Genomic DNA, 144,179 nt, shown 5'->3' on the forward strand with positions numbered 1-144,179 from the left:
CATTGCAGTACTCTCCGTAAAGAAATATAAAAGAATTTAGATCACTAAAGTAGTGATCTAAACGCTCTTATATTTCTTTACAGAGGGAGTAGAATTTAGACCTGCTGATCCTGGTTGGCACGTTCTCCGAGGACATGATCACCACGGGGATCTGCTTCAACGTGGATGACTCCTGCGCGATTTTTGCCTCGTAAACTAGATGTGATTTGTGGCAAAAGAAATTAAGATTGCCACTGGGCAGGAGTTTTGGAGAAGAAGAAAAAAATAGAGTACCACGCACCTTGACCTTCTTTAGGAGCTCGTATCCCGTCATCTCCGGCATCCAGTAATCCGTAATTATCATGCTCACATTGGGCTCCTGGACGCGATCCCCAAACGCAGAAGCAGATCAGAAATACGTACTATTCAGAAGATACTAAAAATGCCAAAAGATTACATACAGCCAATAAAGAGACAAAGAGAGAAATCAAAGGCGTACCGATCCTAGCAGCTCCAGGGCCCTCTTCCCGCTATCCACGGCCGTCACTGCCCACGAAACCAACAACAGATGCACTCGGTCACTTCTCATGCATGCAAACGCGCACAGATTCAATGGCGATGCTGCAACCAGACCCACGATTGGACTCACCACGGAACCGAGAGCTGCGAAGGATGCCGGAGATGACGGCGCGGTCGACGGAGCTGTCGTCCACCGCGAGAACGTGAAGAGGCGCGCCGCCGCCGGCCCCCGAAAACACGGCCGTCGTCCCAACCACGCCTCCGGCGACGCTCGACATCTCGAAAGCTTCGTGCCGATCGCTAGGATAGAAAGAAGAAAGATACGCGCGCGAGTCTGTAGCAGTATCTCTCTCGTCTCCCGTGGGTCGTCACAATCAAGAAGGGGCCATCCAGGGTGGTGCGTTTATATGGAGGGCCGAGGGTGAACGAGGGCGAGGGCGAGGGCAACGGGTCTCGGAAAATAGAGAAGGTAGTGCAGCGCGGGAAGATCCTAGTGCAGCTGTGCAGGGATCCACAGGATCTGGATACGGCACGGAGGCCGGATACCACACGACACACGTGCCGGACCGGATCGCGTGTACTTGTACGCGCGCGGCGAGTAAAGCGGAAATCTTCCTCCTGCCTGTCGCGGCCGAGGACGGACAGGATCTCCCCTCTTAAATACCACCAGTCCCTTTTGATGCGTCACATGATCTCCTCGACGATATGATTGTGACGATTCAGCTTAATTAGTAGATAGTGATACGAGCTCGGCCGATCTGTAAATTCATACCATCTGCATGTGCCATAAAACGTTTTCCCGGCCGGTGGAGATATGTTTGTCCCGGCCTGGCCGAGCTGCCTTCGGCTGTTGCCAGCTTGTGCATCAATAGCAATATGGCATCACCAACGCGGATTTTTAAACCAGTCTCAAGTGTTTGGAATTTATAACCCTCTAACATGGATAACTATAAACTATATCAGTCGCATCGGTTCGGACGTATCCCATAGTCCGGCTTCAAATCGCGGGGGGGGGGGGGGGGGGGGGGGGGGGGGCGTGGGGGGACCGTTCGTCATGTCGGACTACACGGCACCTCGGGCCCATCCAAAACACCATCAGCGGCCCATGCAATTTGATAAATTTTTGCCATTGTTCCCATGTCAAACCCCAGCCTCTTTCCACCAAGCTTCGCCGCCCCCATCCATTTTCGAGGCCTTCCGCTGTCTGCCGCCACCGCGATGGACTCATCGCAGCCCATCTTGAAGGTTATTGTCCTACTGGATCCGGATCCCGTCCGCCATGCTTTCGTGCCGGTGAGTTTAGAGATTATCAAACGGCAAGAGCGGTGCGTGAAGGAGAGGGCGAAGAAGAAGGTGCAGGCGGCCGTTCAGACCAGAGCTCGTCCTCCACGAAGGACCACTGTGTCAGAACTACCCACGCAATCGCCCCATGACCCGCCCTGCACAGGCCGTTGTACATCACTACGGTCAGCCTATCATGCAACAATTGCCGCATCACTCTTTGGCCTCCTTTACCTCCGTCCGCCCTCCACCGCACTCCCTAATACAAGCCACTAAAGTACTACGCCGCTCATCTGTATAATCAATCAAACACGCAACAATTGTTGCAAAAATCTGCCGCCTCTTTCACCTCCGTCATAGAAAATTTATTGAATATCCGATGCTTTTGCTAGTAGTTGCATTTGTTTGCAACTATTTAAATGTATGGTCAAATTGCTATTGATCTAGATAATTTGAAAAAAAAGGAAAGGTTGGACAAGTAGAAAAGTTTTTGAGGACGCGGTTAGATGGCCTCCGCCAGGTTGGATGTCCACGGACACGTTCGAACATGTCCACAGACATTTTATGAGGTCCATATGGTGATCCACATTGAGGATGCCCTGGGTAGAACCGTCATGTCGGTGCAATGACACTACTGATTTGCTTATTAATTGTTATTATAATTATTATGCACAAACACAGGTTTTCCTGGGAGATTGTTGGGATAACGATTTGCAACACGCACGTCCGGCATGCATGCAGCCGCATGACCGCATCAAGATTCAAAAACTTGTTTATTGAGTTACTTCATGCATGCAACATTTTTTTGAAACAACGAATTTTTTTATCATTTCATTGATTAACAGAAAGAGGTTTCGAACAAGAGCTGCAAAGTAGCAAAATAAAAGGTCAACTCTCGCGGCATTACAACACTCATGTGTTGCGCACCCGCCACCGCCCAAAGAGACCCTCTTTGATCTTACTGATTAGAACCATGGAAGGGTTGGTCGTGTATCGAAAGACCCTGGCATTACACCCCGTCCATATCTCCCATGAGATGAGCATCGTCAATGAGGTGAGCGCCTTACGGGATCCAATGCGAATCTGAAGGTTGATGTTCCACCATTCTCTCACCGAAGCCCTCGTCTGCACCGCCGTAGAAATGTGATGCATGCCAAGCCACGGAAGAATATGGTTCCAAATGTGGATGGTGTACCGACATTGGAAGAGCAGATGGGCGCCAACTCTTGGAATTGCTTGCAAGGCGGGTAGAGGCCACAGTTTGACCAACCGTGGCGTACAAGGCGATTTGATGTTCAAATCCTATTTTGAAGGACTGGCCAAGCAAAGAACTTGCACCGGGGGGGGGGGGGGGGTTCTAGGCCGAGGAAGCATACTACACTCCATCCTTGGTGAATTTCCAAATGATGGAATCTTCCGTGTCAAAGTGATTGATATCTTCTCCCAGAAGTTAGTTAAATTGCTGGACATGCGCAAGCCATAGGCCATTGGAGGTGTCAATGAGAGAGATCCGGTTGTTGTTGGTAAGGGCTTGCTGGACAAAGGAATTCTTCTTGTGGGAGATGGCAAAGATGCTCGGTGCCAAGTCACAGGGGACCATGCAGCCATGGCAAGTTCGAGAACCTGGTCCGTTCGCCCGCATGCATGCAACTTTTGATCATAGTTTAAAAAACCAGACCATATCAAGAAAAACCTGAACCGATGGCCTCGCCGATTTTATAAGCTAATTAGATTGTTCTGTAAATGGACCGGACAAAACCGGTTGAACCAGCTTGTTTTTTTGCCCAAACCAGATGAAAAACCGAAACCGGCTGAACCAGTAATGCACACTAGCATTGCTGGCAAGAGGAAAAATAATTGCGGCCGCTAGGGGTTCAGCCTTGGGCGCAATTAAACAGGCCGACGTCACCAATTTGATCCAACAACCAACTTGCCCATCACACTTAACTGTCAAAGGCTAGAAACTTAGTATATTTGATCTATTTTACATATTTTTATGACTTAAAAAAGCAGCAAATGAACCGGTGAATCGGCGGTCCGTCAGGTAAAAATCCGAACTGGCAGCATCACCGGTTTGATCGCTAATCCGGTTTTTAAAACTATGCTTATGATAGATAGTGCATGCCTCACCACCCCATCTTTCATGATTTTTCTTTTAGCTTCTAAATTTGAATCTACTAGTCGAATGCCCGTGCGTTGCTACGGAACTTTAGAAAAATGTATAGACACGTTATTGTTCTAATTCGAAAGTGTATGTCAAACATGATGGATATTCATCCATATAACGCCAACTATCAATTCTTTCTCCCAGTGCTTTCTGTAATGTGAGGATCACTTCAAAATCGTAAATAACACGAAATAACTTTCAAATTGTGAAGATAAACATGACAGCAATTAGAAAGTTCAATTCTCTTTTTTGTTGATCATTTTGTATACGAGTATTCAATTATGGTGTAAAAAAATCTAGCCATTCTGGAGTATGTTTTATCCAGATATCTAGTCTAGCTCCCAAAACAATCTAAACAAGGGTGAAAACAGACGCTAAAGATTCAGCATCTACACCGATCAAAGTGGCCTCTTGACTTCTTGAGCCCCTTGAAGTCCATCGTCTCGATGTACTCTACGCTGCCCCTGAAACCATTGAGCAGCTTGAGCAGCTCGCTGGCCCGATCCTCGGTCATGCCGCCTCAGCACACTTGGAGCAGCTTCCGGTAGGAGCCCACACGCAGTGCCTCGTAGCAGCGCGCGCCAGCGCCGGTGTCCGCGGCACAAAAGAGGTGCCAGAGCACGGAGACGGGCAAACTCCTTGGCCATGTTGGACACGCGGAACATCTTCTTGACCAGCACCGGCATGACCAGCGCGTACGCACACGCGGACCTGAGGCCGGTGTCGGCGCACAGGACGCCATCGAGCACGGCTAGTGCCTTCTCGCTTGTCCCCTTGTCAGTGTCCACGACGAGCTCCACAACGACGTCGGCGAAGCAGGCGGTCGCTGCTGGAGATGGGGTAGTAGGCCGTGATGAGCGCGGCCTTGGTGGCCTGCAGGGACACGGCGTAAATAATGAGGCTGACGAGCGCACTGCACACGCCGGGCGTCCTCGAGATAACGTTGACGGCGTGCCGGTCGGTGGATGAGGCGAGCTCGCGGTGGACAATGGCGGCGCGCTGGCCCGCGCGGCGACCTCACTGTGCGAGAGCACCGAGACAAGGGTCTTGTGACTTGTGAGACGCCTGGGAGGCAATGCAGCGCCAGGCCTCGTCGTCGAGCGGGAAGAACATGGTAAGGGCCGCCAAGATCGTCCCCAGCGCGCTCAATGCTGCGGCGCTGGTGCTCTCCACGGGCTCTCCGGTGAGGCTCTGGAAAGCCGAGGCGAGCTGGCGGGCGGCGCCGGCAGCCACGAGGCACCGGCGGTTGCGGTCGCTCTCCTTCCCAATGGCCCTGGCGGCCCCCTGCCCGCAGGCCGCTGCGTTCCCGCGCACGAAGGCGGCGAGCACCTCGGCGGCGTCGGCCTCGGCGACGGGCACCTGCTCGGCTCGGTTGGCGACGCACCAGTCCTGGATCATGTGGCGCGTGGCGTTGTTGGGGACGAGGTCGGCGAGCCACACAGGGCCGCCGGTGATGGGGCACGTGTCGCGCCCCCGTACCAGCCACCTCTCCCGGCCATTGTTGATGCCCGTAGGTGCCTTGACCTGGTCCTTCATGAGCTCAAGCGAGATCGGGCACCGGAAGTGCGCCGGCATCGCCAGCTCCTCATCGTTCCCGGCATCCGCCACCTGCCCTCGTCGTTAGCCATGCGTGGATTGGGAGCGATGGTGCGTAGGTTCGTGGGCGGAGCGGCGGCGACTTTTCACGCGATAGAGACAGGAGCGAGGGGTGACCGAGAGCACGACGTGCGTTAGTGGGCAGTTGTTTCCCTGGTTTGTACGATGGATTATTCCTACGGGGAAGTAGCGATCGCAAGAGGCCCGCGTTTTTCGGATCGTACCGGCGTTTACGAAGTGCGATCGCAAAGGGGGAGGGGGTGGTCGAACCATCACGACGACGGCAGATTCCCCTTTAATAGTACAGATTATGTCAGCTTGCCGAACCCTCCATTGGCCTCCTCGATGGTTCAACACCCCCACACTGGCCCATGCATGTCAGCTTGGCGAACCCCACATTGGACGAATCTCCGCCAACCGCGAGCACGTAAAGTCACCAAGGACACCACCATAGTATGGACGCGCTGTGCAATGAAAAATTACGCGGCTACTTGTGTATATTAATGTCTCACATGGAAGCGACGAACTATTGGTTGGGTGTGCCATTTTCTCATGCCACGGCGTGCAGGATCTAGCAAACAGGTACAGACGTTATGAATGGAACACCTTGGGAGAAATCGGAGGAGACGAGTCAAAGCCCGTACGGTGAAGACATATCTGCCACGGTTTTGTGGCTTGAGATTCGACGCCTGCGGACGATCTGAATCTGAATGCCGCAGGAGGGCGAGTACTGGCTAGTACCAGGAGTAGGAAGCGGCCGGGTGGATGGCTTGAATGCGTCGTAGCTTGCCAAGATATCCGAGACCAGCGTAGCAGGGAGCAAATCTGTTGGCTGGATGCAGTCGTGCAACCGCAGTGGCAGAGTGCAGCATAGTGGCGAAAACTACAGCGACCCTGTTGATGAGAGGGCATCTCCAAGGCTTACCTGTAAATTTGATTCTGCATTCATCCGCGGACAGGGACACGGAAGTTGGCCATCCAACACTGCCAGCATATAATTAAAATCACATTTGAACTAAAACAGATGAAGTTCATGCAAACACAACGTTTTTCATTTAAATTCGGACTTAATTTACATAAAAGTATCAATATTTTAACCGTTTAACTAAAACCAGGAAAAAAACTAAACCCTATACCACACAATCATCTCGTATGCGTGGCCGCCTTGGCCTGCCGCACTGCCACTGTCGTCCCTCCAGCAGCGGAAGGGCACCGGTGGGCCACAACAGTCTTGTTCGGTGGCTGCCTGTCGCTCGCGGAGGAGCAACTCGGCGAAGGCCTGGCGGGAGCCGTACCCTTGCTGGCTTCGGCGGAGCAGTCGCTAAGTGACCACTCCTCGCCGTCAAGGCTGCAGCGGCGCCTGGCGATCATCTCCGCGGTGGTGACGGAGCGGGCGATGGTCCACCCAGCACCGACGTTCAGGTCGTCACGGACCCATTTGTAACATTCAAAATTTTCAATTTGGAATGTTATACATAGACCATTCATGCATATCATATTTTGTTGCATTTTGTTTCGTGACCCTCGAAATCCTAAGCAACTCAAGGAACCTCGGAGAGAGTTGGGGATTTTTCCTATTTTCATATTTGAGTTTTATCAAATATTGAAACGAGGATTTTTGGTTTTAATTATTTTCTTTCCGAAAAATATTTCATATTAAAATACATGAGAGGAGATAATATGACTTCTCCAAAATAAATGAAATATTGGAGGAAAAATATTAAAATCAAATGTTTGTTTTTATTCGGAGTTTATTGCTATTTTATTTGAATTAGAAAAATTGCATGTTTTTTAAAGTTGCATTTTAGGGCCAAGAAAATGTTTATCCTGTTCTAAATATTTTATGTAGACGGCAAAAATTTGTTTTGGCATTTTTAGATTTTATATTATTTTTCTAGGCTTTACTTTAGTCCGGCGAAATTATTTAAAAAAACTTCCGCCGGACCGCACTGGGCCGAGGCCCAGCCGCGCCGCCTCCCCGCACCGGCTCGGGAGAGGAGTCCCGAGCGGCTCCGCCGCCGCCGTCGTGTCCGACCCGGACACGCGCCGCCTGCCCCTTTCCCCAAGCCGCGCCGCCCCCTCCCTTATAAGCCGCCGCACCCCCATAGAGCCCCGAGCCGCCCCGCCGCCGCAAGCCGCCAGCCCCGCCGCCGCAAGCCGCGCCGCCCCGCCGCCTTGTTGCCGCGCCGCCACCGCTGCCGGTTGACCACACCGCCGCCGCTCCGCGTTGCCCCGCCCCACTCGCCGGAGCCGCCCCGCCCCGCCGGATCCTCGCAGGAGGTATAAGCGCCGTTCGTTTTTCTTAAAGACCGGTTCGGTTTTTTTAGAAAACCCTAGTTTTTTTGGGATAGATCGGTTCGTCGGTTTTTCTCGGTTTAGTTACTTTGCGGACGTTCGTTCATACGTTCTTTTTAACAAACGGTGTTCACTCGTTAGCCGCAGACAACAAACGCTCGTTCGTTAGCGTGTTCGTCGGTTTTCTTTTTCTCGGATTCTCTGCGATTTTTGATCCTATTTTCGTTTTAGTTTATCTTTTCGCTCGTTTGTCGGAATCAAGCGATTCAAGCGCCTAGATCTTGGTCTCGAACCCCTCTTTCCGTTTAACCAATTTGAACAAGTTTTTGCTACTGTAAAATTTGACCTTAGTCCAGATTAGTAAACGGATCTTGTTTCTTTCAGAGTTTGAGTTTCGTTGCTCCGTTTGATTTGATTCTTTTCGCAAACCGGAGTTCTTAAGTTGAACTTTCTGGTTAGATCTTCTTATTTGAGATTTACCCGTGTCTTTTTGTTTGATTGCTTATGTATGCTGTTGTTTGTTTGCGATAAAACACCCGGAGTGTGAAGCGTGCTATTACGAGTCCCTAGGTTTTATGGATCATCAGCAAGGCAAGTAACACTTTGATCATACCCCTTTATCATCCAGTTTTTATGCATTAGTTTCAATCCTCAAACATTGCATGGTTAGGATGTGAATAACATGTGGTTTGGGGAGTAGTTGATGAGGTAGAACCTATTGCCCTGTTATATTCAAACCATTGGGAGTTACTTATACGTATTGCTTTTATTGCTATGTTATGCTCGTAGACGTGGTTTGGGTGAGTGAAATCCATGACAGATGTGAGATTGTTAATTAATGGTTCAACTTAAGGTGGCAACTTGAATACACATCTGGGTGGATTGTTTGTTGGGCACCTGGAGAATCCAGTGTTGTCCTAGGATATCCCAGAGTACCTGTGTAATAATCCTATGGTCCGCAACCCAGGCTCAAAGGGAACTGAGATATTTTCATGCTAGAAACTTCTGTGTGCAGCCACAGGCTATTATGGGCTCTAGCATAGTTGAGTAAGTTGCGTGAAGCTCCCAAAGAGGTGGATCAGCAGGTAGAGGGATGTAGGTTGGTATGGTCTACCTGGAGTAAGGGGTTAATGCTTCTGAAAGACTGTGTCTCGGTCATCCGTTTCTGAAACACCATGTAGTGCGAGAAATCCAACGGAGGAGATCGGGTCTTGTGGGGAAAAGTGCGCAAACCTCTGTAGAGTGTATAAACTAATCATGGTTAGCCGTGTCCCCAGTTATGGAGATCTTGAGTATCTAGTACTTGGAGTATCATAAGTATCTCATCACTCTAAAATAATATTGTTGGGTTGTTAATTACTTTAATTGGGATTGAGTTGGAGGAACCTTCTCAATGATGTTTCAACTATCATGATAGTTAAATAAAATCTATTCCTTTGTTGTAGGGAAAATTTGGCTTTTCGCAAAAACTGTAACCATAGAGCTTTCCACCAGCCAAATATGCATGTAGCGATAGTATTATTCTGTTCTTGCTCTACTGTGTTACTTTGCCAGCATATTCCATGTGCTGACCCGTTTTCGGGCTGCAACGTATTATGTTGCAGACTTTTCAGATGAGGAGTAAGGTTCGTTAGGTCGTTGCTGTGCAGCTGAGCTATCTCGTTGGAGTTGATGGACTCACTTTATCTTCCAAGCCTTCCGCTGTTATCATATTAGATGGCCTTAAGCCATATTTATTGTACTAAGTTCTCTTTTGAGACATCCGATGTAATAAGTGTGTGATTTCTACTCTGTTATAAATCCTCGAGTACTGTGTGTGTTAGCATTACCGATCCAGGGATGACACTGAAGCACAGAGACTTGACCATTTGAGGTCGGGTCGCTACAAGATGCTATCAGAGCACACGCTGAGTGTAGGACACGACCACTAAGCTAAAGCCCTAGATCACTATTCTCTTCTCATTTCTGACTCCTCCATTTTCTACTCTTTAGGATGGCGGACGCAAGGAACAAGTTTGCACAACCGGATGAAGAAGCACCTTTTGGACGACACTTGAAGGAAGTCACTAGGTACCTGAACATTGGAATACCAAGCTTCACCGGGACTTACAATGCCACTTTACCAGAAGAGGAGCGATGGATGATTCAAGTTCAAGTTCCAGGAAGGACATTCACGCCAGTCACTAAGCCCATAGAGTTTTCCTCCGATGCACCAACCCGGAGTCTAGGAAAGAGTATGGCAGCTCACATCACCATGGGACGCGTTGGAGAAGTTTATCATAAGGAGCTTAAGGATACTATCTATCATATTTGTGGGCGCCGAGATGTGCAATGGGAGATGATTAGCACCAGGAAGGATAGATCAATTGCAGCTTTCATCCAGGAGTTAAACCAACATATTCGTCGCCAGGAGAACCAGATGTGTGCAGGAAGATCTGAAGAAGGCAATGACTAGGATCACGAAACTAGAGGAAGAACATAAGGCTACTCGTGAAGATTATGAGGAGGAAATCGTCGTACTAGTGGATAAGAATGCCGACCTGACAATGAAGCTAGGAGTATTCCTAGGAGACCCCGCACTAGGAGGAGAAGACGAAGAACCCAAGGAGATTCGCCCGGAGGACTACATTATCATCGACGACACCGACTCAGACCCCGACAATAGCGATGATGACTATGAAGACGAAGCTGGAGCAGACATCATGGAGTCTTCAACCGAAGAATATTTTTAGTAGACCACCACATCAGTAGTAGTATTCCACCTTGTAAATAGTATAGTCCGAGCACTTTTGTAACGATAGTTAGATCGATTGTATGCCCTTGTTTGATTGATTGAGTGAAATGATTGTGTTTGTCTCATGTGCATATGGGTAGTGTTTTCCCATTAGACCTCATTCTATTCTAATCTCTCCCGTCTAAACCCACCAGATGCCTCCGAGACGTGACCCCGGATTTACTTTTCCACCTGAGCTCACTCAGTTTATCCAGCAGCAGAATACCCTGATGCAGTTGTTAGTTCAGAACCAAGGCAACAACAACAACAATCCACCACCACCACCACCAGTTGATAACTTAGCCCGTTTTCTAAGGTTGCAGCCGCCGGTGTTTTCTAGTAGCACCGAGCCGATAGTGGCAGATGATTGGCTCCGCAGGATTGGAAGGGAGTTAACCACTGCAGGATGTACCGATGCTGAGAAGGTTCGTTTTGCCGCACATCAGTTGGATGGACCAGCAGCCTCATGGTGGGAGAATTACACTGTCACCTACCCTATAGCCATTGTTACATGGGATCAGTTTCAGCAAGCTTTCCGTACAGCTCATGTCTCAACTGGAGCTATGAGTATTAAGAAGCGTGAGTTTCACAACTTACACCAGGGGAACCGTACTATGGCTCAGTACGAGGATGAGTTTAGCAAGTTATCTCGTTATGCCCCTGATGATGTGGCCACAGATGCCGCAAAGCAGGAGAAGTTTATGGAAGGGATGAATGATGAGATGAGCATGCAGTTGATGGTGGCAACATTCAACAACTACCAGGAGTTGGTAGATAAGGCTCTTATGATTGAAGGGAAGCAACAGCAGATTGAGAGCCGTAAGAGCAAGTATGGACAATGAAGGTATAATTCAGGAGCTCAGCAGAAGCATCGCCTAACCCCAAACTCGGGAGGACTTGTTCATAACCATGGACTCCACACCCATAATGGAGGAAGTAACCATAATCATACTGACCCAAGGAATGGGAATGGGAATGGAGCAAGCAACAATCAGAACCGCTCCAATCCAGCCACACCCGCGAAGAGAGACCTAAGCCACGTTACTTGTTTCAAGTGCGGGAAGACTAGACACTATGCCACGGAGTGCCCTGAAGTGAAGAATGAAAACGGCAATGGGAGCGCTGGAAAGAAGCCCAATCCATTCAACAAAGGACAAGTGAACCATGTCAACGTGGAGGAGGTTGAAGAGCAGCCAGACGCGGTTATTGGTAAGTTTTTGGTTAAGTCTTTTACCTCCCTTGTTCTTTTTGATACTGGTGCATCGCATTCGTACATATCAAGGGAATTCGTGGATAAGTTTAAACTACCAACCCAAACCCTTAGGACCCATCTGTTAGTGAGTTCACCTGAAGCAGAGTATATGGCTAGTCGATGGTGCGACCAGATACCCTTAACCATTGGTAGCCATGTTTTTCTATCCGACCTAATAATCTTGGAGTCACAAGGATTGGATGTGATATTAGGCATGGACTGGATGTCTATGGGGGAAGCATTGACTGTGTTAGTAAGTCAATTTATCTCACCACCCCTGAGGGAAAAAGGATCAAGTACGTATCTAGGCATGCGCCAAGGAGTAGCCAATTAAATACCCTCACGGGAGTTGTTCAGGAGGAAGTGCCTGTAGTCCAGGATTAACCAGATGTTTTTCCATAGGAGTTACCAGGCATGCCACCGGATCGAGACATCGAGTTTCTGAGAGAGTTATTGCCAGGCACCGGTCCTATATCGAAGAGACCGTATCGGATGCCCACAAATGATCTGGAGGAGATTAAGAAACAGATCAAGGATTTATTGGAGAAAGGTTACATTCGACGGAGCTCATCACCGTGGGGAGCCCCAGTGCTTTTGGTCGAGAAGAAGGATAAGTCTCTAAGAATGGTTGTTGATTATCGTGCGTTAAATGAGGTGACGATCAAGAACAAATACCCACTGTCGATGATCAATGATTTATTTGAGCAGTTGCAAGGAGCTAAGGTGTTTTCAAAGATCGGTCTGCGATCTGGATATCACCAGTTGAAGATACGAGAGAAGGACATACCAAAGACATCATTCACCACATGGTACGGGTTGTATGAATATACGGTCATGTTGTTTGGACTGACTAACGCCCCTGCCTACTTCATGAGCATGATGAACAAAGTGTTCATGGAATATTTGGATAAGTTCGTTGTGGTGTTCATTGATGATATAATGGTATACTCGAAGAATGAGGAGGAGCACGAAGAGCATTTGCGTTTAGTTCTCGAGAAACTCAGGGAACATCAGTTGTATGCCAAGTTTAGCAAATGCGAGTTTTGGCTGAAGGAAGTTGGATTCCTTGGACATGTTATATCAGGAGAAGGTGTAGCAGTAGATCCTACCAAGGTTCAGTCAGTCACTGAATGTTTGGCACCCACTTCAGTTAGCGAGATCTACAGTTTCCTTGGACTCGCAGGATACTATCGGAGATTCATTGAGAATTTTTCCAAAATTCCGAAGCCAATGACGGAGTTATTTAAGAAGGATACCAAGTTTAAATGGACAAAAGAATGTGAAGCGAGTTTTCAGGAGTTAAAGAAACATTTGACTACAGCCCCAGTGCTGATTCTGTCGGATATACGTAAAGAGCTTCAAGTGTATTGCGACGCCTCTCGCCTAGGACTTGGAAGTGTGCTTATGCAGGACGGAAGAGTTGTTTTGTATGCCTCGCGAAAACTGAAACCACATGAGTTAAATTGTGCCACGCATGATTTGGAGTTGGCTGCCATAGTGCATGCGTTGAAGACCTGGAGACATTACCTTATAGGAAATCGTTGTGATGTGTACACGGATCATAAGAGCTTGAAGTACATTTTCACACAGAAGGAACTGAACCATAGGCAGAGGAGATGGTTGGAGCTTATAAAGGATTATGACATGAAGTTTAACTATCATCCAGGCAAGGCCAACGTCATAGCAGATGCCTTGAGCCGGAAGAGTTATGCTAATACCCTAGTGAGCACGGGATTGCCAAAGGAGTTAGCAGAGGATCTCAGGGAACTTCGATTGGAGATTGTTCCTAGAGGTTTTATTGCAACAATGGAGGTTCAGTCTACATTGTTAGCAAAGATTCGAGAACCTCAGAAGGATGACAAAGAGGTTGCCGAGATAAAAGAGAGAATGAGCAAAGGAAAGGCCAAAGGTTTTCATGAGGATGAGCAAGACACCTTATGGTTCGAGGACCGTGTTTACATGCCCAATAACACAGAGATCAGAAAGTTAATACTTCAGGAGGTTCATGACTCACCATACTCGATACACCCCAGAAACACCAAGATGTATTTGGATTTGAAGGAACGTTTCTGGTGGACTGGTATGAAGAAGGATATTGCCGAGTATGTAGCCGTATGTGATGTATGTCAGAGAGTGAAGGCTGAGCATCAAAAGCCAGCAGGATTGTTACAGTCTATGCCGATACCCGAATGGAAGTGGGATAAACTTGGCATGGATTTTATCACCGGATTACCCAGATCCAAATCAGGATATGATTCTATATGGGTAGTAGTGGATCGCTTAACCAAATTAGCTCACTTTATCCCAGTGAAAACCACCTATACAAGTGCAAAGTTGGCCAAGATATATATGACCAGGATCGTATGTCTGCATGGAGTTCTGAGGACCATCGTATTAGACAGAGGGACACAGTTTACTTCAAAGTTTTGGCATCAGCTGCACCAAACTTTGGGGACAAGGTTGGAGTTCAGTACAGCTTTTAACCCGCAGACAGATGGACAAACCGAGAGAGTCAACCAGATTTTGGAGGATATGTTGAGAGCCTGTGTGCTAGATTATGGATCTAGTTGGGATGACAATTTGCCCTACGCGGAGTTCTCATACAACAATAGCTACCAAGTCAGCTTGAAAATGGCACCGTTTGAAGCCCTGTATGGACGAAGGTGCAGGACACCATTGATGTGGGATGAAGTCGGAGACCGACAGTTGTTTGGACCAAATTTGATCAAAGAGTCTGAAGAGAAAGTTAAGTTGATCAGAGATAGACTGAAGATAGCTTAGTCCAGGCAGAAGAGTTATGCAGTATCGAGATTTGTAGGACCGTATCGAATTTTGGAACATATGGGAGAAGTTTCCTACAAGTTGGAGTTACCTGAAGGACTGTCGGGAGTTCATGATGTATTTCATGTTTCAAAGCTGAAGAAGTGTCATGCTGAGATGGCCGATATACCGCTTAGAGATACAGTACCCTTGGAGGCGATTTAGTTGGACAGTGGCTTGACCTATGAGGAGAAGCCAGTCAGGATTCTCGAATTTGCCAGCCGAGTCACCCGCAGCAAGGTTATTAAGTTTTGCAAAGTTCAGTGGAGCCACCATACCGAGGATGAAGCCACCTGGGAACGAGAAGATGATCTTCGCAAAGACCACCCACACATATTATCTAGCCAACCCGAATCTCGAGGGCGAGATTCATCTTAAGGGGGGTAGGTTTGTAACATCCCAAAATTTCAATTTGGAATGTTATACATAGATCATTCATGCATATCATATTTTGTTGCATTTCGTTTCGCGATCCTCGAAATCCTAAGAAACTCAAGGACCCTCGGAGAGAGTTGGGGATTTCCCTGTTTTCATATTTGAGTTCTATCAAATATTTTTTTGACTGAAACGAGGATTTTTGGTTTTAATTATTTTCTCTCCGAAAAATATTTCATATTAAAATATATGAGGGGAGATAATACGACTTCTCCAAAATAAATGAAATATTGGAGGAAAAATATTAAAATCAAATATTTTTTTATCCGGAGTTTATTGCTATTTTATTTGAATTAGAAAAATTGCACGTTTTTCAAAGTTGCATTTTAGGGCCAAGAAAATGTTCATCCTGTTCTAAATATTTTATTTAGACGGTGAAAATTTGTTTTGGCAAGATTTTATTTTATTTTTCTAGGATTTATTTTAGTCTGGCAAAATTATTTAAAAAAAAGAACTTCCGCCGGACCGCACTGGGCCGAGGCCCAGCCGCGCCGCATCCCCGCACCGGCTCGGGAGAGGAGTTCCGAGCGGCTCCGCCGCCGCCATGTCCGACCCGGACCCACGCCGCTCGCCCCCTTCCCCAAGCTGCGCCGCCCCCTCCCTTATAAGCCGCCGCACCCCCCTAGAGCCCCGAGCCGCCCCACCGCCGCAAGCCCCGCCGCCCCGCCGCCTTGCTGCCGTGCCATCGCCGCCTCGCAGCCGCGCCGCCGCCCCGCGCTGTCCCGCCCCACTCACCGGAGCCGCCCCGCCACGCCGGATCCTCGCCGGAGGTATAAGAACCGTTCGTTTTTTTTAAAGACCGGTTTGGTTTTTTTAGAAAACCCTAGTTTTTTTGGATAGATCGGTTCACCGGTTTTTTTCGGTTTAGTTACTTTGCGGATGTTCGTCCGTACGTTCGTTTTGACGAACGGTGTTACCTCGTTAGCCGCAGACAATGAACGCTCGTTCCTTAGCATGTTCGTCAGTTTTCTTTTTCTCGGAATTTCCGTGATTATTTTCAATCGCGATTTCTGATCCAATTGTCGTTTTAGTTTATCTTTTCGCTCGTTTGTCGGAATCAGGCGATTCAAGCGCCTAGATCTTCATCTCGAACCCCTCTTTCCGTTTAACCAACTTGAACAAGTTTTTGCTACTGTAAAAGTTGACCTTAGTCCAGATTAGTATGAGTCCCTAGGTTTTACGGATCATTAGCAAGGCAAGTAACACTTTGATCATACCCCTTTATCACCCAATTTTTATGCATTAGTTCCAATCCTCAAACATTGCATGGTTAGGATGTGAATAACATGTGGGTTGGGAAGTAGTTGATGAGGTAGAACCTATTGCCCTGTTATATTCAAACCCTTGGGATTTACTTATGCATATTGCTTTTATTGCTATGCTATGCTCGTAGACGTGGTTTGGGTGAGTGAAATCCATGACAGATGTGAGATTGTTAATTAATGGTTCAACTTAAGGTGGCAACTTGAATACACATCTGGGTGGATTGTTTGTTGGGCACCTGGAGAATCCAGTGTTATCCTAGGATATCCCGGAGTACCCGTGTGATAATCCTATGGTCCGCTACCCAGGCTCAAAGGGAACTGAGATATTTTCATGCTAGAAACTTCCATGTGCAGCCACAAGCTATTATGGGCTCTAGCATAGTTGAGTAAGTTGCGTGAAGCTCCTGAAGAGGTGGATCAGCAGGTAGAGGGATGTAGGTTGGTATGGTCTGCCCGGAGTAAGGGGTTAATGCTTCTGAAAGACTGTGTCTCGGTCATCCGTTTCTCAAACACCATGTAGTGCGAGAAATCCAACGGAGGAGATCGGGTCTTGTGGGGAAAAGTGCGCAAACCTCTGCAGAGTGTATAAACTAATCATGGTTAGCCGTGTCCCCGGTTATGGAGATCTTGAGTATCTAGTACTTGGAGTATCATAAGTATCTCATCACTCCAAAATAATATTGTTGGGTTGTTAATTACTTTAATTGGGATTGAGTTGGAGGAACCTTCTCAATGATGTTTCAACTACGATGACAGTTAAATAAAATCTATTCCTTTGTTGTAGGGAAAAATTGGCTTTTCTCTAAAACTGTAACCATAGAGCTTTCCACTAGCCAAATATGCATGTAGTGATAGTATTATTCTGTTGTTCCTCTACTGTGTTACTTTGCCAGCATATTCCATGTGCTGACCCGTTTTCGGGCTGCAACGCATTATGTTGCAGACTTTTCAGACGAGGAGTAAGGTTCGTTAGGTCGTTGCCGTGCAACTCAGCTATGCCGTTGGAGTTGATGGACTCACTTTATCTTCCAAGCCTTCCGCTGTTATTGTATTAGATGGCCTTAAGCCATATTTATTATACTAAGTTATCTTTTGAGACATTCGATGTAATAAGTGTGTGATTGCTACTCTGTTATAAATCCTCGAGTACTGTGTGTGTCAGCATTACCGATCCAGGGATGACACTGAAGCACAGAGACTTGACCTTTTGAGGTTGGGTCGCTACACCATTCCTCCACCACGTCTGTCTTGGCGAATACGGAGCGGTGGGCGGCATTGTGCCGGTCGTTTCGCGCCTGCTGCCAAGTCGCTCCTCCTCCTCGAAGATGATGACCCTTGAGCCCAAGGGACCATCAACACCGCTACTCTGAGGTAGTGGAGGAAGCAGGCCCACGCATTCATGATCAAGGGCAGAAGGCGGTTAAAGCAGGGCAGCGAGGCAGGCCCGACAATGTTGGCATACCGGCTGTGTGGGATCGATGTCGGCTCATCCTTGACATGGCGTCTGATCTGGACGGTGCGGTTACGCGAGGGGGCAGGAAGGCGTCCACTCTGGACGCCTCCGCGGTTGCGCGCACGGGGTCCTCCTAGACCCATTGGAGTGGGGACGACGGCCCCAGCTTTACGTGGTAGCGCGGCAGGGACGATGGCTCCTCCTTGACCCGCATCGATGATACGTCTCCAACGTATCTATAATTTTGATTGTTTCATGCTATTATATTATCAATCTTGGATGTTTATATACATTTACAAACAATTTTATATCATTTTTTGGACTAACCTATTAACTTAGTGTCCAATGCTAGTTGTTGTTTTTTGCTTGTTTTTGACTTTGCAGAATATTAGTACCAAACGAAGTCCAAATCCCACGAAACTTTTTGGACATCTTTTTCTGGCAATAAGAGACCCCTAGAAGCTTCGGGAGGGAACCAGAAGATGAAAGAGGGGCCCACTAAGCACCAGGGTGCGCCGAGCCTCTAGCGATCATTTTGGATCTTGTGATCATTTTGACCTTCCTCTGCCTCTATAAATAATCTAAAATCCCAAAACCTACCGGGGAGTCCACGAAATACCTTTTCCACTGTCACAAGTTCCAAAACCACGAGATCCAATCTAGAGGCCTTTTCTAACACTTTGCCGGAGGGGAAAACGATCACAGAGGGGTTCTTCATCATCCATGTTGCCCCTTCGATGATGCGTGAGTAGTTTACCACGGGCCTATGGCTCCATAGTTAGTATCTATATGGCTTCTTCTCTCTTTGTGGTCTTCAATATAATGTTCTCCTCGATGTTTTTGGAGATCTGTTTGATGTAATGACTTTTTGCGGTGTGTTTGTTGGGATCCGATGAAGTGAGTTTATGATTAGATATATCCATGAATATTATTTGAGTTTTCTCTGAACTCTTTTATGCATGATTGTTATAGCCTCATATTTCTTCTCCGACTTATTGGTTTCGTTTGGCCAACTAGATTGATTTATCTTGTCATGGGAAGATGTGCTTTGTGATGGGTCCGGTCTTGTGGTGCTCAATCTCAGTGGCAGAAAGAGACATGAGACGCATGTGTCATTGCTATTAAGGGTAACAGGATGGGATTTATTTCATCTATGAGTTTATCTTGTCTACATCATGTCATCTTGCTTAAGGTTTTACTCTGTTCTTTCATGAACTTAATACACTGCATGCATGTTGGATATCGGTCGATGTGTGGAGTAACAGTAGTAGATGCAGTCAGGAGTCAGTCTAATTGTCTCGGACGTGATGCCTATACACATGATCATTGCTTTGGATATCATCATAATTATTTGTTTTTCTGTTGAACACACTTGTTTGAGAGAGCCACATGCATATCATGATTTCCTAGAATACTCTATGTGCTTCACTTAAATATTTTGAGCTAGGCAGTTGCTCAAGTACTTCACTTATATCATTTTGAGCACGACGGTGGTTATATTTTAAAGAAATAAACTGTCTTGTTTAACTTATATTATTTTGAGAGTTGAGAAATTTTAAAGATATATGCTCTCATGCTTCACTTATATTATTTTGAGAGTTCAATTTTTTTGAAGAAATATTTATGCTCCCGTACTTCACTTAGATCTTTTTGAGAGTAAAGAATAGTAATGGTAATTTGCACGAGATATGAATTTGGTCCCAAAGTGATAGATATCCAAGGGGGTGTAACAAAAACTTTCATGAAGATCATTGGATATAATAAACTTAATTCCTTGCAATAGTTTTGTGATATGGAGATAGTGATATGTGAGTCATGTTGGTGAGTAATTACGCTTCTGTAAGAATATTGGTGTTAAGGTTTGTGATTCCCTATGCATCACGTAAAGTCAATAGTTATGCAATGAAATTATATCATACTTTTGGTGCATTATTCGGTGTTAATTATGTTCAATGCTCGTTTATGACCGTTTTCGTTTTTTGGTTGGTTGCTTCTCAATCTATTTGCTAGCCTTCACTTGTACTAAGCGGTAATACTGCTTGTGCATCCAATTCCTTAAACTCAAAGTTGTACAAAATGAGTCCACCATACCTACCTGTTGGGGTACGTAGCATGCAATTTCAAAAAAAAATCCTACGCTCATGCAAGATCTATCTAGGAGATGCATAGCAACGAGAGGGGGAGAGCATCTTCATACCCTTGAAGATCGCAAAGTGGAAGCGTTTATTAACGCGGTTGATGTAGTTGTACACCTTCACAATCCATCCCGATCAAGTACCGAACGTACAGCACCTCCGCGTTCAGCACACGTTTAGCTCGATGACGTCCTCGCCTTCTTGATCCAGCAAGACGGGCGAAGTAGTAGATAAGTTCTGGCAGCACGACAGCATGGTGACGGTTGGTGATGAAGAACAATCTCCGCAGGGCTTCGCCAAGCACTACAGAAACTAGACGGATGATAAACTAGAGGGGACGGGGTTGCCGACACACGGCTTGGTGAATCTTGATTTTTTTGGGTGCTAGCCCTGCCCCTCTATTTATATGTTGAGCCCTCGGGTCGAAACTTGGAGTAAAAGCCTCCTCAAAGTCAGTTTTTCCCGAAAGGCAAGAGTCCTTCTCGAACTACAGGACCAGACGCCATGGTTCCCGGTGTCTGGACCTAGACGTTGGGAACCCTGGCGTCTGGCCCCTGGACTCCGCAAAACTTCCTTTTGCACTTTCCAAAAACCTCGTGGGCTTTCCCCTTTGTCCCAAATAAAGTGTTCTCGTACCCAACATTTCGGGAAACATCCGGAACCCCTTCCGTTGAATTCCAGAACCTTTCCGGAGACCGAACTAAAGGGAATATGCCCTAGAGGCAATAATAAAGTTGTTATTTATATTTCCTTATATCATGATAAATGTTTATTATTCATGCTAGAATTGTATTAACCGGAAACTTGGTACATGTGTGAATACATAGACAAACAGAGTGGCCCAAGTATGCCTCTACTTGACTAGCTCGTTAATCAAAGATGGTTAAGTTTCCTGACAATAGACATGTGTTGTCATTTGATGAACGGGGTCACATCATTAGAGAATGATGTGATGGACAAGACCTATCCGTTAGCTTAGCATAATGATCATTAAGTTTTATTGTTATTGCTTTCTTCATGACTTATACATATTCCTTTGACTATGAGATTATGCAACTCCCGAATACCGGAGGAGCACTTTGTGTTCTATCAAATGTCATAACGTAAATGGGTGATTATAAAGATGCTCTACAGGTGTCTCCGAAGGTGTTTGTTGGGTTGGCATAGATCGAGATTAGGATTTGTCACTCGGAGTATCGGAGAGGTATCTCTAGGCCCTCTCGGTAATGCACATCACTATAAGCCTTGCAAGCAACGTGACTAATGAGTTAGTTGCGGGATGATGCATTACGGAACGAGTAAAGAGACTTGCCGGTAACGAGATTGAACTAGGTATGATGATACCGATGATCGAATCTCAGGAAAGTAACATACTGATGACAAAGGGAATGACGTATGTTGTTATGCGGTTTGATTGATAAAGATCTTCATAGAATATGTAGGATCCAATATGAGCATCGAGGTTCCACTATTGGTTATTGACCGGAGATGTGTCTCGGTCATGTCTACATAGTTCTCGAACCCGTAGGGTCCGCATGCTTAACGTTCGATGACGATTTATATTATGAGTTATGTGATTTGATGACTGAAGTTTGTTCAAAGTCCCAGATGAGATCACATACATGACGAGGAGTCTCGAAATGGTCAAGAGGTAAAAATTGATATATTGGAAGGCTATATTCGGACATCGGAAAGGTTCTGAGTGATTCGGGTATTTTTCGGAGTACCGGAGAGTTACGGGAATTCGCTGGGGGAAGTTAATGGGCCTTATTGGGCTTTAGTGGAGAGAGGGAAGAAGGGCAACGAGGTGGCGCGTGCCTCCCCCCCTGCCCAAACCGAATTGGACAAGGGGTGGGGGCACGACCCCCCCTTTCCTTCTCCCTCTCCCTCCTTTCCTTCTTTCCTACTCCGAAAAGGAAAGGGAATCCTACTAGGACTTGGGAGTCCTAGTAGGACTCCCTACACTTGGCGCGCCCCTAGGAGGGCCGGCCTCTCTCTCTCTCCCTCCTTTATATACGTGGGCAGGGGGCACCCCAAAGGCACTCCAAGATTTGTCTTAGCCGTGTGCGGTGCCCTCCTCCCCAATTACACACCTCGGTCATATCGTCGTAGTGCTTAAGCGAAGCCCTGCGTCGGTTACTTCATCATCACCGTCACCACGCCGTCGTGCTGACAAAACTCTCCCTCGTCCTCAACTGGATCAAGAGCTCGAGGGACGTCATCGAGCTGAACGTGTGATGAACACGGAGGTGCCGTACGTTCGGTACTTGGATCGGTTGGATCATGAAGACGTTCGACTACATCAATCGCGTTACTAAACGCTTCCGCTTTCAGCTACGTGGGTACGTGGACACACTCTCCCGTCTCGTTGCTATGCATCTCCTAGATAGATCTTGCGTGATCGTAGGATTTTTTTTGAATTACTACGTTTCCCAACAGTGGCATCAGAGCCAGGTCTATACGTAGATGATATGCACGAGTAGAACACAATGACTTGTGGGCGATAATAGTCATACTGCTTACCACCAACGTCTTACTTTGATTCGGCGGTATTGTTGGATGAAGTGGTCCGGACCAACATTACATGACCGTGTTCATGAGACTGGTTCTACCGACGTGCTTTGCACACAGGTGGCTGGCAGGTGTCTGTTTCTCCAACTTTAGTTGAATCGAGTTTGACTACGGCAGGTCCTTGTTGAAGGTTAAAACAGCACACTTGACAAAAAATCGTTGTGGTTATGATGCGTAGGTAAGAATGGTTCTTGCTAGAAGCCCTTAGTAGCCACGTAAAACTTGCAACAATAAAGTATAGGATGTCTAACTTGTTTTTGCAGGGCATGTTGTGGTGTGATATGGTCAAGACGTGATGAGATATAAATTGTTGTATGAGATGATCATGTTTTGTAAAAGTTATCAGCAACTGGCAGGAGCCTTATGGTTGTCGCTTTATTGTATGAAATGCAATCGCCATGTAATTGCTTTACTTTATCACTAAACGGTAGCGATAATCGTGGAAGCAATAGTTGGGAAGACGACAACGACGCTACGATGGAGATCAAGGTGTCAAGCCGGTGACGATGGAGATCTTGACGGTGCTTTGGAGATGGAGATCAAAGGCACAAGATGATGATGGCCATATCATGTCAGATATTTTGATTGCATGTGATGTTTATCTTTTATGCATCTTATTTTGCTTAGTACGGCGGTAGCATTATAAGATGATCCCTCACTAAATTTCAAGGTATAAGTGTTCTCCCTGAGTATGCATCGTTGTTATAGTTCTTCGTGCCAAGACACCACATGATGATCTGGTATGATAAGCTCTATGTTCACATACAACGGGTGCAAGCCAGTTTTGCACATGCACAATACTCGGGTTAAACTTGACGAGCCTAGCATATGCAGATATGGTCTCAAAACCCTGAGACCGAAAGGTCGAACGTGAATCATATAGTAGATATGATCAACATAGAGATGTTCACCATTCAAAACTACTCCATCTCACATGATGATCGGACATGGTTTAGTTGATATGGATCACGTGATCATTTAGATGACTAGAGGGATGTATATCTAAGTGGGAGTTCTTAAGTAATTTGATTAATTGAACTTTAATTTATCATGAACTTAGTCTTGATAGTATTTGCAAATTATGTTGTAGATCAATAGCTCGTGATGTAGCTCCCCGTTTATTTTTGATATGTTCCTAGAGAAAATGAGTTGAAAGATGATAGTAGCAATGATGCGGACTTGGTCCGTGATCTGAGGATTATCCTCATTGCTGCATAGAAGAATTATGTCCTTGATGCACCGCTAGGTGACAGGCCTATTGCAGGAGCAGATGCAGACGTTATGAACATTTGACAAAGCTCGGTATGATGACTACTTGATAGTTTAGTGCACCATGCTTTACGTCTTAGAACCGGGACTTCAAAAACATTTTCAAATGCCACAGAGCATATGAGATGTTCCAAGAGATGAAATTGGTATTTCAATCTCATTCCCGTGTCAAGAGGTATGCGACCTCTGACATGTACTTTGCCTACAAGATGGAGGAGAATAGCTCAACCAGTGAGCATGTGCTCAGAATGTCTAAGTACTATAATCGCTTGAATCAAGTGTGAGTTAATCTTCTAGATAAGATAGTGATTGACAAAGTTATCTAGTCACTATCACCAAGTTACTAGAACTTCGTGATGAACTATAATATGCAAGGGATGACGAAAGTAAATTCCCGAGCTCTTCGCGATGCTGAAATCGACGAAGGTAGAAATCAAGAAAGAGCATCAGGTGTTGATGGTTAACAAAAAGCACTAGTTTCAAGAAAAGGGCAAAGGAGAAGAAGGGGAACTTCAAGAAGAATGGCAAGCCAGTTGCTGCTCCCGGGAAGAAGCCCAAGTTTGGACCTAAGCCTGAAACTTGGTGCTTCTACTACAAAGGGACTGGTCACTAGAAGCGGAACTGCCCAAGTATTTGGCGGATAAGAAGGATGGCAAAGTGAACAAAGGTATATTTGATATACATGTTATTGATGTGTACTTTACTAGTGTTCATAGTAACCCCAAGGTATTTGATACCGATTCAATTGCTAAGATTAGTAACTCGTAACAGGAGTTGCAGAATGAACGGAGACTAGTTATGGGCGAAGTGACGATGTGTGTTGGAAGTGATTCCAAGGTTGATACGATCACCATCTCACACTCCCTCTACCTTCCGGATTAGTGTTGAACCTAAATAAATGTTATTTGGTGTTTGCGTTGAGCATGAATATGATTAGATCATGTTTATTGCAATATAGTTATTCATTTAAGTTAGAGAATAATCGTTATTCTGTTTAACATGGATAAAACCTTCAATGGTCATACACCCAATGTGAATGGTTTATCGAATCTCGATTCTAGTGAAACACATATTCATAATATTGATGCCAATAGATGCAAAGTTGATAATGATAGTGCAACATACTGGTGGCACTGCCGTTTAGGTCATATTGGTGTAAAGCGCATGAAGAAACTCCATGCAAATGGACTTTTGGAATCACTTGATTATGAATCATTTGATACTTGCGAACCATGCCTTATGGGCAAAATGACTAAAACTCTGTTCTCCAGAACAATGGAGCAAGCAACTGACTTATTGGAAATAATACATACCGATGTATGCCGTCTGATGAGGGTATCGTTATTTTCTAACCTTCACAGATGATTTGAGCAGATATGGGTATATCCACTTAATGAAACACAAGTCTGAAACATTTGAAAAGTTTCAAAGAATTTCAGAGTGAAGTGGAGAATCATCGTAATAAGAAAACAAAGTTTCTACGATCTGATCGCAGAGGTGAATATTTGAGTTATGAGTTTGGCCTTCATTTAAAACAATGTGGAATGGTTTCACAACTCACTCCACCTGGAACACCACATCATAATGGTGTGTCCGAACGTTGTAACCGTACTTTATTAGATATGGTGCGATCTATGATGTGTCTTACCGAATTTACCACTATCGTTTTGGGGTTATGCATTAGAGACAGCTGCATTCACGTTAAATAGGGCATGCTACCTCTTGAGCATGCGTTGGTTTTCCCTTGAAGAGGAAAGGGTGATGCAGTAAAGTAGCGTAAGTATTTCCCTCAGTTTTTGAGAACCAAGGTATCAATCCAGTAGGAGTTAACACACAATTCCCTAGTACCTGCACAAACAAACAAGAACCTCGCAACCAACGCGATAAAGGGGTTGTCAATCCCTTCACGGTCACTTACGAAAGTGAGATCTGATAGAGATGCTAAGATAACTATTTTCGGTATTTTTATTGTATAGACTGGAAAATAAAGATTGCAAAATAAACAACGATAGAAATAGCAAATAGATAGGAAAATAGTATGATGGAAGATAGACCCGAGGGCCATAGCAAATTCTACGGTGGGTGAACAAATTACTGTCGAGCAATTGATAGAAAAGCGCATAGTTATGAGAATATCTAGGCATGATCATGTATATAGGCATCACGTCCATGACAAGTAGACCAAAACGATTCTGCATCTAATACTATTACTCCACACATCGACCACTATCCAGCATGTATCCAGAGTATTAAGTTCATAAGAATAGAGTAACACATTAGGCAAGATGACATGATGTAGAGGGATAAACTCAAGCAATATGATATAAACCCCATCTTTTTATCCTCGATGGCAACAATACAATACGTGCCTTGCTTCCCCTGCTGTCACTGGGAAAGGACACCGTAAGATTGAACCCAAAGCTAAGCACTTCTCCCATTGCAAGAAAGATCAATCTAGTAGGCCAAACCAAACTGATAATTCGAAGAGACTTGCAAAGATATTAAATCATGCATAAAAGAATTCAGAGAAGAATCAAATATTGTTCATAGCTAATCTTGATCATAAACCCACAATTCATTGGATCTCGACAAACACACCACAAAAAGAATTACATCGAATAGATCTCCAAGAGAATCGAGGAGAACTTTGTACTGAGATCCAAAGAGAGATAAGAGGCCATCTAGCTAATAACTATGGACCCAAAAGTCTGTGGTAAACTACTCACACATCATCGGAGAGGCTATGGTGTTGATGTAGAAGCCCTCCGTGATCGATTCCCCCTCCGGCAGAGCGCCGGAAAAGGCCCCAAGATGGGATCTCACGAGTACAGAAGGTTGCGGCGGTGGAAATAGGGTTTCGTGGTGCTCCTGGATGTTTTCAGGGTATATGGGTGTATATAGGAGGAAGAAGTAGGTCGGTGGAGCTACGAGGGACCCACGAGGGTGGGGGCGTGCCCTCCTGCCTCGTGGCCTCCTCGCTTCTTCCTTGATGTCCACTCCAAGTATCCTGGATTGCATTTGTTCCAAAAATAACTCTCCCGAAGGTTTCATTCCATTTGATATTCCATTTCTACGAAACACTGAAATAGGCAAAAAAAAACAGCAATTTGCATTGGGCCTTTGGTTAATAGGTTAGTCCCAAAAATAATATAAAAGGTATATTCAAGCCCATTAAACATCCAAAACAGATAATATAAGAGCATGGAACAATAAAAAATTATAGATACGCCGGAGATGTATCAAGCATCCCCAAGCTTAATTCATGCTCGTCCTTGAGTAGATAAATGATAAAAACAGAATTTTTGATGTGGAATGATTCCTAACATAATTCTCAATTTAATGTTCTTTATTGTGGCATGAATGTTCAGATCCGAAAGATTCAAGATAAAAGTTTAATATTGACATAAAAATAATAATACTTCAAGCATACTAACAAAGCAATCATGTCTTCTCAAAATAACATGGCCAAAGAAAGTTATCCCTACAAAATCATATAGTCTGGCTATGCTCTATCTTCATCACACAAAGTATTTAATCATGCACAACCCCGATGACAAGCCAAGTAATTGTTTTATACTTTTGATGTTCTCAAAATTTTTCAATCTTCACGCAATATATGAGCGTGAGCCATGGACATGGCACTACATGTGGAATAGAATGTTGGTTGTGGAGAAGACAAAAAGGAGAAGATAGTCTCACATCTACTAGGCGTATCAACGGGCTATGGAGATGCCCATCCATAGATATCATTGTGAGTGAGTAGGGATTGCCATGCAATGGATGCACTAGAGCTATAAGTGTATGAAAGCTCAAAAAGAAACTAAGTGGGTGTGCATCCAACTTGCTTGCTCATGAAGACCTAGGGCATTTTGAGGAAGCCCATCATTGGAATATACAAGCCAAGTTCTATAATGTAGAATTCTCACTAGTATATGAAAGTGACAACATAGGGGACTCTCTATCATGAAGATCATGGTGCTACTTTGAAGCACAAGTGTGGTAAAAGGATAGTAACATTGTCCCTTCTCTCTTTTTCTCTCATTTCTTTTTTCTTTTTTTTCCTCTTTTTTTATTTGGGCCTTCTCTTTTTATGGCCTCTTTTTTCTCTTTTTATTTATTTTTCGTCCGAAGTCTCATCCTAACTTGTGGGGGAATCATAGTCTCCATCGTCCTTTCCTCACTTGGGACAATGCTCTAGTAGTGATGATCATCACACTTTTATTTACGTACAACTCAAAAATTACAACTCGATACTAGAACAAAATATGACTCTATGTGAATGCCTCCGACGGTATACATGGATGTGCAATGAATCAAGAGTGACATGTATGAAAGAATTATAAAGGTGGCTTTGCCACAAATACGATGTCAACTACATGATCATGCAAAGCAATATGACAATGATGTAACGTGTCATAAATAATGGAACGGTGGTAAGTTGCATGTCAATATATCCCGGAATGGCTATGGAAATGACATAATAGGTAGGTATGGTGGCTGGTTTGAGGAAGGTATATGGTGGGTGTATGATACCGGCTAAAGGTGCGCGGTATTAGAGAGGCTAGCAATGCTGGAAGGGTGAGAGTGCGTATAATCCATGGACTCAACATTAGTCATAAAGAAATCACATACTTATTGCAAAAATCTATTAGTTATCGAAACAAAGTACTACGCGCATGCTCCTAGGGGGAGAGATTGGTAGGAAAATTCCATCGCTCATCCCCAACCGCCACTCATAAGGAAGACAATCAATAAATAAATCATGCTCCGACTTCATGACATAATGGTTCACCATACGTGCATGCTATAGGAATCACAAACTTTAGAACAAGTATTTCTCAAATTCACAACTACTCAACTAGCATGACTCTAATATCACCATCTTCATATCTCAAAACAACCATCAAGTATCAAACTTCTCATAGTATTCAATTCACTTTTTATGAAAGTTTTTATTATACCCATCTTGGATGCCTATCATATTAGGACTAATTTTATAGCCAAAGCAAATTACCATGTTGTTCTAAAAAGACTCTCAAAACAATATAAGTTAAGCATGAGAGATCAATATTTTCTATAAAATAAAACCACCACCGTGCTCTAAAAGGATATAAGTGAGGCACTAGAGCAAAATTATCTAGCTCAAAAGATATAAGTGAAGCACATAGGGTATTCTAATAAATTCCGATTTATGTGTGTCTCTCCAAAAGGTGTGTACATGAAGGATGATTGTGGTAAACTAAAAAGGTAAGACTCAAATCATACAAGACACTCCAAGCAAAACACATATCATGTGGCGAATAAAAATATAGCCTCAAGTAAAGTTACTGATGGACAAATATGAAAGAGGGGATGCCTTCCGGGGCATCCCCAAGCTTAGGCTTTTGGTTGTCCTTGACTTTTACCATGTGGTGCCTTGGGCATCCCCAAGCTTAGGCTCTTGCCACTCCTTATTCCAAAATCCATCAAATATTTACCCAAAACTTGAAAACTTCACAACACAAAACTCAACAGAAAATCTCATGAGCTCCGTTAGTATAAGAAAACAAATCACCACTTCATGGTACTTTAATGAATTGATACGTCTCCAATGTATCTATAATTTTTGATTGTACCATGCTATTATATTATCTGTTTTGGATGTTTAATGGGCTTTAATATACCTTTTTATATTATTTTTGGGACTAACCTACTAACCAAAGGCCCAGTGCAAATTGTTGTTTATTGCCTATTTCATTGTTTCGCAGAAAAGGAATATCAAACGGAATCCAAACAGAATGAAACCTTCGGGAGAGTTATTTTTGGAATGAACATGATCCAGGAGACTTGCAGTGGACGCCAAGAAAGAAGCAAGGATGCCATGAGGTAGGGAGGCGCGCCCAGGGGGTAGGTGTGCCCCCACCCTCATGGGCCCCTCGCAGCTCCACCGACGTACTTCTTCCTCCTATATTAACCCATATACGCCAAAAACATCCAGGAGCACCACGAAACCCTATTTCCACCGCCGCAACCTTCTACACCCGTGAGATTCCATCTTGGGGACTTTTCCGGCACTCTACCGAAGGGGGAATTGATCACGGATGGCTTCTACATCAACACCATAGCCTCTCCGATGATGTGTGAGTAGTTTACCACAGAACTTCAGGTCCATAGTTATTAGCTAGATGGCTTCTTCTCTCTCTTTGGATCTCAATACAAAGTTCTCCTCGATTCTCTTGGAGGTCTATTCGGTGTAATTCTTTTTGCGGTGTGTTTGTCGAGATCCGATGAATTGTGGGTTTATGATCAATATTATCTATGAACAATATTTGATTCTTCTCTGAAATATTTTATGCATGATTTAAATATCTTTGCAAGTCTCTTCGAATTATCAGTTTGGTTTGGCCTACTATATTGATCGTTCTTGAAATGGGAGAAGTGCTTAGCTTTGCGTTCAATCTTGCGGCGTCCTTTCCCAATGACAGCAGGGGCAGCAAGGCATGTATTGTATTGTTGCCATCGAGGATAAAAAGATGGGGTCTATATCATATTGCTTGTGTTTATCCCTCTACATCATGTCATCTTGCCTAATGTGTTACTCTATTCTCATGAACTTAATACTCTAGATGCATGTTGGATAGCGGTCGATGTGTGGAGTAATAGTAGTAGACACAGAATTGTTTTGGTCTACTTGTCGCCGACGTGATGCCTATATAGATGATCATGCCTAGATATTCTCATGATTATTCGCTTTTCTATCAATTGCTCGACAGTAATTTGTTCACCCACGGTAGAATTTGCTATCTTGAGAGAAGCCACTAGTGAAACCTATGGACCCGGGTCTATCTTCCATCATATTATTTTCATATCAGTTTGGTATTCCTATTATCATTTATTTTGCAATCTTTATTTTCCAATCTATATCAGAAAAATACCAAAAATATTTATCTTATTATCTCTATCAGATCTCACTTTCGTAAGAGACCGTGAAGGGATTGACAACCCTTTTATCGCGTTGGTTGCGAGGTTCTTGTTTGTTTGTGCAGTACTAGGTGACTTGGGTGTTACCTCCTACTGGATTGATACCTTGGTTCTCAGAAACTGAGGGAAACACTTACGCTACCATGCTACATCACCCTTTCCTCTTCAAGGGAAAACCAACGCATGCTCAAGAGGTAGCAAGAAGGATTTAAATATCTTTTCGACGAAATCTTTTATGCATGATTTAAATATCTTTGCAAGTCTCTTCGAATTATCAGTTTGGTTTGGCCTATTTATCGTTTCTTGCAATGGTAGAAGTGCTTAACTTTGGGTTCTATCTTGCAGTGTCATTTCCTAGTGACAGCAGGGGCAGCAAGGCACGTATTCTATTGTTGCCATCGAAGATAAAAAGATGGGGTTTATATCATATTGCTTGAGTTTATCCCTCTACATCATGTCATCTTGCCTAATGCGTTACTCTAATCTGATGAACTTACTACTCTAGATGCATGATGGATAGCGGTCGATGTGTGGAGTAATAGTAGTAGATGCAAAATCGTTTCGGTCTACTTGTCACGGACATGACGCCTATATACATGATCATGCCTAGATATTCTCATAATTATTCGCTTTTCTATCAATTGCTCGATAGTAATTTGTTCACCCACCGTAGAATTTGCTATCTTGAGAGAAGCCACTAGTGAAAGCTATGGCCCCTGGGTCTATCTTCCATCATATTATTTTCATATCAATTTGCTATTCCTATTACCGTTTATTTTGCAATCTTTATTTTCCAATCTATATCACAAAAATACCGAAAATATTTATCTTATTATCTCTATCAGATCTCACTTTTGTAAGTGACCATGAAGGGATTGACTACCCCTTTATCGTGTTGGTTGCGAGGTTCTTGTTTGTTTGTGCAGGTACTAGGTGACTTGTGTGTTACCTCCTACTGGATTGATACATTGGTTCTCAGAAACTAAGGGAAATACTTACGCTACTGTGCTGCATCACCCTTTCCTCTTCAAGGGAAAACCAACGCATGCTCAAGAGGTACCATGAACTCATTCTTTATTTATATTGGTGTTAAACCTAATTTATTCCAACTTCTCTATGGTTCATACCCCCTGATACTAGCCATAGATTCGTCAAAATAAGCAAACAACACACGAAAAACAGAATCTTTCAAAAACAGAACAGTCTGTAGTAATCTGTAGGTTTCGAATAATTCTTTAACCCCAAAAATTCTCAAATAAATTGGTGGACGTGAGGAATTTGTCTATTAATCATCTGCAAAAATAATCAACCTAATCGCACTGTCCAGTAAAAAATGGCAGCTAATCTCGTGAGCGCTAAGTTTCTGTTTTTTACAGCAAGATCGCAAAGACTCCCCCCAAGTCTTCCCAAAGGTTCTACTTGGCACAAACACTAATTTAAAACATAAAAACACATCTAAACAGAAGCTAGATGAATTATGTATTACTAAACAGAAACATAAAACAATAAAAAAATAAAATTGGGTTGTCTCCCAACGAGCGCTATCGTTTAACGCCCCTAGCTAGGCATAAAAACAAGAATAGATCTAGGTATTGCCATGATAATGATAAGGCAAATTGCGAAAACTCATCTCATACTCCCTACGTTCAGTGGCAAGTTTTCTTTCTGGCAAGCAAAAGTAATCAAAATGGCTAAATTTAATGGGACAAAAGTCCCCAAGATCAAGCTCGGGAGCTATTGATTCCTCCTTTGGCCCCTCATATTGCACAACCAATTCATCATTATAAGCATTCTTTTGGCAAAAGGTCATGAGCTTTTGTTCAAGAGGAAAACCTAACCCATTGTTCTAGGTAGCAAAATTATTGTTAAGTTCAGAAATCCTGTCAACTAGAACGTCGGTAGGAACCTTTTTTCTAAGGTTTTCATTAAAAGCAACATGATCTAAAGATCATAAGCGCATTATGTCTTCTTGATAAAAAGGATTGCTTCTATGGGAGGACGACTGGAATCCACCCTATAATGCACAAAAATTTCATTGGCTTCTTTTATTATATATCTGAACTCATGAGCTAAAAATATGGTAGCTGCTCGCTTACCAAAAGAATGCTCAATATTAGAAAATTCTAGAAAAATCCTTTGGTTGCAAGGGTGCATATGAATAAATTGTCTTTCGAGTTCAACTATGAGCAAAGATATAGCATCCGCAAAACTACTAGTTCTATTAAGAATAGACCCTCCCATAGTGGGTAAAGCACCAGCACAAGTAAAGAAATCTTGAATAACTCATTTTCCAATAATATTACCACTACCGATTCGAAACTTTTTAGTGTGCAAAATAGTAGGTTCTTCATGAGGATAATCAAAAGCATCAACGTTTTCCATGTTATTGCCACTATCCTTATCAATGATACCCCCCCCCCAATTTCAGACATGATGGTGATACGTCCATTTTGCATCATGTTTTTATATCGATATTTATTGTATTATGGGCTGTTATTACACATTATGTCACAATACTTATGCCTATTCTCTCTTATTTTACAAGGTTTACATAAAGAGGGAGAATGTCGGAAGCTGGGATTCTGGGCTGGAAAAGGAGCAAATATTGGAGACCTATTCTGCACAGCTCCAAAAGTCCTGAAACTTCACGCAAGTCATTTTCAGAATATATAAAAAATACTGAGCGCAAGAAGTTCTGGAGGGGGGCCACACCCTGCCCACGAGGATGGGGGCGCGCCCCCTGCCTCGTGGGCCCCCTGGTGGCCCTCCAATGCCCATCTTTTGCTATATGGAGTCTTTCGATGAGGAAAAAAAATCATAAGCCAGCTTTCGGGACAAGACTCCCCCGCCACGAGGCGGAACGTTGGCGGAACCAATCTAGGACTCTGGCGGAGCTGTTCTGCCGGGGAAACTTCCCTCTGGGAGGGGGAAATCATCACCATCGTCATCACCAATGATACGTCTCCGTCGTATCTATAATTTTTGATTGTTCCATGCCAATATTCTACAACTTTCATATACTTTTGGCAACTTTTTATACTATTTTTGGGACTAACATATTGATCCAGTGCCCAGTGCCAGTTCCTGTTTGTTGCATGTTTTTTTTGTTTCGCAGAATATCCATATCAAACGGAGTCCAAACGGGATAAAAACTGACGGGGATTTTTTTTTGAAATATATATGATTTTTGGGAAGAAAAATCCACGCGAGACGGTGCCCGAGGTGGCCACGAGGCAGGGGGCGCGCCTGCCCCCTGGTGCGCCCTTGAGCCTCGTGGGCCACCCGTAAGGCGGTTGATGCCCTTCTTTCGCCGCAAGAAAGCTAATATCCGGATAGAGATCGTGTTAAAATTTCATCCCAATCGGAGTTACGGATCTCCGGTAATATAAGAAAGGGTGAAAGGGAAGAATCTGAGAACGCAAAAACAGAGAGAGACAGAGAGACATATCCAATCTCGGAGGGGCTTTCGCCCCTCCCGTGCCATGGAGGCCATGGACCAGAGGGGAAACCCTTCTCCCATCTAGGGAGGAGGTCAAGGAATAAGAAGAATGAGGGGGGCTCTCTCCCCCTTGCTTCCGGTGGCACCGGAGTGCCACCGGGGGCCATCATCATCACCGCGATCTACACCAACACCTCCGCCATCTTCACCAACATCTCCATCACCTTACCCCCTCTATCTACAGCGGTCCGCTCTCCCGCAACCCGCTGTACCCTCTACTTGAACATGGTGCTTTATGCTTCATATTATTATCCAATGAGGTGTTGCCATCCTATGATGTTTGAGTAGATTTTCGTTGTCCTATTGGTGGTTGATGAATTGCTATGATTGATTTAAGTTGCTTGTGGTTATGTTGCTGTCCTTTGGTGCCCATCATATGATTGCACGCGTGGATCACACCCTAGGGTTAGTTTTATGTTGATAGGACTATGTATTGGAGGGCAAGAGTGACAGAAGCTTCAACCTAGCATAGAAATTGATGCATACGGGATTGAAGGGGGACCAATATACCTTAATGCTATGGTTGGGTTTTACCTTAATGAACATTAGTGGTTGTGGATGCTTTCTAATAGTTCCAATCATAAGTGCATAGAATTCCAAGTCAGGGATGACATGCTAGCAGTGGCCTCTCCCACATAATACTTGCTATCGGTCTAGTAAAGTAGTCAATTGCTTAAGGGGCAATTTCACAACTCCTACCACCACTTTTCCACACTCGCTATATTTACTTTATTGCTTGTTTACTTACAACAGCCCCTACTTTTTATTTACGTAATCTTTATTATCTTGCAAACCTATCCAACAACACCTACAAAGTACTTCTAGTTTCATACTTGTTCTAGGTAAAGCGAACATCAATCGTGCGTAGAGTTGTATCGGTGGTCGATAGAACTTAAGGGAATATTTGTTCTGCCTTTAGCTCCTCGTTGGGTTCGACACTCTTACTTATCGAAAACTATTACGATCCCCTATACTTGTGGGTTATCAAGACCTTTTTCTGGCGCCGTTGCCGGGGAGCAATAGCGTGGGGTGAATATTGTCGTGTGTGCTTGTTTGCTTTATCACTAAGTAATTTTTATTTGTTGTTCTTAGTTGTTCTTTATCTTTAGTTATGGATATGGAACACGAAATACCAAAAAAATTAGGTGTACTTGCTACTCATGGAGATGGGGAACCTCCTAAAACCCTCGATGCTGGTTATGTGAAAAATATTATGTACTACTTTAATAATCCCGAGAAAACCCCATTTAATTATGTAATGGGAGTAACGTTGGATCAACGTGAATACTTTAGGTATTACCGCTTGACACAAAAAGGGAAACTATTATGGGATCAAATTCATATATTGAATTGGTATGCTAGGCAACTATGCTTGAGATATGATTATACTTGTTGCTCTAAGGTGAAGGCTCCACACCTTCCCTTTTAATGTGAATTTAATGATAATGAAACCTTAGCTTCTTATGCTAATGGTATATATGATTACTATGATGTGGAACAAATAGAAGAATTTGTTGCTTTTAAGGGTGCTTATGAAATTGAATCTTTGTTTGAAAAGCATGAAGCTTATGATGATGATGTTTATAGGCCTGAAAATTTAGCTATCTTAAAATATTGCTATGATAATTATGAATATAATTCCTATATTAATGCGCTTATTGAGAAAGTCTCCGCTGTCCAAGAAGAGACTAATATTTTGCAGGAGTCTATGGAAGAAGAAATTGATGAAACTGTGAGCTCATTGGATGAAAAAGATGAGGAGGAGAGCAAAGAACCAAAGGAGGAAGAGCGGATTAGCTACCCGTGCCCACCTTCTAATGAGAGTAACTCTTCAACTCATACATTGTTTAATTTCCCTTCATGCTTACCGGAGGATGATTGCTATGATGATTGTTATGATCCCATTGATTCTCTTGAAATATCTCTTTTTGATGATGCTTGCTATGCTTGTGGCCAAGATGCTAATATGAATTATGCTTATGGAGATGAACTTGCTATAGTACCTTATGTTAAACATGAAATTGTTGCTATTGCACCCACACATGATAGTCCTATTATCTTTTTGAATTCTCCCAACTACACTATATCGGAGAAGTTTGCTCTTATTAAGGAATATATTGATGGGTTGCCTTTTACCGTTACACATGATGATTTTGATGAATATAATATGCATGTGCTTGCTGCTCCTACTTGCAATTATTATGAGAGAGGAACTATATCTCCACCTCTCTATGTTTCCAACACGATAAAATTGCAAGAAAAACTGTTTATACTATGCATTGGCCTTTACTTTGTGTGCATGAATTGTTCTTTTATGACATGTCGATGCATAGGAAGAGAGTTAGACTTCATTGTTACATGATATATGTTACCTTGTGCTCACTACTAAATTACAAATCATTGTTAATTAAAATTGGCTTTGATATACCTTGGGATCCGGGTGGATTCATTACTTGAGCACTATATGCCTACCTTAATGGCTTTAAAGAAACCGCTGCCAGGGAGACAACCCGGAAGTTTTAGAGAGTCATTTATTTCTGTTGAGTGCTTTTATATAGTTTAAAAACAACAAAAATAAAGAGGGGAACCCAAAACTTTTTCAAAAAGAAAAGTGAAAGTGAGAAAGACAAGCATTGTTGAAGTGGGAGCTAGCCTTGAACTTTGTTCATGCTCACGTAAACTTTGTGAATCTTGATTACAGAAACTTTTCAATAAAAATAATTATCCCCTTGTACAATTCCTTGTATTATAAAAATAATGTGCCAAGGTTTGCCTTTAGAATGTTTACATTTGCTTGATGGTTTGTACGGTGCAGGACAGAAACTTTGGCTGTAGTGCGCGATTTTACATTTTTTGATGGAATGTCAAATGTTTCTGATTCTTTTTTCACTGTCTTCCTATAAAAATTGTCTATTTTTCCTAATTTTGGTAGAATTTTTCAAGTATCAGAAGTATGGTGAATGTTCAGATTATTACAGACTGTTCTGTTTTAGACAGATTCTGTTTTTGATGCATAGTTTGCTTGTTTTGATGAAACTATCGATTCATATCAGTGGATTAAGCCATGAAAAAGTTATATTACAGTAGACACAATGCAAAAAAATGAATTGGTTTGCAACAGTACTTAGAGTAGTGATTTGCTTCATTATACTAACGGATCTTACCGAGTTTTCTGTTGAAGTTTTGTGTGGATGAAGTGTTCGATGATCGAGAAGGTCTTGATGTGAGAAGAAGGAAGAGAGGCAAGAGCTCAAGCTTGGGGATGCCCGAGGCACCCCAAGTAAATATTCAAGGAGACTCAAGCGTCTAAGCTTGGGGATGCCCCGGAAGGCATCCCCTCTTTCTTCAACAAGTATCGGTATATTTTCGGATTCGTTTCGTTCATGCAATATGTGCAAACTTGGTGCGTCTTTTGCATTTAGTTTTCACTTTTCTTTTATGAACCATGCTGGTATGAGACAATCCTTGGTTGATTTATAGAATGCTCATTGCACTTAACTTATATCTTTTGAGTATGGCCTTATAGAATGCTTCATGTGCTTCACTTATATCATTTGAAGTTTGGATTGCCTGTTTCTCTTTACATAAAAAACCGCCATTTGTAGAATGCTCTTTTGCTTCACTTAGATTTGTTAGAGCATGGGCATACCTTTTGTAGAAAGAATTAAACTCTCTTGCTTCACTTATATCTATTTAGAGAGATGACATGAATTGGTCATTCACATGGTTAGTCATAAAATCCTACATAAAACTTGTAGATCACTGAATATGATATGTTTGATTCCTTGCAATAGTTTTGCGATATAAAGATGGTGATATTAGAGTCATGCTAGTGCGTAGTTATGGATTAGTAGAAATACTTGTGTTGAGGTTTGTGATTCCCGTAGCATGCACGTATGGTGAACCGTTATGTAACGAAGTCGGAGCATGATTTATTTATTGATTGTCTTCCTTATGAGTGGCGGTCGGGGACGAGCGATGGTCTTTTCCTACCAATCTATCCCCCTAGGAGCATGTGCGTAGTACTTTGTTTTGATGACTAATAGATTTTTTCAATAAGTATGTGAGTTCTTTATGACTAATGTTGAGTCCATGGATTATACGCACTCTCACCCTTCGACCATTGCTAGCCTCTCTAGTACCGCACAACTTTCGCCGGTACCATAAACCCACCATATACCTTCCTCAAAACAGCCACCATACCTACCTATCATGACATTTCCATAGCCACTCCGAGAAATATTGCCATGCAACTTCCATCGTCATCGTATACGTGACATGAGCATTCATTGTCATATTGCTTTGCATGATCGTAAGATAGCTAGCATGATGTTTTTTTGATGTCATTGCTATGGTAGATCATTGCACATCCTGGTACACCGCCGGAGGCATCCATATAGAGTCATACTTTGTTCTAGACATTGAGTTGTAAGTAAATAATAGTGTGATGATCATCATTATTAGGTTATTGCCCCAGTGAGGAAAGGACGATGGAGACTATGATTCCCCTATAAGTCGGGATGAGACTTCGGACTTTACAAAAAAATAAAAGAGGCCAAAGAAGCCCAAATAAAAAAAGAGGCCAAATAAGCCCAAATAAAAAAAGAGGCCAAAGAAGCCCACCAAAAAAATAAAAAAATAAAAAAATGAGAGAAAAAGAGAGAAGGGGCAGTGCTACTATCCTTTTTCCACACCTGTGCTTCAAAGTAGCACCATGTTCTTCATATAGAGAGTCTCTTGAGTTATCACTTTCATATACTAGTGAGAATTTTCATTATAGAACTTGGCTTGTATATTCCGATGATAGGCTTCCTCAAATGCCCGAGGTCTTCATGAGCAAGCACGTTGGATGCACACCCACTTAGTATCAGTTGGAGCTTTCTTACACTTATAGCTCTAGTGCATCCGTTGCATGGCAATCCCTACTCACTCACATTGATATCTATTGATGGGCATCTCCATATCCCGTTGATACGCCTAGTTGATGTGAGACTATCTTCTCCTTTTTGTCTTATCCACCATCATATTCTATTCCACCTATAGTGCTATGTCCATGGCTCACGCTCATGTATTGCGTGAAAGTTGAAAAGGTTTGATAACGTCAAAAGTATGAAACAATTGCTTGGCTTGTCATCGGGGTTGTGCATTGATACATCTCCAATGTATCTATAATTTTTGATTGCTCCATGCTATATTATCTACTGTTTTGGATGTTTATGGGCTTTATTATACACTTTTATATCATTTTTGGGACTAACCTATTAACCCAGAGCCCAGTGCTAGTTTCTGTTTTTACCTTGTTTTAGGGTTTCGAAGAAAAGGAAAATCAAACGGAGTCCAATTGACCTGAAACTTCACGGAACTTATTTTTGGATCAGAAGAAGCCCAGAAGACTTGGAGTGCACATCAGGGGACCTTCGAGGAGGCCACAAGGTAGGGGGGCGCCCACCCCCCTAGTGCGTGCCCTACACCCTCATGGGCCTCTCGTGGCCCCCGTGACGTACTTCTTCCTCCTATATATCTCCATATACCCTAAAAACATCTGAGAGCACAATAGATCAGGAGTTCCGCCGCCAGAAGCCTCCATAGCCACCGAAAGCAAATCTAGACCCGTTCCGGCACCCTGCCGGAGGGGGAATCCCTCTCCGTGGCCATCTTCATCATCCCGGTGCTCTCCATGACGAGGAGGGAGTAGTTCTCCCTCAGGGCTGAGGGTATGTACCAGTAGCTATGTGTTTGATCTCTCTCTCTCTCTCTCGTGTTCTTGAGGTGATACGATCTTGATGTATCGCGAGCTTTGCTATCATATTTGGATCCTATGATGTTTCTTCCCTCCTCTACTCTCTTGTAATGGATTGAGTTTCCCCTTTGAGGTTATCTTATCGGATTGAGTCTTTAAACATTTGAGAACACTTGATGTATGTCTTGTCGTGCGTATCTGTGGTGACAATGGGATACCACGTGATTCACTTGATGTATGTTTTGGTGATCAACTTGCGGGTTCCGCCCATGATCCTATGCATAGGGGTTGGCACACGTTTTCGTCATGATTCTCCGGTAGGAACTTTGGGGCACTCTTTGAGGTTCTATGTGTTGGTTGAATAGATGAATCTGAGACTGTGTGATGCATATCATATAATCATACCCACGGATACTTGAGGTGACATTGGAGTATCTAGGTGAGATTAGGGTTTTGGTTGATTTGTGTCTTAAGGTGTTATTCTAGTACGAACTCTAGGGTTGTCTGTGACACTTATAGGAATAGCCCAACAGATTGATTGGAAAGAATAACTTAGAGGTGGTTTCGTACCCTATGTCGGTGTCAAAACCGGCGAATCTCGGGTAGGGGGTCCCGAACTGTGCGTCTAAGGCGGATGGTAACAAGAGGCAGGGGACACGATGTTTTACCCAGGTTCGGGCCCTCTTGATGGAGGTAAAACCCTACGTCCTGCTTGATTATTCTTGATAATATGAGTAGTACAAGAGTTGATCTACCACGAGATCGGAGAGGCTAAACCCTAGAAGCTAGCCTATGGTATGATTGTATGTTGTCCTACGGACTAAAACCCTCCGGTTTATATAGACACCGGAGGGGGCTAGGGTTACACAAGGTCGGTTACAAAGGAGGAGATATGCATATCCATATTGCCTAGCTTGCCTTCCACGCCAAGTAGAGTCCCATCCAGACACGGGACGAAGTCTTCAATCTCGTATCTTCATAGTCCATTAGTCTGGCCAAAGGATATAATCCGGCTGTCCGGATACCCCCTAATCCAGGACTCCCTCAGTAGCCCCCGAACCAGACTTCAATGACGATGAGTCCGGCGCGCAGTGTTGTCTTCGGCATTGCAAGGCGGGTTCTTCTCCAAATTTCGAATGTTTGTTAAGAAGTGTCCGACCCCATAAATGTTGGACCTCTTGGCTTCTGCGCCCAATAAGGGCTATCTCCCACGCGTCGAATGAATACGAGGCGCCAAGGCGTTTTTACATTCGCCCCCTAGCCAGATAAATAAATTGTCTATTAAAGGGATGGGGATTCTTAGATCCAATCCATATCATCCTCCCCCAGCGAGAATCCATCGGAGCGCGCTTCGGAAAAATCCACTCCAACATGGCCGACCTCCGCAGCTCCTCCTCCCGCCCCTGTAGCCCTAAGCCCGGTGATTGGGAGAGGTGTTCAGTCCCTCACAGTCGATTAGTCGAACTACAAAATAAGGGATTTCTCCCTCCAGCGTATATGGTTCCCGTCCGAACCGGGCTCGCCACCTACAATGGCGGGGAGCAAGCGGAGAGCTTCCCCAGTCCCTCTACGTGGGAGCGGGTATGCCTTGTTCCTTACTTATTAAGGGGACTCGGATTTCCAATTTATCCATTCCTCCGCGGGCTCCTGGAGTTTTACGGCCTCCAATTGCATAATTTCACCCCTGCTTCCATATTACACATCGCCGGCTATGTCGCCCTCTGCGAGTTATTCCTGGGCTGCGAGGCTCATTTCGAGCTGTGGAAAAGGTTATTTTGCCTCGTCCCTCGCACACAGAAGGGGTCACTTTATCAAGTGGGCGGAGCCGAAATATGGCGCATCGCCGAAACCGGATACCTGTCCGGTACTCCGAAGAAGACGTCCGAAGACTGGCCTTCGGAATGGTTTTATATGGAGGACGTCCCCCTTCCGGACCCTGTTCGGCGGGGTCTTCCTGAGTTCAGCAAAGCTCCTCTGATGAAACGCAGAAGTTGGTGCCCACAGAGCCACAGGAGGAAGACAACGGAGAAGTCCTTTACCTGATGAACCGGATTAAAGCGCTGGCTCAATCAGGATTGACAGTAATCGAGGTTATGTCAATATGCATAATGCGGGGAGTGCAACCACTTCAATATCGAGGGCACCCCCTATGGTGTTTTAACGGGGAAGACGATGCCACCCGTTGCGGGCGTAAGGGTCCAGACAACGCTGCTGCTTTAGCAAAAATTATGTCCGAATTGTTCAAGGGAGAGGAAGAGGAGTTCATCCGCATCAAGCCACGTGATGGATTCTCCATGTACAACCCTCCAAAAACTAGGATCCCCTTTTAGACACTTCACCTACCATATACATATGGTGTTTTACAGGGAAGGCATTCGGGACGCCATGCCGAACCCGCATCAACTCGCCAACAAGAGGCACCGAGGCCGGGCAGGCCAAAAAGGAAGGCGGTCAGGACGGAGACGCCGGCGTAGAGGTATGACAGAAACCCCGCTCCGTGGTTGTCATCTTTCTTGAAATGTAATGACGTCCATGTTTCTTTAACAGAAAAAACGCTCGTCGGAATACGTCCGGTGAGGCTGCCGATCACGCTTCCACCAGTTGGGCTCCAGGACCGGACATAGAGGCGGAAGCCGACATGGGGCGGACGCCGGATACTCCCCCTATAGAGGATGTGGATAGGCTATCCACTACAAATTCAGAAGTGGAGAGCGCCATGAAATCATAGGCGTCGACGGGCCGTACTCCGCGATGCTTGCTTCTCACCAGAGGCATTTGATGCCTTCAATTCTGGAGAGGCGTACCTCCGTGCTGCTCAAAATGGTCTAGCCAGAGCCACGGACCAGTATGTAAAGGATGTACGGGTAAGAAAATCTGACGATTATATGTACCAGTAGCCCCTGAGACTTGAAACAGTTAGCAGAACTGATTTAAGGATCATCTTATTGTGCAGGTTCTTACAGAGAAGAATACTCGACTGTCACAGGAGCTGGAGGAATGCAAGACCCAACTTTGGGCCGCTGTTGCCGCATTGAAGGAACCTAAAAAGTCCCCAACTGGTAACATTTCTTTCAAAGAACGATAGGTACCATATAGCGTGCGGCATGGCTGCAGATCTAACAATAGATGTTGCAGATGAATCCGGAGAGAATCCGGAGGACCAGCATGTCGTACGATAGCTAAAGGCTGGCGAACACATGCTGACTAAGGTCAGGCAGGAGAAAAACAATCTCCAAGACGCCAATACCAAGCTGAGCGTGGAACTGAAAGATGTTCGAGCCCAGCTTGCGGACTCCGAGAAGGAGAATAAGCGGCTTCGACGCGGCATTTTTAGTAAGTGCTTGAATGAACCCTTAAAAAGGGGACGGCGGAGAAACCGACTAATAGAGTTATGTCTGTAGGTATGCTGACGGGTCGTCCCGCGGAGGAGATGCCTGGGTCTGCGGGTGATCTTCTATCCGAGCTCTCACAACTACACGAACAAGTTCGGCAGGTGATGCAAGGTGTTGCCCAGGCCTTGTGGCCATCAGTATCCCTGCCAGAAGGCATTGGAGAGCTTGCGGAGAAGCTCAAGGGAGCGCGGCGGCGCTTCCGATTATGGAAGATATTGGCCTACCGTCAAGGTGCCAGGGAAGCCTGGGCCATGGTGAAGATGCGGTATACCAAGGTTGACCCAAACCACATGGCCGAGGTCAGACCTGTGGGGCCCGATGGGAAAGAGATCCCCGTTAGCTTAGTCTATGGGCAAGTAGAATTAGCCGCAAAGTATTCCCAATAGGATTGTAGGCTAGACCGCTTGTTGGATGGTATAGAAGAGGAATTTAGTCAGTCTACATGACTAAGTAATTAAAGTGACATGTATAATGCCTTCTAGCCGGATTGTAAATCATTTGTCATCGCGGACCTTTTCGCTTCAACCTTGGGACCCGATAGTCCGGAGTGTGTCCGAATACCCGCTCAATTATATAAGAACCAAAGTATGCATGGAGACCAGGTGTAGGGGTCATTAGTGCTTGAACAGACAAGTGCCCAACTAGTTATGTTATATTACATGGGTAGTAAGAAACATCTTCCAGGGAGAATAGTTCCGTTAGGGGTTCCTTTCCCTGGGTACGCATGCCGTAAAGTGCATGTCCGGACTGCGATAGGAGACGCAAGCAAAAACCTCTGGGGGCATATATGGGAAATAAATAAAAATCATCTTTTGTTCGCCGACCGAATATTCCCTTAAGAACGCTAGCTTTCGGCTTCACCCAGTCTGAGGTACACATCCGACTGACCCGACAGTAACAATCACAGAGGTGCTCCCCTTATGCCCTAGCCAAATTAATGGGAACGTAGGGCATAAATACAAGAGCCAGGCAACCCAGCTTGGCCAAAACTTAAGTCATATCGATGCATATAATGGCGAAGAAAAGGTACATGCGGAAGAATAACACATGTGCGGGGCATGAAGTCCAGATAGATAATTAAGCTTCTGTGTAAGAAGCCCCCAGGTATATAATGAGCGCGATTAGCGTGTCTATAGTGTGCAAGCGAGGCACAAGTTGGCCCTTGAAGGCCTTGAAGAAGAATAAAAAGAAAGAAAGAGAAAAAAGATAGATAATGTATATGCAAAAAATGGACAGAGGAAGGAGACGAACATAGAATCCAACGCTAGGCGTAGAATCTTCGGAGCCTGGCTGCGTTCCATGGGTTCGGCTCAAGTCGATTATTCGATGCATCCCGTAGACGATACGCTCCACCGGTCAGAACCTGGTCAATAATGAACGGACCTTCCCATTTGGGCTCGAGCTTGGTCTTTTTCTTCTCCGGCAGGCGTAGAACTAAGTCACCAACGTTATAAGTTTTGGCCCGTACTTCTCTGCTTTGGTATCTGCGAGCATGTTGCTGATAGAATGCGGAACGGGCTTTTGCCAGATCGCGCTCCTCCGCCAGAGTGTCTAGACTGTCCTGCCGATCAAGATCGGCTTCTCTTTATTCGTACATGCACACTCGAGGTGAGTCATGAATTATGTCGTAGGGCAGAACTGCCTCTACGTCGTACACCATAAAGATTGGTGTGTATCCGGTAGTACGATTCGGCGTGGTCCGCAGCCCCCAGAGTACGGGGTCGCGCTCCTCTACACAGTGCGTGTTAGACTCCTTGAAGGACCGCACTAATCGGGGTTTGATGCCGCTCATGATAAGACCATTTGCTCGCTCAACTTGGCTGTTGGTTTGTGGGTGATAGACGGAAGCATAATCGAGCTTGATGCCCATGTTGCTGCACCAGAGTTTTACCTCGTCAGCAGTGAAGTTCATGCCGTTGTCAGTGATGATGCTGTGGGGGACGCCATAACAGTGTACAACCCCGGATATGAAGTCTATCACTGGTCCGGATTCGGCTGTTTTAACAGGTTTGGCTTCTATCCATTTGGTGAATTTATCCACCATGACCAGTAAGTATTTTTTTTCTTATGGGTTCCCCCTTTAACGGGTCCAACCATGTCAAGCCCCCAGACCGCGAAAGGCTAGGTAATGGGGATTGTTTGGAGGGCGGTGGGTGGCATATGGCTTTGGTTTGCAAAAAGCTGGCAACCGGCACAACGTTGGACCAAGTCCTGTGCGTCTGCCTGGGCTGTCGGCCAATAAAAACCTGTACGGAAGGCCTTGCTTACAAGGGCTCGGGCTGCGTCGTGGTGGCCGCCGAGTCCGGTGTGAATTTCTGCCAAAAGCTTCCGCCCTTCCTCTTCGGAGATGCACCTTTGAAGGACTCCGGCAGTGCTTTTCTTATACAGCTCTCCCTCGTGGACCCTGTAGGCTTTAGATCGCCGCACTATGCAGCGTGCCTCATTTTGATCCTCGGGGCCTAGTTAGGTAGGCCAGGAATGGTTCCGTCCACGGGGCGATGACGAAAATTATTACATGGGCTGAAGGTGTTATTTCGGTGGCAGAGCCTCCGATTATGTCAGAGTGTTCGGTATCGGGCCTTTTGGCCGGGTCCAGACTATTGTTACCGGTGTCCCCTTCCCATACCACGGATGGCTTAAACAACCTCTCCAAAAAGATGTTGGGGGGGACTGCATCACGTTTTGCGCCAATGCGGGCGAGGATATCCGTCGCCTGATTGTTTTCCCGAGCCACATGGTGAAATTCGAGCCCCTCGAACCGAGCTGACATCCTTAGGACAACGTTTCGATAGGCCGCCATCTTCGGATCCTTAGCATCGAAGTCTCCATTTATTTGGGATATTGCGAGGTTCGAATCCCCACGCACCTCCAGGCGTTGAATGCCCATGGAGACTGCCATCCGAAGACCATGCAATAGGGCTTCGTATTCGGCTGCGTTGTTGGAGTCTGTATACAGTATATGCAGTACGTATTGCACTGTATCTCCGGTTTGGGATGTCAGGACGACGCCAGCCCCCAGACCAGCCAGCATTTTGGAGCCATCGAAGTGCATGATCCAATTGGAGTATGCGCCGTACTCTTTAGGGAGTTCGGCTTCCGTCCATTCGGCGACAAAGTCGGCCAATACTTGCGATTTAATGGCTTGCCGAGGTTTGTATGTTATGTCGAACGGGAGGAGCTCAATGGCCCATTTGGCAATCCGGCCCGTGGCGTCGCGGTTGTTTATAATATCATTAAGTGGCACTTTCGAGGCTACTGTAATCAAACACTCTTGAAAGTAGTGTCGCAGCTTCCGGGGTGCCATGAATACCGCATAGGCTATCTTTTGATAATGTGGGTACCGCGATTTGCATGGAGTGAGGATAGTGGATACATAATATACCGGCTTTTGAAGAGGGAATTTATGTCCGTCCTCTCCTCGTTCGACGACGAGCACTGCGCTTACAACTTGATGAGTTGCCGCAATGTACACCAGCATTGGTTCGCCGATGTTTGGCGCGGCCAGGATTGGGTTGGTTGCTAGTATGGCTTTTATTTCTTCCAATCTGGCTGTGGCAGCGTCCGTCCACTCGAAGTGTTCGGTGCGCCGAAGGAGGTGATAAAGGGGTAATGCCTTTTCTCCTAAGCGGGAGATAAAGCGGCTTAGAGCCGCCACACATCCAGTTAGTTTCTGGGTTTGTTTGAGGTCCGTTGGTATAGCCAACTGTGATAGACCTCGGATTTTGGCCGGATTAGCTTCAATTCCTCTACTGGAGACAATGAAGCCCAGGAGCTTTCCGGCTGGTACGCCGAAAACGCATTTTTCCGGTTTGAGCTTGATGTCGTATGTTCGGAGGTTGTCGAATGTGAGCCTCAAGTCGTCTATTAGAGAGTCGACGTGTTTGGTTTTAACGACCACATCATCTACGTATGCCTCTACTGTTTTGCCGATCTGTTTCTCCAGACATGTCTGAATCATGCGCTGATATGTTGCACCGGCGTTTTTGAGCCCAAAAGGCATTGTGTTAAAACAGAAGGGGCCGTATGGTGTGATAAATGCCGTTGCGGCTTGGTCGGACTCCGCCATCTTGATTTGGTGGTAGCCGGAGTATGCGTCGAGGAAACACAATGACTCGTGTCCTGCGGTAGCATCGATAATTTGATCAATGCGGGGAAGGGGGAAGGGATCCTTTGGGCAAGCCTTGTTGAGGTCCTTGAAGTCGACACATAGGCGCCAGGATTTGTCCTTCTTTGGTACCATCACCAGGTTTGCTAGCCAGTCCGGGTGTTTTATTTCTCTAATGAATCTGGCCTCCAATAATTTGGCTAGTTCCTCTCCCATAGCTTGTCTCTTAGGTTCAAAGAAACGCTGAAGAGCCTGCTTGACCGGCTTTAATCCCTTTAGGATATTGAGGCCATGCTCGGCCAGCCTGCATGGGATTCCTGGCATGTCTGAGGGGTGCCAGGCAAATATGTCCCAATTCTCGTGCAGGAACTCTCGTAGTGCGGCATCCACGGCGGGGTTTAACTGTGCCCCTATGGAGGCTGTTTTTGTAGGGTCCGTTGGGTGGACTTGGAATTTGACTATTTCATCCGCTGGTTTAAAAGAGGTGGACTAGGATCTCTTGTCAAGTATCACGTCATCCCTGTCCACTATGGAGCGTAGTGCAGTTAATTCCTCGGCCGAAAGGGCTTCGGATAATGCCTCGAGGGCCAATGCGGTTGTTTTGTTTTCAGCGCGGAGTACTATGTCTGGATCGCTAGCGAGAGTGATGATTCTGTTGGGCCCGGGCATTTTGAGCTTCATGTACCCATAATGGGGTATGGCTTGGAAGATCGTGAATGCCTCCCGTCCTAAAAGGGCGTGGTATCCACTACTGAACGGGGCCACTTGGAATGTAATTTCTTCGGACCTATAGTTCTCCGGCGTGCCGAATACCACATCTAGTGTGATTTTCCCAGCATAACGTGCTTCCCGACTGGGGATGATTCCTCTGAAGGTTGTGCTGCTTTGCTCAATGCGGTTCTAGTCTATTTCCATTTTTTGAAGAGTTTCCTCATAAATGAGGTTTAATCCACTGCCGCCGTCCATGAGTACTTTGGTGAGTCAAAAGTCGTCCACAATTGGACTGCGGACCAGTGCAGCTGGTGCTCAGGCTGTTCGGAATTTAGGTTCGTCAGTGGCATTGAAGGTAATAGCCGTGTCACTCCATGGATTTATTGCTACCACATGGCAGATTTCGGCAATGCAACGGAGTGTTTGCTTGCGCCTATTATTTGATGCGAAGGTCTCAAAGACAGTTAATACCGTATTGTTATCCCTGGGATGGTGCTCTATGGCATCTGGGATAAGAAGATCCTCGCAGCTTTTGTCCACCTGCCGGAGTATCCAACATGCTCTAAGGCTGTGTGTTGGTATGGTATCCGCTGTACTATGAATTTTGCAGGGTCCATTGAGCCATCCCTCCAATACGGTTCCACGCCCTGTAGAGGGTTTTGGCTTCTTTGTAATTAACTCGGGTGTCTTATGATAGTGCACCCTTTTACTTCGGACTGGGTGTATATTCAGAGCCGAATTATCCCAAAATTTAGTTTCGGTTTTCCAGGCACTTTCCATCGCACAGTACTTTCGTACTATGGATGCCAAGTCGGCGAAGCGAGATATGTCACAGCGACTTATGGCGTTAAGGATTCCCTTGTCCGTGCAGTTATTGCAGAAAATTGAGAATGCGTCTTCCTCGCAGCAGTCCTTAACCTTGTTCATCACAAGGAAGAATCTGGCCCAATAATGATGTACTGTTTCATGGGGCTCTTGCCTGATGTGGGAAAGATCGTTTATGTCTGGGTGGGTGGGTGGATTTGAGTCCGAACCCCTACCCGATCTAAGACCCAGGGGCCGAGGAGCTTCCAATCTTGGAAGTTCCGATTCCGGGATGTTGCCCGATGAGTCTGGCCCGCTGCCTGACTCTAGGTTCAGGGCTTGGGTGATGTCCTCTCGTAAACGAGTATCCAGCTCGGAGAGCTCAGGAATCCGGACATAGTTAGTCCTCAAGATAGAGGAAGAATCGCCGCATTGTTCCTCCACCACCGCAACATGATGGGTAACCGGCGGAGAGTTAATCTCCCCTTTGATCGAGTTTAATCTCAATCTGATCATAGTTCATAGCGACTCCCAAGGTGGCGATGCGATCCAAGAGCTCGTTTAGGGAAGAGAGCTCCATTGGATCCATCTGCTCGGCGAATTCCGAGCTGACGTGGAGGCTGTTTTCGATAACCCGAGAAGTCATTGTCGGTGCAGCGGCCGAACGGGCGGTCATGATGAAACTGCCAAGCCGGAGAGTTTGGCAGACAGCCAGGGCTCCCCCGGTGGTAATGTTGTTTTTAACAACGAGACGAGGCATCCTTCCTTATGGCGACGACAAAGTGGAACTCTCAATGAAAGCACCAATGTCGGTGTCAAAACCGGCGGATCTCGGGTAGGGGGTCCCGAACTGTGCGTCTAAGGCGGATGGTAACAGGAGGCAGGGGACACGATGTTTTACCTAGGTTCGCGCCCTCTTGATGGAGGTAAAACCCTACGTCCTGCTTGATTATTCTTGATAATATGAGTAGTACAAGAGTTGATCTACCACGAGATCGGAGAGGCTAAACCCTAGAAGCTGGCCTATGGTATGATTGTATGTTGTCCTAGGGACTAAAACCCTCCAATTTATATACACACCAGAGGGGGCTAGGGTTACACAAGGTCGGTTACAAAGGAGGAGATATGCATATCCATATTGCCTAGCTTGCCTTCCACGCCAAGTAGAGTCCCATCCAGACACGGGACGAAGTCTTCAATCTCGTATCTTCATAGTCCATTAGTCCGGCCAAAGGATATAATCCGGCAGTCCGGATACCCCCTAATCCAGGACTCCCTCACCCTACCATAATCTCTTCGTTTGTTCTCCGCTATTAGTGACTTTGGACTGACTCTTTGTTGCATGTTGAGGGATGGTTATGTGATCCAATTATGTCATCATTGTTGAGGGAACTTACACTAGTGAAAGTATGAACCCTAGGCCTTATTTCCACGCATTGCAATACCGCTTACGCTCACTTTTGTCATTAGTTACCTTGCTGTTTTTATAATTTCAGATTACAAATACCTTTATCTACTATCCATATACCACTTGTATCACCATCTCTTCGCCGAACTAGTGCACCTATACAATTTACCATTGTATTGGGTGTGTTGGGGACACAAGAGACTCTTTGTTATTTGGTTGCAGGGTTGCTTGAGAGAGACCATCTTCATCCTACGCCTCCTACGGATTGATAAACCTTAGGTCATCCACTTGAGGGAAATTTTCTACTGTCCTACAAACCTATGCACTTGGAGGCCCAACAACGTCTACAAGAAGAAGGTTGTGTAGTAGACATCAAGCTCTTTTCTCATGTCGTTGCCGGGGAGGTGAGTGCTTGAAGGTATATCTTTAGATCTTGCAATCGAGTCTTTTAGTTTCTTGTTTTATCACTAGTTTAGTTTATAAAAGAAAACTATAAAAAATGGAATTGAGTTTGTCTCATATTCTTCACCTTTTTAATATCTTTCGTGAGTATGATGGAAAGGATAATTGTGCTCAAGTGCTAGAAGAAGAAATCCATAAAATGTTTGGCACTAAATATTTGAATGATGAGCATGATTGCAATGTTGTTAGTATGAATTCCTTGAATATCCATGATGCTAATGATATGCAAAGCCACAAGCTTGGGGAAGCTATGTTTGATGAAGATGATATTTTTTGTCCCCCAAGTTTTGATGAGCAAATTTATTATGATGAAAGCATGCCTCCTATCTATGATAATTATTGTGATGACACGTATGCTTTAAAGAATAATGTTAACCATGAAACTTGTCATCTTGATCTTAATTTTCAATCACATGCTAGTTATTTTGTTGAGTTTGCTCCCACTATTATTCATGAGAAGAATTTTGCTTATGTGGAGAGTAATAAAAATTCTATGCTTATGCATCATGAAAATAATGCTTTAGGTGCTGGTTATATTGTTGAATTCATTCATGATGCTACTGAAAATTATTATGAGGGAGGAATATATGCTTGTAGGAATTGCAATAATACCAAGTTTCCTCTCTATGTGCTTAAAGTTTTGAAGTTATGCTTGTTTTACCTACCTATGCAAGTTGATTCATGTTCCCACAAGTTGTTTGCTCACAAAATCCCTATGCATAGGAAGTATGTTAGACTTAAATGTGTTAGTCATATTCTTCATGATGCTCTCTTTATGTTTCAATTCTTATCTTTTATGTGAGCATCGTTGAAATCATCATGCCTAGCTAGGGGCATCAAACGATAGCGCTTGTTGGGAGGCAACCCAATTTTATCTTTATTCCTTGCTTTTTGCTCCTGTTTAGTAATAAATAATTCATCTAGCCTCTTCTTAGATGTGGTTTTATGCTTTTAGTTAGTGTTTGTGCCAAGTAGAACCTTTGGAAGACTTTGGGAAAGTCCTGTTGATCATGCTGTAAAAAACAGAAACTTTAGCGCTCACGAGAATTGCTGCCATTTTTATTTGGAGAGTGATATTTAGTTAATTATTTTTGCAGGTGATTAATAGATAAATTCCTCAGGTCCAGCAATTTATTTGAGAATTTTATGAGTTACAGAAGTATATGTTTGATCCATATTACTACAGACTGTTCTGTTTTTGACAGATTCTGTTTTTCATGTGTTGTTTACTTATTTTGATGAATCTATGGCTAGTAAAATAGTTTATAAACCATAGAGAAGTTGGAATACAGTAGGTTTAACAACAATATAAATAAATAATGAGTTCATTACAATACCTTGAAGTGGTGATTTATTTTCTTATACTAACGGAGCTTGCAAGTTTTCTGTTAAGTTTTGTGTTATGAAGTTTTCAAGTTTTGGGTAAAGATTCGATGGACTATGGAATAAGGAGTGCCAAGAACCTAAGCTTGGGGATGCCCAAGGCACCCCAAGGTAAAATCCAAGGACACCAAAAAGCTTAAGCTTGGGGATGCCCCGGAAGGCATCCCCTCTTTCGTCTTCGTTCATCGGTAACTTTACTTGGAGCTATATTTTTATTCACCACATGATATGTGTTTTGCTTGGAGCGTAAATTTATTTTGTTAAGATTTGCTTGCTGTTATTTAGAACAATTTTTTGCATCTTTTATTTCAATAAAAGTGGCATTGATAGCCTTTACTATGCCTATTTTAGAAGTCAACATGTTGCTGTTTGAAAACAGAAAGTTTACCGCTGTTGCAATAATTCCCTAGAAAAGTAAGAATGTGATAAAATGTTGAAACCTTTTGCATATTAAGCTCTGATAAATTTACTACAGTGGGAATTTTCTTTCATAATTTTTGGAGCTAGGGAAGTATGGATGTTGCTGCATTCTTTACAGACTGTCCTGTTTAGGCAGATTGCTGTTATGTTTGTATTGTTTGCATATGTTTGCTTCTTTAATGATTCTATTTGGGGATAGGACTATTAAATATGCAGAGGCATTTAGTATGCAGTGTTGAATAATAATTTTAGTGATTTGCTACAGTAGAGTATGATAAGGTTTTTGCAATGGTTTATACTAACTTATCTCACGAGTCCTTGTTGAGTTTTGTGTGGATGAAGCTTTTGAGATTTAGGGAGACCATGATATGAGAGGAATTAAGGAGACACAAAAGCTCAAGCTTGGGGATGCCGAAGGCATCCCAAGATAATATTTCAAGAAGTCTCAAGCATCTAAGCTTGGGCGTCGGTGTCAAAACCGGCGGATCTCGGGTAGGGGGTCCCGAACTGTGCGTCTAAGGCGGATGGTAACAGGAGGCAGGGGACACAATGTTTTACCCAGGTTTGGGCCCTCTTGATGGAGGTAAAACCCTACGTCCTGCTTGATTAATATTGATGATATGGGTAGTACAAGAGTAGATCTACCACGAGATCGAAGAGGCTAAACCCTAGAAGCTAGCCTATGGTATGATTGTATGTTGTCCTACGGACTAAAACCCTCCGGTTTATATAGACACCGGAGAGGTTAGGGTTACACAAGGTCGGTTACAAAGGAGGAGATACACATATCCGTATTGCCTAGCTTGCCTTCCACACCAAGTAGAGTCCCATCCGGACACGAGACGAAGTCTTCAATCCTGTATCTTCATAGTCTAACAGTCCGGCCAATGGAGATAGTCCGGCTGTCCGGAGACCCCCTAATCCAGGACTCCCACAGTAGCCCCTGAACTAGGCTTTCAATGACGATGAGTCCGGCGCGCAGTATTGTCTTCGGCATTGCAAGGCGGGTTCCTCCTCCGAATATACCACAGAAGAATTTGAATACAAGGATAGTGTCCGACCCTGCAAAATAAGTTCCACATACCACCGTAGAGAGAATAATATTTCCACAAATCCAATTTGCTGACTTGTTTTGGCAACACGACATTATGTCACGGCCCGGTGATTATTCGAACTGTTTCCTTTATCTAGCCCCGCACATAACGCGAGGCAGTTTTTTGACACGTCTTGTCAAAGCAGAGATCGTGTCCCCTTATCACGGGATTCTCATCAATACGGGTGTGGGTAACCCAACCGTACCATCGATTACGGCGCTTGGGGGACAAGCGAGTTTTACCAGGCTAGTGGGGACGCATAGTTTTGTCCGCCCATATAAAGGGATAAGGATTTACCTTTTCTTCCATGCCTTCTTCCTCCTTTGCTCATCCACCTTCGCACCCTCGAGCTCCAGCGCCCAAGTTCGCATTTCCCACCTCGACCTTCTCCAACCATGTCCGGAGTGGGAGTCAGGTGGATGGTCTCCTCCGTCATGGAGGGACACGTCAAGAAGCTGAGGAGAGCTGGATACTTGCCCGATGACATCGCGCACCGGCTCCCGGAGGAGGGGCAGCTCATCCCCACCCCCAGGCCCCATGAGAGGGTAGTGTTCCTCACCCATTTCCTCCGCGGACTGGGATTTCCTCTCCACCCATTTGTCCGGGGGCTCATGTTCTACTACGCCCTGGATTTCCACGATCTGGCCCCGAACTTCATCCTCAACATCTCGGCATTTATCATCGTGTGCGAGGCTTTCCTCCACATCAAGCCCCACTTCGGCTTATGGCTGAAGACTTTCAATGTCAAGCCGAAGGTAGTGAGCGGCCGCCAGGCAGAGTGCGGAGGCGCCATGGTGGGCGAGATGCCCAACATCACATGGCTCGAGGGCTCCTTCGTGGAGACCATAAAGGGGTGGCAATCGGGGTGGTTCTTCATCACCGAGCCGCGTGACCCTACATGGGTAGCGGCCCCCGAGTTCCGATCTGGCTTCCCCACATGGCTCACCTCCTGGCAAGAGAAGGGCCTGTCCTGGGGTAGTTCGGGAGAGCTGACCAGACTCCAAACATGTATTCAAAACATGGTGAACAAGAAGCTCAAACTCGTCAACGTAGTCTAGGTCATGCTCCACCGCCGGATCCTCCCGTGCCAACAACGGCCCTTCAACTTGTGGGAGTTCGACCCGGCGCAGCATCGAGCTCTGAACAGGCTCTTCGACACAACTCATGAAGATGCCTGGAGGCTGCTGTTCAAGAGCGCCGAGGTCCCCCCTCCCATTACCGAGGATCGCGGATTCAGCGTGAAGCGCCAAGCCAGCGCGGTAAGCTGCTTTACCTCTTACAGGATACTTTTTTATAGATTGACTCCATGCGGGATCTAAACTCCCGTACCTTTGATAGGACTGGCAGGAGATGGCTGGACAGATCGACTATCCGGCTCCTTTGCCCGAAGGCCCAGCAGACGCTCTTCTGGCGAAGATGCTGACTCCGGCTCCTTATACAGTGCCCAAGAAGACCAAGAAGGCCAAGGGAACCCGAAAGAGTTCTCAACGCTAGGAGTCATCGGACTCACCGCCCGAGGACTCTACGGCGCAATCCTCCCCCGAAGCCAAAGAGGCAGAAGAAGATGCTCCCCCTCCAGACGGGGGAGACAAGAAAAGGAAGGCCGCCCCAACTGGGGAGGCCGAAGGGTCCAAGAAGGGGAGGACTCTCCTTCCGGATAGCTCTACCACCACCGCCGACGGCGAAGACAAGTGGTTGCCCAGGGCCAAGCCCCTGGTGAAGTCGTAAGTATTCGGATACCAGAGTATCTCATAGTATTCCTTTGTCGCGCTACTTCACCTAACGCCGAAATATGATTATGCAGGCCGCCCCGAGCCCGTATCGATGTATCATCGGATGGCTCCCTGGGCTCGTCGGATATGGATAGCGATCCAGTCTCGACTGCCACCTCCCCTCATCCTGCGTACGATGCTGAGGTGCTGTCTGACGAGGCACCGGGTTGAAGGGAGACAGTCCCGGAGGCGCCTCAAGGCGGCCTCCCGGACTCCGGGAGCCAAGGGGACAAAGCCCCTGAGAGCTCCGAGTTCGGCCCTCAGCTGAACACCCCGCCGGGACCTCTAGTGGTTCTGGGCTCGGGCAGGCGGCCTCCTTCTAAGAGGGGCGAGACGCCTGTACTGGTGACCTCTGTCCATCCAGAGGCACCGGACAATCTGCTGGAAGTGCTTCGCAGCGCTTCCATCGACGAGGAGCACCGCACTATCATGAGTGCGGTGATCCAGAAGGTTCAGTCCGCCAAGAGCGGATTGACTGAAGCCTGTGCCAGCCTTCTAACAGGCTTTGAGGTAAGTATTTTAAATATAGGAAAATATTACCGCATAGACAGTAGCCCCTGATGCTCTGTTCGGTGTTCACAAAGAAAAGCCAAACAGAGGATCAAACAATATCGCAGGAGTCTAATATGAGTATGTTAATATGCGTATGCAGGCTTCGCTGCTGGCATCCGCTGCACTGACTACGGAGGTCGCCGTACTGAAGCAGGACCTTAAAGGGTCCCAAGACGAGCTCGGCCTTGCCAAGAGGCAGCTTGAGGAGAACAAAGGTAAGTAGTACCTAGTCTGTGGATATGTATAAAAAGAGTGCGATTGCAAAATGACAGGATCATCATGAATTTGCCAGGGGCCACGACCGAAGTGGTGACCCTAAAGCAAGCGCTGTCCAAGGCCGAAGATAAAGCAGCCAAGGAGCGCACCGAGCGAGAAAAGCAAGAGGCTTGGGTGGGCGAGGTGCAGCAAGACCTCCAGGCTCTCGTGACGAAGCATGAGGCGTTGGAGCTTGACTCGAAGACCCGAGAGTCTGAGCTTGCCGCGACCCTCGAGAGTGCAAAAAGTGCCAAGGCCGAAGCCCAAAAGGCCCTCCAGGAGATCGACGCAGTGAAGAAGATAGCGGCGGGTAAGGCATTCTATATGCAGAGAAAGCATGTAAAAGTAAATTACCGATTACTTACCCGAATTCGGAGCTCTCCAGGAGCATTCACAGATTTGCCCCGCAGCGTGTCGGATGCTACATAGTTTTACCAAGCCGAGGAGGGAAGCTCAACGGAGAAGCTGTTCTGGTCTCAGTATACTGGGACCGAACACCCGATGCCTTTGAGCGACCAGCTAAAGCAGCTGGTCGAGCTGAACAAGGTGGCCGAACAGGCCATGAAGGGCCTTATAGTCCGGCTGTGGCCTGGCGACGCCCTTCCGAACAGCTACTTCGGCCTGGTGAGGCGGCTTGTGGATGCCTGCCCACGGCTGGAGGTCGTCAAGCGGTCCGTCTGCATCGAAGGTGCACGCCGGACGTTCGCCCGTGTGAAGGTGCAGTGGGCCAAGCTAGATGTTGTGAAGCTGATCAAGGAAGGGCCGCCGCAGGGCAAGGAGCATCGCACCCCCGAAATTTATTATGAGGGTGTCCTGAAGGGTGCCCGTCTTGTAGCGGATGAATGTTCAAAGGATGTAATATTTGAGTAAACTTGCTCGTGTGATCCTGTATGATGAAAACTTTGTTTCATATGCGCTATGCAACGCTTGTGTGGATTTAAAATATTACCTTATGTTTGGCTGTTTATCCAATCTGAGAGATGGCTAGTCCTCGGCTTCTGCCCCCATGCCACGAGTGCTGGGGTGTTCGGGATAAACCTGAGCACTCTTGTTCCCATGTTTGGGTCCTTCGAGGGAGGTGCTCAGCACAACGAACCAGGCAACCAGACTAATAATGCTTTATCACTCTTACTTAGCCATAGAATTCTATAATTTTAAATTTCGGCGAAGCCCCTGGTATCGGAAGGCCGAATTCGGGGCGCGATACACGCCTTTAAGCCGGACAGGGCCGACCCCTCGCTCTAAGAGGCATAAGTCTTTAGGGACTCGAAAACCTCGCCGAACAGCGACCAGTCTCTCGCCTTATCATGACAGTCAGTTTTAGCTTTCTCTACTGAAGTGCTTTAGCCCAGCAGAACCGGGGCACAATCGCAGTAGTTCTCCTAGCGCTACCTTAGCCGATAGAGCGGAACGTAAGGTACCAAAACATAGGAGCCGGGCAAACCCAACATTTGACCAAAGACATGATTCGGAGCTGATGCATATAATGCTATAAGTTCGGGGTGCCGCACTTGTGAAAGTGTTCGGACTTTTCACACCATATTGTGGGGTACGTAAGCCCCTGGTGTATTGGCCGTACCAAAGTGTACGGTTGCAAGGCATCATTAATGAACACATATATATATATATAACGAGAATGCAATAATAGTCGTAATGTTATGCGTTGTTTATTCAAAAAGGTGCACTAAAGCAGAATGATACAGATGGTGCGATAAGCAAAGAGTAGGACTATGTCCCTTCCAAGGGCAAGCTGAGGAATAGTGTTAAATCAAATGTTTCGCTTGTTATTGTAATCCACCTGGGAATTCCATGGTGTGACGTTTTCTGCCTCGTTGGTTGCTGCATCATGTGTTCGGCAATAGTGCTGCCGGACAGGGTTTCCAGAGATTAAGGTCCTGAAAAAGAGAAAAATAACCAAACGGGAAGCCCCTAGTGCGGTTTAAACCGCGTCTTTGGGCGTGCCGCAGTTGTGCCCCCCTCCCCACCTGTGCCTATGGTATTTTTAATGTGTAATTATGTACGCGTGGCACGAGTTTTGCCGTTTGGCTGGGACTGGGGTGGGGCCCGCATTGCTACGCGGGCTCAAATCGCGCCAGGCGGTCTAGTTGTCGATTGCTCCGAGCGCGCTTGAAGGTGCCCGGTTCTTGAAACGCCGAACTAGTGGATTGCCTTGAGAGGCTGCTTTGCGCTTCTGCTGCGAGGGCCGCGGTGTGCTCCTCCGTTCGGAGAGAGCGCTCTGTGTTTCCATTGACTGTAATAACCCCGCGAGGTCCTGGCATCTTAAGCTTGAGGTATGCATAATGCGGTACCGCATTGAATCTCGCAAATGCGGTTCGCCCGAGCAGTGCCTGATAACCACTGCAGAACGGGACTATATCGAAGATTAACTCTTCGCTTTGGAAGTTATCCGGGGATCCGAAGACCACTTCCAGTGTAATTAAGCCTGTGCAATGGCCTCTACGCCTGGAATGACGCCTTTAAAGGTCGTTTTTGTGGGTTTGATCCTTGAGGGGTCTATAACCATTTTGCGCACTGTGTCCTGATAAAGCAGGTTCAGGCTGCTGCCGCCATCCATAAGGACTCGAGTGAGGTGAAATCCGTCAATGATTGGGTCCAGAACCAGTGCGGCGAATCCGCCATGACGGATACTAGTGGGATGGTCCCTGCGATCGAAAGTGATCGGATAGGAGGACCATGGGTTGAACTTTGGGGCGACTGGCTCCAACACATATACGTCCCTGAGCACACGCTTCTGCTCCCTCTTGGGGATGTGGGTTACGTATATCATGTTCACCGTCCGCACTTGTGGGGGAAACCTCTTCTGTCCTCCGGTGTGTGGCTGCCGGGGGCTCCTCCTCGTCATTGCTATGTGGCCCCTTGTCCTTGTTTTCAGCAATTAACTTGCCGACCTGCTTGAACACCCAACAATCCCTGTTGGTGTGATTGGCTGGCTTGTCTGGGGTGCCGTGTATTTAACATGAGCGATCGAGTATATGGTCCAAGCTGGACGGACCCGGCGTACTTTGTTTGAATGGCTTTTTCCGCTGACCGGGTTTAGAGCCTTTGAATCCGGCATTGACTGCGTATCCTCGGTATTATCGCTGTTAATGCGGCGCTTATGTTTGTTGCGACGTGACCTGCTATTGCCGTCCTTGGTATCCGAAGTACCATGGTTCTTTGATATGTTATTACTGCGAGCCAGCCAGCTGTCTTCTCCCGCACAAAAGCGGGTCATGAGTGTCGTGAGGGCTGCCATAGATTTCGGCTTTTCCTGACCAAGGTGCCGGGCTAGCCATTCGTCGCGGATGTTGTGTTTGAAAGCCGCTAGGGCCTCTGCATCCGGACAGTCGACGATTTGATTTTTCTTTGTTAGGAACCGAGTCCAGAATTGCCTGGCCGATTCTTCTGGCTGCTGAATTATGTGGCTCAAGTCATCGGCATCTGGTGGCCGCACATAAGTGCCCTGAAAGTTGTCGAGGAATGCGGCTTCCAGATCTTCCCAACAGCTAATGGACTCTGCTGGCAAGCTGTTAAGCCAATGCCGCGCTGGTCCTTGAGCTTTAGTGGGAGGTATTTGATGGCGTGTAAGTCATCACCGCGGGCCATGTGGATGTGGAGGAGGAAATCCTCGATCCATACCGCGGGATCTGTTGTGCCGTCGTATGATTCAATATTTACAGGTTGAAACCTTCTGGGATTTGATGATCCATTACTTCGTCTGTGAAGCATAAGGGGTGTGCGGCGCCTCTGTATTGGGCTATATCGCGACGCAGCTCGAATGGGTCTTGCCCGCTGTGTTCGGCCCGGCCGGATTTACTTTTACTGTATCCGGCGTGACGTTTATCGTCTCGCATAGTGGCGCGCCCTCGTGATCCGTAGATCGATCTTGCATGCTTTGCTTTGTCCTCCAATATGTCTCGCAGGTCTGGCGTATCTCCCCATGCCTTTTTATTTGAATGGCGTCGGGGTGCAGGCTGAGTTTTTGGCTGGAATGCCTCTCTATCGCGGCCACGAGGTGGCCGATCAGCCGCGTCATACGCTTCTTCCTCCAGTCGGGGTAGCAACCTGCATTTTGGGTAACTCTTGGAGGGGCGCTCGAGTTTATATTCCTCGGCCGCGAGGACTTCAGTCCATCTGTCAGCTAGCAGATCTTGATCAGCTTGAAGCTGCTGCTGCTTTTTCTTAAGGCTATTTGCCGTGGCTATAAGCCGGCGTTTGAAGCGCTCTTGTTCGACAGGATCCTCTGGCACGGCGAATTCGTCGTCGCCGAGGCTTGCCTCGTCTTCGGAGGGGGCATGTAATTATCATCCTCCGCCTCTCCATCTGCCGCTCTCTTAGGAGGGCTGGCTCCTCCATCCTCCTGCTCTAAATCTTGTTGGAGGGGATTGTTGTTGTCTTCGGCACTATCCGGAGTGTTATTATCTCCTGTGCTGGTATCACCACTTTTGCTTTGGCGGGACTTAGAGCGGCGCCGCTGACGTAGGCGCTTGGGTTGCTTCTTGGAGGGGTCATCCTCCGCTATCTCGTCGCCATTGCCTTCTTTGGGTGTATCCACCATGTATATTTCGTATGATGAGGTGGTTGTCCAGTGCCCTGTGGGCAGTGGTTCCTCTTCGTCTCCCGCATCGTCGTCCATACCGTCGATGTCTTCGGAGTCGAAGTCGAGCATGTCGGTTAAGTCATCGTCAGTGGCTACTAAGTGGGTGGTGGGTGGGCCGCGAATTTCTTTGTCGTCCGCATCCCAGTCCTGCCGGACATAGTTCGGCCAGGATCCACCTCACAAGGAGAGAGACCTTAATGAGTTCAGTATGTCGCCAAAGGGCCAGTGCTGAAAAATATCCGTGGAGGTAAACTCCATGATCGGCGCCCAATCGGATTCGATAGGAACGGGCGCAGGCGGTTCGGAGTACGTGGCCGGAGAAGGATCCGGCAGTTTAACAACACGGCTCTCGTGCAAGGTAAGGTCGATGTTTGGCTCGATCGCCGCTGAGGGTAAGGCCTCCGTGGCGGGGTCCATCCACCTCCATGGACGGCGCAACTGGCTCCGAATTGAGGGTCGGAGCGGCTGCCTGTGCGATCTCCTGAACACTGTCCGATGGTAGAGCTAAATCGTACTCATCATGACCGCGTGACGCATAAGGCAGAGGCTCGAATCCGTCGAAGATCAAGTCTCCACGGATATCGGCAGTGTAGTTTAAGCTTCCAAACCTGACCTGGTGGCCAGGGGCGTAACTTTCAATCTTCTCCAGATGGCCAAGCGAATTGGACCGCAGTGCAAAGCCACCGAACATGAAGATCTGTTCGGGGAGAAAAGTCTCACCCTAGACTGCATCGCTATCGATGATAGTATGAGCCATCAAGCCTAACGACGACGACACAGAGGAACTCTCAATGAAAGCACCAATGTCGGTGTCAAAACCGGCGGATCTCGGGTAGGGGGACCCAAACTGTGTGTCTAAGGCGGATGGTAACAGGAGGCAGGGGACACAATGTTTTACCCAGGTTCGGGCCCTCTTGATGGAGGTAAAACCCTACGTCCTGCTTGATTAATATTGATGATATGGGTAGTACAAGAGTAGATCTACCACGAGATCGGAGAGGCTAAACCCTAGAAGCTAGCCTATGATATGATTGTATGTTGTCCTACGGACTAAAACCCTCCAGTTTATATAGACACCGGAGAGGTGAGGGTTACACAAGGTCGGTTACAAAGGAGGAGATACACATATCTGTATTGCGTAGCTTGCCTTCCACGCCAAGTGGAGTCCCATCCGGACACGAGACGAAGTCTTCAATCCTGTATCTTCATAGTCTAATAGTCCGGCTAATGGAGATAGTTCGGCTGTCCGGAGACCCCCTAATCCAGGACTCCCACATTGGGGATGCCCCGATTGGCATCCCACCTTTCTTCTTCAACAACTATCGGTTAGTATCGGTTGATCCTAGGTTTTTTCTTCTTCACATGATGTTTGCTATTCTTAGATGTCATTTTATTTTGTTTTGCTTGCTATTTGAATAAAGTATCAAGATCTGAAATTATTAAATGTTAGATAGTCTTCACATAGTTGCATAGTTATTCGACTACTCATTGATCTTCACTTATATCTTTCGGAGTAGTTTGTCATTTGCTCTAGTGCTTCACTTATATCTTTTAGAGCATGGTGGTAGTTTTATTTTGAAGAAATAGATGAACTCTCATGCTTCACGTAGATTATTTTGAGAGTATTAATAGCATGGTAATTTTCTTAAAATCTTAATATGCTTGGTATACAAGATTAATAATAAAAACTTTCTTATGAGTGTGTTGAATACTATAATAAGTTTGATACTTGATAATTGTTTTGAGATATGGAGATGGTGATATTAGAGTCACGCTAGTTGAGTAGTTGTGAATTTGAGAAATACTTGTGTTAAAGTTGGTGATTCTCGTAGCATGCACGTATGGTGAACCGTTATGTGATGAAGTCAGAGCATGATTTATTTATTGATTGTCTTGCTTATGAGTGGCGGTCGGGGACGAGCGATGGTCTTTTCCTACCAATCTATCCCCCTAGGAGCATGCGCGTAGTACTTTGTTTCAATAACTAATAGATTTTTGCAATAAGTATGTGAGTTGTTTATGACTAATGTTCAGTCCATGGATTATACGCACTCTCACCCTTCCACCATTGCTAGCCTCTCTAGTACCGCGCAACTTTCTCCGGTACCATAAACCCACCATATACCTTCCTCAAAACAGCCACCATACCTGCCTATTGTGGCATTTCCATAGCCATTCCGAGATATATTGCCATGCAACTTTCCATCGTTCCGTTTATTATGACACGCTCCATCATTGTCATATTGCTATGCATGATCATGTAGTTGACATTGTATTTGTGCCAAGGCCACCGCTCATAATTCTTTCATACATGTCACTCATGCATCATTGCACATCCTGATACACCACCAGAGGCATTCATATAGAGTCATATTTTGTTCTAAGTATCGAGTTGTAATTCTTGAGTTGTAAGAAAAATAAAAGTGTGATGATCATCATTATTAGAGCATTGTCCCAGTGAGGAAAGGATGATGGAGACTATGATTCCCCCACAAGTCGGGATGAGACTCTGGACGAAACTAAATAAGTAAAAGAGGCCAAAGAAGCCAAAAAAGAGAAAAGAGGCCATAAAAAAGAGAAGGCCCAAATAAAAAAAAATAAAAAAATGAGAGAAAAAGAGAGAGGGGGCAATGCTACTATCCTTTTACCACACTTGTGCTTCAAAGTAGCACCATGATCTTCATGATAGAGAGTCTCCTATGTTGTCACTTTCATATACTAGTGGGAATCTTTCATTATAGAACTTGGCTTGTATATTCCAATGATGGGCTTCCTCAAAATGCCCTAGGTCTTCGTGAGCAAGCAAGTTGGATGCACACCCACTTAGTTTCTTTTTGAGCTTTCATACACTTATAGCTCTAGTGCATCCGTTGCATGGCAATCCCTACTCACTCACATTGATATCTATTGATGGGCATCTCCATAGCCCGTTGATACGCCTAGTTGATGTGAGACTATCTTCTCCTCTTTGTCTTCTCCACAAGCACCATTCTATTCCACCTATAGTGCTATGTCCATGGCTCACGCTCATGTATTGCGTGAAGATTGAAAAAGTTTGAGAACATCAAAAGTATGAAATAATTGCTTGGCTTGTCATCGGGGTTGTGCATGATTTAAAAATTACGTGTGGTGAAGATGGAGCATAGCCAGACTATATGATTTTGTACGGATAACTTTCTTTGGCCATGTTATTTTGAAGAGACATAATTGCTTAGTTAGTATGCTTGAAGTATTATTATTTTTATGTCAATATTAAACTTTTGTCTTGAATCTTATGGATCTGAATATTCATGCCACAATTAAGAACAATTACATTGAAATTATGCCAAGTAGCACTCCGCATCAAAAATTCTGTTTTTATCATTTACCTACTCGAGGACGAGCAGGAATTAAGCTTGGGGATGCTGATACGCCTCCAACGTATCTATAATTTTTGATTGCTCCATGCTATATTATCTACTGTTTTGGATGTTTATGGGCTTTATTATACACTTTTATATCATTTTTGGGACTAACCTATTAACCCAAAGCCCAGTGCCAGTTTCTGGTTTTACCTTGTTTTAGGGTTTCGAAGAAAAGGAAAATCAAACGGAGTCCAATTGACCTGAAACTTCACGGAACTTATTTTTGGATCAGAAGAAGCCCAGAAGACTTGGAGTGCACATCAGGGGACCTTCGAGGAGGCCACGAGGTAGGGGGCACGCCCACCCCCCTAGGGCGCGCCCACCACCCTAGTGGGCCTCTCGTGGCCCCCTGACGTACTTCTTCCGCCTATATATATCTCCATATACCCTAAAAACATCCGAGAGCACAATAGATTGGGAGTTCCGCCGCCAGAAGCCTCCGTAGCCACTGAAAGCCAATCTAGACCCATTCCGGCACCCTGCCAGAGGGGGAATCCCTCTCCGGTGGCCATCTTCATCATCCCGATGCTCTCCATGATGAGGAGGGAGTAATTCTCCCTCGGGGCTGAGGGTATGTACCAGTAGCTATGTGTTTGATCTCTCTCTCTCTCGTGTTCTTGAGGTGATACGATCTTGATGTATCGCGAGGCTTTGCTATCATATTTGGATCCTATGATGTTTCTTCCCCCCTCTACTCTCTTGTAATGGATTGAGTTTCCCCTTTGAGGTTATCTTATCGGATTGAGTCTTTAAAGATTTGAGAACACTTGATGTATGTCTTGCCGTGCGTATCTGTGGTGACAATGGGATACCACGTGATTCACTTGATGTATGTTTTGGTGATCAACTTGCGGTTTCCGCCCATGAACCTATTCATAGGGGTTGGCACACGTTTTCGTCGTGATTCTTCGGTAGGAACTTTGGGGCACTCTTTGAGGTTCTATGTGTTGGTTGAATAGATGAATCTGAGATTGTGTGATGCATATCGTATAATCATACCCACGGATACTTGAGGTGACATTGGAGTACCTAGGTGACATTAGGGTTTTGGTTGATTTGTGTCTTAAGGTGTTATTCTAGTACGAACTCTAGGGTTGTTTGTGACACTTATAGGAATAGCCCAACAGATTGATTGGAAAGAATAACTTTGAGGTGGTTTCGTACCCTACCATAATATCTTCGTTTGTTCTCCGCTATTAGTGACTTTGGAGTGACTCTTTGTTGCATGTTGAGGGATGGTTATGTGATCCAATTATGTTATCATTGTTGAGGGAACTTACACTAGTGAAAGTATGAACCCTAGGCCTTATTTCCACGCATTGCAATACCGTTTACGCTCACTTTTACCATTAGTTACCTTGCTGTTTTTTATAATTTTAATTTACAAATACCTTTATCTACTATCCATATACCACTTGTATCACCGTCTCTTCGCCGAACTAGTGCACCTATACAATTTACCATTATATTGGGTGTGTTGGGGACACAAGAGACTCTTTGTTATTTGGTTGCAGGGTTTCTTGAGAGAGACCATCTTCATCCTACGCCTCCTACAGATTGATAAACCTTAGGTCATCCACTTGAGGGAAATTTGGTACTGCCCTACAAACCTCTGCACTTGGAGGCCCAACAAAGTCTACAAGAAGAAGGTTGTGTAGTAGACATCATGCATGATGTGAATATTTTGTGTGGTGAAGATGGAGCATAGCCAGACTATATGATTTTGTAGGGATAAGTTTGTTTGGCCATGTTATTTTGAAAAGACATGATTGCTTTATTGGTAGGCTTGAAGTATTATTGTTTTTATGTAAAATGATAGACTATTGCTTTGAATCACTCGTATCTTAATATTCATGCCATGATTAGATTACATGATCAAGATTATGCTAGGTAGCATTCCACATCATTTTTTTATTATTTACCTACTCGAGGACGGGCAGGAATTAAGCTTGGGGATGCTGATACGTCTTCGTCGTATCTATAATTTTTCATTGTTCCATGCCAATATTCTACAACTTTCATATATTTTGGCAACTTTTTATACTATTTTTGGGACTAACATATTGATCCAGTGCCAGTTCCTGTTTGTTGCATGTTTTTTTTGTTTCGCAGAATATCCATATTAAACGGAGTCCAAATGGGATAAAAACCGACTTAGATTTTTTTGGAATATATAAGATTTTTGGGAAGAAAAATCCACGCGAGACGGCGCCCGAGGTGGCCACGAGGCAGGGGGCGCGCCTGCCCCCTGGGCATGCCCCTGACCCTCACAGGCCACACATAAGGCGGTTGATGCCCTTCTTCCGCCGCAAGAAAGCTAATATCCGGATATAGATCGTGTTAAAATTTTAGACCAACCGGAGTTACGGATCTCCGGGAATATAAGAAATGGTGAAAGGGAAGAATCTGAGAACACAGAAACAGAGAGAGACAGAGAGACATATCCAATCTCGGAGGGGCTCTCGCCCCTCCCGTGCCATGGAGGCCATGGACCAGAGGGGAAACCCTTCACCCATCTAGGGAGGAGGTCAAGGAAGAAGAAGAAGGAGGGGGGCTCTCTCCCCCTCACTTCCGGTGGCACCGGAGTGCCACCGGGGGCCATCATCATCACTGCGATCTACACCAACACCTCCGCCATCTTCACCAACATCTCCATCACCTTCCCCCCTCTATCTACAGTGGTCCACTCTCCCGCAACCTGCTGTACCCTCTACTTGAACATGTTGCTTTATGCTTCATATTATTATCCAATAATGTGTTGCCATCCTATGATGTCTGAGTAGATTTTCGTTGTCCTATCAGTGGTTGATGAATTGCTATGATTGATTTAATTTGCTTGTGGTTATGTTGTTGTCCTTTGGTGCCCATCATATGATTGCGCGCGTGGATCACACCCTAGGGTTAGTTGTATGTTGATAGGACTATGTATTGGAGGGCAAGAGTGACAGAAGCTTCAACCTAGCATAGAAATTGATGCATACGGGATTGAAGGGCGACCAATATACCTTAATGCTATGGTTAGGTTTTACCCTAATGAACATTAGTAGTTGCAGATGCTTGCTAATAGTTCCAATCATAAGTGCTAGAATTCCAAGTCAGGGATGACATGCTAGCAGTGGCCTCTCCCACATAATACTTGCTATCGGTCTAGTAAAGTAGTCAATTGCTTAAGGGGCAATTTCGCAACTCCTACCACCACTTTTCCACACTCGCCATATTTACTTTATTGATTCTTTACTTACAACAGCCCCTACTTTTTATTTACGTAATCTTTATTATCTTGCAAACCTATCCAACAACACCTACAAAGTACTTCTAGTTTCATACTTGTCCTAGGTAAAGCGAACATCAAGCGTGCGTAGAGTTGTATCGGTGGTCGATAGAACTTGAGGGAATATTTGTTCTGCCTTTAGCTCCTCGTTGGGTTCGACACTCTTATTTATCAAAAACTATTGTGATCCCCTATACTTGTGGGTTATCAACCAACGATCCTCTCATCAGGAGGGGGTCAATCTCCATCAACATCTTCACCAGCACCATCTCCTCTCAAACCCTAGTTCATCTCTTGTATCCAATTCTTGTCTCCAAGTCTAGGATTGGTACCTGTGGGTTGCTAGTAGTGTTAATTACTCCTTGTAGTTGATTCTAGTTGGTTTATTTGGTGGAAGATCATATGTTCAGATCCTATATGCATATTAATACCCCTCTGATTATGAACATGAATATGCTTTGTGAGTAGTTACGTTTGTTCCTGAGTACATGGGAGAAGTCTTGCTATTAGTAGTCATGTGAATTTGGTATTCATTCGATATTTTGATGAGATGTATGTTGTCTCTCCTCTAGTGGTGTTATGTGAATGTCAACTACATGACACTTCACCATTATTTGGGCCTAGAGGAAGCCATTGGGAAGTAATAAGTAGATGATGGGTTGCTAGAGTGACAGAATCTTAAACCCTAGTTTGTGCATTGCTTCGTAAGGGGCTGATTTGGATCCACATGTTTCATGCTATGGTTAGGTTTACCTTAATACTTTTGTTGTAGTTGCGGATGCTTGCAATAGAGGTTAATCATAAGTGGGATGCTTGTCCAAGTAAGGACAACACCCAAGCACCGGTCCACCCACATACCAAATTATCAAAGTACCGAACGCGAATCATATGAACGTGATGAAACCTAGCTTGACGAATATTCCCATGTGTCCTCGGGAGCGCTTTTCTCTATATAAGAATTTGTCCAGGATTGTTCGTTGCTACAAAAGGGATTGGGCTCCCTTGCTGCACTTTATTTACTTTTGTTACTTGTTGCTCGTTACCAATTATCTTATCACAAAACTATCTGTTACCTATAATTTCAGTGCTTGCAGAGAATACCTTGCTGAAAACCTCTTATCATTTCCTTCTGCTCCTCATTGGGTTCGACACTCTTACTTATCGAAAGGACTACGATAGATCCCCTATACTTGTGGGTCATCAAGACTCTTTTCTAGTGCCGTTGCCGGGGAGTGAAGCGCCTTTGGTAGGTGGAATTTGGTAAGGAAAAATTATATAGTGTGCTAAAATTTACTGTCACTTGTTACTATGGAAAGTAATACTCTGAGGGGCTTGTTCGGGGTATCTTCACCCCGACCAGTAGAGCAAAGAGTTGCTCCTCAACCTATTGAACCTACTGAAAATGAAAATGTCTACTTTGAGATTCCTTCGGGTTTGATAGAAAAACTGCTAGCTAATCCGTTTGCAGGAGACGGAACAATGCATCCTGATGAGCACCTAATATATGTGGATGAAGTTTGTGGATTATTTAAGCTTGCAGGTGTGCCCGATGATGTTATTAAGAAGAAGGTCTTCCCTTTATCTTTGAAGGGAGATGCATTGACATGGTATAGGCTATGTGATGATATGGGATCATGGAACTACAAACGATTGAAATTGGAATTTCATTAGAAGTTTTATCCTATGCATCTTGTTCATCGTGATTGCAATTATATATATAATTTTTGGCCTCGCGAAGGAGAAAGCATCGCTCAAGCTTGGGGAGACTTAAATCAATGTTATATTCATGCCCCAATCATGAGCTTCCAAGAGAAATAATTATTCAAAATTTATATGCTCGGCTTTGTGATAACAATCGCATCATGCTCGATACTTCTTGTGCTGGCTCTTTTATGATGAAGACTATTGAGTTCAAATGGGAATTATTGGAAAGAATTAAACGCGACTCTGAAGATTGGGACCTCGACGAAGGTAAGAAGTCAGGTATGACACCTAAGTTTGATTGTGTTAAATCTTTTATGGATACTGATGTTTTCCATAAATTTAGCACTAAATATGGACTTGACTCTGAAATAGTAGCTTCTTTCTGTGAATCTTTTGCTACTCATGTTGATCTCCCTAGGGAGAAGTGGTTTAAATATCATCCTCCCATAGAAGTAAAAGTAGCTGCACCTATTAAAGTTGAAGAAAAGACTGTCACTTATAATGATCCTATTGTTCCTACTTCTTATGTTGAGAAACCACCTTTTCCTGTTAGGATAAAAGATCATGCTAAAGCTTCAACTGTGGTTCGTAAAATCAATATTAGAACCTATACACCTCCTGAGCAAATTAAAGTTGAACCTAATATTGCTATTGTTAAAGATCTCTTGTCTGATAATATTGATGGGCATGTTATTCATTTCTATGATGAGACTGCTAGAATTGCTAAACCCTGTGCTATAGATAAACATAGAGCCGTGGTAGGCATTCCTATTATTTTTGTTAAAATAGGAGATCATTGTTATCATGGCTTATGTGATATGGGTGCTAGTTCTAGTGCAATACCTATTGACTTATACAAAGAAATTATGCATGATATTGCACCTGCTGAGATAGAAGATATTGATGTTACCATCAAGCTTGCCAATAGAGATACCATATCACCCATTGGAATTGCTAGAGATGTTGAAGTCTTGTGTGGCAAAACTAAATATCCTGCTGATTTTCTTGTTCTTGGTTCCCCACAAGATAGCTTTTGTCTCATTATATTTGGTAGACCCTTCTTGAACATAGTTAATGCTAAGATAGATTGCGAAAAGGATGTTGTTACTATTGGTTTAGGTGATATGTCTCATGAATTTAATTTCTCTAAATTTCGTAGACAACACCGTGAAGAGGAATTGCCTAGTAAAGATGAAATTATTGGTCTTGCTTCTATTGTCGTGCCTCCTAGTGATCCTTTAGAACAATATTTGCTAGACCATGAAAATGATATGTTTATGAATGAAAGAAGGGAAATAGATGAAGTATTCTTTAAACAGGAACCCATCCTGAAACACAATTTGCATGTCGAAATCCTAGGGGATCCTCCTCCACCCAAGGGTGATCCGTGTTTGAGCTCAAACCGCTACCTGATACTCTTAAATATGCTTATCTTGATGAGAAAAAGATATATCCTGTTATTATTTGTGCTAACCTTTCAAAGCATGAAGAAGAGAGATTATTGAAAACTCTCGATGATCTTAAGGGCATTAGTCCCACACTATGTCAATACAAAATAAATTTAGATAAAGATGCCAAACCAGTTCGTGGTCACCAACGACGGCTGAATCCTAAGATGAAAGAAGTGGTAAGAAAGGAAATACTAAAGCTCCTTGAGGCAGATATAATTTATCCCATTGCTGATAGTCAGTGGGTAAGTTCTGTCCATTGTGTCCCTAAAAAGGGAGGTATTACTGTCGTTCCTAATGATAAAGATGAATTGATTCCGCAAAGAATTATTACAGGTTATAGGATGGTAATTGATTTCTGCAAATTAAATAAGGCTATTAAAAAAGATCATTACCCCTTACCTTTTATTGATCAAATGCTAGAAAGATTATCCAAACATACACATTTTTGCTTTCTAGATGGTTATTTTGGTTTCTCTCAAATACCTATGTCAGCTGATGATCAATCTAAAACCACTTTTACTTGCCTATTCGATACTTTTGCTTATAGACGTATGCCTTTTGGTTTATGTAATGCACCTGCTACCTTCCAAAGATGCATGATGGCTATATTCTCTAACTTTTGTGAAAAGATTTGTGAGGTTTTCATGGATGATTTCTCCGTCAATGGATCCTCTTTTGATGATTGCTTAAGCAACCTTGATCGGGTTTTGCAGAGATGTGAAGAAACTAACCTTGTCTTGAATTGGGAGAAGTGCCACTTTATGGTTAATGAAGGTATTGTCTTGGGGCATAAAGTTTCTGAAAGAGGTATTGAAGTTGATAAAGCTAAGGTTGATGCTATTGAAAAGATGCCATGTCCCAAGGATATGGAAGGTATAAGAAGTTTCCTTGGTCATGCCGGTTTTTATAGGAGGTTCATTAAGGACTTCTCAAAAATTTCTCAGCCTCTAACTAATTAATTACAAAAAGATATAACATTTGTTTTTTATGATGATTGCGTAGAAGCATTTGAAATACTTAAGAAAGCATTGATCTCTGCACCTATTGTTCAGCCACCTGATTGGAATTTACCCTTTGAAATTATGTGTGATGCTAGTGATTATGCTGTAGGTGCTGTTTTAGGGCAAAGAGTTGATAAGAAATTAAATGTTATTCAATATGCTAGTAAAACTCTAGAAAATGCTTAGAGAAATTATGCTACTACTGAAAAAGAATTTTTGGCGGTTGTATTCACTTGTGATAAGTTCAGACCTTATATTGTTGATTCTATAGTAACTATTCACATGGATCATGCTGCTATTAAATATCTTATGGAAAAGAAAGATGCTAAACCTAGACTTATTAGATGGGTTCTCTTGCTACAAGAATTTGATTTACATATTATTGATAGAAAGGGAGCTGAGAACCCCATTGCAGACAACTTGTCTAGGCTAGAGAATGTTCTTGATGGCCCACTACCTATTGATGATAGCTTTCCTGATGAACAATTAAATGTCATAAATGCTTCTCGTACTGCTCCATGGTATGCTGATTATGCTAATTATATTGTTGGTAAATTTATACCACCTAGTTTCACATACCAGCAGAAGAAAAAGTTTTTCTATGATTTGAGACATTACTTTTGGGATGACCCACATCTTTATAAAGAAGGAGTAGATGGTGTTATTAGACGCTGTGTACCTGAGCATGAACAAGAACAGATCCTATGCAAGTGTCACTCCGAAGCTTATGGAGGACACCATGCTGGAGATAGAATTACACATAAGGTATTGCAATCCGGTTTTTATTGGCCTACTCTCTTCAAGGATGCCCGTAAGTTTGTTGTATCTTGTGATGAATGTCAAAGAATTGGTAATATTAGTAGACGTCAAGAAATGCCTATGAATTATTCACTTGTTATTGAACCCTTTGATGTTTGGGGCTTTGATTATATGGGACCTTTTCCTGCCTCTAATGGATATACACATATTTTAGTTGCTGTTGATTACGTTACTAAGTGGGTAGAAGCTATTCCAACTAGTAGTGCTAATCATAACACCTCTATTAAGATGCTTAAAGAAGTTATTTTTCCAAGATTTGGAGTCCCTAGATATTTAATGACCGATGGTGGTTCACATTTTATTCATGGTGCTTTTCGAAAAATGCTTGCAAAATATGATGCTAATCATAGAATTGCATCTCCTTATCACCCACAGTCTAGTGGTCAAGTAGAATTGAGCAATAGAGAACTCAAATTAATTTTGCAAAAGACTGTTAATAGATCTACAAAGAATTGGTCCAAGAAACTTGATGATGCATTATGGGCCTATACAACTGCATATAAAATTCCTATGGGTATGTCTCCGTATAAAATGGTTTATGGAAAAGCATGTCACTTACCTCTCGAACTAGAACATAAGGTTTATTGGGCTATTAAAGAACTCAATTATGATTTAAAACTTGCCAGTGAGAAGAGGTTATTTGACATTAGCTCACTTGATGAATGGAGAACCCAAGCCTATGAGAATGCCAAATTATTTAAAGAAAAAGTTAAAAGATGGCATGACAAAAGAATACAAAAGCGTGAGTTTAATGTAGGTGATTATGTATTGCTATACAACTCTCGTTTAAGATTTTTTGCAGGAAAACTTCTCTCTAAATGGGAAGGTCCTTACGTTATCGAGGAGGTCTATCGTTCCGGTGCCATAAAAGTCAACAACTTCGAAGGCACAAATCCGAAGGTGGTGAACGGTCAAAGAATTAAACATTATATCTCAGGTAATCCTATAAATGTTGAAACCAATGTTATTGAAACCGTAACCCCGGAGGAATATATAAGGGACACTTTCCGGAATGTTTCAGACACCGAAAAGGAATAGGTATGTGGTACGGTAAGTAAACTGACTCCAAAACAATTCTAATGACAATTTTCTTCCGTTTTGGAATATTTAGAAAAATAGAAAAATAAGAAGCAGTCCGGGAAGGAAACGAGGGCTCCACGTGGGTGGAGGGCGCGCCCTACCCCCCTGGGCGCGCCCCCCTACCTCGTGGGCACCTCGTGTGCTCTCCGTACTTCGTTTTCTTGCATGTTACGTATTTTGGTCAGTAAAAATTCATTATATAATCTCCCGAAGGTTTTAACTCCTGTATCACGCAAATATCCTCTGTCTTTGTTTCGAGCTGTTTTTCTGACAGATCCAGGTCGTCATGTCGTCTTCAAGTGCCCCCAAGGACCAGTTCTTCGAGAAGGTCATGAACCCTACCTCGCGGAAGTGCTGCAACACCCTCAAACCATTAAGATGCGTGAGGGGTTGTTGCACATCTGCGATGTTGAGGGACCAAGGAAGACTTGAAGCACGGAGGCAAGGCTCGAGGCATTGGAGCAACAAGTTTTCAAGTGTCAGGAGATGGTGGAGCGTGGACTCGATTCCAATCACATTATGATCACGGAGTTCACCAACAACCACAAGCTGGACGTCAAGGACATTGGGGAGGCCATCTTCAAGCTTCATGAGAAAATCGGGCACCTCCAAGCCCAGATCTATGACCTGCAAAATCAAAACTGTGAGTATGAATATAGATTCAAGAGGATGAGTTTGGATGCAGATTTGAGGTTTCAGGAGACTTGATCATCCTTCTATGATGGTGAGCCTATGCCTTGGAAGAGGGACGACAAGCCTACGCCATCAACAAAACCATCAACTCCTTCACCGGCAAAAGAGATATAATCACATGGGTATGGGCACTCCCCTTGGCAACTGCCAAGCTTGGGGGAGTGCCCCGGTATCGTATCACCATCACATCTATCTTTACCGTTTTTCTTAGTTCGATCCTTTTGATAATATCTTGATCTAGTAGAATAAAGTTTTAGTATGATCTAGTTGTGAGTTTTGCTTTATGATCCTTCTATGTAATCGAGTCCGTGAGCTATATATAATAAAGATTAGTGTTGAGTCAAGGGCTTGATTATTTTGCCATGATCTTGAGTGAATAAAAGAAAAGATAAAGAATAAAAAGGAAATACAAGAGATCATATAGATCTTATGGAGAGTAATGAGCTCACATATAAAAAGTATGATGAATAAAAGTTGTTGAGAGTTGACAAACATAGTTTTGCTCATAGTTGCAATTAATAGGAAGTAATGAATAAAGAGAGGTCTTCACATATAAATATACTATCTTGGACATCTTTTATGATTGTGAGCACTCATTAAAATATGACATGCTAAAGAGTTGACGTTGGATAAGGAAGACAACGTAATGGGTTATGTTTTCTTACATCTGAGATAAATTATATTCTCATGGATCATCCAACATGATTGAGCTTGCCTTTCCCCCTCATGCTAGCCAAATTCTTTGCACCAAGTAGAGATACTACTTGTGCTTCCAAGTATCCCTAAACCCAGTTTTGCCATGAGAGTCCATCATATCTACCTATGGATTGAGTAAGATCCTCCAAGTAAGTTGTCATCGGTGCAAGCAATAAAAATTGCTCTCTATATATGTATGAATTATTAGTGTGGGAGAAAATAAGCTTTATAGGATCGTGTGATACGGAAGAAATAAAAGCGACGGACTACATAATAAAGGTCCATATCACAAGTGGCAATATAAAGTGACGTTCTTTCGCATTAATATTTTGTGCATCCAACCATAAAAGCGCATGACAACCTCTGCTTCCCTCTGCGAAGGGCCTATCTTTTACTTTTATATCCTACCTTGCATAAGAGTCATGGTGATCTTCACCCTTCCTTTTTACATTTTATCTTTTGGCAAGCACAACATGTTGGAAAGATCCTGGTATATATGGCTAATTAGATGTGAGTTTTCATGAACCATTATTGTTGACATTACCCTTGAGGTAAAACATTGGGAGGCAAAACTATAAGCCCCTATCGTTCTCTGTGTCCGATTAAAACTCCATACCCATAAGTATTGCATGAGTGTTAGCAATTGTGAAAGATTATATGATAGTCGAGTATGTGGACTTGCTTAAAAGCTCTTATATTGACTCTTTCCTATGTTATGATAAATTACAATTGCTCCAATGACTGAGATTATAGTTTGTTAGTTTTCAACGAAGTTTATGATTCATACTTGAAATTGTGATTGAATTGTTACTCTAGCATAAGAGATCATATGACAAGAATTATATAAGTTGATGTTCTGAGAAAGATCATGATGCCCTCATGTCCGTATTTTATTTTTATCGACACCTCTATCTTTATTTATATTGATATTTATTGCATTATGGGCTGTTATTACACATTATGTCACAATACTTATGCATATTCTCTCTTATTTTACAAGGTTTACATAAAGAGGGAGAATGCCGGCAGCTGGGATTCTGGGACGGAAAAGGAGCAAATATTAGAGACCTATTCTGCACAGCTACAAAAGTCCTGAAACTTCACGAAAGTCATTTTCAGAATATATAAAAAATACTGAGCGCAAGAAGTTCCGGAGGGGGGCCACACCCTGCCCACGAGGGTGGGGGCACGCCCCCTGCCTCGCGGGCTCCTTGGTGGCCCTCGGATGCCCATCTTCTTCTATATGGAGTCTTTCGATGAGGAAAAAATCATAAGCCAGCTTTCGGGACGAGACTCCGCCGCCCCGAGGTGGAACCCTGGCAGAACCAATCTAGGGCTCTGGCGGAGCTGTTTTGCGGGGGAAACTTCCCTTCGCGAGGGGGAAATCATCACCATCATCATCACCAACGATCTTATCATCGGGAGGGGTCAATCTCCATCAACATCTTCACCAGCACCATCTCCTCTCAAACCCTAGTTCATCTCTTGTATCCAATTCTTGTCTCCAAGTCTGGGATTGGTACCTGTGGGTTGCTAGTAGTGTTAAATACTCCTTGTAGTTGATGCTAGTTGGTTTATTTGGTGGAAGATCATATGTTCAGATCATATATGCATATTAATACCCCTCTGATTATGAACATGAATATGCTTTGTGAGTAGTTATGTTTGTTCCTGAGTACATGGGAGAAGTCTTGCTATTAGTAGTCATGTGAATTTGGTATTCGTTCGATATTTTGATGAGATGTATGTTGTCTCTCCTCTAGTGGTTTTATGTGAACGTCGACTACATGACACTTCACCATTATTTGGGCCTAGAGGAAGGCATTGGGAAGTAATAAGTAGATGATGGGTTGCTAGAGTGACAGAAGCTTAAACCCTAGTTTATGTGTTTCTTCGTAAGGGGCTGATTTGGATCCACATGTTTCATGCTATGGTTAGGTTTACCTTAATACTTTTGTTGTAGTTGCGGATGCTTGCAATAGAGGTTAATCATAAGTGGGATGCTTGTCCAAGTAAGGACAGCACCCAAGCACCGGTCCACCCACATACCAAATTATCAAAGTACCAAACGCGAATGTTATGAACGTGATGAAACCTAGCTTGACGATAATTCCCATGTGTCCTCGGGAGCGCTTTTCTCTATATAAGAATTTGTCCAGGCTTGTCCTTTGTTACCAAAGGGATTGGGCTACCTTGCTGCACTTTATTTACTTTTATTACTTGTTGCTCATTACCAATTATCTTATCACAAAACTATCTGTTACCTATAATTTCTGTGCTTGCAGAGAATACCTTGCTGAAATACGGTTATCATTTCCTTCTACTCCTCGTTGGGTTCGACACACTTACTTATCGAAAGGACTACGATAGATCCCCTATTATTGTGGGTCATTAATGGTAGCAAATTGCACAAAGAACGGGCACACAAAAAGCAAGAAGAAGAGCGAACGAAAAAGAGGGCGAATAAAACGATAAGGGTGAAGTGGGGGAGAGGAAAACGAGAGGCAAATGGCAAATAATGTAATGTGAGAGATAAGAGTTTGTGATAGGTACTTGGTATGTCTTGACTTGTGCGTAGATCTCCCCGTCAACGGTGCCAGAAATGGCTTGTTGACGGGAGATCAAATCTTGACTTGACTTGGTGCAACCTCCCCGGCAACGGCGCCAGAAATCCTTCTTGCTACCTCTTGAGCATGCGTTGGTTTTCCCTTGAAGAGGAAAGGGTGATGCAACAAAGTAGCATAAGTATTTCCCTCAATTTTTGAGAACCAAGTTATCAATCTAGTAGGAGGTAACACGCAAGTCCCTAGTACCTGCACAAACAAATAAGAACCTCGCAACCAACGCGATAAAGGGGTTGTCAATACCTTCACGGTCACTTACGAAAGTGAGATCTGATAGAGATAATAAGATAAATATTTTTGGTATTTTTATTGTATAGATTGGAAAATAAAGATTGAAAATAAACAACAATCGAAATAGCAAGTAGATAGGAAAATAATATGATGGAAGATAGACCCAGGGGCCATAGGTTTCGCTAGTGGCTTCTCTCAAGAGAGCAAATTCTACAATGGGTGAACAAATTACTGTCGAGCAATTGATAGAAAAGAGCATAGTTATGAGAATATATAGGCATGATCATGTATATAGGCATCATGTCCGTGACAAGTAGACCGAAATGATTCTGCCTCTACTACTATTACTCCACACATCGACAGCTATCCGGCATGCATCTAGAGTATTAAGTTCATAAGAACAGAGTAACGCATTAGGCAAGATAACATGATGTAGAGGGATAAAGTCAAGAAATATGATATAAACCCCATCTTTTTATCCTCGATGGCAACAATACAATATGTGCCTTGCTGCCCCTGCTGTCACTAGGAAAGGACACCACAAGATTGAACCCAAATCTAAGCACTTCTCCCACTGCAAGAAAGATCAATCTAGTAGGCCAAACCAAACTGATAATTCGAAGAGACTTGCACAGATATTAAATCATGCATAAAAGAATTCAGAGAAGAATCAAATATTGTTCATAGATAATCTTGATCATAAACCCACAATTCATCGGATCTCGACAAAGACACTGCAAAAAGAATTACATCGAATAGATCTCCAAGAGAATCGAGGAGAACTTTGTATTGAGATCCAAAGAGAGAGAATAAGCCATCTAGATAATAAATATGGACCTGAAGGTCTGTGGTAAACTACTCACAAATCATCGGAGAGGCTATGGTGTTGATGTAGAAGCCCTCCGTGATCGATTCCCCCTCCGGCGGAGCGCGGGAAAAGGCCCAAGATGGGATCTCACAGTTACAGAAGGTTGCGGTGGTGGAAATAGGGTTTAGTGGTGCCCCTGGATGTTTTCAGGGTATATGGCTATATATAGGAGGAAGAAGTAGGTCGGTGGAGCCACAGGGGCCCACGAGGGGGGGGGCACGCCCACCCCCTCGGGCGCGCCCTCCTGCCTCGTGGCCTCCTCGCTTCTTCCTTGACATCCACTCCAAGTCTCCTAGATTGTGTTTGTTTCAAAAATAACTCTCCCGAAGGTTTCATTCCGTTTGGATTCTGTTTGATATTCCTTTTCTACGAAACACTAAAATAGGTAAAAAAACAACAATTTGCACTGGGCCTTTGGTTAATAGGTTAGTCCCAAAAATAATATTAAAAGGTATATTAAAGCCCATTAAACATCCAAAACAGATAATATAATAGCATGGAACAATCAAAAAATATATATACGTTGGAGACGTTTCAGGGGACCATCTAAATCCGATGAGACGACACCATATGAACTGTGGTTTGGCAAGAAACCTAAGCTGTCGTTTCTTAAAGTTTGGAGATGCGATGCTTATGTGAAAAAGCTTCAACCTGATAGGCTCGAACCCAAATCAGAGAAATGTGTCTTCATACGATACCCAAAAGAGTGTGTTGGGTACACCTTCTATCACAGATCCGAAGGCAAGATATTCGTTGCTAAAAATGGGTCCTTTTCTAGAGAAGGAGTTTCTCTCAAAAGAAGTGAGTGGGAGGAAAGTAGAACTTGATGAGGTAATTGTACCTTCTCCCGAATTGGAAAATGGTTGATCACACAAATCAGTTCTAGTGATTCCTACACCAATTAGTGAGGAAGCTAATGATGATGATCATGAAACTTCAGATCAAGTTACTAACGAACCTCGTAGGTCAACCAGAGCATGTTCCGCACCAGGGTGGTACGGTAATCCTATTCTGGAAGTCATGATACTAGAGCATGACGAACCTACGAACTATGAGGAAGCGATGACGAGCCCAGATTCCGCGAAATGGCTCGAGGCCATGAAATCTAAGATGGGATCCATGTATGAGAACAAAGTATGGACTTTGGTTGACTTTCCCGATGATCGGAAAGCCATCAAGAATAAATGGATCTTCAAGAGGAAGACGGACGCTGATGGTAGTGTTACCATCTAGAAAGCTCGAATTGTCGCAAAAGGTTTTCGACAAGTTCAAAGTGTTGACTACGATGAGATTTTCTCACTCGCATCGATGCTTAAGTCTGTTTGAATCATGTTAGCAATTGCCGCATTTTATGAAATTTGGCAAATGGATATCAAAACTACATTCCTTAATGGATTTATTAGAGAAGAGTTGTATATGATGCAACCAGAAGGTTTTGTCAATCCTAAAGGTGCTAACAAAATGTGCAAGCTCCAGCAATCCATCTATGGACTGGTGCAAGCATCTCGGAGTTGGAATATACGGTTTGATGAGTTGATCAAAGTGTATAGTTTTATACAGCCTAGCGGTGAAGCCTGTATTTACAAGAAAGTGAGTGGGAGCACTACAACCTTTCTGATAAGTATATGTGAATGACATATTATTGATCGGGAATGATGTATAATTTTCTGGAAAACATAAAGGAGTATTTGAAAGGAATTTTTCAAAAGAAATACCTCGGTGAAGCTGCTTACAAATTGGGCATCAAAATCTATAGAGATAGATGAAGACGCTTGATAATACTTTCAATGAGTACATACCTTTTCAAAATGGATCAGTCAAAGAAGGAGTTATTGCCTGAATTGTAAGGTATGAAGTTGAGTAAGACTAAAAACCCGACCATGGCAGAAGATAGAGAAAGAATGAAAGTCATTCCCTATGCCTCAACCATAGGTTCTATAAAGTATGCCATGCTATATACTAGACCTATTGTGTACCTTGCCATGAGTTTGTCAAGGGGTACAATAGGGATCCAGTTGTAGATCACTGGACATCGGTCAAAATTATCCTTAAAGGACTAAGGAAATATTTCTCGGTTATGGAGGTGATAAAGAGTTCATCATAAAGAGTTACGTCGATGCAAGCTTTGCCACCGATCTGGATGACTCTGAGTCTCAATCTAGATACATATTGAAAGTGGGAGCAATTATCTAGAGTAGCTCCGTGTAGAGCATTGTAGACATAGAAATTTGAAAAATACATAAGTATCTGAATGTGGAATACTCGTAGACTAAAACTTCTCTCACAAGCAAAACATGGTCACACCTTATTACTCTTGGGTGTTAATCACATAGCGATGTGTAGATTATTGACTCTAGTAAACACTTTGAGTGTTTGTCACATGGTGATGTGAACTATGGGTGTTAATCACATAAAGATGTGAACTATTGGTGTTAAATCACATGGCGATGTGAACAAGATTATTGACTCCAGTGCAAGTGAGAGACTGAAGGGAATATGCCCTAGAGGCAATAATAAAGTTGTTATTTATATTTACTTATATCATGATAAATGTTTATTATTCATGCTAGAATTGTATTAACCGGAAACTTGGTACATGTGTGAATACATAAACAAATAGAGTGTCCCTAGTATGCCTCTACTTGACTAGCTTGTTAATCAAATATGGTTAAGTTTCCTAACCATAGACATGTATTGTCATTTGATGAATGGGATCACATCATTAGATAATGATGTGATGGACAAGACCCATCCGTTAGCTTAGCATAATGATCATTAAGTTTTATTGGTATTGCTTTCTTCATGACTTATACATATCCCTCTGACTATGAGATTATGCAACTCCCGAATACCGGAGGAACACTATGTGTGCTATCAAATGTCACAACGTAACTGGGTGATAATAAAGATGCTCTACAGGTGTCTCCGAAGGTGTTTGTTGGGTTGGCATAGATCAAGATTAGGATTTGTCACTCCGAGTATCGGAGAGGTATCTCTAGGCCCTCTTGGTAATGCACATCACTATAAGCCTGGCAAGCAATGTGACTAATGTGTTAGTTGCGGGATGATGCATTATGGAACAAGTAAATAGACTTGCCAGCAATGAGATTGAACTAGGTATGATGATACTGACGATTGAATCTCAGGCAAGTAACATACCGATGACAAGGGAATGACTATGTTGTTATGCGGTTTGACCGATAAAGATCTTCATAGAATATGTAGGAGCCAATATAAGCATCCAGGTTCCGCTATTGGTTATTGACCGGAGATGTGTCTCAGTCATGTCTACATAGTTCTCAAAACCGTAGGGTCCGCATGCTTAATGCTCGATGACGATTTGTATTATGAGTTGTGTGATTTGATGACCGAAGTTTTTTGGAGTCCCGGATGAGATCACGGAGATGACGAGGAGTCTTGAAATGGTCGAGAGGTAAATATCAATATATTGGAAGGCTATATTCGGACATCAGAAAGGTTCTGAGTGATTCGGGTATTTTTCGGAGTACCGGAGAGTTACGGGAATTCGTCGGGGGAAGGTAATGGGCCTTATTAGGCTTTAGTGGAGAGAGGGAAGAAGGCCCACGAGGTGGTGCGCACCTCCCCCCTGCCCAAACCAAATTGGACAAGGGGTGGGGGCGCGACCCCCCCTTTCCTTCTCCCTCTCCCTCCTTTCCTTTTTCCCTATACCGAAAAGGAAAGGGAATCCTACTAGGACTTGGGAGTCCTAGTAGGACTCCCTAAACATGGTGCGCCCCTAGGAGGGCCGGCATCTCTCCCTCCCTCCTTTATATACATGGGCAGGGGCACCCCAAAGGCACTCCAAGATTTGTCTTAGCCGTGTGCGGTGCCCCCCTCCATAGTTACACACCTCGGTCATATCGTCGTAGTGCTTAGGCGAAGCCCTGCGCCGGTAAGTCATCATCAGCGTCACCACGCCGTCGTGCTGATGAAACTCTCCCTCGTCCTCAACTGGATCAAGAGCTCGAGGGACGTCATCGAGCTGAACGTGTGTTGAACATGGAGGTGCCGTACGTTTGGTACTTGGATCGGTTGGATCGTGAAGACGTTCGACTACATCAACCACGTTACTAAACGCTTCCGCTTTCGGTCTACGAGGGTACGTGGACACACTCTCCTGTCTCATTGCTATGCATCTCCTAGATAGATGCGTGATCGTAGGAATTTTTTTAATTACTACGTGCCCCAACACGAACACTATTATCCCATATATCAATCTTTACCTCCGGACCATTTCGGAGCTCCTTGTAATGTCCGTGGTCATATCCGGGACTCCGAACAACATTCGGTCACCAATAAACATAACTCATATAATACTATATCATCAATGAACGTTAAGCGTGCAGACCCTATCGGTTCGAGAGCTATGTAGACATGACCGAGAAACCTCCCTCATCAATAACCAATAGCAGAACCTGGATGCCCATATTGGCTCCTGCATATTCTACGAAGATCTTTATCGGTCGAACCTTATGACAACATACGTTATTCCCTTTGTCATCAGTATGTTACTTTCTCGAGATTCGATCGTCGGTATCTTCATACCTAGCTCAATCTCGTTACCCGCAAGTCTCTTTACTCATTCCGTAATACAACATCCCGCAACAAACTCATTAGTCACATTGCTTGCAAGGCTTCTTATGATGTGTATTACCGAGAGGGCCCAGAGATACCTCTTCGATACTCGGAGTGACAAATCCTAATCTCGATCTATGCCAACCCAACAAACACCTTCGGAGATACCATTAGAGCACTTTAGAATCACCCAGTTGCGTTGTGACGTTTGATAGCACACAAGGCATTCCTCCGGTATCCGGGAGTTGCATAATCTCATAGTCGAAGGAATATGTATTTGACATGAAGAAAGCAATAGCAATAAATTGAATGATCAATGTGCTAAGATAATGGATGGGTCTTGTCCATCACATCATTCTCCTAATGACGTGATCCCGTTATCAAATGACAACACATGTCTATGGTTAGGGAACTTAACCATCTTTGATTAACGAGCTAGCCTAGTAGAGGCTTACTAGGGACACGGTGTTTTGTTTATGTATCCACACATGTATCAAGTTTCCGACTAATACAATTCTCGCATGCATAATAAACATTTATCATGATATAAGGAAATATAAAATAACAACTTTAATATTGCTTCTAGGGCATATTTCCTTCAGTCTCCCACTAGCACTAGAGTCAATAATCTAGTTCACGTCTCCATGTGATTTAACACCAATAGTTCACATCAGCATGTGATTAACACCCAAATGGTTTACTAAGGTGTGATCATGTTTTGCTTGTGACAGAAGTTTAGTCAACGGGTCTGCCACATTCAGATCCGTATGTATTTTGCAAATTTCTATGTCTACAATGCTCTGCATGGAGCTACTCTAGCTAATTGCTCCCACGTTCAATACATATCTAGATTGAGACTTAGAGTCATCTAGATCAGTGTCAAAGCTTGCATCGACGTAACTCTTTACGACGAACTCTTTATCACCTCCATAACCGAGAAACATTTCCTTAATCCTCTAAGGATAATTTTGACCGTTGTCTAGTGACCTAACATACTTTCTAGAACCTATGGCTGAGGCATAGGGAATGACTTCCATTCTCTCTCTATCTTCTGCCATGGTCGGGTTTTGAGTCTTACTCAACTTCACACCTTGTAACACAGGCAAGAACCCTTTCTTTGACTGATCCATTTTGAACTTCTTCAAAACTTTATCAAGGTATGTGCTTTGTGAAAGTCCTATTTAAGCGTCTTGATCTATCTCTATAGATTTGGATGCCTAATATATAAGCAACTCCACCGAGGTCTTCCATTGAAAAACTTTTATTGAAGTATCCTTTTATGCTATCCAGAAATTTTACATCATTTCTGATCAAGAATATGTCATCCATATATAATATCAGAAATGCTACAGAGCTCCCACTCACTTTCTTGTAAATACAGGGTTCACCGTAAGTCTGTATAAAACTATATGATTTGATCACCTCATCAAAGCATATATTCCAACTCTGAGATGCTTGCACCAGTCCATAGATGGATCGTTGGAGCTTGCACACTTTGTTAGCACCTTTAGGATCGACAAAACCTTCTGGTTGCATCATATACAACTCTTCTTTAAGAAATCCATTAAAGAATGCAGTTTTGACGTCCATTTGCCAGATTTCATAATCATAAAATGTAGCAATTTCTAACAAGATTCGGATAGACTTAAGCATCACTATGGGTGAGAAAGTCCCATCATAGTCAACTGCTTGAACTTGTCGAAAACCTTTTGCGGTAAGTCGAGCTTTGTAGATAGTGACATTACTATCAGCGTCAGTCTTCTTCTTGAAGATCCATTTATTCTCAATGGCTTGCCGATCATCGGGAAAATCCACCAAAGTCCACACTTTGTTCTCATACATGGATCCTAGCTCAGATTTCATGACCTCAAGCCATGTGCCAGAATCTGGGCTCATCATAGCTTCTTCATAGTTCATAGGTTCGTCATGGTCTAGTAACATGACTTCCAGAATAGGATTGACGCACCACCCTGGTGCGAGTCATGCTATGGTTGACCTACGAGGTTCAGTAGTAACTTGATCTGAAGTTTCATGATCATCATCATTAGCTTCCTCTCTAGTTGGTGTAGGCATCGCGAGAACGGTTTTCTGTGATGAGCTACTTTCCAATTCAAGAGAAGGTACAATTACCTCATCAAGTTCTACTTTCCTCCCACTCACTTGTTTCGAGAGAAACTCCTTCTCTAGAAATGTTCCACTCTTGGCAACAAAGATCTTGCCTTAGGATCTGTGGTAGAAGGTGTACCCAATTGTTTTCTTAGGATAACCTATGAAGACACACTTCTCCGATTTGGGTTCAAGCTTATCAGGCTGAAGCCTTTTGACATATGTGTCGCAATCCCAAATTTTAAGAAACGACAGCTTAGGTTTCTTGCCAAACCACAGTTCATATGGTGTTGTCTCAACGGATTTAGACGGTGTCCTATTTAAAGTGAATGCGGTTGTATCTAATGCATAACCCCAAAATGGATAGTGGTAAATTGGTAAGAGACATCATAGATCGCACCATATCTAATAAAGTATGGTTACGACGTTCGGACACACCATTACGCTGTGGTGTTCCAGGTGGCGTGAGTTGTGAAACTATTCCGCATTGTTTTAAATGAAGGCCAAACTCGTAACTCAAATATTCGCCTCTGTGATCAGATCGTAGAAACTTTATTTTCTTATTATGATGATTCTCCACTTCACTCTGAAATTCTTTGAACTTTTCAAATGTTTCAGACTTGTGTTTTCGTTAAGTAGATATAACCATATCTGCTCAAATCATCTGTGAAGGTCAGAAAATAACAATACCCCATGCGAGCTTCAACACTCAACGGACCGCATACATCGGTATGTATTATTTCCAATAAGTCATTAGCTCGCTCCCATTGTTTGGGAGAATGGAGTTTTATTCATCTTGCCCATGAGGCATGGTTCACAAGTATCAAATGATTCATAATCAAGTGATTCGAGAAGCCCATCTGCATGGAGTTTATTCATGCGCTTTACACCAATATGACCTAAATGGCTGTGCCATAAATATGTTGCACTATCATTATCAACTTTGCATCTTTTGGCATCTATATTATGAATCTGTGTATCACTATGATCGTGGTTCAATAAACCATTTACATTAGGTGTATGACCATAGAAGGTTTTATTCATGTAAACAAAACAACAATTATTCTCTGACTTAAATGAATAACCGTATCGCAATAAACATGATCCAATCATATTCATGCTCAACGCAAACACCAAATAACATTTATTTAGGTCCAACACTAATCCTGAAGGTAGAGAGAGTGTGCGATGGTGATCGTATCAACCTTGGAATTACCTCCAACACACATCGTCACCTCGTCCTTAACTAGTCTATGTTCTTTCTGCAATTCCCGTTTTGAGTTACTAATCTTAGCAACTGACCCGGTATCAAATACCCAGGGGTTTCTACGAGCACTAGTAAAGTACACATCAATAATCTGTATATGAAATATACCTTTGTTCACTTTGCCATCCTTCTTATCCGCCCAGTATTTGGGGTAGTTCCGCTTCTGGTGAAGATTCCCTTTGCAGTAGAAGCACTCGGTTGTAGGCTTAGGTCCAACTTTGGGCTTCTTCACGGGAGTGGCAACTTTCTTGTCATTCTTCTTAAAATTCCCTTTCTTTCTCTTTGCCCTTTTTCTTGAAACTAGTGGTCTTGTTAACCATCAACATTTGATGCTCTTTCTTGATTTCTACCTTCGCCGATTTCAGCATCGCGAAGAGCTCGGGAATCATTTTTGTCATCCCTTGCATATTATAGTTCATCACGAAGTTCTGGTAACTTGGTGATAGTGACTAGAGAACTCTGTCAATCACTATCTTATCTGGAAGATTAACTCCCACTTGATTCAAGCGATTATAGTACCCAGACATTCTGAGCACATGTTCATTGGTTGAGCTATTATCCTCTATCTTGTAGGCAAAGTACTTGTCAAAGGTCTCATACCTCTCGACACGTGCATGAGTCTGAAATACCAATTTCAGCTCTTGGAACATCTCATATGCTCTGTGGCATTCAAAACCTTTTTGAAGTCCCGGTTCTAAGCCATAAAGCATAGCACACTAAATTATCAAATAGACATCATACTGAGTTTGTGAAACATTCATAACGTATGCATCTGCTCCTGCAATAGCTTTGTCATCTAGCGGTGCATCAAGGACATAATTCTTCTATGCAGCAATGAGGATAATCCTCAGATCACGGACCCAGTCCACAACATTGCTACTATCATCTTTCAACTTTTCTCTAGGAACATATCAAAAATATATAGGAGCTATATTGTGAGATATTGATGTACAACATAGATATGCAAATTCTATCAGGACTACGTGATAAATTAAGTTCAATTAATCAAATTACTTAAGAACTCCCACTTAGATAGACATCCCTCAAGTTATCTAAGTGATACGTGATCCAAATCAACTAAACCATGTCCGATCAACACGTGAGATGGAGTAGTCATCAATGGTGAACATCTCTATGTTGATCATATCTACTATATGATTCACGTTAGACCTTTCGGTCTCTAGTGTTCCAAGGCCATGTCTGTACATGCTAGGCTCGTCAAGTTTAACCCGAGTATTCCGCATGTGCAAAACTGTCTTGCACCCATTGTATGTGAACGTAGAGTCTATCACACCCGATCATCATGTGGTGTCTCAACACGACGAACTGTCGCAACTATGCATACTCTGGGAGAACACTTTGTAACGCCCCGGACACACCCGCCGGTGGTCGTTACTCCTGGCAGGATCTAGACTGGCCTCACAGATCAATACTAGTCTTTTCTGCTCACTTTGTCCTCACTCGTGCGCACCCAAGAGCAACTTTTCGGTCGGTCACCCATCCTAAAACTACTCCAACTAAGGACCCTTAACTTTGGAGTTCTTTCCGAATGGGCTCCCAAAAAAGAAGGAATTCCTTATTCATATGAGTCATCTATCATCCCTAATAAGCCAGGCTATCACATACACTCCCACTCAAAGGGACCGACGTCCTCGTCGGGCCACAGGAACGTTCCCTCTTGGCACATACATATGTGCATCTAGTCTGGTACATGTGCCATGCCATGTGCCACGGCAGGTCACAAACGTCATGAACAACATGACCATGCACCTGTCTGCAAACATCCGTGTAACCGCGAGGGTCGGTTCTGATACCAACTTGTAACGCCCCGGACACACCCGCCGGTGGTCATTACTCCTGGCGGGATCTAGATTGGCCCCACAAATCAATACTAGTCTTTTTTGCGCACTTTGTCCTCACTCGTGCGCACCCGGGAGCAACTTCTAGTCGGTCACCCATCTTGAAACTACTTGAAGCTGAGCACGCTTAACTTTGGAGTTCTTTCCGAATGGGCTCCCGGAAAAGAAGGAACTCCTTATTGATATGAGTAGTCTATCGTCCCTAATAAGCTAGGCTATCACACACTTATACCTTGAAATTTTAGTTAAGGGATCATCTTATAATGCTACCGCCATACTAAGCAAAATAAGATGCATAAATGATAAACATCACATGCAATCAAAATATGTGACATGATATGGCCATCATCATCTTGTGATTTTGATCTCCATCTCCAAAGCATCATTATGATCTCCATCATTACCGGCTCGACACATTGATCTCCATCGTAGCATCGTGGTCGTCTCACCAACTATTGGTTCTACAACTATCGTTAACGCATAGTGATAAAGTAAAGCAATTACATGGTGTTTGCATTTCATACAATAAAAAGAGAACCATAAGGCTCCTGCCGGTTGCCGATAACTTTTACAAAACATGATCATCTGAAACAACAACGTATATCACATCATGACTTGACCATACCACATCACAACATGCCCTGCAAAAACAAGTTAGACGTCCTCTACTTTGTTGTTGCAAGTTTTATGTGGCTGCTATGGGCTTCTAGCAAGAACCGTTCTTACCTACGCATCAAAAACAGTGATTTATCAAGTTTGTTGTTTTAACCTTCAACAAGGACCGGCCGTAGTCAAATTCGATTCAACTAAAGTAGGAGAAACAGACACCCGCCAGCCACCTTTATACAAGACTAGTTGCATGTCTGTCGGTGGAACCGATCTCATGAACGTGGTCATGTAAGGTTGGTCCGGGCCACTTCATCCAACAATGTCGCCGAATCAAAATAAGACATTGGTGGTAAGCAGTATGACGATCACCGCCCACAACTCTTTATGTTCTACTCGTTCATATCATCTACGCATAGACCTGGCTTGGATGCCACTGTTGGGGAACGCAACATGCAATTTCGAAAAAAATCCTACGCTCATGCAAGATCTATCTAGGAGATGTATACCAATGAGAGGGGGAGAGCATCTTCATACCCTTAAAGATCGCAAAGCGGAAGCGTTTATCAATGTGGTTGATGTAGTCGTACACCTTCATGATCCATCCCGATCAAGTACCGAACGTACGACACCTCCGCATTCAGCACACATTCAGCTCGATGACGTCCTCGCCTTCTTGATCCAGCAAGATGGGTGAAGTAATAGATGAGTTCCGGCAACACGACGGCGTGGAGATGGTTGGTGATGAAGAACAATCTCTGGAGGGCTTCGCCAAGCACTATAGAAACTAGACGGATGATAAACTAGAGGGGATGGGGCTGCCAACACAAGGCTTGGTGAAACTTGATGTTTCTTGGGTGCTAGCCCTGCCCCCTCTATTTATATGTTGAGCCCCCGGGTCGAAACTTGGAGTAAGAGCCTCCTCAAAGTGGGTTTTGCCTGAAAGGCAAGAGTCCTTCTCGGACTCCAGGACCAGACGCCAGGGACCCTGGCGTCCGGCCCCTGGACTCCGCAAAACTTCCTTTTGCACGTTCCAAAAACCTCATGGGCTTCCCCCTTTGGCCCAAATAACGTGTTCTCATACCCAAACATTTCGGGAAACTTCTGGAACCCCTTATGGTGAATTACGGAACCTTTCCGGAGACCAAACACTATTATCACATATTTCAATCTTTACCTCCGGACAATTCTGGAGCTCCTCGTCATGTCTGTGATCATATCCAGGACTCCAAAGAACATTCGGTCACCAAAAAACATAACTCATATAATACTATATCGTTAACGAACGTTAAGCGTGCGGACCCTACGGGTTCAAGAACTATTTAGACATGACCGAGACACTTCTCTGGTCAATAATCAATATCGGAACCTGGATGCCCATATTGGCTCCTGCATATTCTACAAAGATATTTATCGGTCGAACCTTATGACAACATACGTTATTCCCTTTGTCATCGGTATGTTACTTGCCCGAGATTCGGTCGTCGGTATCTTCATACCTAGTTCAATCTCATTACCAGCAAGTCTCTTTACTCATTCTGTAATACATCATCTCACAACTAACTCATTAGTCACATTGCTTGCAAGGCTTCTTATGATGTGTATTACCGAGAGGGCCCAGAGATACCTCTCCGATACTCGGAGTGACAAATCCTAATCTCGATCTATGCCAACCCAACAAACACCTTCGGAGATACCTGTAGAGCATTTTTAGAATCATCCAGTTATGTTGTGACGTTTGATATCACACAAGGCATTCCTCCGGTATCCGGGAGTTGCATATTCTCATAGTCGAAGGAATATGTATTTGACATGAAGAAAGCAATAGCAATAAAATTGAACGATCAATATGCTAAGCTAATGGATGGGTCTTGTCCATCACATCATTCTCCTAATGACGTGATCCCATTATAAATTGACAACACATGTCTATGGTTAGGAAAATTAACCATCTTTGATTAATGAGCTAGTCTAGTAGAGGCTTACTAGGGACACGGTGTTTTGTCTATGTATCCACACATGTATCAAGTTTCCGTTAATACAATTCTAGAATGAATAATAAACATTTATCATGATATAAGGAAATATAAAATAACAACTTTCTTATTCCCTCTAGGGCATATTTACTTCACTAACTATATGTGGTATTTCCATGTCGTTCCAAGTAAATTTGTATGTGCCAACTCTAATTTGCAAAATGAATTTCCGTTTTGTGTGCCCGCACCGCTCATGAAGTGGCAAGGGGGTGGCCAATGTTTTCCATGCTAGGTATTTTATTCTCATGATGAGTGTTTATTCACTTGTCATTGCACGAGAGTGTGGCAGGTAATAGGGATGCCCAGTCCTAAAAGGACAAAACGATGATAATAAATTCCTTGGAAAGTGTTGGTATAGAAGGCACCCGTGGATACGGTTAGCCATGGATTGTGAAAGAATGGTGGAAAGGAAATAAACATTAATTTTTTTGGGAACCGCCTATAATTTGTCTAGCATGGAATATATTGGAAATTCTTGGTCGGATTCGTTGACAGGAAAAGCATGCCTCTAAAAACAATTTTATCTCTTAATTTAACCTATGAGCTCTGGCACCTCTACAAATCTCTGCTTCCCTCTGTGAAGGGCCTATCTATTTACTTGTATGCAATTTTATTTTTAATTGAGTCTCCATCTTCTCTTATAAAGCACCAACTAAGGAACACTATTTTCATACTTGTGTATTGGATGTAGTTAATATTTGAGTGTGTTTCATGAATGGATCAATGATTGAGCATAATGGGCTAGGGATAACTTTCTTTAGCATTGATATTTTGAAAGACATGGTTTCTTGTTGATATGCTTGAGTATTGATGTCTTCATGTCAAATTATGGACTATTGCTTTGAATCATTCAAGTCCAAATGTCCATGCTACAAAAGAAAAGAATATATGATGAGTATGTTAGGTAGCATTTCACATCAAAAAAATCTGTTTTTATCATTTACCTACTCGAGGACGAGAAGGAATTAAGCTTGCGGATGCTTGATACGTCTCCAATGTATCTATAATTTTTTATTGGTCCATGCTATTATATTAACGATCTTAGATGTTATAGATACATTTACAAGCAACTTTATATCATTTTTGGGGACTAACCTATTAACTTAGTGCCTAGTGTCAGTTGTTGTTTTTTGCTTCTTTTTGACTTTGCAGAATATCAGTACCAAACGAAGTCTAAATGCCATCAAAAATTTGGAGATCTTTTTCTGGCTATAAGAGACCCCTGGAATCTTTGGGAGGGAACCAGAAGATGAAAGAGGGGCCTACTAAGCACCAGGGCGCGCCGGGCCTCTAGCGCGCCCTGGTGGGTAGTGGGGCCCACGAGCATCATTTTGACCTACCTCTGCCTCTATAAATACTCTAAAATCCCAAAACCTACAGGGAGTCCACGAAATACTTTTTCCGCCGACACAAGTTCCAGAACCACGAGATCCAATCTAGAGGCCTTTTCCGACACTCTGCCGGAGGGGGAAACGATCACAGAGGGGTTCTTCATCATCCTTGCTGCCCCTTCGATGATGCATGAGTAGTTTACCATGGACTTGTTCTCTCTTTTCGATCTTCAATACAATGTTCTCCTCGCTGTTCTTGGAGATCTATTTGATGTAATGACTTTTTGCGGTGTGTTTGTTGGGATCCGATGAATTGTGAGTTTATGATCAGATCTATCCATGAATATTATTTGAGTTTTCTTTGAACTCTTTTATGCATGATTGTTATAGCCTAGTAGTTCTTCAGTTTATTAGTTTGGTTTGGCCAACTAGATTGATTATGTTGCCACGAGAAGAGGTGCTTTGTGATGGGTTCGATCTTGTAGTGCTCAATCTCAGTTATAGAAAGAGACATGGCATGCATGTATCATTGCTATTAAGGGTAACAAGATGGGATGTATTTCATCCGTGAGTTTATCTTGTCTACATCATGTCGTCATGCTTAAGGCGTTACTCCATTGTTTCATGAACTTAATACACTAGATGCCTGCTAGATAGCGGTCGATGTTTGGAGTAATAGTAGTAGACGCAGGTAGGAGTCAGTCTACTTGTCTTGGACGTGATGCCTATATACATGATCATTGCCTTGGATATCATCATAATTATTTGATTTTCTTTCAATTGCTGATATGTCTCCGACATATCTATAATTTTTGATTGTTCGATGCTATTATATTATCTGTTTTGGATGTTTTATATGCTATTTCATATTATTTTGGGGACTAACTTATTAACCAAAGCCCAGTGCCAGTTCATGTTTTTCCTTGTTTTTGACTTTTATAGAAAAGGAATATCAAACGGAATAAAACTTTACGGTGATTTTTCTTGGACCAGAAGACACCTAAGTGACTTGGAGAGAGGGCCAGAAGAGTCCCGAGGAGGCCACAAGCCTCTAGAAATACTCCCCCAACATCAGAAGTGTCCACCAAAATACTTTTCCGCCGCCGCAAGCCTCTATTCCCGTGGGATCCCATCTTGGGGCCTTTTCTAGCACCCTGTCGAAGGGGGATTTGATCACGGAGGGCCTCTACATCAACCTTGATTCCCTTCTGATGAAGCGTGAGTAGTTTACCACAGACCTACGGGTCCATAGATAGTAGCTAGATGACTTCTTATCTTTCTTTGATCTTTAATACAATGTTCTCCTTGATGTTCTTGGAGTTCTATTCGATGTAATATTCTTTTGCGGTGTGTTTGTCGAGATCCGATGAATTGTAGATTTATCACCAGATTATCTATGGATATTATTTGAGTCTTCTCTGAACTCTTTTATGCATGATTAAGATATCTTTGTATTTCTCTTCGAACTATCAGTTTGGTTTGGCCAACTAGATTGGTTTTTCTTGCAATGGGAGAGGTGCTTAGTTTTGGGTTCAATCTTGTGGTGTCCTCACCAAGTGACATAGTAGGGGTAGCGAGGCATGTATTGTATTGTTGCCATCAAGGATAAAAAGATGGAGTTTATATCATATTGCTTGAGTTTATCCCTCTACATCATGTCATCTTCCTTAAGGTGTGATACGTCTCCGTCGTATCTAAAAAAATTTATTGTTCCATGCCAATATTATAAACTTTCACATACTTTTGTCAACATTTTATATGATTTAATGGACTAACCTATTGATCTAGTGCCTAGTGCCAGTTCCTGTTTTTTGCATATTTTTTGTTTCGCAGTATATCCATATCAAACGAAGTCCAAATGCAATAAAATTTTATGGAGAATTATTTTGGAATATATGTGATTTTTGAGACTTGGAATCAACGCAAACGAGGGCCCACAGCCCCATAAGACACCAGGGCGCGCCCAACTGGGTTGTGCTCACCTTGTACGTCGGTTGGATCTCTACTTCGGGCGTGATGTCTACTACGCAACTTTATTCTTGCAGACACGTGTTGGGCCTCCAAGCGCAGAGTTTTATAGGACAGTAGCAATTTTCCCTCAAGTGGATGACCTAAGTTTATCAATCCGTAAGAGCTGTAGGATGAAGATGGTCTCTCTCAAATGACCCTGCAATCAAATACGAGAAATCTCTTGTGTCCCCAACACACCCAATACAATGGCAATTTGTATAGGTGCACTACTTCGGTGAAGAGATGGTGCTAAAAGTGTAATATTGATGGTAGAAATATATTTTTATTATCTGAATAAATAAAAACAGCAAGGTAGCAAATAGTAAATGGGCACAAAAATGGTATTGCAATGCTTGAAAATGAGGCCTAGGGTTCGTACTTTCGCTAGTGCAATCTCCCAACAGTGCTGATATAATTGGATCATATAACCATCCCTCAAAGTGCGATGAAGAATCACTCCAAAGTTCCTATCTAGCAGAGAACATAAGAATAAATTGTTTGTAGGGTACAAAACCACCTCAAACATATTATTTCCGTTTGATCTATTCAAGAGTTCGTACTAAAATAACACAAAGTTATTCTTTCCGCTCGATCTATCCTAGAGTTCATACTAAAATAACACCAAAGCAAACTCATATTCATAATACTCAATCCAACACAAAGAACTTCAAAGAGTGCCCCAATAGTTTTACCGGATAAACAAAGACAAGAACATGCATCAACCCCTATGCATAGATTACCCCAATGTCACCTCGGGAATCCGTGAGTTGAGTGCCAAAACATATATCAAGTGAATCAATACAATGCCCCATTGTCACCATGAGTATTCAATTGCAAGACATATATCAAGTGTTCTCAAATCCATAAATGTATTCAATCCGATAACAACGAAATCTCAAAGGGAAAGACTCAATTCATCACAACAAGATAGAGAGGGGAAAATGCCATATGATTTGACTATATTAACAAAGCCCGCGATACATCAAGATCGTGACATCTCAAGAACACGAGAGAGAGAGAGAGATTAAACACATAGCTACTGGTACAAACCCCCAGCCCCGAGGGAGGACTACTTCATCCTCATCGTGGTGGCCGCCGGGATGATTAAGATGGCCACCGGTGATGATTTCCCCCTCCGGCAGGGTGTCGGAACGGGTCTAGATTGGTTTTTGGTGGCTATAGAGCCTTGCGGCAGCGGAACATCTGATCTAGGTTAACCCTGAGGGTTTCTGGAATTTTTGTGAATTTATAGGGTAATGAGGGGGTGCAGGAGGCCACCGAGGTGGGCACAACCCACCTAGGTGCGCCTCCCAGGCGCGCCCTGGTGGGTTGTGCCCCCCTCGGGGCACCCCCCAGGTGCTGCTCTGGCCCATCCTGGGTGTTCTGGTCCATAAAAAATCTCCAAAAAGTTTCACGGTGGTTGGACTCCGTTTGATATTAATTTTCCGCGATGTAAAAAACAAGCAAAAACATCAACTGGCACTGGGCAATGGGTCAATAGGTTAGTCCCAAAAAATGATATAAAGTTGCTATAAAATGGATGTAAAACATCCAAGAATGATAAAGTAACAGCATGAATACTTCATAAATTATAGATACATTGGAGACGTATCAGGGTGCAAGGAAACTTATATCGGGAAAAAAACTGTGTTAAAATCTCAGCACAATCGGAGTTACGTATCTCCGAGAATATAAGAAACGGTTTTCGGCCAGAAAATAGGAACGTGAAACAGAAGAGAATAGAGAGGGAGATCCAATCTTGGAGGGGCTCCCGCCCCTCCGCCGCCATGGAGGACATGGACCACAGGGGGAACTCTCCTCCCATCTAGGGGGGAGGCCAAGAAAGAAGAAGGAGGAGGGGGGCTCTCTCCCCCTCTCTCCCGGTGGCGCCGGAACGCCGTCGGGGCAAGGATCGTGACGATGATCTACATCAACAATCTTGATACCGTGAACACCAACTCTCTCCCCCTCTATGCAGTGGTGTAACCTCCCTTCTCCCACTGTAATCCCTACTTAAACATGGTGCTCAACTCCATATATTATTTCCCAATGATATTTTGCTATCCTATGATATTTGAGTAGATTTGTTTTGTCCTATGTGTTAATCGTGATCTTGGTTGGTATGAGTGTATATTTTATTTATGGTGTTGTCCTACGGTGCCCTCCGTGTCGCGCAAACAGAGGGATCCCCGTTGTTGGGTGCTACCTCTTGAGCATGCGTTGGTTTTCCCTTGAAGAGGAAAGGGTGATGCAGCAAAGTAGCGTAAGTATTTCCATCAGTTCTTGAGAACCAAGGTATCAATCCAGTAGGAGACTACACGCAAATCGCCTAGTACCTGCACAAACAAATAAGAACCTTGCAACCAACACGATAAAGGGGTTGTCAATCCCTTCATGGCCACTGATACGTCCATTTTGCATCATGCTTTTATATCGATATTTATTGCATTATGGGCTATTATTACACATTATGTCACAATACTTATGCATATTCTCTCTTATTTTACAAGGTTTACATAAAGAGGGAGAATGCCAGCAGCTAGGATTCTGGGCTGGAAAAGGAGGAGATATTAGAGACCTATTCTGCACAGCTCCAAAAGTCTTGAAACTTCACGAGAGTCATTTTCAGAATATATAAAAAATACTGAGCGTAAGAAGTTCCGGAGGGGGGCCACACCCTGCCCATGAGGGTGGGGGGCATGCCCTACCCCCTGGGCGCGCCCCCTGCCTCGTGGGTCCCCTAGTAGCCCTCCGATGCCCATCTTCTGCTATATGGAGTCTTTCGATGAGGAAAAAATCATAAGCCAACTTTCGGGGCGAGACTATGCCGCCACGAGGCGGAACATTGGCGGAACCAATCTAGGGCTCTGGCGGAGCTGTTCTGCCGGGGAAACTTCCCTCCGGGAGGGGGAAATCATCACCATCGTCATCACCAATGATCCTCTCATCGGGAGGGGGTCAATATCCATGAACATCTTCACCAGCACCATCTCCTCTCAAACCCTAGTTCCTCTCTTGTATCCAATTCTAGTCTCCAAGTCTGGGATTGGTACCTATGGGTTGCTAGTAGTGTTAATTTCTCCTTGTAGTTGATGCTAGTTGGTTTATTTGGTGGAAGATCATATGTTCAGATCCTATATGCATATTAATACCCCTCTGATTATGAACATGAATATGCTTTGTGAGTAGTTATGTTTGTTCATGAGGACATGGGAGAAGTCTTGCTATTAGTAGTCATGTGAATTGGGTATTCATTCGGTATTTTGATGAGATGTATGTTGTCTCTCCTCTAGTGGTGTTATGTGAACGTTGACTACATGACACTTCACCATTATTTTGTCCTAGAGGAAGGCATTGGGAAGTAATAAGTAGATGATGGGTTGCTAGAGTGACAGAAGCTTAAACCCTAGTTTATGTGTTCCTTCGTAAGGGGATGATTTGGATCCATATGTTTCATGCTATGGTTATGTTTACCTTAATACTTTTGTTGTAGTTGCGGATGCTTGCAATAGAGGTTAATCATAAGTGGGATGCTTGTCCAAGTAAGGGCAGTACCCAAGCACCCGTCCACCAACATACCAAATTATCAAAGTACCGAACGCGAATCATATGAACGTGATGAAACCTAGCTTGACGATAATTCCCATGTGTCCTCGGGAGCACTTTTCTCTATTTAAATTTTTTTCCAGGCTTGTCCTTTGCTACAAAAGGGATTGGGCCACCTTGCTGCACTTTATTTACTTTTGTTACTTATTGCTCTTTACCAATTATCTTATCACAAAACTATTTGTTACCTATAATTTCAGTGCTTGCAGAGAATACCTTGCTGAAAACCGCTTATCATTTCCTTCTGCTCCTCGTTGGGTTCAACACTCTTACTTATCGAAAGGACTACAATAGATCCCCTATACTTGTGGGTCATCAAGACTCTTTTCTGGCGCCATTGTCGGGGAGTGAAGCGCCTTTGGTAGGTGAATTTGGTAAGGAAAATTTATATAGTGTGCTGAAATTTACTGTCACTTGTTACTATGGAAAGTAATCCTCTGAGGGGCTTGTTCGGGTATCTTCACTCCGACTAGTAGAGCAAAGAGTTGCTCCTCAACCTATTGAACCTACTGAAAATGAAAATGTCTACTTTGAGATTCCTTCGGGTATGATAGAAAAACTGCTAGCTAATCCTTTTGCAGGAGACGGAACAATGCATCCTGATGAGCACCTAATATATGTGGATGAAGTTTGTGGATTATTTAAGCTTGCAGGTGTGCCCGATGATGTTATTAAGAAGAAGGTCTTCCCTTTATCTTTGGAGGGAGACGCATTGATATGGTATAGGCTATGTGATGATATGGGATCATGGAACTATAAACGATTGAAATTGGAATTTCATCAGAAGTTTTATCCTATGCATCTTGTTCATCGTGATCGCAATTATATATATAATTTTTGGCCTCGCGAAGGAGAAAGCATCGCTCAAGCTTGGGGGAGGCTTAAATCAATGTTATATTCATGCCCCAATCATGAGCTTCCAAGAGAAATAATTATTCAAAATTTATATGCTCGGCTTTCTGATAACAATCGCACCATGCTCGATACTTCTTGTGCTGGCTCTTTTATGATGAAGACTATTGAATTCAAATGGGATTTATTGGAAAGAATTAAATGCAACTCTGAAGATTGGGACCTCGACGAAGGTAAGAAGTCAGGTATGACACCTAAGTTTGATTGTGTTAAATCTTTTATGGATACCGATGTTTTCCGTAAATTTAGCACTAAATATGGACTTGACTCTGAAATAGTAGCTTCTTTCTGTGAATCTTTTGCTACTCATGTTGATCTCCCTAGGGAGAAGTGGTTTAAATATCATCCTCCCATAGAAGTAAAAGTAGCTGCACCTATTAAAGTTGAAGAAAAGACTGTCACTTATAATGATCCTATTGTTCCTACTGCTTATGTTGAGAAACCACCTTTTCCTGTTAGGATAAAAGATCATGCTAAAGCTTCAAGTGTGGTTCGTAAAAGCAATATTAGAACCTATACACCTCCTGAGCAAATTAAAGTTGAACCTAATATTGCTATTGTTAAAGATCTCTTGTCTGATAATATTGATGGGCATGTTATTCATTTCTGTGATGAGACTGCTAGAATTGCTAAACCTTGTGCTAAAGATAAACATAGACCCATGGTAGGCATACCTATTATTTCTGTCAAAATAGGAGATCATTGTTATCATGGCTTATGTGATATGGGTGCCAGTGCTAGTGCTATACCTCATGACTTATACAAAGAAATTATGCATGATATTGCACCTGCTGAGATAGAAGATATTGATGTTACCATTAAGCTTGCCAATAGAGATACCATATCACCCATTGGAATTGTTAGAGATGTTGAAGTCTTGTGTGGGAAAAATAAATATCCTGCTGTTTTTCTTGTTCTTGGTTCCCCACAAGATAGCTTTTGTCCCATTATATTTGGTAGACCCTTCTTGAACACAGTTAATGCTAAGATAGATTGTGAAAAGGATGTTGTTACTATTGGTTTAGGTGATATGCCTCATGAATTTAATTTCTCTAAATTTCGTAGACAACACCGCGAAGAGGAATTGCCTAGTAAAGATGAAATTATTGGTCTTGCTTCTATTGCCGTGCCTCCTAGTGATCCTTTAGAACAGTATTTGCTAAACCATGAAAATGATATGTTTATGAATGAACGAAGGGAAATAGATGAAGTATTCTTTAAACAAGAACCCATCCTGAAACACAACTTGCCTGTCAAAATCCTAGGGGGTCCTCCTCCACCCAAGGGTGATCCCGTGTTTGAGCTCAAACCGTTACCTGATACTCTCAAATATGCTTATCTTGATGAGAAAATGATATATCATGTTATTATTAGTGCTAACCTTTCAGAGCATGAAGAAGAGAGATTATTGAAAACTCTGAAGAAGCACCATGCTGATATTGGATATACTCTCGATGATCTTAAGGGCATTAGTCCCACACTATGTCAATCAAAAATAAAGTTGGAGAAAGAAACCAAAATAGTTCGTGATCACCAACGACGGCTGAATCCTAAGATGAAAGAAGTGGTAAGAAAAGAAATACTAAAACTCATTGAGGCAGGTATAATTTATCCTGTTGCTGAGAGTTAGTGTGCAAGTCCTATCCATTGTATTCCTAAAAAGGGAGGTATTACTGTCGTTCCTAATGATAAAGATGAATTGATTCCGCAAAGAATTATTACAGGTTATAGGATGGTAATTGATTTCCACAAATTAAATAAGGCTACTAAAATGGATCATTACCCCTTACCTTTTATTGATCAAATGCTAGAAAGATTATCCAAACATACACATTTTTGCTTCCTAGATGGTTATTCTGGTTTCTCTCAAATACCTGTGTCAGCTGATGATCAATCTAAGACCACTTTTACTTGCCCATTTGGTACTTTTGCTTATAGACGTATGCCTTTTGGTTTATGTAATGCACCTGCTACCTTCCAAAGATGCATGATGGCTATATTCTCTGACTTTTGTGAAAAGATTTGTGAGGTTTTCACAGACGATTTCTCCGTCTATGGATCCTCTTTTGATGATTGCTTAAACAACCTTGATCGAGTTTTGCAGAGATGTGAAGAAACTAACCTTGTCTTGAATTGGGAGAAGTGCCACTTTATGGTTAATGAAGGTATTGTCTTGGGGCATAAAGTTTCTGAAAGAGGTATTGAAGTTGATAAAGCTAAGGTTGACGCTATTGAAAAGATGCCATGTCCCAAGGACATCAAAGGTATAAGAAGTTTCCTTGGTCACACCGGTTTTTATAGGAGGTTCATTAAGGACTTCTCAAAAATTTCTCGGCCTCTGACTAATTTATTACAAAAAGATATACCATTTGTTTTTATGATGATTGCGTAGAAGCATTTGAAATACTTAAGAAAGCATTGATCTCTGCACCTATTGTTCAGCCACCTGATTGGAATTTACCCTTTGAAATTATGTGTGATGCTAGTGATTATGTTGTAGGTGCTGTTCTAGGGCAAAGAGTTGATAAGAAATTAAATGTTATTCAATATGCTAGTAAAACTCTAGACAATGCTCAGAGAAATTATGCTACTACTGAAAAAGAATTTTGGCAGTTGTATTTGCTTGTGATAAGTTCAGACCTTATATTGTTGATTCTAAAGTAACTATTCACACGGATCATGCTGCTATTAAATATCTTATGGAAAAGAAAGATGCTAAACCTAGACTTATTAGATGGGTTCTCTTGCTACAAGAATTTGATTTGCATATTATTGATAGAAAGGGAGCTGAGAACCCCGTTGCAGACAACTTGTCTAGGCTAGAGAATGTTCTTGATGACCCACTACCTATTGATGATAGCTTTCCTGATGAACAATTAAATGTCATAAATGCTTCTCGTACTGCTCCATGGTATGCTGATTATGCTAATTATATTGTTGCTAAATTTATACCACCTAGTTTCACGTACCAGCAAAAGAAAAAGGTTTTATATGATTTGAGACATTACTTTTGGTATGACCCACATCTTTATAAAGAAGGAGTAGATGGTGTTATTAGACGTTGTGTACCTGAGCATGAACAGGAACAGATCCTACGCAAGTGTCACTCCGAAGCTTATGGAGGACACCACGCTGGAGATAGAACTGCACATAAGGTATTGCAATCCAGTTTTTATTGGCCTACTCTCTTCAAGGATGCCCGTAAGTTTGTTCTATCTTGTGATGAATGAAAAAGAATTGGTAATATTAGTAGACGTCAAGAAATGGCTATGAATTATTCACTTGTTATTGAACCATTTGATGTTTGGGACTTTGATTATATGGGCCCTTTTCCTGCCTCCAATGGATACACGCATATTTTAGTTGTTGTTGATTACGTTACTAAGTGGGCAGGAGCTATTCCAACTAGTAGTGCTGATCATAACACCTCTATTAAGATGCTTAAAGAAGTTATTTTTCCAAGGTTTGGAGTCCCTAGATATTTAATGACTGATGGTGGTTCACATTTTATTCAAGGTGCTTTCCGTAAAATGCTTTCCTAATATGATGTTAATCATAGAATTGCATCTCCTTATCACCCATAGTCTAGTGGTCAAGTAGAATTGAGCAATAGAGAACTCAAATTAATTTTGCAAAAGACTATTAATGGATCTAGAAAGAATTGGTCCAAGAAACTTGATGATGCATTATGGGCCTATAGAACTGCATATAAAAATCCTATGGGTATGTCTCCATATAAAATGGTTTATGGAAAAGCATGTCACTTACCTCTCGAACTAGAACATAAGGCTTATTGGGCTATTAAAGAGCTCAATTATGATTTCAAACTTGCCGGTGAGAAGAGGTTATTTGACATTAGCTCACTTGATGAATGGAGAACCCAAGCCTATGAGAATGCCAAATTATTTATAGAAAAAGTTAAAAGATGGCATGACAAAAGAATACAAAGTCGTGAGTTTAATGTAGGTGATTATGTATTGCTATGCAACTCTCGTTTAAGATTTTTTGCAGGAAAACTTCTCTCCAAATGGGAAGGTCCTTACGTTATCGAGGAGGTCTATCGTTCCGGTGCCATAAAAATCAACAACTTCGAAGGCACAAATATGAAGGTGGTGAACGGTCAAAGAATTAAAGATTATATCTCAGGTAATCCTATAAATGTTGAAACCAATGTTATTGAAACTGTAACCCCGGAGGAATACATAAGGGACACTTTCTGGAACGTTTCAGACTAAGAAAAGGAATAGGTATGTGGTACGGTAAGTAAACCGACTCCCAAACAGTTCTAATGGCAATTTTCTTCCGTTTTAGAATATTTAGAAAAATAGAAAAATAAGAAGCAGTCCGGGAAGGACACGAGGGCTCCACGAGGGTGGAGGGCGTGCCCCTACCTCGTGGGCACCTCGTGTGCTCTCCGGACTCCACTTTCTTGCACGTTACGTATTTTGGTTGGTAAAAATTCATTATATAATATCCCAAAGGTTTTAACTCCCGTATCACGCAAATATCCTCTTTCTTTGTTTCGAGCTGTTTTCTGCCAGGGTTGTCAAAGCTAAGCATCATGTCGTCTCCCTCCTCCTCCAACAATGAGGGAAACTATGCTTGGCTAATGAAGATAGAGCTGAAGAGAGAAGAACCCATGGAGATCAACAAAAGACATCTTTCAACTTGATCACAATCTTCTTACCCCAACTGAGATCGAAGCTTTCAAGATGATTGAGCTAGCTTGTATACAAAACAAGTATCTCACACGTGAAAATATTTTGTTGAAGGAGCATATCATCGCACTCAAGGGCATTATCCGCAAGTTGGAAGACCTCCTACGCTCGATGTGCGACTACCAATCATCACCACCATCTTCTTCACCAACAAAGGAGACATAATCACATGGGGATGGGCACTCCCCTTGGCGACTGCCAAGCTTGGGGGAGTGCCCTGGTATCGTATCAGCATCCCTTCTATCTTTACCGTTTTTCTTAGTTCCATCCTTTTGATAATATCTTGATCTCATAGAATAAAGTTTTAGTATGATCTAGTTGTGAGTTTTGCTTTATGATCCTTCTATGTAATCGAGTCCATGAGTTATATATAATAAAGATTAGTGTTGAGTCAAGGGCTTGATTATTTTTCCATGATCTTGAGTGAATAAAAGAAAAGAGAAAGAATAAAAAGGAAATAAAAGAGATCATATAGATCTTATGGAGAGTAATGAGCTCACATATAAAAGGTACGATGAATAAAAGTTGTTGAGAGTTGACAAAACATAGTTTTGGTCATCATTGCAATTAATAAGAAGTAATAAAGAAAGAGAGGTCTTCACATATAAATACACTATCTTGGACATCTTTTATGATTGTGAGCACTCATTAAAGTATGACATGCTAAGAGTTGATGTTGGACAAGGAAGACAACGTAATGGGTTATGTTTTCTTACATCTGAGATAAATTATCTTGTCATGGATCATCCAACATGCTGAGCTTGCCTTTCCCTCTCAGGCTAGCCAATTTCTTTGCACCAAGTAGAGATACTACTTGTGCTTCCAAATATCCCTAAACCCAGTTTTGCCATGAGAGTGCACCATACCTACCTATGGATTGAGTAAGATCCCTCAAGTAAGCTGTCATCGGTGCAAGCAATAAAAAAATGCCCTCTAAATATGTATGACTTATTAGTGTGGGAGAAAATAAGCTTTATACGATCATGTGATACGGAAGAAATAAAAGTGATGGACTGCATAATAAAGGTCCATATCACAAGTGGCAATATAAAGTGATGCTCTTTCACATTAAGATTTTGTGCATCCAACCATAAAAGCGCTTGATAACCTCTGCTTCCCTCTGCGAAGGGCCTATCTTTTACTTTTATCTCCTACTTTGCACAAGAGTCATGGTGATCTTCACCCTTCCTTTTTACATTTTATCTTTTGGCAAGCACAACATGTTGGAAAGATCCTGCTATATATGGCTAATTGGATGTGAGTTTTCATGAACTATTATTGTTGACATTACCCTTGAGGTAAAACGTTGGGAGGAAAAACTATAAGCCCCTATCTTTCTCTATGTCCGATTAAAACTCCATACCCATAAGTACTGTGTGAGTGTTAGCAATTGTGAAAGACTATATGATAGTTGAGTATGTGTACTTGCTGAAAAGCTCTTATATTGACTCTTTCCTATGTTATGATAAATTGCAATTGCTCCAATGACTGAGATTATAGTTTGTTAGTTTTCAATGAAGTTTATGATACATACTTGAAATTGTGATTGAATTGTTACTATAGCATAAGAGATCATATGACAAGAATTATATAAGTTGTTGTTCTAAGAACGATCATGATGCCCTCATGTCTGTATTTTATTTTTATCGACACCTCTATCTTTAAACATGTGGACATATTTTTTGATTTCGGCTTTCGCTTGAGGACAAGCGAGGTCTAAGCTTGGGGGAGTTGATACGTCCATTTTGCATCATGCTTTTATATAGATATTTATTGCATTATGGGCTGTTATTACACATTATGTCACAATACTTATGCCTATTCTCTCTTATTTTACAAGGTTTACATAAAGAGGGAGAATGCCGACAGCTGGTATTCTGGGCTGGAAAAGGAGCAAATATTAGAGACCTATTCTACACAGCTCCAAAAGTCCTGAAACTTCACGAAAGTCATTATCGAAATATATAAAAAATACAGAGTGCAAGAAGTTCCAGAGGGGGCCACACCCTGCCCACGAGGGTGGGGGCGTGCCTTAACCCCCTGGGCGCGCCCCCTGCCTCGTGGGTCCCCTGGTGGCCCTCTGATGCCCATCTTCTGCTATATGGAGTCTTTCGATGAGGAAAAAAAATCATAAGCCAGCTTTCAGGGCGAGACTCCGCCGCCACGAGGCGGAACCTTGGCAGAACCAATCTAGGGCTCTGGCAGAGCTGTTCTGCCGGGGAAACTTCCCTCCGGGAGGGGGAAATCATCACCATCGTCATCACCAACGATCCCCTCATCGGGAGGGGGTCAATCTCCATCCACATCTTCACTAGAACCATCTCCTCTCAAACCCTAGTTCCTCTCTTGTATCCAATTCTTGTCTCCAAGTTTGGGATTGGTACCTGTGGGTTGCTAGTAGTGTTAATTACTCCTTGTAGTTGATGCTAGTTGGTTTATTTGGTGGAAGATCATATGTTCAGATCCTATATGCATATTAATACCCCTCTGATTATGAACATGAATATGCTTTGTGAGTAGTTACGTTTGTTCCTGAGGACATGGGAGAAGTCTTGCTATTAGTAGTCATGTGAATTTGGTATTCGTTTGACATTTTGATGAGATGTATGTTGTCTCTCCTCTAGTGGAGTTATGTGAACATGGACTACATGACACTTCACCATTATTTGGTCCTAGAGGAAGGCATTGGGAAGTAATAAGTAGATGATGGGTTGCTAGAGTGACAGAAGCTTAAAACCTAGTTTATGTGTTGCTTCATAAGGGGCTGATTTGGATCCATATGTTTCATGCTATAGTTAGGTTTACCTTAATACTTTTGTTGTAGTTGCGGATGCTTGCAATAGAGGTTAATCATAAGTGGGATGCTTGTCCAAGTAAGAGCAGTACCCAAGCACCGGTCCACCCACATACCAAATTATCAAAGTACCGAACGCGAATCATATGAATGTGATGAAACCTAGCTTGATGATAATTCCCATGTGTCCTCGGGAGCGCTTTTCTCTATATAAGAATTTGTCCAGGCTTGTCCTTTGCTACAAAAGGGATTGGGCCAACTTGCTGCACTTTATTTACTTTTGTTACTTGTTGCTCATTACCAATTATCTTATCACAAAACTATCTGTTACCTATAATTTCAGTGCTTGCAGATAATACCTTCCTGAAAACCGCTTATCATTTCCTTCTGCTCCTCGTTGGGTTCGACACTCTTACTTATCGAAAGGACTACGATAGATCCCCTATACTTGTGGGTCATCAGCCACTTGCAAAAGTGAGATCTGATAAAGATAGTAAGATAAATATTTTTTGGTATTTTTGTGGTATAGATTGGAAAATAAAGATTGCAAAATAAATAGTAAACTAGGATTTTAGATTGGAAACTTATATGATGTAAAGTTGACCCGGGGGCCATAGGTTTCACTAGTGGCTTCTCTCAAGATAGCATGTATTACGGTGGGTGAAAAAATTACTGCCGAGTAATTGATAGAAAAGCGCATAGTTATGATGATATCTAAGGCAATGATCATGAATATAGGCATCACGTCCGTGACAAGTAGACCAAAATGATTCTGCATCTACTACTATTACTCCACACATCGACCGCTATCCAGCATGCATCTAGAGTATTAGGTTCATAAGAACGGAGTAAGACATTAGGCAAGATGACATGATGTAGAGGGATAAACTCAAGCAATATGATATAAACCCCATCTTTTTATCGTTGATGGCAACAATACAATACGTGTCGTTTTCCTTTTTGTCACTGGGATCGAGCACCACAAGATTGAACCCAAATCTAAGCACTTCTCACATTGCAAGAAAGATCAATCTAGTAGGCCAAACTAAACCGATAATTCGAAGAGACTTGCAAAGATATCAAATCATGCATATAAGAATTCAGAGAAGAATCAAATAATATCCATATATAATCAAGTTCATAAATCCACAATTCATCAGATCTCGGCAAACACACCGCAAAAAGAGTTACATCGAATAGATCTTCAAGAAGATCAAGGGGAACTTTGTATTGAGATCCAAAGAGAGAGAAGAAGCCATCTAGCTAATAACTATCGGCCCGAAGGTCTATGGTAAACTACGCACATCATTGGAGAGGCTATGGTGTTGATATAGAAGCCCTCCGTGATCGAATCCCCCTCCGGCAGATCATCAGAAATGTCCCCAAGATGGGATCTCACGGGTACAGAAGGTTGCAGCGGTGGAAAAGGTGTTTCGTGGCTCTCTCCGAAGGTTTCAGGGTATAGAGTATATATAGGCAAAAGAAGTAGGTCGGTGGAGCTACGAGGGGCCCACGAGGGTGGGGGCGCGCCCTCCTACCTCGTGGCTTCCTTGCTGCTTCCTTGACGTCCACTCCAAGTCTCCTGGATTGTGTTTGTTCCAAAAACGATCATCGCGAAGGTTACATTCCATTTGGATCCCGTTTGATATTCCTTTTCTGCAAAACATTGAAATAGGCAAAAAACAGCAATTTGCACTAGGCTTTCGCTTAATAGGTTAGTCCCAAAACTAATATAAAAAGGTAAAATAAAGCCCATTAAATATCCAAAACAGATAATATAATAGCATGGAAAAATCAAAAATTATAGATACGTTGGAGACATATCAAGCATCCCCAAGCTTAATTCCTGCTCGTCCTCGTGTAGGTAAATGATAAAAACAGAATTTTTGATGTGGAATGCTCCCTAACATAATTTTCAATGTAATTCTCTTTATTCTGGCATGAATGTTTATATCCAGAAGATTCAAGATAAAATTGTAATATTGACATAAAAATAGTAATACTTCAAGCATGCTAACCAAGCAATTACGTCTTATCAAAATAACATAGCCAAAGATAGCTTATCTACAAAATCATATAGTTTGGCCATGCTTCATTTTCGTCACACAAAATGCTCCCATCATGCATAACCCCGATGACAAGCCGAGCAATTGGTTCATACTTTTAAACGCGCTTCAGCCTTTTCAACCATTACGCAATACATGAGCGCAAGCCATGGATATAGCACTATAGGTGGAATTGTTGGAAATATGCCCTAGAGGCAATAATAAATTGGTTATTATTATATTTCCTTGTTCATGATAATCGTTTATTATCCATGCTAGAATTGTATTGATAGGAAACTCAGATACATGTGTGGATACATAGACAACACCACGTCCCTAGTAAGCCTCTAGTTAACTAGCTCGTTGATCAATAGATGGTTACGGTTTCCTGACCATGGACATTGGATGTCGTTGATAACGGGATCACATCATTAGGAGAATGATGTGATGGACAAGACCCAATCCTGAGCCTAGCACAAGATCGTGTAGTTCGTATGCTAAAGCTTTTCTAATGTCAAGTATCATTTCCTTAGACCATGAGATTGTGCAACTCCTGGATACCGTAGGAGTGCTTTGGGTGTGCCAAACGTCACAATGTAACTGGGTGGCTATAAAGGTGCACTGCGGGTATCTCCGAAAGTGTCTGTTGGGTTGGCACGAATCAAGACTGGGATTTGTCACTCCGTGTAACGGAGAGGTATCTCTGGGCCCACTCGGTAGGACATCATCATAATGTGCACAATGTAACCAAGGAGTTGATCACGGGATGATGTGTTACGGAATGAGTAAAGAGACTTGCCGGTAACGAGATTGAACAAGGTATCGGGATACCGATGATCGAATCTCGGGCAAGTATCGTACTGATAGACAAAGGGAATTGTATACGGGATTGATTGAATCCTTGACATCATCGTTCATCTGATGAGATCATAGTGGAGCATGTGGGAGCCAACATGGGTATCCCGATCGTGCTGTTGGTTATTGACCGGAGAGTTGTCTCGGCCATGTCTGCATGACTCCCGAGCTTGTAGGGTCTACACACTTAAGGTTCGATGACGCTAAGGTTATAGGGAATAGTTGTACGTGGTTACTGAATGTTGTTCGGAGTCCCGGATGAGATCTTGGACGTCACGAGGAGTTCCGGAATGGTCCGGAGGTAAAGATTTATATATGGGAAGTCATCATACGGTCACCGGAATAATTCAGGGGTTACCGGTATTGTACGGGGACCACCGAAGGGGTTCCGGGGGTCCACCGGGAGGGTCCACCTGCCCCGGAGGGCCCTATGGGCTATGTGTGGAGAGGGACCAGCCCCTTAGTGGGCTGAGCGCCTCCCCCCCTAGGGCCCATGCGCCTAGGGTTTGGGGGAACCCTAAAGGGGGGCGCCCCCTTGCCTTGGGGGGCAAGGCGACCCCCCTCGCCGCCGCCCCCTCCTCATATTGGATCTGAGGGGCCCGGCCCCCCTCTCCCTTGCCCCTATATATATGTGGGGGTGGGAGGGCAGCCGCATCCAAGTTCTGGCGCAGCCCTCCCCCTCTCCCAAGTCCTCCTCCTCTCCCACTGTGGTTGGCGAAGCCTTGCAGGATTGCCACGCTCCTCCTTCACCACCACGCCGTCGTGCTGCTGCTGGATGGAGTCTTCCCCAACCTCTCCTTCTCCCCTTGCTAGCTCAAGGCGTGGGAGACGTCACCGGGCTGCACATGTGTTGAACGCGGAGGCGCCGTTGTTCGGCGCTTAGATCAGAATCAACCGCGATCTGAATCGCTGCGAGTATGACTCCTTCATCCGCGTTCTTGCAACGCTTCCGCTTAGCGATCTACAAGGGTATGTAGATGCACTCCCCTTCCCCTTGTTGCTAGATTACTCCATAGACTAATCTTGGTGATGCGTAGAAAATTTTAAATTTCTGCTATGATCCCCAACAGTGGCATCATGAGCTAGGTCTATGCGTAGTTTCTATGCACGAGTAGAACACAAGTTGTTGTGGGCGTCGATTTTGTCAATTTACTTGCCGTTACTAGTCTTATCTTGATTCGGCGGCATCGTGAGATGAAGCGTCCCGGACCGACCTTACACGTACTCTTACGTGAGACAAGTTCCACCGACTGACATGCACTAGTTGCATAAGGTGGCTAGCGGGTGTCTGTCTGTCCCACTTTAGTCGGATCGGATTCGATGAAAAGGGTCCTTATGAAGGGTAAATAGAAATTGGCATATCACGTTGTGGTTTTGGCGTAGGTAAGAAACGTTCTTGCTAGAAACCTATAGCAGCCACGTAAAAATTTGCAACAACAATTAGAGGACGTCTAACTTGTTTTTGCAGCATATGCCTTGGGATGTGATATGGTCAAAAGGATGCGATGAATGATATATGTGATGTATGAGATTGATCATGTTCTTGTAATAGGAATCACGAATTGCATGTCGATGGGTATGACAACCGGGAGGAGCCATAGGAGTTGTCTTAATTTATTTATGACCTGCTGTCAACTTAAACGTCATGTAGTTACTTTACTTTATTGCTAAACCGCTAGCCATAGTAGTAGAAGTAATAGTTGACAAGATGACTTCATGAAGACACGATGATGGAGATCATGGTGTCATGCCGGTGACGATGATGATCATGGCACCCCGAAGATGGAGATCAAAAGGAGCAAAATGATATTGGCCATATCATGTCACTATTTGATTGCATGTGATGTTTATCATGTTTTACATCTTATTTGCTTAGAACGACGGTAGCTTAAATAAGATGATCCCTCGCAATAATTTCAAGAAAGTGTTCCCCCTAACTGTGCACCATTGTGAAGGTTCGTTGTTTCGAAGCACCACGTGATGATCGGGTGTGATAGATTCTAACGTTTGAATACAACAGGTGTAAGCCAGATTTACACACGCAATACACTTAGGTTAACTTGACGAGCCTAGCATGTACAGACATGGCCTCGGAACACGGAAGACTGAAAGGTCGAACATGAGTCGTATAGAAGATACGATCAACATGAAGATGTTCACCGATGATGACTAGTCTGTCTCACGTGATGATCGGACATGGCCTAGTTGACTCGGATCATGTATCACTTAGATGACTAGAGGGATGTCTATCTGAGTGGGAGTTCATTAAATAATTTGATTAGATGAACTTAATTATCATGAACATAGTCTAAATTGTCTTTGCAAAATTTTGTAGATAAATAGCTCACGTTGTAGCTCCCTGTTTCAATACGTTCCTAGAGAAAGACTAAGTTGAAAGATATGGTAAGCAATGATGCGGACTGGGTCCGTAGTCCGAGGAGTGTCCTCACTGCTACACAGAAGGCTTACGTCTTTGATGCACCGCTCGATGTGCAAACCCCTACAACGTCGTCTGTGGATGTTGTGAACACCTGACAGACACATCCTGATGACTACTTGATAGTTTAGTGCACCATACTTTACGGCTTAGAATCGGGATTCCAATGACGTTTTGAACGCCATAAGACATATGAGATGTTCCAAGAGCTGAAATTGGGATTTCAGGCTCATGCCCGTGTTGAGAGGTATGAGACCTCTGACAAGTTCTTTTGCCAACAAGATGGAGGAGAATAGCTCAGCTAGTGAGCATGTGCTCAGAATGTCTGGGTGCTACAATCACTTAAATCAAGTGGGAGTTAAACTTCCAGATAAGATAGTGATTGATAGAGTTCTCTAGCCACTATCACTAAGCTACTAGATCTTCGTGATGAACTATGACATGCAAGGGATGGAGTTGATCCCGGAGCTGTTCGCGGTGCTTAAGACCGCAAAAGGTAGAAATCAAGAAGGAGCATCAAGTGTTGATGGTTTAACAAGACCACTGGTTTCAAGAAGGGCAAGGGCTAGAAGGGAAACTTCATGGATGGCAAACCAGTTGCCGCTCCAGTGAAGGAACCCAAGGTTGAACCCAAACCCGAGACTAAGTGCTTCTATTGTAAGGGGAACGGTCACTGGTAGCGGAATTACCCCAAATGCATGGTAGATAAGAAGGCTGGCAACTTCAACAAAGTATATACGTGTTATTAATGTGTACCTCACTAGTACTCCTGGTAGCACCTGGGTATTGGATACCGGTTCAGTTGCTATTATTGGTGACTTGAAGCAAAAGCTACGGACTAAACGGAGACTGGCTAAGGGCGAGGTGACGATGTGTGTTGGAAGTGTTTCCAAAGTTGATGAGATCACCATCGCACGCTCCATCTGCCTTCGGGATTAGTATTGAACCTAGATAAATGTTATCAGGTGTCTACGTTGAGCATGAATATGATTAGATCATGTTCATTGCAATACGGTTATTCATTTAAGTTAGAGAATAATGGTTATTCTGTTTACATGAATAATACCTTTCATGGTCATGCACCCTATGTGAATGGTTCATTGAATCTCGGTCGTGGTAATACACATGTTCACGCCAAAAGATGTAGAGTTAATAATGATAGTACCACTTTCTTGTGGCACTGCCGCTTAGGTCATATTGGCGTAAGATGCATGAAGAAACTCCATGTCGATGGATGTTTGGAGTCACTTGATTTTGAATCGCTTGACACATGCGAGCCATGCCTCATGGGCAGGATGACTAAGACCCCGTTTTCAGGTACAATGAAACGGGCAAGTGACTTGTTGGAAATCATACATGCTGATGCGTGTGATCCAATGAGAATTGAAGCGTGCGGTGGATATCGCTATTTTCTCATCTTCACTGACGATTTGAGTAGATATAGGTATATTTACTTAATGAAGCACAAGTCTGAAACATTTGAAAAGTTCAAGCGATTTCAGAGTGAAGTTAAGAACCATCATAACAAGAAGATCAAATTCCTACGATCTGATCGATGAGAATTTCTGAGTTATGAGTTTGGCAATCACTTAAGACATTGTGGAATTGTTTCACAGTTGAAGCCACCTGGAACACCACAGGGTAATGGTGTGTCCGGACGTCGTAATCGAACCTTATGAGATATGGTGCGATCTATGATGTCTCTTACCGATCTACCGTTTTCATTTTGAGGATATGCGTTAGAGACAGCTGCATTCACTTTAGATAGGACACCATCTAAGTCCGTTGAGACGACGTCGTATGAATATGGTTTGGCAAGAAACCAAAGTTGTCGTTTCTTAATGTTTGGGGCTGCGATGCTTAAGGCTTCAGCCGGAGAAGCTCGAACCCAAAAGCGGACAAACACATCTTCATAGGATACCCAAAGGTGACAGTTGGGTATACCTTCTATCTCAGATCCGAGGGCAAATTGTTTGTCGCTAAGAACGGGTCCTTTCTCGAGAAGGAGTTTCTCTCGAAAGAATTGAGTGGGAGGAAGATAGAACTTGATGAGGTTGTCGAACCTTTACTTCAACCAGAGAGTGATGCAACACAGAAAGATGTTTTCTGTGGCGCCTACGTCTGTTGAATAGGAAGTTAATGATAGTGATCATGAAGCTTCGGATCAAGTTGCTATCGAACCTCGTAGGTCGACAAGGATATGTACTACTCCTGAGTGGTACGGTAATCCTGTCTTAGATATCATGTTGTTAGACAACAATGAACCTACGAGCTATGGAGAAGCGATGGTGGGCCCGTATTCCGACAAATGGTTAGAAGCCATGAAATCCGAGATAGGATCCATGTATCAGAACAAAGTATGGACTTTGGTGGACTTGCCCGATGATCGGCAAGCCATTGAGATAAATGGATCTTTAAGAAGAAGACGGACGTGGGCGGTAATGTTACCGTCTATGAAGCTCGACTTGTGGGAAAGAGTCTTTTCACAAGTTCAAGGAGTTGACTACGATGAGAATTTCTCACCCGTAGCGATGCTTAAGTCCGTCGGAATCATGTTAGCATTAGCTGTATTTTTCGATTATGAAATCTGACAGATGGATGTCAAAACAAGTTTTCTTACCAGTTTTCGTAAGAAAGAGTTGTATGTGATACAATCAAAGTTTTGTCGATCCTAAGGATGCTAAAAGGTATGCTGGCTCCAGCGATCCTTCTATGGACTAGAGCAAGCATCTCGGAGTCGGAATATATGCTTTGATGGAGTGATCAAAGCTTTTAGGTTTATACAATGTTTGCTAGAAACTTGTATTTACAAGAAAGTGAGTGGGAGCACTACAACATTTCTGATAAGTACATGTGGATGACATATTGTTGATCCGAAATAATGTAGAATTTCTAGAAAGCATAAACGGTTGTTTGAAGAGTGATTTTCAAAGGAAGACCTGGATAAAACTGCTTACATATTGGGCATCAAGATCTATAGAGATAGATCAAGACGCCTGATGATACTTTCAAAGAACGCACACCTTGACATGTTTTTGAAGGAGTTCAAAATAGATCAGTCAAAGAAGGGATTCTTACCTGAGTTGTAAGGTGTGAAGTTGAGTAAGACTCAAAGCTTGACCACGGCAGAAGAAAGAGTAAGGACGAAGGTCGTCCCATATGCTTTTGTCATAGGCTCTATATGGTATGCCATGCTGAGTACCGCACCTGATGTGTGCCTTGCCACATGTCTGGCAAGAGGGTACAAAGGTGATCTAGGAGTGGATCACCAGATAGCGGTCAAAATTATCCTTAGAGGAATAAGGAAATGTTTCTCGGTTATGGAGGTGATAAAGAGTTCGACGTAAAGAGTTACGTCGATGCAAGCTTAACACCTATCCGGATAGCTCTGAGTAGAGATACCGGATACGTATAATGGAGCAACAATTTGGAATAGCTCCAAGTGGAACGTGGTAGCAGCATCTACGATATGACATAAAGTTTTGCGAAATACATAGGGATCTGAATATTGCAGACCCGTTGACTACAACCTCTCTCACAAGCATAACATGATCAAACCCAGAACTCATTGAGTGTTAATCACATAGTGATGTGAACTAGATTATTGAGTCTAGTAAACTCTTTGGATGTTGGTCACATGGCGATGTGACCTGTGAGTGTTAATCACATGGCGATGTGAACTAGATTATTGACTCTAGTGCAAGTGGGAGACTGTTGGAAATATGCCCTAGAGGCAATAATAAATTAGTTATTATTATATTTCCTTGTTCATGATAATCGTTTATTATCCATGCTAGAATTGTATTGATAGGAAACTCAGATACATGTGTGGATACATAGACAACACCATGTCCCTAGTAAGCCTCTAGTTGACTAGCTCGTTGATCAATAGATGGTTACGGTTTCCTGACCATGGACATTGGATGTCGTTGATAACGGGATCACATCATTAGGAGAATGATGTGATGGACAAGACCCAATCCTAAGCCTAGCACAAGATCGTGTAGTTCGTATGCTAAAGCTTTTCTAATGTCAAGTATCATTTCCTTAGACCATGAGATTGTGCAACTCCCGGATACCGTAGGAGTGCTTTGGGTGTGCCAAACGTCACAACGTAACTGGGTGGCTATAAAGGTGCACTACGGGTATCTCCGAAAGTGTCTGTTGGGTTGGCACGAATCGAGACTGGGATTTGTCACTCCGTGTAACGGAGAGGTATCTCTGGGCCCACTCGGTAGGACATCATCATAATGTGCACAATGTGACCAAGGAGTTGATCACGGGATGATGTGTTACGGAACGAGTAAAGAGACTTGCCGGTAACGAGATTGAACAAGGTATCGGGATACCGACGATCGAATCTCGGGCAAGTATCGTACCGATAGACAAAGGGAATTGTATACGGGATTGATTGAATCCTTGACATCGTGGTTCATCCGATGAGATCATCGTGGAGCATGTGGGAGCCAACATGGGTATCCAGATCCCGCTGTTGGTTATTGACCGGAGAGTTGTCTCGGCCATGTCTGCATGACTCCCGAGCCCGTAGGGTCTACACACTTAAGGTTCGATGACGCTAGGGTTATAGGGAATAGATGTACGTGGTTACCGAATGTTGTTCGGAGTCCCGGATGAGATCCCGGACGTCACGAGGAGTTCCGGAATGGTCCGGAGGTAAAGATTTATATATGGGAAGTCATCATACGGTCACCGGAATAATTCGGGGGTTACCGGTATTGTACCGGGACCACCGAAGGGGTTCCGGGGGTCCACCGGGAGGGTCCACCTGCCCCGGAGGGCCCTATGGGCTGTGTGTGGAGAGGGACCAGCCCCTTAGTGGGCTGGGCGCCTCCCCCTAGGGCCCATGCGCCTAGGGTTTGGGGGAACCCTAAAGGGGGGCGCCCCCTTGCCTTGGGGGGCAAGGCAACCCCCCTGGCCGCCGCCCCCTCCTCAGATTGGATCTGAGGGGGCCGGCCCCCCTCTCCCTTGCCCCTATATATATGTGGGGGTGGGAGGGCAGCCGCACCCAAGTTCTGGCGCAGCCCTCCCCCTCTCCCAAGTCTTCCTCCTCTCCCGCGGTGCTTGGCGAAGCCCTACAGGATTGCCACGCTCCTCCTTCACCACCACGCCGTCGTGTTGCTGCTGGATGGAGTCTTCCCCAACCTCTCCTTCTCCCCTTGCTGGATCAAGGCGTGTGAGACGTCACCGGGCTGCATGTGTGTTGAACGCGGAGGCGCCGTTGTTCGGCGCTTAGATCGGAATCAACCGCGATCTGAATCGCTGCGAGTACGACTCCTTCATCCGCGTTCTTGCAACGCTTCCACTTAGCGATCTACAAGGGTATGTAGATGCACTCCCCTTCCCCTCGTTGCTAGATTACTCCATAGATTGATCTTGGTGATGCGTAGAAAATTTTAAATTTCTGCTACGATCCCCAACAGGAATAGCATATGATGATGGGGGTTATGTGAGAAGACAAAAAGGAGGAAGTCTCACATTGACGCGGCTAATCAACGGGCTATGGAGATGCCCATCAATTTATGTCAATGCGAGGAGTAGGGGTTGCCATGCAACGGATACACTAGAGCTATAAGTGTCTGAAAGCTCATCAAAATAAACTAAGTGGGTGTGCATCCAACTTGCTTGCTCATGAAGACCTAGGGAATTTTGAGGAAGCCCATCATTGGAATATACAAGACAAGTTCTATAATGAAAAATTCCCACTTAGTATATGAAAGTGACAAAATAAGAAACTCCGTATCATGAAGACCATGGTGCTATTTTGAAGCACAGGTGTGGAAAAAGGATAGTAACATTGTCCCTTCTCGCTTTTTCTCTCATTTTTTTGTTTGTCATTCTTTGTCCTCTATTTTTATTTGGGCTTCTTTGGCCTTTTTTTTATTTCACCTCACATGGGATCACACTTTTATTTACTCATAACTCAATGTTACAACTCGACACTAGAACAAAAATATGACTCTATGTGAATGCCTCCGGCGGTGTGTCGGGATATGTGATGAATCAAGAGCGACATGTATGAAAGAATTAAGAAAGTGGCTTTGCCACAAATACGATGTCAACTGCATGATCATGCAAAGCAATATGACAATGATGGAGCGTGTCATAATAAACAGAACGGTGGAAAGTTGCATGGCAATATATCTCGAGATGGCTATGGAAATGCCATAATAGGTAGGTATGGCGGCTGTTTTGAGGAATATATAAGGAGGATTATGTGTGATAGAGCGTATCGTATCACGGGGTTTGGATGCACCGGCGAAGTTTGCACCAAATCTCGAGATGAGAAAGGGCAATGCACGGTACCGTAGAGGCTAGCAAATTGCGGAAAGGTAAGAGTGTGTATGATCCATGGACTCACATTAGTCATAAAGAACTCATATACTTATTACAAAAGTTTATTAGCCCTCGAAGCAAAGTACTACTACGCATGCCCCTAGAGAGATAGATTGGTAGGAAAAGACCATCGCTCGTCCCCGACCACCACTCATAAGGAAAGCACTCAAAGAACACCCCATGCTTCAAATTTGTCACACAACATGTACCATACATGCATGCTACGGGACTTGCCAACTTTAACACAAGTATTTCTCAATTTCAAAATTGCCCAACTAGCATGACTCTAACATTACCACCTTTATATCTCAAAACATCTATCAAGTATCATAGTATTCAATGCACTCTATATGAAAGTTTTTATCATACCCATCTTGAATGCCTATCATATTAGGAATAATTTTATAGCCAAAGCAAATTACCATGCTGTTCTAAAAGACTCTCAAAATAATATAAGTGAAGCATGAGAGATCAATAATTTCTACAAAATAAAACAACCACCGCGCTCTAAAAAAACATAAGTGAAGCACTAGAGCAAAATTATCTAGCTCAAAAGATATAAGTGAAGCACATAGAGTATTCTAATAAATTCTGATTCATGTGTGTCTCTCCCAAAAGGTGTGTACAGCAAGGATGATTGTGGTAAACTAAAAATCAAAGACTCAAATCATACAAGACGCTCTAAGCAAAACATGTACCATGTGGTGAATAAAAATATAGCCTCAAGTAAAGTTACCGATAGACAAAGACGAAAGAGGGGATGCCTTCCGGGGCATCCCCAAGCATAGGCTTTTGGTTGTCCTTGAATTTTACCTTGGGGTGCCTTGGGCATCCCCAAGCTTAGACTCTTGCTACTCCTTATTCCATAATCCATCAAATCTTTACCCAAAAACATGAAAACTTCACAACACAAAACTCAACAGAAAATCTCATGAGCTCCGTTAGTATAAGAAAACAAACCACCACATTAAGGTATTGTAATGAACTCATTCTTTATTTATATTGGTGTTAAAATTACTGTATTCAACTTCTCTATGGTTCATGCCCCCCGATACTAGCCATAGATTCATCAAAATAAGCAAACAACACACGAAAAACAGAATCTGTCAAAAACAGAACAATCTGTACTAATCTGTAGGTTTCGAATATTTCTATAACTCCAAAAATCCTACCAAATTAGAACGACCAGGGTAATTTGTATATTAATCATCTTCAATAATAATTAACTAAATAGCATTTCCAATAAAAATGCAGCAATTCTTGTGAGCGCTAAGTTTCTGTTTTTTACAGCAAGATTAAAAAAAACTTTCCCCAAGGTTCCCAACGGTTCTACTTGGCACAAACACTAATTATACACAAAAAACACAACCAAAACAGAGGCTAGATTAATTTTATTACTAAACATGATCAAAAACAAGTAATAAAATAAAATTGGGTTGCCTCCCAACAAGCGCTATCGTTTAACGCCCCTAGCTAGGCATAAAAGCAAGGATAGATCTAGGTATTGCCATCTTTGGTAGGCAATCCATAAGTGGCTCTCATAATAGATTAAATAAGGTAATTTAATTTTCTTTCTAGGGAAAGTGTTCCATGCCTTTCCTTAACAGAAATTGGAACCTAATATTCCCTTCTTCATATCAAGAATTGCACCAATCGTTCTAAGGAAAGGTCTACCAAGAATAATAGGACATGAAGGATTGCAATCTATATCAAGAACAGTGAAATCTACGGGCTCATAATTCCTATTTGCAACAATAAGAACATCATTAATCCTTCCCATAGGTTTCTTAATGGTGGAATCCGCAAGATGCAAATTTCAAGAACAATCATCAAATTCACGGAAACCTAACACATCACACAAAGTTTTTAGAATCGTGGAAACACTAGCACCCAAATCACATAAAGCATAACATTCATGATTTTTGATATTAATTTTAATAGGAGATTCCCACTCATCATAAAGTTTTCTAGGGATAGAAACTTCCAATTCAAGCTTTTCTTCCTAGGATTGCATTAAAGCATCAACGATATGTTTAGTAAAAGCTTTGTTTTGATCATAAGCATGAGGAGAATTTAACACGGATTGCAACAAGGAAATACAATCTATTAAAGAGAAATTATCATAATTAAATTCCTTGAAATCCAAAATAGTGGGTTCATTGCTATGTAAATTTTTGACCTCTTCAATCCCACTTTTACCAATTTTTGCATTAAGATCTAAAAACTCCGAATCATTGGGACGCCTTCTAAATAAAGTTGACTCATCTCTAGTCCCATATTTATCAAGATTCATATTAGAAAACAAATATTTAATAGGAGACACGTCAATCACTTTTAGATCTTCATCATTATTATCATAAAAACTAGAAGAACACGCTTTCACAAAGCAATCTTTTTTAGCACGCATCCTAGTGGTTCTTTCTTTGCACTCATCAATGGAAATTCTCATAGATTTGAGAGACTCATCGATATCATGCTTAGGTGGAATAGATCTAAGTTTCAAAGAATCAACATCAAGATAAATTCTATCCACGTTGCTAGCCAACTCATCAATCTTAGGCAATTTTTCTTCAAGCAAAGCATTGAAATTCTTTTGCGAAATCATAAATTCTTTAACACTAGTCTCAAAATCAGAGGGAATCTTATTAGAATTTCCATAAGAGTTGTTGTAGGAATTACCATAATTATTAGAGGGATTACTAGGGAATGGCCTAGAATTAAAGTTTGCTCTATAAGCATTGTTACCAAAATTGTTCCTACCAACAAAATTCACATCCATAGATTCATTATTATTCTCAATCAAAGTAGACAAAGGCATATCATTAGGATCAGAAGAAACACTCTTACATAAGTTCATCCATCTTTCCACTCAAAACATTTATCTCTTCTATCGCATGAACCTTTTTACTAGTAGATCTTTCAGTGTGCCATTGAGAATAATTAACCATAATATCATCTAGGATTTTAGAAGCTTCTCCTAATGTGATTTCCATAAAAGTGCCTCCTGCGGCCAAATCTAAAAGATTTCTAGAAGCAAAATTCAATCCAGCATAATTTTTTTGTAGAATCATCCATATATTCAAACCATATGTAGGGCAATTATGTATCATTAATTTCATGCTCTCCCAATATTGTGCAACATGCTCATGATCAAGTTGCTTAAAATTCATAATATCATTTCTAAGAGAGATGATCTTAGCGGGAGGAAAATAATTAGAGATAAAAGCATCTTTGCACTTATTCCATGAATCAATACTATTTTAGGCAAAGAAGAGAACCAAGTTTTAGCACGATCTCTAAGTGAAAACAGAAATAGCTTAAATTTAACAATATCATTATCCACATCTTTCATATTTTGCATATCACACAAATCAACGAAGTTGTTTAGATGGGTAGCGGCATCTTCACTAGGAAGGCCAAAAATTGATATTTCATAACAAGATTCAACAAAGCGGTATTGATTTCACAAGATTCGGCATCGGTAGTAGGAGCAACCGGAGTGCTAATAAAATCATTATTGTTGGTATTGGAAAAGTCACAATTTGGTATTATCTTGAGCCATCGTGACAATCAATCAATCCAGCAAGCAAGCACAAAAGAAGCAAGCGAAGAGAGGCGAACTAAAAAGGGCGAATAAAACGGCAAAGGTGAAGTGGGGGAGAGGAAAACGAGAGGAAAATGGAAATAATGTAATGCGAGGGATAAGAGTTTGTGATGGGTACTTGGTATGTCTTGACTTGTGCGTAGATCTCCCCGGCAACGGCGCCAGAAATCCTTCTAGCTACCTCTTGAGCATGCATTGGTTTTCCCTTGAAGAGGAAAGGGTGATGCAGCAAAGTAGCATAAGTATTTCCCTCAGTTTTCGAGAACCAAGGTATCAATCTAGTAGGAGACTACACGCAAATCGCCTAGTACCTGCACAAACAAATAAGAACCTTGCAACCAATGCGATAAAGGGGTTGTCAATCCTTTCACGACCACTTGCAAAAGTGAGATATGATAAAGATAGTAAGATAAATTTTTGTGGTATTTTTGTGGTGTAGATTGGAAAATAAAGATTGCAAAATAAATAGTGAACTAGAATTGTAGATTGGAAACTTATATGATGTAAAGTAGACCTGGGGGTCATAGGTTTCACTAGTGGCTTCTCTCAAGATAGCATGTATTACGGTGGGTGAACAAATTACTGCCAAGCAATTGATAGAAAAGCGCATAGTTATGATGATATCTAAGGCAATGATCATGAATATAGGCATCACGTCCATGACAAATAGACCAAAACAATTCTGCATCTACTACTATTACTCCACACATCGACCGCTATCCAGCATGCATCTAGAGTATTAAGTTCATAAGAACGGAGTAACGCATTAGGCAAGATGACATGATGTAGAGGGATAAACTCTACTAACAAAGCAATCATGTCTTCTCAAAATAACATGGCCAAAGAAAGTTATCCCTATATAGTCTGGCTATGCTCTATCTTCACCACACAAAGTATTTAAATCATGCACAACCCCGATGACAAGCCAAGCAATTGTTTCATACTTTTGACATTCTCAAAACTTTTTCAATCTTCACGCAATACATGAGCATGAACCATGGATATAGCACTATAGGTGGAATAGAATGGTGGTTGTGGAGAAGACAAAAGGGAGAAGATACCCTCACATCAACTAGGCATATCAACGAGCTATGGAGATGCCCATCAATAGATATCAATGTGAGTGAGTAGGGATTGCCATGCAACGGATGCACTAGAGCTATAAGTATATGAAAGCTCAACAAAAGAAACTAAGTGGGTGTGCATCCAACTTGCTTGCTCATGAAGACCTAGGGCATTTTGAGGAAGCCCATCCTTGGAATATACAAGCCAAGTTCTATAATGAAAAATTCCCACTAGTATATGAAAGTGACAAAATGAGAGACTCTCTATCATGAATATCATGGTTCTACTTTGAAGCACAAGTGTGGTAAAAGGATAGTAGCATTGCCCCTTCTCTCTTTTTCTCTCATTTTTTTATTTGGTCCTTTTCTCTTTTTTATGGCCTCTTTTATTTCTTTCTTTTCTTCATCCGGAGTCTCATCCCGACTTGTGGGGGAATCATAGTCTTCATCATCCTTTCCTCACTGGGACAATGCTCAAATAATAATGATCATCACACTTTTACTTTCTTACAACTCAACAATTACTACTCGATACTTAGAACAAAATATGACTCTATATGAATGCCTCCGGCGGTGTACCGGGATATGCAATGACTCATGAGTGACATGTATGAAAGAATTATGAATGGTGGTTTTGCCACAAATGCGATGTCAACTACATGATCATGCTAAGCAATATGACAATGATGGAGTGTGTCATAATAAACGGAACGGTGGAAATTTGCATGGCAATATTATCTCGGAATGGCTATGGAAATGCCATAATAGGTACGTATGGTGGCTGTTTTGAGGAAGGTATATGGTGGGTGTATGATACCGGCGAAAGGTGCGCGGTATTAGAGAGGCTAGCAATGGTGGAAGGGTGAGAAAAGTGTGTATAATCCATGGACTCAACATTAGTCATAAATAACTCATATACTTATTGCAAAAATCTACAAGTTATCAAAGCAAAGTATTACACGCATGCTCCTATGGGGATAGATTGATAGGAAAAGACCATCGCTCGTCCCCGACTGCCACTCATAAGGAAGACAATCAATAAATAAATCATGCTCCGACTTCTTCACATAACGGTTCACCATACGTGCATGCTACAGGAATCACAAACTTTAACACAAGTATTTCTCAAATTCACAACTACTCAACTATCACAACTTTAATATCACCATCTTCATATCTCAAAACAATTATCAAGCATCAAACTTCTCATAGCATTCAACACACTCATAAGAAAGTTTTTACTATTCTTGAATACTGAGCATATTAGGATTATTTAAGCAAATTACCATGCTATTTAATACTCTCAAAATAATCTAAGTGAAGCATGAGAGATCAATAGTTTCTATAAAACAAATCCACCACCATGCTCTAAAAGATATAAGTGAAGTACTAGAGCAAAACTATATAACTCAAAAGATATAAGCGAATCACATAGAGTATTCTAACAAATTCCAAATCATGTATGGTTCTCTCAAAAGGTGTGTACAGCAAGGATGAATGTGGTGAACTAACAAATAAAGACTCATATAATACAAGACGCTCCAAGCAAAACACATATCATGTGGTGAATAAAAATATAGCTCCAAGTAAAGTTACCGATATAAGTAGACAAAAGAGGGGATGCCTTCCGGGGCATCCCCAAGCTTTGGCTTTTAGGTGTCCTTAGATTATCTTGGGGTGCCATGGGAATCCCCAAGCTTAGGCTCTTGCCACTCCTTGTTCCATAATCCATCAAATCATTACCCAAAACTTGAAAACTTCACAACACAAAACTCAAAGTAGAAAATCTCGTGAGCTCCGTTAGCGAAAGAAAACAAAAGACCACTTCAAGGTACTGTAATGAACTAATTCTTTATTTATATTGGTGTTAAACCTACTTTATTCCATCTTTTACATGGTTTATAAACTATTTTACGAGCCAAAGATTCATCAAAATAAGCAAACAACACATGAAAAAAAGAATCTGTCAAAAACAGAACAGTCTGTAATAATCTATATCTAGCGCAAGATCTGGAACCCCAAAAATTCTAAAATAAATTTCGGGACGTGAGGAATTTATCTTTTAATCATATGAAAAACGAATTAACTAAATATCACTTTCCAAATAAAAATGGCAGCAGTTCTCGTGAGCGCTAAAGTTTCTGTTTTTTACAGCAAGATATCAAGACTTTCCCCAAGGCTTCCCAACGGTTCTACTTGGCAAAAACACTAATTAAACACAAAAAACACAACCAAAACAGATGATAGGTAAATTATTCATTACTAAACAGGAGAAAAAATCAAGGAATAAAAATAAAATTGGGTTGCCTCCCAACAAGCGCTATCGTTTATCGCCCCTAGCTAGGCATAAAAAGCAAGGATAAATCTCGGCATTGCCATCTTTGGTATTAGGAAAGAAAAGAGCAAACTTGCTATCTATGGAATTAATCCTTCTATTTTGATAAAGTGCATGGCTATTAATGGTAGAGGAAAGATTAAGTATGTTACGGAAATTTGTATCTAGGCTAGCCTTTATCTCTTTAATAGATTCATTTTGGTAAGAGAGCAAAAAAGATATAGATTCAACTTTCTCATTCATGGGGTGCCCAAATATGGTTTTCATTTTTTAATAAGTGTCTACGACATCCCCTTCAAGAAAACCTTCTTCAAATATAGAATCTAAGACACGCTTAAAAGAAGAAGGAGGGGCAATATAAAAGCTCTTTAAGTAGACTTCAATTTGGTATTGAGGCACATAGCTAGCCCTGATCCTTAATAATCTATACCAAGCATCTTTCAAAGATTCATCAAGCAAATAACGAAAAATTCCAGAATCATCTTCATCAGAATTATTAAGATTCTCATCGATAAATCCGGTAGGTTTTTCCATAGTATCCTTATTTATGAGCTTAGCGAGTATAGAAGGGTTGTCTAAAGTACTAAAACTTTGGAGAGAACCCCCAACCCTTCTTGATTCAGACATGGCGGAAGAAAGGTGTGCGAGAAGAGAGGGCGAATAAAAAGACAAGGGTGAAGTGGGGGAGAGGAAAACGAGAGGCAAATGGCAAATAATGTAATGCAGGAGATAAGGGTATGTGATGGGTACTTGGTATGTTGACTCAACGGCGCCATAAATTGCTTGTTGTCGGGAGTCAAATCTTGACTTGCGTGAACCTCCCCGGCAACGGCGCCAGAAATTCTTCTTGCTACCTCTTGTGCACTGTGTTGGATTTCCCCGAAGAGGAAAGGATGATGCAGCAAAGTAGCGTAAGCATTTCCCTCAGTTTTTAGAACCAAGCTATCAATCCAGTAGGAGGTTGCGCGCACGTCCCTAGTACCCACACAAAACAAATAACTCCTCACAACCAACGTGATAAGGGGTTGTCAATCCCTTCACGGTCACTTACGAGAGAGAGAGATCTGATAGATATGATAAGATAATATTTTTGGTATTTTTGTGATTAATATGCAAAGTAAAATAAAAGCAAAGTAAAAAAGCAAAGGAAATAACTAAGTATTGGAAGATTAATATGATGAAGATAGACCCGGGGGCCATAGGTTTCACTAGTGGCTTCTCTCAAGAGCATAACTATTTTACGGTGCGTGAACGAATTACTGTTGAGCAATTGACAGATTTGAGCATAGTTATGAGAATATCTAGGTATGATCATGTATGTAGGCATCATGTCCGAGACAAGTAGACCGACTCCTTCCTGCATCTACTACTATTACTCCACTCATCGACCACTATCCAGCATGCATCTAGAGTATTAAGTTCATGAAAATAGAGTAACACCTTAAGCAAGATGACATGATGTAGAAGGATAAATTCATGCAATATGATAAAAACCCCATCTTGTTATCCTCGATAGCAACAATACAATACGTGCCTTGCTGCCCCTACTGTCACTGGGAAAGGACACCGCAAGATTGAACCCAAAGCTAAGCACTTCTCCCATTGCAAGAAATATCAATCTAGTAGGCCAAACCAAACTGATAATTCAAAGAGACTTGCAAAGATAACGAATCATACATAAAAGAATTCAGAGAAGATTCAAATATTGTTCATAGATAATCTTGATCATAAACCCACAATTCATCGATCTCAACAAACACACCACAAAAAGAAGATTACATCGAATAGATTTCCACAAGAGAGGGGGAGATCATTGTATTGAGATCCAAAAAGAGAGAAGAAGCCATCTAGCTATTAACTATGGACCCGAAGGTCCGAGGTAAACTATTCACACTTCATCGGAGAGGCTATGGTGTTGATGTAGAAGCCCTCCGTGATGGATGCCCCCTCCGGCGGAGCTCCGGAATAGGCCCCAAGATGGGATCTCGTGGATACAGAAAGTTGCGGCGGTGGAATTAGGTTTTTGGCTCTGTATCTGACCGTTTGGGGGTACGTAGGTATATATAGGAGGAAGGAGTACATTGGTGGAGCAACAAGGGGCCCACGAGGGTGGAGGGCGCGCCTGGGGGGGTAGGCGCACCCCCCTACCTCATGGCCTCCTCCTTTGTTTCTTGACGTGGGGTCCAAGTCTCCTGGATCTTGTTCGGTGAGAAAATCATGTTCCCGAAGGTTTCATTCCGTTTGGACTCCGTTTGATATTCCTTTTCTTCGAAACCCTAAAATAGGCAAAAAAAAACAGCAATTCTGGGCTGGGCCTCCGGTTAATAGGTTAGTCCCAAAAATAATATAAAAGTGGATAATAAAGCCCAATAATGTCCAAAACAGTAGACAATATAGCATGGAGCAATCAAAAAATTATAGATACGTTGGAGACGTATCAGATGGCACAGGAGGGGCATTCATCATAAGCTCCACCCTCGATAGCAAATAGGAAAACGCGTTTGTCACTTTCCTGCGGGCGAATGTCGATGTGTTTGCGAGGCAAGCATCCGACATCCCCGGCGTTCCCAGGGAAGTGATTGAGCACCACCTTGTTGTCTGTCCCCATGCGCGACCCATCAAGCAGAAGGTCAGGAAGCAAGCTTTGGAACGACAGGAGTTCATCACAGAGGAGATCAGGAAATTGGAAGCAGCGGGTTTGGTGAGAGGAGTGCTTCATCCGACGTCGTTGGCCAATCCGGTGGTGGTGCGCAAGGCAAATGGGAAGTGGAGGTTGTGTACTTCGATAATCCAGAGCAGAGTCTTGGCGGAGTTCATTGCAGAATGGACCTCAACGCCCGACGAGGAAATCTAGGAGACCGCTCTCCCCAGCAAGGAAGCAAGTCGTGACTGGATCATGTACTTTGATGGGGCTTTCTCGCTGCAAGGCGCCGGTGCCAGTGTGCTGCTTGTCGCACCAACCGGAGAGCACCTCAAGTATGTGATCCAGATGCACTTTCCCAGGGAGATGTCCACGAATAACACCACTGAGTACAAGGGGCTGCTTGCCGGTTTCAGGATCGCGGCAGACCGTGGGGTGAAGAAGCTCATCGTCAGGGGTGATTCGCAGCTTGTCGTCAAACAAGTCAACAAAGATTATCAGAGTCCACTGATGGAGGCCTACGTAGATGAGGTGAGGAAGCTGGAGGAGCATTTCGATGGTATACAAGCGAAGCACGTTCCCCGAGAGGAGAACGACATTGCTAACTACCTGTCAAAGCGTGCTGCATTCAAGCTACCTGTGGAACCAGGTACCTTTTTTGCTTCAGTTAACCAAACCATCCGTCGAACCATCAACGGAGCAGAACAAGGGGAGGAAATCGGGCCCTGGCAAGTACTTCCCTGCCGAGCCCCCAGGGGCCACCAGCAAGGGTGTTGCTGCGGATTCCGAGCCTGCCAAGGGGCAGCTGGCTCCGGCAGGGCGCCAAGCCCTGGCCGTAGAAACGGCTGCCCCCATGGCGGAAGAGATGCTTTTGGTCCTTGCCGTCGAGCCCCAGGCTCCGACATGGACACAACATACCGTCCGTTTCCTCCAGACAGTGGAACTTCCTGAGGAGCAGGAAGAAGCGGAAAAAGTAGCCCGTTAGTCTGCCTTGTACCAGTTCGTCGATGATGTCCTGTACAGAAAAAGACCGAACAGTGTGAAATTGAAGTGCATCCCCTGGGAGGAAGGACTGGAGCTGTTGGCAGAGATACATGGAGGCATATGTGGCTCCCACATAGGGTCACGGTCCCTTTCCGGCAAGGCATTCCGGCAAGGCTTCTTCTGTCCCACCGCCCTCCAGGATGCGACGACACTAGTAACCAGGTGTGAAGCGTGCCAGTTCCATTCGAAGAAGCTTCATCAACCAGCTCAAGCCCTTCAAACAATCCCTCTCTCCTGGTCATTTTCGGTCTGGGGGCTCGACATACTGGGCCCTTTCCCTCGCGCTGTCAGGGGCTTTGAGTACTTGTACATTGCAATCGACAAGTTCACAAAGTGGCCGGAGGTGGAAGCAGTGAGGAAGGTGACAGCACAGTCAGCCGTCAAGTTCTTCAAGGGACTAGTCTGCCGTTTTGGTGTGCCAAACCGAGTCATCACCGACAACGACATGCAGTTCACAAGCCACACCTTCATGTAGTACACCCAGGACCTCGGCAGCGAGGTCTGTTTCACTTCTGTGGCACACCCACGGAGCAACGACCAGGCAAAGAGGGCAAATGCTGAAGTACTGCGAGGCCTGAGAACAAAGACTTTTGACAAGCTGCACAAAAACAGAAGGCGCTGGATTGATGAGTTGTCGGCGGTTCTTTGGTCGATCAGGACGACGCCAAATTGAGCCACCGGCCAGACACCCTTTGCCCTAGTATATGGGGCAGAAGCAGTTCTCCCCACGGAACTCATATAAGGGTCACCTCGAGTGCTCGCTTAAGAGGAGCTTGAGCAAGAGAAGTTGCGGCAAGATGACACAACGCTCCTTGAGGAAGATCGTCTTCGGGCGGCTGTGAGAGCAGCATGCTACCAGCAAGCCTTGCGCGCTACCATAGTCGCAAGGTTCATGCCCGAAGCTTTGAGGAAGGTGACCTTGTTCTTCCGTGCGTTTAGTCGGCCAAGAATTCCAACAAGTTGACGCCAAAGTGGGAAGGCCCTTATCGGGTAATATGAGTCACCAGGCCCGGTGCAGTCTGCCTGCAGACCTAAGATGTTGTCCCAGTGAGCAATTCCTGGAACATCGAACATCTTTGCAAGTTTTACCCATAAGGTGCGGTTGTCGGGCCTCCCGGCAAACCACCTTTTGTGCAAGCCTTGCCGGCAAGGCATGTAACCCTCTGTACAAAGCCAGGCGCATACCCTGAGCATAAATAAATGAAGCGTTGGTGCCCTGAGTTATAGCATGCATGCTTGGTTAAGTCTCTACCTCGGTTAGGGTTGATAGTGCTTAGCGGCGACTAACCCCTAGCCAAGAGGTCGAGTGTGCGTCTTTCTGTTCTCCTTGGTTCGCAGGCACGCGGGCACTTCTGCTGAGCCGGTTGGGAAAAAGAGGACAAACCGGCGCTCCGGCCCCGACAGGCCAAGACTACCGGGGGCTAAAGGTACAAGGATCCAACCACGGCAAGCCAAGATTGCCGGGGGGCTGCGGATTCAGATAAGTCCTTCACCCCCCTGTTATGCATTTCCGTATAGAACTGGGACATGTGAAACCTCGTTTATGTTCTTAAAACCACCGTGCTCCCCCTTTCATGTACCCAAGAGCTACCTCCTGGGTCGGAATTTGGTAGTAGTCACAGTGGCAAGGAGATGAACGAGGGGCCTAACTCTACTTCGCCCCTGCCTTTGCCAAGAGCATGAGAATGGTCGACCAAAGTGGGGAGACGGCAAGGCCAGTTGCTGGGCGACAATGTTTATCTTAAAAATAACAAGGATTCATCCTTGGCATGGGCCTCGCTCACGCACAAAGAACCTGGCAAGCACCCTTTTTCATTAAAAACATCCCATACATGTACAGTTCATACGGAATTAAAAACATGAGCAGGGGGATTACAAGTCTTAGAATTAACAAGTGCCCGTAGGCTTACGAACTAAAAAGAGATAAGGTGCCCATAATCCCTTTCTTGTCCCTCTCCACAGAAGGTGGAACAAGGCAGCGGGAGGGCGAAAAGAGTGCCTAGGCAAGGTATGAGGAGCAAAAGGCACCAAGAGAATATCTTGGTGCCAGGAAAGGAGCTGGAAGACGAGGCGGCGGGCCGGCAATACGCGACGAAGGCGTCGGTGCCCGTGTACTATGATTTGACGGCTGTCGCCCACCTTCTTCGCCTTCTCCAACCCTCCTACGCCAGCCACACAAGGAGATGATGGGGAGAACCCCGATGGAGAGCTTGGCGAGGATGGCCCTCGGCAAGGCGTGTGGCCGAGGAAGGGGCGGCACGGTCAGTCGAAGTCGGAGTCGGCATCCTGCCGCTCGACTCCCTCGTCGTTGATGTCGCTGTCCTCCTTGTCACTCCCGCTTGAGGAGGAACCTTCATCGTAGGAGTAGCTCTCCGTGCAGCACTTCAAGCAAGTTCCGAGATCTCTAAATACCTTGATGGAAAGCAGGCTGCCCTCCGTTAACTTGAAGTAGAGGACAAGCCCCGCTGTCAAGTTGTGGTTGCGTGTGAACATCTTCCATCCGCGGCAGAGGTACGTGACGTGAGGAGTAGGGGAGTCGATGTCGACCCATGTGCCGCTGTTCCCGCAGCCCTTCATGTGCAACCAGAGGGTCTGGGTGGATCGAGCTCCATCTCCCGAGCAAATGCAGTAGGGAGACGGAGGCGGCGACGCGGTGGCCGGTGCATCCTAATGAAGAACTCATGGGGCTGGTCCCCGATGTGGTGCTCCGTCGGGGGAGGCATCACTGGCGGAGGCGAGGCCGATGCGCCTCCCCGTCCTCCTCTCCCCTGAGCGCCACGACGACCTCGGCCTCGCCCCCTCCCCCTTCCTCTCGTGGCCGGTTCCGTCGCCACGAGCTCTTGGGGAGGAGGAACGCGTTGACGAGCAGCAACCCTCGCCGCCACCGTCAAAGGGCCAGCGCTTCCTCTCGCCATAGCGGATGGAAGGAAGAAGCGGAGGTGGAAGGAGACAGATGATGGAAGAATGTGGAATGCCGCCCCTCCCCTTCTTATAAAGGGGCACAGTCGGGGCTCGGCCGCCCCATTCGACCAATCCGACCATCGAGGGCGCGGGGAATCAGGACCGGCCTGCTGCCCCAATCAGCGACGGCCCTGTTTCCCGCCTCCACCTCCTTCCACCTGCATGAGGGACACATGGCGAGCGAGCAGCATTAAAGGGACGGGCGAAGCGGCCGCTCCCCACCCCGTGATCGTGGGGCGCGGGCGCCTTGAAGACCACAACCCAAGTCGACCCACTTAAATGGGTCATGCCTCTGTGCCTCCCTCCTTTTATGGGGAAGCCACGAGCCGCCTCTTTACCACGATGTGATGCATGCATGCAGGAAGCGCCCCACGCATGACCCCCACATCACGCACGACCCTCCACGTCACACGTTCAACGCGGGTCATGGGGAAGCGCAACGGACGAGAAGTTACTACGGTAAAATCCACCCCACCTGCCCGCACACCGTTCTGGGCCTAGCCCAACAACGTGTCGTGCTTATGTATGGCCCAGGCCCGGGGACTCCTCTCGGTGTACAAAAGTAGGGGCTCTCCTTTTGACCCCTTTACTTGTGCACGGGAAGTCAGAGCCACGCACCGCGGCCACACTTAGCAGGGCAGAGGAGGGAAGCAGGAGAGAAGCCGAAGCACAAGACAAACAAGGCGATGCCAAGACCTGAAGCGCAGGAGGGCAAGAGGGCGAGGTGGACTCCCTCAGCAAGATCCTTGCCGAGGCGGCCCCCACAGCCCCGACAAGAGCCTTGCCGGGGCAACTTGCCCAACACCAGCAGAGCGAGCCACCCTTGAGCCCACAGGCTCCGACCTAATCAACTACATTGGGACCAGGGCTCGGGAGGCACCTCCGTGGTGGCATGCAGATCTTTATCAAGATCATAAACACAGAGGATCCGATGAGGATTAGAAGACGACGACCCTCGGCGGGATCCTCGCCAGGGAAATCCACAAGACCCCCGGCAAGCGTCTTGCCGGACATGACTGCGACACCACGGCAAGGCCCTTGCCGGGCCCCCAGCAAGGCCCTTCCCGAGGACGCCAGCAGGGCCACTGTCAGGCCCGCATCAGCCAAGACTCCACCACCGTTCGCATGCAGCTGCCAGCCCAACTAGCTAGGCAGGCACCTGCGTGGCAACATGCAGCTTTCAGGCCAAATCAGCAAGCACCTGCGTGGTGGCATGCAGATCCTCATGAAGGCCCTACCACCGCGCCACCTCAGCTGCCTGCCTACCTACATGGCGCTGCATGCATCGCTGGTCTGGGCACGTGTCGAAGCGGCGACGGACGGGACGGGCCTTGTTCCCATCCCCGATAAAGCTAATGGACACCTACGTAGCACATTTAATGCACTTTGTTCCGTAATGTCGTGCGATAAGCTCGCGCACTGTAGGCCTTTCCACCTCCTGTGTGCCACTGTGGCAACCCCTGTTCCCTATAAAAGGAGGTCTGAGGTGGCCAGGAGAAGGATTCGGCTTTTTGGAACGGCACAGCCACCGTAGCTAGTTCAAAAATCTCAAGAACACCCAATACATCCACCAAAGTAGGACTAGGGTTTTACGCGTCCTCGTGGCCCGAACCTGGGTAAACGATCTGTGTGCTTGCTCCTAAACCTGCTCTCTCACGACCCCACGCCCGCCGACCATAGAAGGGATCCCAGTGATCCCATAGGTGTCGTTCCGACCGACAGTTGCAAAGGGACTAGTCACTGGAAGCAGAACTGCCCCAGGTATTTGGAGGATAAGAAGGATGGCAAAGTGAACAAAGGTATTTTTGATATACATGTTGTTGATGTGTACTTTACTAGTGTTTATAGCAACCCTCAGTATTTGATACTAGTTCAGTTGCTGAGATTAGTAACTCGAAACGAGAGTTGCAGAATGAACAGAGACTAGTTAAGGGTGAAGTGACGATGTGTGTTGGAAGTGGTTCCAAGATTGATATGATCATCATCGCACACTCCCTATACTTTAAGGATTAGTGTTGAATCTAAATAAATGTTATTTGGTGTTTGCGTTAAGCATGAATATGATTTGATCATGTTTATTGCAATATGGTTATTCATTTAAAGTGAGAGAATAATTGTTGTTCTATTTACATGAATAAAACCTTCAATGGTCTTACACCCAAGGTGAATGGTTTATTTAATCTCGATCGTAGTGATACACATATTCATAATATTGAAGCCAAAAGATGCAAAGTTAATAATGATAGTGCAACTTATTTGTGGCACTGTCGTTTAGGTCATATTGGTGTAAAGCGCATGAAGAAAATCCATGCTGATGGGTTTTTGTAATCACTTGATTATGAATCAGTTGATGCTTGCGAACCATGCCTCATGGGCAAGATGACTAAGACTCTGTTCTCCGGAACAATGGAGCGAGCAACAGACTTGTTGGAAATAATACATACTGATGTATGCAGTTCGATGAGTGTTGAGGCTCGCGGTAGGTATCATTATTTTCTGACCTTCATAGATGATTTGAGTAAGATATGGGTATATCTTTTTGATGAAACATAAATCTAAAACATTTGAAAAGTTCAAATAATTTCAGAGCAAAGTGGAAAATCATCATAACAAGAAATAAAGTTTCTACGATTTGATCATGGAGGAGAATATTTGAGTTACGAGTTTGGTCTTCATTTGAATCAATGCAGAATAGTTTCGCAACTCACGCCACCTGGAACACCACAGCATAATGGTGTGTCCGAACATTGTAACCGTACTTTATTAGATATGGTGCAATCTATGATGTCTCTTACCGATTTACCACTATTGTTTTGGGGTTATGCATTAGAGACAACTGCATTCACGTTAAATAGGGCACCATCTAAATCTGTTGAGACGATGCCATATGAACTGTGGTTTGGCAAGAAACCAAAGTTGTCATTTCTTAAAGTTTGGGGTTGCGATGCTTATGTGAAAAAGTTTCATCCTGATAAGCTCAAACCCAAATCGAAGAAATGTGTCTTCATAGGATACCCAAAGGAGATAGTCGGGTACACCTTCTATCACAGATCCGAAGGGAAGACATTCGTTGCTAAGAATGGATCCTTTCTAGAGAAGGAGTTTCTCTCGAAAGAAGTGAGTGGGAGGAAAGTAGAACTTGATGAGGTAACTGTACTTGCTCCCTTATTTGGAGAGTAGTTCATCACAGAAACCGGTTCCTGTGAACCTGATACGTCTCCGTCATATCTATGTTTCCAAACACTTTTGCCCTTGTTTTGGACTCTAACTTGCATGATTTGAATGGAACTAACCCAGAATGACCTGAACCTCCACGGAGCGTATTTTTGGAAATAATAAAAAATATTGGCAAAAGATCAAGGCCAGGGGGCACACACCCTAGCCACGAGGGTGGGGGCGCGCCTACCCCCCTGGGCCGCCCCCTTGGAGCTCCTCTAACCTCAACTCTAACTCTATATATTCATGTTCAGGGAGAAAAAAATCAAGGAGAAGGATTCATCGCGTTTTACGATACGGAGCCGCCGCCAAGCCCTAAACTCTCTCGGGAGGGCTGATCTAGAGTCCGTTCGGGGCTCCGGAGAGGGGAGTCCGTCGCCATCATCATCATCAACCATCCTCCATCACCAATTTCATGATGCTCACCACCGTACGTGAGTAATTCCATCGTAGGCCTGCTGGACGGTGATGGGTTGGATGAGATTTATCATGTAATCGAGTTAGTTTTGTTAGGGTTTGATCCCTAGTATCCACTATGTTCTGAGATTGATGTTGCTATGCCTTTGCTATGCTTAATGCTTGTCACTACGGCCTGAGTGCCATGATTTCAGATCTGAACCTATTATGTTTTCATGAATATATGTTAGTTCTCGATCCTATCTTGCAAGTCTATAGTCACCTACTATGTGTTATGATCCGGCAACCCCGTAGTGACAATAATCGGGACCACTTCCAGTGATGACCGTAGTTTGAGGAGTTCATGTATTCACTATGTGTTAATGCTTTGGTACGGTACTCTATTAAAAGAGGCCATAATATCCCTTACTTTCCGCTAGGACCCCGCTGCCACAGGAGGGTAGGACAAAAGATGTCATGCAAGTTCTTTTCCATAAGCACGTATGACTATTTTCGGAATACATGCCTACATTACATTGATGAATGGGAGCTAGTTCTGTGTCACCCTAGGTTATGACTTTTACATGATGAACCACATCCGGCATAATTCTCTATCACCGATCCATTGCCTATGAGCTTTCCATATATTGTTCTTCGTTTATTTACTTTTCCGTTGCTATTATTATCATCACTACAAAATACCAAAAACATTACTTTTGCTATCGTTACCTTTTGCTACCATTACCACTACTATCATATTACTTTGCTACTAAATACCTTGCTGCAGATATTAAGTTTCCAGGTGTGGTTGTATTGACAACTCAGCTGCTAATACTTGGGAATATTCTTTGGCTCCCCTTGTGTCGAATCAATAAATTTGGGTTGAATACTCTACCCTCGAGAACTGTCGTGATCCCCTATACTTGTGGGTTATCAAGACTATTTTCTGGCGCCGTTGCCAGGGAGCATAGCTCTATTCTTTGAGTCACTTGGGATTTATATCTGCTTATCATTATGAAGAACTTGAGAGATCCAAAAACCAAGATTTATCCCTCAACTACGAGGGGAGGTAAGGAACTACCATCTAGCTCTGCACTTGATTCACCTTCTGTTTTGAGTAAGCTTGCGACACCTAAATCTGCTTCTGCTAATGATTCTGATATGTCGCATATTATTGATGATGCCACTTCTGCTATGCATGATACTTATGATGAAACTATTTCTATGCCTGATACTACTGTGCCACTTGGTGAATTTCTTGATGAACAACTTGCTAGAGCTAGATTGAATGAAATTATTGAAACTGATAATACTGATGAAAGTGATTATGAAGGCTCTCCTAATAAATATGAATTACCTGTTGTGCCTGAGGGCTATGTTATGGATGAAGAAACTAGAAGAGACTTTTTTGCTTGCAATGATAGAAGTGATCTTAACAAATTATTAGCTAAGCTTAAACAAAAAACTCTGAATGCTAGAATGAAATATGATCCTGCTTATGCTACTTCACCTATCTTCGTTACCGATAAGGATTATGAATTCTCTATTGATCCTGATATAATTACTTTGGTTGAATCCGATCCTTTTTATGGCTATGAATCTAAAACTGTTGTGGCACATTTTACTAAATTAAATGATATAGCCACTGAGGGAGTGCTGGATTAGGGGGTCTCCGGACAGCTGGACTATATCCTTTGGTCGGACTATTGGACTATGAAGATACAAGATTGAAGACTTTGTCCCGTGTCCGGATGGGACTCTCCTTGGCGTGGTAGGCAAGCTTGGCAGTACGGATATGTAGATCTCCTCCCTTGTAACCGACTCTGTGTAACCCTAGCCCCCTCCGGTGTCTATATAAACCAGAGGGTTTAGTCCGTAGGACAACATACAATCATACCATAGGCTAGCTTCTAGGGTTTAGCCTCTACGATCTCGTGGTAGATCAACTCTTGTAATACTCATATCATCAAGATTAATCAAGCAAGACATTGGGTATTACCTCCATCGAGAGGGCCCGAACCTGGGTAAACATCGTGTCCCCCGTCTCTTGTAACCATTCGCCTTAGACGCATAGTTCGGGACCCCCTACCCGAGATCTGCTGGTTTTGGCACCGACATTGGTTCTTTCATTGAGAGTTCCACCGTGCCGTCACCGTAAGGCTTGATGGCTCCTTCGATCATTGGTAATGATGTGGTCCAGGGTGACGTTTTCCTCCCCGGACAGATCTTCGTATTCAGCGGCTTCGCACTGCGGGCCAACTCGCTTGGCCATCTGGAGCAGATCGAGAGCTACGCCCCTGGTCATCAGGTCAGGTTCGGAAACTTAAACTACACTGCCGACATCTGTGAGACTTGATCTTCAACGGATTCAAGCTCATGTCGGGTGCGCCGCACGATCACGACGAGCATGATTTAGCTCTGCTGTCGGACAGTGTTCGGGAGATCACACCTGCATCTACTCTGGCCTTCAATCCGGAGCAAATTGCGCCATTCGAGGTCGGGTGGATAGACCCCGCCATGGAGGCCGCACTCTCAATGGTGATAGAGCCAGATACTGACTTCACCCCTTACGAGAGCCGTGTTGCTGAACCACTAGATTCATCTCCGGCCACGGACTCTGAGCCGCCTGCGTCCATGCCTATTGAACCCGATTGGGCGCCGATCATGGAGTTCACCTCCGCAGGCATCTTTCAGCACTCACCTTTTGGCGACGTGCTAAATTCATTAAGGTCTCTCTCCTTGTCAGGAGAACCTTGGTCGAACTATGTACGGCTAGAATGGGATGCGGACGACGAAGAAATTCGCTCCCCACCCAGCACCCACTTGGTAGCCACTGTCGATGATTTAACTGACATGCTTGACTTCGACTCTGAAGACATCAACGATATGGACGACGATGCAGGAGACGAACAGGAACCACTGCCCACAGGGCGCTGGACTGCCACCTCATCATATGATATATACATGGTGGACACCACCAAAGAAGGCAATGGCGACGAGATAGCGGAGGATGACCCCTCCAAGAAGTAACCCAAGCACCAACGTCAGCGGCGGCACTCTAAGTCCCACCATAGCAAAAGTAGTGATACCGGCACAAGAGACAATAACACTCTGGATAGTGCCGAAGAAGACAACAATCCCCTCCAGCACGATTTAGAGCGGGAGGGCGAACAAGCTAGCCCTCCAGAGTAGGTAGCAGATAGAGAATCGGAGGAGGACAATTATATGCCTCTCTCCGAAGACGAGGTGAGCCTCGGAGATGAAGAATTTATCTTGCCTGAGGATCCCGTCGGGCAGGAGCGCTTCAAGCGTTGGCTTACAGCCACAGCAAACAGCTTGAAGAAAAAGCAACAACAGCTTCAAGTTGACCAAGATTTGCTAGCAGACAGATGGACCGAAGTCCTTGCGGATGAGGAATACGAACTCGAGCGCCCCTCCAAGAGTTACCCAAAGAGGAGGTTTCTACCTCACCTCGAGGAGGAAGCATTGAAACCTACATCACCAGTGTACGATGCGGTTTACCGGCCACCTCGTGGCCGAGCCAGAGAGGCGTTTCAGCGTGAAGTTCTGCCTACACCCCGCCGCCACAAAAATACCAAGGCCCGGGGCAACACACGGGACCTGCGAAACGTATTGGAAAGTAGGGCAAAACATGCAAGGTCGATATACGGGTCAAGGGGGCGCACGCCAACGCGCGACGATGACCTTCACGCCGGATACACTAAAAGTAAATCCGATCGGGCCGAACTCAGCAGACAAGACTCATATGAACTACGTCGTAATATAGCCCGGCACAAAGACGCCACACACCCCCTATGTTTCACTGATGAAGTTATGGATCACGAATTTCTGGAGGGTTCTAAACCCGTAAATATCGAATCGTATGATGGTACAACAGATCCTGCTGTATGGATTGAGGATTTCCTCCTCCATATCCACATGGCTCGCGGTGATGATCTGCATGCCATCAAGTACCTCCCACTAAAACTCAAAGGACCAGCTTGGCATTGGCTGAATAGCTTGCCAACAGACTCCATCGGCATTTGGGAGGATTTGGAAGACGCATTCCTTGACAACTTCCAGGGCACTTATGTGCGACCACCGGATGCTGATGACTTGAGCCATATAACTCAGTAGCCAGGGGAATCGGCCAGGCAATTCTGGACACGATTTCTAACTAAGAAAAACCAAATTGTCGACTGTCCGGATGCAGAGGCCTTAGCAGCATTCAAGCATAACATCCATGACGAGTGGCTCACCCGGCACCTCGGTCAAGAGAAGCCGAAGTCTATGGCAGCCCTCACGACACTCATGACCCACTTTTGCGCGGGCGAGGATAGCTGGCTGGCTCGCAGCAACAACACATCAAGGAATCCGGGCACTTCGGATACCAAAGATGCCAACGGCAGACCACGCCATAACAGACAAAAGCGCCGTAACAACGGCGATAACGCCAATGATACGACAGTCAATGCCGGATTCAGAGGCTCTGGATCCGGTCAGCGGAAAAAGCCATTCAAAAGAAGTACTCCGGGCCCATCCAGTTTGGATCGCATACTCGATCGCTCGTGTCAAATACACGGCACCCCTGATAAGCCAGCCAATCACACTAACAGAGAATGTTGGGTGTTCAAGCAGGCCGACAAGTTGAATGCCGAAAACAAGGACAAGGGGCTGCATAGTGATGACAAGGAGGAGCCTCGGACGCCGAACACGGGAGGACAGAAGAGGTTCCCCCCACAAGTGAAGACGGTGAACATGATATATGCAACCCACATTCCCAAGAGGGAACGAAAGCATGCACTAAGGGATGTCCATGTGATGGAGCCCGTAGCCCCAAAGTTCAACCCATGGTCCTCCTGTCCGATCACCTTCGATCGTAGGGACCACCCCACTTGTATCCGTCATGGCGGATCCGCCGCATTGGTCCTAGACCCCATCATCGACGGATTTCACCTCACTCGAGTCCTTATGGACGGCGGCAGCAGCCTGAACCTGCTCTATCAGGATACAGTGCACAAAATGGGTATAGATCCCTCGAGGATTAAACCCACCAAAACCACCTTTAAGGGCGTCATCCCAAGTGTAGAGGCCCATTGCACGGGCTCAATCACACTGGAAGTGGTCTTCGGAGCTCCGGACAACTTCTGAAGCGAGGAGTTAATCTTCGATATCGTCCAGTTCTGCAGTGGCTATCACGCACTGCTCGGGCGAACCACATTTGCAAAATTCAATGTGGTACCGCATTACGCATACCTCAAGCTCAAGATGCCAGGACCTAGGGGGTTCATAACAGTCAATGGAAACACAGAACGCTCGCTCCGCACGGAAGAGCATCTGCGGCCCTCGCAGCAGAAGCACAAAGCAGCCTTTTTAGGCAAACCGCAATTCAGTGATGCAGCCCCCAGACACCGTCAAGCGAGTCCAGAGTAACCTGCAACAGGATCGCCTGGCACGTTCAGAGCTCGCCTAGCAATCCGGCCCCCGTCCCAGTCCCAGTCAAGCGACGAAATCCATGCCACGCGTACATGATTATGCACTGAAAATACCATGGGCATAGGCGGGGGCACGATCAGGGAACGTCCCGCAATGCGGCTTAACTTCCCTAGGGGTTGCATACCTTTATCATTTTTTCTCTTTCAGGACCTTACTCTCTGGAAGCCCTTTCCGGCAGTATGATTGCCGGACACATTACGGGAAGCAACAACCAAGGAGGCAAGAATCTAAGACGTACAAGGGAACCCCCCAGGTGGTCTCTAATAACAATCGATATACCCACTTTTTACTACCCATACACAGCTTGCCCTTGGATAGGACATGTCAAATAGTCCTACTTTTTGCTTATTGCACTACATGTATCAGTATGCTTCGATGTATTATTTAAATAACAATGCATAGCATTAGTCTATTATTGCATTATCCATCTTTTTCTTTCTTTTATATGTTCATTTCGACAACTTGCACCCGTACATTCTGGTACGGTTAGTACGCCAGGGGCTTTTCCTTTACCCCATAATACGGCATGAGAAGTCCGAACACTTTCGATAGTGCGGCACCCAGAACTTATAGCATTATATGCATCAACTCTGAATCATGTCTTGGGTCAATAGTTGGGTTTGCCCGGCTCCCATGTTTTGGTACCTTACGTTCCGCTATATCAGCTAAGGTAGCGCTGGGAGAACTACTACGATTGTGTCCCGGTTCTTCCGGGCGAGCACCTCAGTAGAGAAAGCCGAAAACTAACTGTCATGATAAGGCGAGAGCTGGTCGTTGTTCGAGAGGTCTCAAGTCCTTGAAGACTTTTTCCGCTTTAGGCGAGGAGTCAGCCTTGCCCGACTTAGGCGTCTATAGCGCCCCAAATTCGGCCTTCCGAATACTACGGGCTTCGCCAAAATTTAAAATTGTAGACTTATATGGCTAAGTGAGAGTGATAAAGCCTTATAGTCTGATTGCCTGGTTCATTGTGCTGACCACCTCCCTCGAAGGACCCAAAATTGGGATAACGAGTGCTCAGGTTTATCCCGAACACCCCAGTACTAGTTACATGGGGGCAGGAGCCGACGACTGGCCAACTCTCAGATTTTATAAACGGGCACATAGAAGGTAATATTTTAAATTCAAAAAGCATTGCATAGCGCAAATGAATTTGTTTCACATTACAGGATCACATGAGCATGTTCATTCAAAAATTACATCTCTAGTACATTCCTCTGTCACAAGGCGGGAACCCTTCAGGACACTTTCACAATACATTTCGGGGCAGCGATGCTCCTTGCCCTCCGGCGGCCCCTCCTTCACCAGCTTCACGGCGTCCAGCTTCGCCCAGTGCACCTTCGCCCGGGCAAAAGCCATGCATGCACCTTCGATGCAGATGGACCGCTTTATGACTCCAAGCCGTGGGCAGGCATCCACAAGCCGCCTCACCAGACCGTAGTAGCTGCCAAGCAGGGGATCGCCAGGCCACATCTGGACTATAAGACCCTTCATGGACTGTTCGGCCGGCTTGTGAAGCTCGACCAGTTGCTTCAGCTGGTCGCTCAAGGGCATTGGGTGTTCAGTCCCAGTATACTGAGACCAGAACAACTTTTCCGTCGAGCTCCCCTCCTCAGCTCGGTAAAACTCCGCGGCATCCAGTACACTGTGGGGAAGATCTGCGAACGCTCCTAGAGAGCTCCGAACTCATGTAAGTAAAAGGAAAGTTTCCTTCACATGCTTGTTTTGCATAATGAATGCCTTACCCGCTGCTATCTTCTTCATCGCATCCATCTCCTGGAGGGCCTTGTGGGCTTCAGCCTTGGTGCTCCGTGCGCTTTCGAGCGCCTTCGCAAGCTCGGACTCTCGCGTCTTAGAGTCAAGCTCCAATGACTCGTGTTTTTTGGCGAGAGCCTCGAGCTCTTGCTGCACCTCGCCTACCCGGGCTTCTTGCTTTTCCCGCTCAATGCGCTCCTTGTCCGCTTTGTCTTTGGCCTTGAACAGCGCCTTGTTCAGGGACGCCACCTCGGTCGTGGCCCCTGGCAAATTCATGATGATCCTATTACTTTACAACCAAACTTCTTTTTAATGTATAGACAAGGTATTGCTTACCTTTGCTCTCCTCGAGCTGCCTCTTGGTAAGGCCGAGCTCGTCCTCGGACCGCTCCAGGTCCTGCTTCAGTGAAGCGACCTCCGCAGTACGTGCGGCAGCGGCCAGCAGTGAAGCCTGCACATGCACATGGACATATTCTGATTAGACTCCTAAGTTATTATTTGATCCTCTATTCGGCCTTTCTTCGCGAACGCCAAACAGAGCATCAGGGGCTACTGTCTATGCGGTAATATTTTCCTATATTTTGATTGCTTACCTGAAAGCCTGCTAGGAGGCTGGCACAAGCTTCGGTTAGTCTGTTTTTGGCGGACTAAACTTTCTCGATCACCGCACTCATGGTAGTGCAGTGCTCTTCGTCGATGGAAGCGCCGCGAAGCACTTGCAGCAAGTTGTTCGGTGCCTCTGGATGGACAGAGGCCACCGGCACGGGCGGCTTGCCCCCCTTAACAGGGGATCGCCTGCCGGAGTCCGGAACCACTGAAGGTTCCGGCGCAGTGTTCGGCTAGGGGCCAAACTTGGAGCCCGTGGGGATCTTGCTCCCTTTGCGCCCAGGGTCCGGAAGGTCGCCTTGAGGCGCCCCCAGGACTACCTCCCCTCGGATCAGTGCCTTTTGAGACAACACCTCGATGTTGTCCGTAGGGCAAGGGGTGGAGGCGGTCAGAAGTGAATCGATATTCATATCCGACGAGTCCAAAGAACCATCCGACGAAGATACGTCGAGACGAGCTCGGGATGGACTGCATAAATCATATTCGGCGTAAGGAGAAGCAGTGCAATAAAACATACCATGAATTACTATCGTATCCGGATACTTACGACTTTGCCAGGGGCTTGTCCCTGGGTAACCACTCGTCGTCGCTGTAGGCGGCCGTCATGGAGCAGTCCGGAAGGAGGGTCCTTCCCTTTTTGGACCCTTCGGCCTCCCCGGTTGGGGTGGCCTTCCTTTTCTTGTCTCCCCCGGCTGGGGGGCACTTTTCTCTTCCTCCTCCTTG

At 44.0% G+C, this 144,179-nt stretch overlaps 1 protein-coding gene and 1 pseudogene across 1 annotated transcript in view; both read right to left on the reverse strand.

The window, feature by feature from the left end:
* The window catches only part of LOC101290613 (two-component response regulator ORR11), a 1,469-nt gene extending 424 nt beyond the window's left edge, over positions 1–1,045 (reverse strand). The window contains exons 1-4 of the mRNA XM_044550506.1: positions 629–1,045; positions 479–525; positions 281–358; positions 102–172 (exon numbers count right to left, since the gene is read on the reverse strand). Coding sequence (XP_044406441.1) covers positions 102–172; positions 281–358; positions 479–525; positions 629–776 — 344 coding nt within the window. The 5' untranslated portion in view covers positions 777–1,045. The remainder of the gene's footprint in view (positions 1–101; positions 173–280; positions 359–478; positions 526–628) is intronic.
* A 3,131-nt stretch (positions 1,046–4,176) lies between these two features.
* LOC123129624 (U-box domain-containing protein 21-like) lies at positions 4,177–5,563 on the reverse strand (annotated as a pseudogene).
* Positions 5,564–144,179: the final 138,616 nt, after the last annotated feature.

The sequence above is a fragment of the Triticum aestivum genome, chromosome 6A (assembly GCF_018294505.1).
Source record: "Triticum aestivum cultivar Chinese Spring chromosome 6A, IWGSC CS RefSeq v2.1, whole genome shotgun sequence".
Classification (NCBI taxonomy): domain Eukaryota; kingdom Viridiplantae; phylum Streptophyta; class Magnoliopsida; order Poales; family Poaceae; genus Triticum; species Triticum aestivum.